This window comes from Alexandromys fortis, unplaced genomic scaffold (genome assembly GCF_014885135.2).
Source record: "Alexandromys fortis isolate MF-2015 unplaced genomic scaffold, M_Fortis_MF-2015_v1.1 scaffold_35, whole genome shotgun sequence".
Taxonomy (NCBI): Eukaryota; Metazoa; Chordata; class Mammalia; order Rodentia; family Cricetidae; genus Alexandromys; species Alexandromys fortis.
The window spans coordinates 6,901,904-7,017,473 of NW_026067913.1; the positions used below are offsets into that span (position 1 = coordinate 6,901,904).

The 115,570-nt window shown below is 43.3% G+C and overlaps 2 protein-coding genes and 1 non-coding gene across 6 annotated transcripts; all 3 read left to right on the top strand.

Annotated features, from left to right (window-relative positions):
- Nucleotides 1-13,688: 13,688 nt before the first annotated feature.
- Baz1a (bromodomain adjacent to zinc finger domain 1A) lies at nucleotides 13,689-84,603 on the top strand. 4 transcript variants are annotated; one of them, XM_050138858.1, is made up of 28 exons: nucleotides 13,690-16,461; nucleotides 16,878-17,020; nucleotides 27,258-27,536; nucleotides 36,916-37,059; nucleotides 43,490-43,591; nucleotides 47,802-47,889; nucleotides 50,242-50,376; nucleotides 52,107-52,206; nucleotides 52,800-52,966; nucleotides 53,521-53,616; nucleotides 54,772-54,910; nucleotides 56,044-56,190; nucleotides 60,119-60,214; nucleotides 60,342-60,566; nucleotides 60,950-61,115; nucleotides 61,298-61,405; nucleotides 62,905-63,029; nucleotides 64,008-64,607; nucleotides 66,735-66,898; nucleotides 68,401-68,493; nucleotides 68,527-68,552; nucleotides 69,176-69,312; nucleotides 75,208-75,455; nucleotides 75,535-75,752; nucleotides 78,483-78,949; nucleotides 80,652-80,794; nucleotides 83,145-83,232; nucleotides 83,638-84,603. In XM_050138858.1, exons 1-28 carry the CDS (start codon nucleotides 16,117-16,119, stop codon nucleotides 83,832-83,834), a joined length of 4,986 nt encoding a protein of 1,661 aa, XP_049994815.1. In that variant the 5' UTR covers nucleotides 13,690-16,116; the 3' UTR covers nucleotides 83,835-84,603. The 4 variants fall into 4 exon arrangements, with proteins under 4 accessions (XP_049994816.1, XP_049994815.1, XP_049994814.1 ...); XM_050138857.1 differs by having other exon boundaries at nucleotides 68,401-68,552; XM_050138860.1 differs by having other exon boundaries at nucleotides 16,353-16,487; nucleotides 68,401-68,552.
- A 10,461-nt stretch (nucleotides 84,604-95,064) lies between these two features.
- Cfl2 (cofilin 2) lies at nucleotides 95,065-99,168 on the top strand. The gene is made up of 4 exons (XM_050138889.1): nucleotides 95,065-95,230; nucleotides 96,145-96,452; nucleotides 96,564-96,640; nucleotides 96,732-99,168. The coding sequence occupies exons 1-4, from the start codon at nucleotides 95,228-95,230 to the stop codon at nucleotides 96,842-96,844; spliced, it is 501 nt and encodes a 166-aa protein (XP_049994846.1). The 5' UTR covers nucleotides 95,065-95,227; the 3' UTR covers nucleotides 96,845-99,168.
- A 13,673-nt stretch (nucleotides 99,169-112,841) lies between these two features.
- Nucleotides 112,842-112,948, top strand: LOC126499643 (U6 spliceosomal RNA). The gene has a single exon (XR_007591137.1). It is a non-coding gene; the product is annotated as a U6 spliceosomal RNA (small nuclear RNA).
- The last annotated feature ends 2,622 nt before the right edge of the window (nucleotides 112,949-115,570 follow it).

A 115,570-nucleotide genomic window follows, 5' to 3' on the forward strand; every position in this document is an offset into this window, starting at 1 on the left:
TATCCACCCTGAGGATACAGTTCAATTGGTAGAGCATACAGGAAGCCAAGTGTTGGATGTCCAGCACCCATAAACTGGCGAGGTGGCACAAACCTAAAGGTCTCTACCAGGAATTCAAGGTCATCCCCCTCTAGGGAGTCTGAGGTCAGCCTGGAATAGAGAGCCTGACAGACAACAAGCAAACAATAATCAAAACAAACGAAAATGCCCAGTCCAGAACCACCTTACAGTCTTATCAGCAGTGTTTGAGTTTGTAGTAGGTGGCATTCGTGCTGGGGTTGGGTGCCATCTCTATTTAGCATTTTATTTTGATAGGTGTGCCGCGATATCACGTGGTGGAGTTTGTTCTTAGGTCTTTTGTCGGTTTTATATGAAGTTTTCCAGCCCCGGAACTTTGTGTTACCCCTTGAAAAGTACTTTTAATCCTCGCACTCAGGAGGCAGAGGCAGGTGGAATTTTGTGAGTCCTAGGACAGCCAGTGTTACACAGCCCGACCCTGTCTCAATAAATAAATAACAAAATAATAATAAACAACAAAACAAAGGAAAAGAAACGCGTGACTACGCCGAAAAACAGCAAACCCTAAAATTTCTTTCCCCCGAAAGAACTTGCTTCCTGTTCCTCCAACAAGGCAGCTTGGTCGTCTGGCAGCTGTTACACCCGGACCAGGGCTCCTCAATTTTCTCTTAATCTTGTGCGGTTGTCCTCTAGGCTTGGGGGACCTTTTTAGTTCTTTGGCGGGAAAAGGAGAGGGGAGTGGAGGAGTGTTTGGGAATTGTCTCTAGCCGAGGCACCGCCCTCTCCCGCCGTCCACCGAGCTGAATTCACCCTGGAGGATCTGCCGGGAAAGCGAGGCGACGCGGTCTGTGTACCCAGGAGGAAAGCAAGCACGCAGGACAGCTGTCTGGCGGGAAATGCTGCGCAGTTCTGCGTCACCGCGGGGCCGAGACTAGGTGGCAGTCCTCACAGAACAGGATGAGATGAGACGGAAGGGTTCAGGCAGCAGGAAGCTCACGGGGGTCAGGGCAGGTGTACCCAGCACAGAAAGAGACGCACTAACGCCTCCTCGGTCTGGGCTCATTTTGAAGGGACTGTTTTTCCCTCGGCTTTCCAAAAGGTGACTGCTCCGATACAGAAAACCCATCTTGTAGTGAAACCTTTTTCAGCCTCCATTAATAACAGTAATACATTTCTTGGTTGACTGTTGGGGTTCCAGTCAGATGAACAGACCATTTATTCCTAATGAAAAACCCCTCCTCCTGGGGCTGGGGAGGTGGGTAATGAGGGTCAGTGGGTGATGAGCTTGCTATGCAAATGCGAGGCTGTGGTCTCCAGGGTCCACTGCAAGGCAGGCGGGGTAGCACCCATCTGGGATTCCACGGTTTTGCAGTGCAATGAGAGGCTAGTCTGGCTTAGGCAGCAGTGAAGAGACCCTGAGGTTGTCGTCTGACCTCCACATGTGACCTCTGTCCTAACTCCCGCTACACTTTAAGCCTGCACAGGAAAGTTCTCCTCTTCCTCCTGTGTGCAGGAGTGAACAGAGGCTTCGGCCAAGTTGCTCAGGCTAGCCTTGAACTTGGAGACTTGCTACTCTAGCATCCAAGCAGGGGAATTACAGGTGTGTGTCACTGTACCTTACCCAAACTTCTTGGTCTGTTTTAAGTGGCTATATCTCTTGTCTTTGAATTGCTTATTAGCTGTGTCTTGAGTAGTTATGGAAATAGCACTAAGAGTTGAGACCAGACGTGAGTAAAATGTAGGCAAAGTTTTACATAGTCTTGCTTGATGTAATAGGTTAATGCTTTATTGTGTCTTCATTGTCTCTGTTTTCTTACAAACCAGAAATGATCCATCCTGGAGCTTTAATCCTCCCCTCCCCTTTTTTTGTTTATTTGTTTTTGGTTTTTTGTTGTGTGGGGTTTTTTGTTTGTTTGTTTTGGGCAGGGCCTCAATGTATTCTAGGTAGCCTAGGCCAGCCTTGAATTTGTGGTCCTCTTGTCTGGTCCCAAAACACTGGAATTACAGGCAGACTACTTTCTAGGGACTGGCTTGGTTTTCATTCATTTCTTTCTTTCCTGGAGACGGGTCTCTCTGTGTAACCCTACTGTCCTGGTACTTGCTTTGTAGAGTTATTTGAGGCTTTCCTCAAACTCAGAGACCCGCCTGCCTCAGCTTCATGAGTGCTGGGATTAAAGGCCTGTGCCACCTGCTTGACTCGGATTTTCACTCTTCTGATCTGCTAGTGTGATGGATTTTATTTTTTGCTCTCCTTGCTTATCCTTGTTACACTGTACTACTCTGTATGTCCCTCGACTGTAATGCCAGAGTTTATTGAGGGGTTTTCACATCTGTTTGAATAATTTTTTTTTCCAGACAGGGTTTCTCTGTGTAACAGCTCTGGCTGACCTGGAACTCACAGAGATACGCCTGCCTCTGCCTCCCAAGTGCTGGGATTAAAGGCCTGTGCCACCACCGCCTGGCTGTTTGAATAAATGAAATTCATTTCATTTAAAACATTTTTTACAATAAAGTTCTATTAGATTTAATGTATAAAAACTTATGAAATCTTGGTTTCAGAGGGCGAGGCAGGAGAATAGTTGCAAGTTTGAAGGCAGCCTAGTTTACATAGCCAATTCTAATCCAGACATTGTGTCAAAATACAAAACATGAGTCTGAGCCAGGCGGTGGTGGCGCACACCTTTAATCCCAGCACTTGCGAAGCAGAGGCAGGTGGATTTCTGTGAGTTTGAGGCCAATCTGGTCTACAAGAGCTAGTTCCAGGACAGACTCCAAAGTTAAAGAGAATCCCTGTGTCGGAAAAAAATAAAACCAAAAACAAAAAACGATGAATCTGGAATCTGTCTCCACTCCATAGGTGGTGGACTTTGGTCTCCAACACTTTACACTGATGGAAACCTCAACCCTGTCCTGCAGACCAAGTGTGAGAACTTTCGCAGCAGCCTGTGGTTTCTCCAGCACGATATCATCCTTAACTACCACAGAGAGCGCTGGCAAATACTGGAGACTACTCTTGTTTGATAAAACAGAACTTACCCCAAGCATAGAGGGGAAATGAAACTCTTCTCTATTTTTGAATTTCCCAGATATGATCACCTAATGGTCAGCTGTTCCCGCCTCCCAGCCAAAGTAAGCCCTCCCCTTATACGCCTTACTTTTCCAGTGTTAGGGAGTGAACTCGGAGCCTCGAAGAGGCCGAGCAAGTGTTATGCGGCAGAGGTATGCCTCAGCCACACGGCACTCACTGGTAGCCTCTGGAGAAGCATCAGTTAGCCCTACAACTTTTGTAGATAATGTTCTTTTTGACTATGGCACATCCTGCTGCTACCAAAAGTTATTAGAACCTCAAAAGGCAGCTAGCTCTTTGTGGTTGTTACCCATTTTTCCTTGGAACCAAAGAACAAGGTTCTTCTGGCTGAAGCTCTCCTGGGGAAGAAAGTACCCAGAGAGAAGGACTCTTCTGATTTCTTGACATATCAGCCCTGTCTGTCTGTCCTGGAACTCACTCTGTAGACCAGGCTGGCCTCGAACTCACAGAGATCTGCCTGCCTCTGCCTCCCAAGTGCTGGGATTACAGGGATGTGTCAACAAGCATGGTGTATGCAGTGCTGAGAACCAAACCCTAGGCTTCGGGTATGCTAGACAAGCCAACGCCACAGCCCAGTGTACTTTGCTACTATTCTACAAAAATGAGGATAATAATACAAGATGTTCAAGATACCTTTCATTTGAGTCATTGTGACATCATTGTTCTTAAAGTTAGTACTGGCAAAGTGCTAAGTGATTTTTACATTTAATTTTTGTACCTTTTTTTTTGTAGTGCTGGGGGTTAAACTTGGGGCCCTCAGTATGTTATGCAGGTGCTCTGCACTGAATCTCATCCCAAGCCCTTTTTATTTTGATTAAGAAATTATCGTATGCCAGGCAGTGGTGCACACCTTTAATCCCAGCTTTCAGGAGGCAGAGGCAGACGGATCCCTGAGTTTGAGGTCAGCCGGCTCTACAGGGTGAGTTCCAGGACAGCCAGGGTTACAGAGAAACCCCGTCTCGAAAAAAAACAAACTACAAATAAAAATGAAAAAGAAACTATTGTTCTATTAATAATATTGTTGTGTGTGGATGCCACAGTATACCATAGAGGTCCAAGGTCTCTTCTTCCAATTTTATGTGGGCTTCAGGCATTGAACTCAGGTTACTAGACTTGCATAGCAAATACCTTCACCTACCGAGCCATCTCATAGGCCCAGCCCTTGGTGGAGGCAGGACCTTTGTAGGCTAGGTTAACTTCAAACTCGTGATCTGCCTGCCCAGCTTCCCCGAGTGCAGAGAACGCACTACTATGGTTGGCCATAGTTTGTGGGTTTGTTGTTGCTATTTGTGAGGGCGGTTTTTGTTTGGTTTTGTTTTGAGGCAGGGTGTCCTGGAGATGACTATATAGAGCAGGCTGACCTTGAGACATCATGCATGGCCAGACTTTTTTAAAAAAATATATAAAATTATTTTTTAGAACTTTCCCCAATTTTTGGTTTGTCTTAAATTTGATTCCTTGGTTCTTCAAACCAAATGCTTAGAGTCATTTTCTGTGCGGATTCTCTAACTTCAAGGATGAGATCACCAGGCGTGAAGGCTCACACCTTTGATTCCAGTACTGGGAGGCATCTTCAGGGAGGTCTCTGTGAGTTTAAGGTCAGCCATGTCTACATGGTGAGTTTATCCTAACCAAGGCTCTCTATATATAGTGAGACCATGTCTCAAAACAAACAAAAGACATCAGGAAGGCAGTTAGTTTATTGCGGGATGGGGGGGGGTTAAAGGTTACTCTTTTAGAATATAAGTAGAGAGGTAAGCATGTGTACTTAGCAGAAGCCAATACCACCGCTACCAGAAAGTTCTAGAACACTCAATGTATTCATGGAGGAAGACTGAATTTAAATAACGAGGAAAGGAGTGTTTTCATGGCACCTTCCACCTTTCCACCCTGTTTCGCACACTAGCATCTATGCCTGTGGCTGGAAGGATCGCTCAAGACTCGGTTACAGCCTCACGCGAGCAGAACTGATGCTGTAGACATCAGGAACATCCTAGCTCTTGTCTGGGCCTGGTGGCACCAGCCTGCTGATCCCAGCACTGGGAAATAGAAACAGAAGGAGCAGGGGTTCAAGGCCAGCATAGGCCACAGGAGACACTGTCTCAAGAGCTCATCACCACCTGACACCTCTGAGTGCGTTTACATTTGCAAAGCAACATTGTAGCATCCTTTGTTCAGTTATAAATGATTGATGTATCCTTTATCAAATGACTTACAACCTATAGAAATCAACATTCTGGAGACTCTGACATGAATCCATAGAACAAACTGGTCTGGTGGTGTACCCCCGTAACTCATCTTCTTAGGAGACGGAGGCAGGAGGATCACAGGTTGGCGCCAATAATCTTGTGCAAAATGAGATATAACAAAAGGAACATGGAATGTTGTTCAGGGATAACTTGCTTGGCATTTCTGAGGCCTTGGTTCAACCCTCAGTACCAAAATGAATAAGCAAATTAATCAATTACTTAATTAAAAACTCACAGCACACACACACACACACACATTCTCTCTTTATATAAATGTATGTGTGTGCCTGATACTAACACAAAACATAGCAAGAATTCAAACCAAGACTGCAGGAACTTATAAAGTTTAGAATACTTAGCATCAAAAAAGGAATAAAGGCAGGATGGCTCAGTGGCTAAAGGCACCAGCTGTCAATTCTCAGGACCCATCTAGTGGAAGGAGAGACATGACAGCTGTAAGCTGTCCTCCGACCACACACGTGCCGGAATAAGACACAAAAAAGGAATAAGATTCCTCTAAAGGAATTAAAGTGAAGGACAAAAAGTATGTAAGGATAAGGGGTGTGGCTATGTTAATAGGTCAGAGGAAAGCAACAATAATAAGGGGATTAGAAGAAAAGACATCCAGGCACAAAGAAAGACCTAGGGTGGACAAAACATGCCAAAGGCGTGTGTTCTTGTTTGCTGTCTGTTGCCATGATAAATGCCACGCCCAAAAGCTGTTTACCACCTTGCTTCCCTTGAATTGCTCAGTTGCTTTTCTTACGCAGTCCAGGCCCACCTGCCCACAGTGGAAGGAGCCTCTGGCATCAGTTTGTAGTCAAGAACTTGCTCTACAGACATGCCCATAGGTCAGTTCCATGGAGGGGTTCCTCGACAGAGCTTCCTTATTCCCAGATGTGTCAGGCCGACAGTTGAAGATATAATTCTGACAGCCAGCACATCTGAAATTCTTGGGTAGGAGAAAACTGGGGAATTTGCGTTGGAAACAGAGGTCGTGCAGCACGGCCCAGGCCCTGCAAATGAATCAGGAAGCAGGCGATTGTTGAAGGTGAAGGAACTCCAGTCAGAACCTTCAGAAAAGTGGGGAAGAGGTTGTCTAGGAAATCAACAGAGTCAATGCGGGGTGCCTCCAAAGACAAGAACAGGCTCAGTGAAGACCCCTGACTACACAGTAGCTTTTTGGTAATTTCTAGAAGTGATCATGAAGTTGAGGGACCCCATAGTTCTGCCATGAGATGGTGGGCACTTGGGGGCAGGGGGCCGGTGCTTCTTGGAGAGAGGAGAGAGTAGAAACAGACTCGACTAATGGGCAAATATGTAAATCTATCAACTCTGGCACATTCTGATTTCTCATCTCTGGAGCCAATTTCCTAATAGGTAGTCTCGGTTTTCTTTTTCTTTTTCTTTTTTCTTTTTTCTTTTTTCTTTTTTTTTTTTTTTTTTTTTTTTTTTTTTTTTTTTTTGGTTTTTCGAGACAGGGTTTCTCTGTGGCTTTAGAGCCTGTCCTGGCACTAGCTCTGTAGACCAGGCTGGTCTCGAACTCACAGAGATCCGCCTGCCTCTGCCTCCCGAGTGCTGGGATTAAAGGTGTGCGCCACCATCGCCCGGCATTCGTTTTTCATTTCTCTTTTGGCTTCACGTTTTCCAACAGTCTACAGAGCACCTCTGCTTTAATGCAGCATATGTTTTTAATTGTTAAAAATCAATTTATTTTATTACATTTATTTGTGTGCATGTGTTCATATATATATATACACACATACATACATACACTCATTCATGGACATACATGATACTCATGTGGAGATCCAAGCACTTGGTGGTTTCCAAATTCTTGCACCATGTGAGCCCAGGAGTTGAACACAAGTGCCTTTACCCACAGAGCCATCTCCCCGGTGAGCTTCCTGTCTTTAAAAACACATTCTTTTCTTAATATCTTCTACATTTTTCATGCAGTCTACTGTCTCGCTCTGAGGCAGGTGGATCTTATGAATTTCAAGGCCTGGTCTCAGAGCGCTGGATTGTAGGCAGGAGCACAGATAGGTGCAGTATTTCCGACCCCTCCTATCCCTATCCGATTCCTGGTTCCCCCATCTCTGCTAACGCTGTTACCTATCCTAGACTCTTGGGCTTGAAACCTTGCCATCATCTCTAACCTCTCCCTCTCCTTTCTTAGAGTACCATCACCTACACAGAGGTACTAGGATAAAGTTCAATTTACAAATGAGGCATAATAATAGATACACAATAATATTTAAGGCAATACGTATAGTATTACACCATGGTAAATGCTACGCTGTCTCTCTCCTAGAAAGAGTCAAGACAAATGCTATTGTATTACAGTTGACAGCAGGTAGCTGGAGTCTTCGGGGTGTGAGCACAGAAGAGGGGGCTGCAGGAGGGTCATTTAGTGAGTATGCTTCTGCCTCCACTTTGCCCGTCAGTTTCCCTGCCTGGAGGCTCTGCCCGGCCCAGTACCTACTGCCCCAGGCTCATCTCAATAATGTCGTAAGTCTTCAGGAAGCTATAGCAGGGTCCCCAAGAAAACAAGAAGACCCTAGAGGAGCTCAGGTTCCAGGGAGAACGGGCATAGCTATTGTACTCAGGATGAGGTGGGGTGGGGGACATGGGGGTAGTGTAGGGGAGGGGTGGGGAGATTTGGGGGCGGCTTCCCTGAGGAATGATAAGTGGCAAACACTAGGGTTTAGTGATCGGGGTCATAACAAGCAGAGCCTTTCAGGGAAAGGACTGGATCACTGAGACCAAGGCAGAGAAATCCCCTTCTGAAAATATTGGTTGAGAAGTAAAAGAGGGGGATGAGAGGTGACGTATTTAGTCCTCCCCCCCCCTTGTGAAATAGGACCCACACCAGTTAGAGCCTCGGGCATGGATCCCTGGGGTGGAGAAGCTGCTGTTTAGAGGAAGACGATTGACGGGAGCGTGGCTCCCAAGGGGGTCTGCGGGGACGGCATCTCATCAGGAAGATGTCTGTTTATAATCTCTCTCTTGCCGTATACACGCCATGTGTATGCGTATGACTGCACAGGCTGAAGATTCTTTCACTGCAAAGCTTCCAAATCTAGGGCTTGAGTCTGGACGTGACTGCACAAGTGAAGGAAAGATCCCCGCACCTGAATTGTGAGGTGGGGGACAGTCAAAGGCATATAAAAATGCCAGCTGCTTGAGAGCTGTTTGTGTGACTGCATACACAATATACATTGCAATGGAAATCAGTTGGATGTTGAGGCTTACCTCCAGACTGTGACCTGGACATTGTAATGTTATATTGCTATCCTACAGACTACCATAAACTAAGTTAAGTCAGGCCCCATCAGGTTAAACTAAATAAAGGTGTAGCCGGGCTGTGTACCCTTTGGACCCTTCCAGGGGCTACTCTTGCTCCTTCTAGCTGCTCGAGACAACCATAAGGGCTGGGGATGTAGCCCAGTTGTGGAGACCTTGACTAGAGATAACCGCATTCCTTGGCTTGTGACCCAGTTTCTTCATCCAAAACCAGCAATGTCACATGCCTCTGACTTTTGTGCAATCTTACAATACGCTTTCTAACCATAGTCAGGGACCAGGGGGTGGGGGGGTGCTGTCGCTCAGGGATGGAGCGCTTACCTACCATGTGTGGCTCTGGGTTCCCCCAAGTAGGGCACCGAAAAAAGAAAGACAGGAAGGAAGGAAGGAAGGAAGAAAGAAAAAAAGGCAAGAAAAGAAAAAAAAAAAGATTAAGCATACTTAGGAAATGCTGTCTATGTTTAAGAACGCCTGTAATTAAACAGATTGGGTGCAATTGGGGAACACAGGGTAATCTGCCCATTTTAAGATCCTTGACCTTAGCCAGGCATAGTGTGGAATGGCTTTAATCCCAGCACTCAGGAAACAGAAGCAGGTGGATCTCTGAGTTTGAGGCGAGCCTAGTCTACAAAGCAAGTTCCAGGACAGCTATGACTGTTACTCAGAGAAACTCTGTCTCAAAGAACCAAACCAAACCAAAAACCTTAATTACATTTGTGACCTTTTGAGTTTCTTGGCTAGGTAAAATAACATACGAACATGGGCACCTTGTTCCTTGGCTTGTGACCCACATGGGGGTCTTTACTCTGCCAGGACTGATTATGAGGTTCTTATTTTAAGAGGGCAGTTTGAAACAGGAGAAAGTATTTCACATTGGAAAGTTGGGAGCTGGAGCGATTTAATCAAACACATCTTTGCATCATTAAACAAATGTTCCAGAGCATACATAGAAGGAATGCACCTTAAAATAATATTCTACAACATACATATTGCAGGTAAACACTCATACATGTAAAACAACATAAATACATTTTTAAGTTAAAAATATTGGGAGGTTTGATATTCATACTCGAGTTGGGAAAGATAAGTGGTTATACAGGTAAAGTAGGTTCTATGGGCCAGGCGTGTGGGTGTGGTGTGTAAAGGCTAAAAAACTGTAGAAAAATGGCCCACTGGTAGCTTGGGGTAAAACTTTCCTTTTCAGTCTGTAAAGAGACTACATAGCTGAAAATAAAGCTGAAAAAAATGAATTTCAGCTCTGCTAAGGAAGGAATAAGTGAGCATTTTGAACCACACGTTAGGATAACAGAAAGCACGGTGGCGCGCCAGCTCCAGGTTCTAGAGAGGACACTGGTAACCAACACAAGGGAGAAAATGTTTTCATCTTACAGGAGCTTGAGCCGTTAGCATGCTTCAGAGGGAATTCCTAGGTTAGAATTTACAAGACTGTATTCCGGACTGGGTTCTGAATGCAGCTGGTCTGTGTCTCTCCGGTCAGCATGTCGTCTCTGGATTTACGCCTTACCACATGAGTGGGTCTCTGTAACTGGCATGGTGACCAGTTCATGGTGACAAATACTATCTCTTGACAATCATATTTCCAATGACAAAAGGCAATTTGTAAGAAATACTATTCTAGGGGCTGGCAAGAGGGCTTAACGATTAAGAGCACTGGCTGCTCTACTGGAGAACCTGGGTTCGATTCCCAGCACCCACATGGCAGCTCACACCTGTCTGTAACTCCAGCTCCAGGGGATCTGACACCTTCATTCAGACATACATGCAAGCAAAACACTAATGCACATAAAATAAGAATAAATAAATCTTTTTTTACAAAAAGGAATACTATTTTAACTCTAAGCACTTTCAGAAATGTGGTATTCTGCCACGGTGGGTTTGAGTCTTTGCTACGTTCCAGGCACTGTGCTGAATATTTTTTATTTAAAACTTTTTAAAATAAACAACAAATGAATAGTAAAACTTTAAATGGTCCCTGCTGGTCGGCTGTCACCTGAGCATGAAGGGGAAAATAGAAGAGGAACAGATACATCCTGGTATTTTCTACTCCAGTAGCAGATTAGTGAGCAAATGACATGTCGGAGACCAGTGAAACTTTAGAAAGGTAGTTTTGCCCTTGATAAAAGGGAACCCTGTAATTCGTGTTTTAAAACCACTGATTTATTCTGTGTGTGTCTGAGTCTTTAAAGGAACAACAATAGATGTATTTGGCTGAACATGGTCATTTGGGTCCTATAAGCTAGAATCAGCACGGACATTCTAGGTGGGTTTTGGATCTGAATTCTATTTCCACATTAAGATGAAAACAGTTGTTCCTCTGACTCTATTTGTATCACTATAATCAAATTAAATTTCTGTTTTGTACACCTGTCTGTCTAACCACCGACCCAACCGACAAATAAGTGTCCGACTCTTGTCCCAGAGAGGTTTCTTTCTCCACCTGCATTCCATCTTTCTGTGTGTATTCCTCTCTCTGCACTGAGGCTGTCCTGCACCTCTGCTAGCCGCCTCTTATCTTCCCAGAGGCACCAGCATGCTTTCTTATTCTTCCAGATGTATTTTATCTTTTTCAGGTTTATTTTGTGTGTATGAGTGTTTCGCCCGAGTGTACGTATGTGTATCATGTGAGTGCCCATGAAGGTCAGAAGAAGACATCAGGTCCCCTGGAACTATAGCTACGGATAGTTGTGGGTCACAGTGTGGGTACTGAAGACTGAACCCGAGTTCCCCTCTATAAGAGCAGCAGTTGTCGTCTCTCTAGTCCTTAGATATATTTCAATATCAAGCAAATATATAAGACTACTAAGCCACTCCACATACATTTTTACGCACCTTTTGTTCTTTGCCTTCCTCGTTTTTCTAGTGTGTGAATACCAGCCATTGTACAGACAGAGCACAATTTATGCCATTGTCGACATTTTCATTGGGTTTAATATGCTATTCCTAACATTACCAAAGTAAATACTCATACTGAGAGGCCTGTGGGGTGTCGTCCTACACACAGAATTTCTGGCATGTGTGTAATCTCTTTGTCTCTCGTCCTCTGTAGAAGCATGCTGGTTTCTCTACAGTCTTATCGACATGGTGGTGAGCTTTGCTAACACTGAAGATGAACACTGCTGGCTCAGTGGAGTCACAACCTGCGTTTTAAAAGTCAGTTGTATTTCTCTTCTGTTTCTCTCAGGCAATTGTGATTAGGAGAATTCTTCATCTATTAGAGAAATTAGTTTCTGTTCACAAGTCACAAGTATTTTTTTCCAAATTTGACTTTGTGGTAGCTGCTGTCGTGCAGAGTTTTGAATATTACTTTACGGAAACATATATTGTGAATTCTGTGCTTTTTGTTTGGCTTTTTTAAAGATTTATTTTATGTATATATGTTCTTGTCTACATGTACATCTGCTCACCAGAAAGAGGGCACTGGATCTCATGACAGTGATGAGATGGTTGTGACCCACCACGTGGGTGCTGGGAATTGAACTCAGGACCTCTGGAAGAGCAGCCTGTTCTTTTAACCACTGAGCCATCTCTCCAGCCTTTTTTTTGTTTTGTTTTGTTTTGTTTTGTTTTCAAGACAGGGTTTCTCTGTATAGCCCTGGGTGTCCTAGAACTCAGACTGTGGACCAGGCTGACCTTGAACTCACAGAGCTCTACCTGCCCCTGCCTCCCCAGGTCTGGAACCAAAGGCATGCACCACCATTGGGCTGAATAACAACTCTTAAGTACACAACAGGAGTAGGGATCGAGGTTTTGGAGTTAAGAACAGAATCGTGGCTTTTATATTTCCAGATTCAGAGTGGGTCCTGCTTACATACATAACCCCTCTGTGCTTCATGGCTTCACAGGTAAAATCTAAAAGACAAACTGTACTGAGTTTGAGATGAAAATTGCATGATTTGTTTAAAGCCCACAGGGCAAGCCTCCACTAAATGAGAACTATTACTGTGTTGATGGTGGCCATAGACAGCTCTCCAGCTTTTACTCACATCCCACGCTTCCTAGTTCCAAGCAGAAGGAACTGGGTAACAACAAGGACCAGTATGTCTCATACACCTCACGGGCAGCTCTAACCCGCCTCGGAGGTCTAGAGCCACTGTTCCCACACCAGACCAAGGACCTCAGACCGGAGAAAAGAGCAGTGTGGAGCATAGCATAATCTATGGGTCACGTGCTATGAATTTGTCAGAAAGTCATCAAAGCAAGGATGGGGGAGCATGGAGAGAGGCCAGAGATGGGGAGGAAATCAGCTATGGTGGTGAACGTGTTTCTTATGTTTATGAGGAGCTGTACACCCATGTAACCTTGCTAAGGTAAAGGGCACCATGGTCCTACGTTCGTCAGGGATGTTGATGGATTGTGGAGACAGGACCGAGGCTAGCTGTTTAAGATTATTATTCCACATTGCCTCCTTTTCATAGCTCCATCTCTGGCTCTTTTTCTGTGTGTGTACTGTGGGGTTGAAATCCTCAATAACTCTCAAAATCAATTATTATTTCTGAAAATCAGCAAGAAAGCTCTATGCATTTTTGTAGTTTAGGAAGTAGCTTTTGTAGTTTAGGGATTTATGAAGATTTGCAACAGTATTTTAAAGGAAGTATAGCTGGGCGGTGGTGCTGCATGCCTTTAATTCAAGCACTCAAGAGGCGGAGGCAAAGGCGCGTCTTTGTGAGTTCAAGGCCAGCCTGGTCTACAGCGCAAGTTCCAGGACAGACAAGGAAAAAAAAAAAGTGGACAAGAAACTTAGATATTATCATTACCAAATCTCACTGAAACTCTGTGGTTTAAAAAGACTGTCCAGCCGGGCGGTGGTGGCACACGCCTTTAATCCCAGCACTTGGGAGGCAGAGGCAGGCGGATCTCTGTGATCTCTGTGAGTTCTGAGTTCGAGGCCAGCCTGGTCTACAAGAGCTAGTTCCAGGACAGGAACCAAAAGCTACGGAGAATCTCGAAAAACCAAAAAAAAAAAAAAAAAAAAAAAAAGACTGTCCAGGCCTAGACTCTACTCCATGAAAATCTGAAGATTCCAATGGTTTTTTTATAGTTAATAAGTTTCTCACAAAACTAATTTTAATTAGATATGACAATCATCCTAGCTTTTAAAACTTATATTTTTGAAAGTCTTATTTTGTCATAACTTGTCTAAAGCAGCATAGCTTCTCAAAATTGACGATTTACCAAACTACACCTTGGGAATGTTAGATTAATACATGCCGGTGTTACTAGCAAATTTATATCTTACAATGGAGTCTTCACCCAGATGGGTAGCTAATGGAGATGGGGGTGGGGAGGGGGACTGCATCTTGGATAAACTGGAGTATCCAAGTTCTGTGGCCTTTCAAATCACGGCCCACAGATCCTTGATGAACAGAGGACCAGCTAGATCCTGGGTCTTCCTTCTGTATCTTAATTTTTCTGCTCTTCTTTTTGAATTGCCCTTCTTGTGATTATTGGGACTCACATAATTCTTATTGTTGTGCTTGGATCTCTTCCTCCCAAGATCGTACGTACTTTTTGGAGGTTGGAATACACTTGCTTTTCTCTTTTTTTAAAGACTTATTTTATGTGCATCAGTATTTTGCCTATATGTATGTCTGTGTGAGGGTGTGAGATCCCCTGGAACTGGAGTTAGCTGGAACAGTTATGAGCTGCCATGTGGATGCTGAGAAATGAACCCATGTCCTCTGGAAGAGCAGTGCTCTTAGCCTCTGAGCGATCTCTCTAGGCCTGGAAGACTCTTGCCTCTTACATGAGCTAGTATTTTGTCTTGGTACATGAAAGGAGCTTTAAAAATGTATAATTTAACTACATTTAAAATGGTAATGATTTTAATTGTTTTCTTTTTTCCTGTTATTTTAGCTTTCATGGCTTAGTTTACAACATCTATGAAAAATACAAAGTTCCATTTCATGGCAATATATTTTGATTTCTGAATGTAGTAATGAGATTCTTACTTTCAAAAGCCAGGAATTAGTAAGTTAAAAAGCAAGGTAGTAGTCGTGGTATCAAAATAAATAAATAAGTAATAATAATTAAGTAAGCTTTAGTACTAATTGTGTAGAATAACTTTAAGAGAAACACTGAGCTGGGCATAGCGGCACACACTTAAGTATGTCTTAAGTATGTATTTGCCACTGAGAGCACTTCTAAGCTTCCATGACTTTGTTCATATACGAGTGTGCATGCATACATATTATTATTTTTTTTTAAATTTCTTTTGTTTCTGTTTTATCGAGACTGGGTTTCTCTGTGCAGCCCTGGCTGTGTTGGAGCTTGCTCTGTAGACCATGCTGGCCTCGAGGCTGTGGAGCCTGTCCTGGAACTAGCTCTGTAGACCAGGCTGGCCTCGAACTCACAGAGATCCGCCTGCCTCTGCCTCCCGAGTGCTGGGATTAAAGGCATGTGCCACCACCGCCCGGCCTTATTAATGATTTTTAAGTGCCCAAAGAATACATCTTTCACCAACTTTTGTTTTGCTAGCCGTATAATCAGCTAAAAGTAGCTTAAGAGAAGTTCAAAAGTGGTAACTAGCCTGGCGGTGGTGGCACCAAATTCGAGGCTAACCTGATATACAGCGTGAGTTCCAGGACAACCAGGACTACACAGAGCAACCCTGTCTCTAAAAATAAAAAACAATACAAAAAACCTGGTAAGTGGACTTAAACAGATTATTTTTCCCTCAAAGTTATAGTTATAGAAATTATAGTTATAGAAGATCCCAGTTTCTGAAATAATTTCACAGTATTAGTTAAAAAAAATAAAATAACATTCTATTGAATAACAATTCTTCAGAACCATTTTGAGACTTCTCACATGCTAATTTGCAAATAAGCAAATAGCAGGGTGGTAGCAAAAAGACCATTAAAGTTGTGAACATTTGTATGATTTCTAATTTAAAATATTCTTTTCAATTCAAAAGCTCCAAGTCTCACAAACATTAAAATTGTTTGCATAAGTGAAAATTACTGATATGAGAAAATCGTTTTATGGGATTTTTTTCAGTAGTAAATTCAACATCGTTAAGATTCTAATTGAACTAAACATTGACCTTACTTAGAGGTTTATATATCGTTTTTTAAAGTATGTGTTTAGTTTTAAATATGTGGGGGATCCTGTGTGATAGCATTTCAAACTTTTGCCTTTTCCTGAGCTATCGAAATCTTTGAACTGTTTTTAAGTATTAAGACGAATTGGTGTCAAGAAAGGTACTTTCTTCAAGATGGATGTTTACGCATGCAAAATACTTGAAGAGTTTTAGCAATTTCGTTCCTTAATTCTTTTCCTTCGCTTCTCCAAAAAGCACTTTAAATCGGAATTGGAATCCCTTTGAAGAGCTGAGCGCTAGTAGCACACTGGCAGAGACGAGGGCTTTACTTTGTCAGCCATGTGTTTCGGGAGCGCTGGCGCTTTCCCTAGATCTTCTGGCTGATAATCTCAAACATGGAGGATGCTTCTGATTCTTCACGAGGGGTTGCTCCATTAATTAATAATGTAGCTCTCCCAGGCTCTCCGCCGTCTCTTCCTGTATCAGTGACAGGCTGTAAAAGTCATCCAGTAGCCAATAAAAAGGTAGAAGCGAGAAGCGCAAAGCTCCTCCCCGCGGCTCTTCCTCCTTCGGAGCCGAAAGTAGCTCAGAAACTTCCCAGGAGCGCGGAGAGGCGGGGAAGCGCCGGCGGGACGCGATCCCCCCCCGCGCCGAGCCGGCCAGTGGCAGTGCGAGCGGCGGCGGCCGGGAGAGACTCCGGGGCGGGGCGGCCGGGCCCTCGTGGCGTTCCTCGTGGGAAGGTGCGGCGGCGGGCGGGCGCTCGCAGGTGAGGGGCTCGCCGGCCGGGGTCCCGGGGACCCGGGAACAAAGCGCCGCGGCACCCGGGGGGAATCCGTGGCCGCCCTGCTGCGGGGGTCGGCGCGGCGTCTGGCACATTGCGAGTCCCGGGGAGGCGGCGGCGGCGGCGGCGGCGGCGGCCGGGAGCGGCGCTGGGGGAGGGGGCGGCCGCCCCATTGTAAGGCGCCCGCGGGGCGCGCCGGGGCCGCCCGGCTGACTGACTGACTGACTCGGCACCCCGGCGGCGGCCGTGTTGGTGGCGGTGGCGGCGGCGGCGGCGGCCCGGAGGACCGGGGCGCGTCAGTCACACAAAAGGCAGCTCAGCTCACCCCGGCGCTCCCCACCTTACCGGCTTTCCTTTCCCTCCAATTTGCTCTAGGGACGCGGGGCGGACGCGCGCGGCCGGGAGATGCCGCTGCTCCACCGAAAGCCGTTCGTCAGGCAGAAGCCGCCGGGGGACCTGCGGCCGGACGAGGAAGTTTTCTACTGTAAAGTCACCAACGAGATCTTCCGCCACTACGAGTAAGGCCGGCAGCGGCGGCGGTGGCGGGGGCAGCGGGAGCAGGGCGCCGGGGCAGCGGGGACAGCCACCCCCGCGCCCTTTTGTCTGTCTGTCTCTCCTCTCGTCTCTCCCCTCTCCCGGGGGCTTGCGACCGGGTGACCGGGCCTCTCCTCCCCCGCGCGCCGTGACCGCGTGGGGCGGCGGGCGGCGGGGCCCGCGGAGGCCCGGGGACCGCTCGCAATCGCCGCGTTCGCCGGGCGGCCGGGCGGCCGGGCGGAAACTCCCCGGCTCGCCCCTCCCCGCCCGCCGCGCTCGGCCGGCCGCACGCGCTCGCCGGTTCCGGGATCCCCGCCGGGTCAGCCGCGCGCCGCCGCTGTCCCGCAGCCGGGAGAGGGAATCCCTGACCCCGAGGGCAGGAAACAGCCGGCCCCGGGGACTGGCTACTCGCGGTCGCGCGTGGCTTCTGACTTTTTTTGGGGGGGGGAGGGCGAGGAGAGTTGGGGGAGGCTGCCAGGGCGAAGGTGAGGGACCGGGGCCGGCGTGGAGGCTCGCTCCGCTGAGCAGCGAGGGACTCCACAGCCGGCCGGGAGAACCGGGGCTGGGGGCGTTGGGGCCACGGGTGTCCCGAAGCGGCGGCCTCGCGTCCCGCGCCGCCTAGGCCTGGGAGTGTGCGACGCGAGCCGCGCTCTGTCACCGCCTCTTCTGGGTGACTAACTCCCGTCCCCGGGGAACTCGGCGTCTCCGCCCCCGGGAGACCGGCGAGGAAGAAGTCGCGCCGAGCGTGGGGGAAAGGAGTGGGAGGCTACTGGGGCCCCCCGGACGCCCCTCATTTTTTGCTTTCGTGTAGGCGAGCGTGCGGCCGTGGGAGTTGGGGGGGGCGTTAGACAGACAAGTTCAACTCCAGCTCCAGTCTGTCGCCTCTTAACCCCCCCCCCCCGCGCATGTGGGCCGCCTGACATGTGCCACTGCTTTTGTTTTGATAAGAACCCGAAGCTGCTGCTTGCAGATGTAGCTTCAGCTCCCGAATTTTCAGTTCGCTGCCGGGTAGAGCCAAGAGCTCCGCTCGCTCAGTGACACGAAGCCGTAAAGAAGTTGGTCTCAGCGATCCGGGTTGAAACAGGGACCCGAATTGATCAGTCACAGGAACAGCCTGATCCTCCCCCCCTTTTCTCCTCCTTTATCCTCCACGCAGCCTCTCTTTGTGGCTTAGAAACCGTGTGTTAATAGCAACCAAATACGTGGTGTGTAGGAGGATTTCAGAGTGTGGGGGGCTGGGGGGGAAGGCTTGATCCAGGGAGGTCTTCAGGCGAACCCTGCAGCTGCCTGAGAAAGTAGAGCATAAGGGAAAAGTCAGTTCCAAGTTACACCCCCTCCCTTCAGCTCCCTAGAAGGGGTTACAGGTAAAGGTGTTATCTGGAGGACTAGATGGTACATCATATAATTTCCTAATGATTTGTTCTATTATCCACTGACTTAATGTCTTGAACTCTTGGCTGCTTAGAATTGAAAGTTTACATTTAGAATATAAAGTTTACTATTCTTTTCCACCTCAAACGAGTAGACAGTTCAGCTTGTTTCAGCCTGGCTTTCCAGTGAAAAGGATATGATAGCTTATAATACGTTTTGCTTTTGTTGTTCATCAATTCTTTGTTGTTAATTCAGCCCTTTTGTAAATGAGGAAAGGTGTCAGAGTATTGATTGCAGTTGTAATCACATATTCAGCCACTGATGGCACCAGAATTTTAGTTCATATTTTATGTGAGGAATTCTTGCTGTTGTCAGGGGCTGTAGACATATGCACAAAGAAGCTAGAATTACAAGCCGGGCGGTGGTGGCGCACGCCTTTAATCCCAGCACTCGGGAGGCAGAGGCAGGCGGATCTCAGTTCGAGGCCAGCCTGGTCTACAAGAGCTGGTGCCAGGACAGGCTCCAAAGCTACAGAGAAACGCTGTCTCGAAAAACTTAAAAAGAAAAAAAAAAAAAAAGAATTACAAACTGTGTTTCTGTAGATGGCACCACTTTCTTGTCTGTTCAGCGCTGACCTTTCCTATGCCTCTCAGCGATCAAGCTCTTGGTAGTAGTGGGCAAATCAGAAGAATGCTGTCTGTTTATGAATGACAAGCTGGCCAGGAACTTGAGATCCTCATGGGCTTGCGGGCTGAGATTACAAGCATGTGCCACCACACCTGGTGCCATCAGTTTACCGTGGGGTAAAATGCTTGTCATACCAGCCAGTTCTCACACTGATGATGGGACACGTGAAATCTAGCTGTAGTCGGTCTGGTGAGCATGCACTTTTCAAGGGAATGTGGATAATCTTTCGAGCCAGTGTCTTTATTTTTTTTTTGAGCCAGTGTCTTTAAATTAGGTGTATTTAGCTCCTTTTTAGGAATATGTTGGTTACATGTTGCTGACTGTTGCGTTCACAGGTCCTTTTTTCCTAGGGTACAGCAGAGATTCCTAAATGCTTTATATTTTTTCTTACTTTTTATTTATTTTATTTTTATTTATTTTGGTTTCTCTATATAACAGGCTTGACTGTTCTGGAAAACTCTTTGTAGACCAGACTTGGCCTCCAAAAACTCACTGAGATCTGTCAGCCTCTGTCTCCTGGAGTGCTGGGATTAAAGATTTGCCCCACTCCTCCTGGCTCCTCGGCCTCCTGGAGTGCTGGGATTAAAGGGCGCCCCACTTACTGTTTTCGGCTTTCTTTTTTATGCTTAACACATCATGCTTTTTAATGTTAACACAGTTTTCTTCATTCAAAACATGTATATCAGTAGTACCCCAGAGCTTAATGGATTGAAATAATAATCCATTTTGTTGATCTCACTATTGTATGGATTCTCACTTTGGTTTTGCTAGTTTCCTTTGGGCTCATCCACTTAACTCTGTCCAGTTAGAGGCAAAACTGATCTTGAATAGAATAAGAAATGAGCGCTGACACAGTGTGGTACTCTGAAGAGATGTCTTTTCTCACCTGAAGAGGGTGTTCTGAGCTGCTCCAGGACAGACAGACAGACAGACAGACAGACCTGGGAGGTGGGGAATAGGAAGAGAGGAGAGGCGGTTTCAATATATTCTCTGGCAACTCCTTGAAGGCAAGCACGGGAACAACAGAAATTTTAAAAAGAAAGAGCTTAAATCACTATAGTTAAGACAAGGGCAAGCAATAAAGTATGCCCACAAGTTCTTTAGGATGAATTTTAAAAAGTTTGAGAGTGGCCGGGCTGTTGTGCCCTTTACAGAGGCAGGTGGATCTCTGGGAATTCAAGGTCAGCGTGGTCTACAAGACCTAGCTCCAGGACAGACTATGAAGAAAACCTGTCTGGAGTGGGGGAGTGTGTGTGTGCGCCTGTGTGTGTGCTATGTGTGTTGAGAGTATAAGTATGTGTGATGAAAACAGTGGCCACCCTGAATTCAAGGTCTGATAAAACTTAGACTCCATGTCTAAGAAAATCAGCAGTCAGTGTTGGGGCTGGAGAGATTAACAGTTAAGAGCATTGGCTCTTCTTCCAGAAGACCTGGGTGCAGTTCCCAGCACTCATAGTTGTCGGGAATCCGGTGCCCACTTTTGGCCTCTGTGAGCACCAGACACATACACAGTGCACCAACATACATGCAAGCAAAATATCCACACACATCCTAATAAATAAAGTCATATTTCAAAGGAGGCTGAGCACCTTTAGCTTTCTTCGCAAACAAATTGGGTTTAGGATATTTATTATAATCTGATGTTATTAATCAAAATACAGTCAAAATTGGGCCAGCGCGATGGCTCAGCACTTGCAATGCAAACCAGACGACCTGAGTTGAATTTGATCCCCAGAACCCACAGTAAAAAGAACTGACCTCTGCACATACTCACTGTGACACTTGTGTGCTTATACTCTCAACACGTAACACACACAACCAAAACAGGGTTTCTCCGTAGCTTTGGAGTCTGTCCTGCAACTAGTTCTTGTAGACCATGTTGACATTGAACTCCCAGAGATCCGCCTGTCTCTATAAAGGCCTGTGCCACCACTGCCCAGCCATACTCAAACTTTTTAAAATTCATCCTAAAGAACTTTATTGCTTGTCTTAACTATAGCGATTTCAGCTTTCTTTTTAAAATTTCTGTTCCTGTGCCTGCCTTCAAGGAGCTGCCAAGAACTTCCTCAGATTCTTAAGCTAGTTAAGTCCCATTCCTCAGTGCTGAACTTTCTTTAGGTGTTCCTCTGACACCGTCTTTTTTGCTGTTTTGGTGAACCTCTTAGGACAGAGGTTCTCAACCTGTGGGTCACGATGTGACCCCCCCCCTGTTGGGGTCTTACACGGGGGTAGCCTAAGACCTTCAGAAAACACAGGTATTTATATTACATTTATAGTTGATCAAAATTTAAATTATGAAGTTGCAGTGCAAATAATTTATGATTGGGGTCACTACAACATGAGGAACACATAAAAGGTCACAACATTGGTAAGGGTGAGAACCACTGATTTAGGGTCTTCTTTGCACATAAGATCTTTGAACGATAAAAAAGTTGGGGCTGAAAGATGCTTAAGGAAATGTTCAACATCCTTCGTCATCAGAGAAATGCAAATCAAAACCACTCTGAGATTCCATCTTACACCTGTAAGAATGGCCACTGATGGCAACTTATGCTGGAGAGGTTGTGGGGTAAAGGGAACACTCCTGTGTTGCTGGTGGGAGTGTAAGCTGGTACAGCCCCTTTGGATGTCAGTGTGGTGATTTCTCAGAAAATTAGGAAACAACCTTCCTCAAGACCCAGCAATACCACTTTTGGGTATATATCCAAAGGATGCTCAATCATGCCACAAGGACATGTGCTCGACTATGTTCACATCAGCATTGTTTGTCATAGCCAGAACATAGAAGCAACCTAAATGTCCCTCAACTGAAGAATGGATAAAGAAAATGTGGTACATTTACACAATGGAGTACTACACAGCAGAAAAAAATAGCGACATCTTGAAATTTGCAGGCAAATGGATGGAGCTAGAAAACATTATTTTGAGTGAGGTAACCCAGACTCAGAAAGAAGATTATCATATGTACTCACTCATATAAGCGGTTTTTAAACATAAAACCAACCTACAAATCACAATCCCAAAGAACCTAGACAATAATGAGGACCCTAAGAGACATACGTGGAGCTGATGTGCTGATGTACATGGGAAGTAGAAAAAGACAAGATCTCCTGAGTAAATTGGGAGCATGAGGACCATAGGAGAGGATAGAAAGGGAGGGGAGAGGCAGGGAGGGGAGCAGAGAAAAATGTAGAGCTCAATGAAATCAATAAAAAAAAGATTGAAAAAAGTTGGTATATCTTTTGAGTGCACATATCTTACAGGCATTTGTTTAGAATTAGCTCATTTAATTTTACATAAACTGTTTATGAAATATACTCTCATTTTATAGAAGAGGAACCAGGTTCAGAGACTGTAACTTTACCCAAAGGAAAGTGATAGTGCTAGGGTTCAGACGTCTCTTCCTCTCAAGGATGCATCTTTTTCTGCCTAAATGCACATGCAAATGAATGTGGACCATTCACTGAGAGTGTCAACTCGTGACAGTTTTCTTTGGGGAGGCTTTGAAGATGCTGAGACCATTTGTCTCCCTAGTGAGAAGGGTGTAAGTCACGTATGTCTGAGGAAGCCAGCAGAGTGGAAACATCCGAGAGAAGGCTGATAAGTGTTTGCTGGGAGTTGGGGAAGCCCCTCAAGTAGGAGAATATCTAAATTGGAGCCTGAGAGATGAAGCTCAGAGGACATGAAGTGGAGCAGAAAGAGATTCTAGATAGAAGATATTGTAAAGAACACGTTTAAAGCGAGGGAAACTATTAAAAATCAACACTGAAGTATGAGTTCTGAGTTTCACTTAAAATTGGTCTTTGGTTTTTTGAGGCAGGGTTTCTCCGTGTAGCCCTAGATGTCTTGGAATTAGCTCTCTAGACCAGGCATGTCTCGAACTCACAGAGATCCTCCTGCCCCTGCCTCCCCGAGTGCTGGGATTAAAGGCGTGTGCCACCTGGCTCACATCCATCATTTCAAGTAAGGACTTCAACCTCCAGCACCAGTCCGGGCATGTCTCATCTTTGTCAATTTCTCCTGATGATTTTGATCTCTGATTTTGAAGCTCGTGGCTATTTCTCAGCCTTTGCATATCATGGTCTATTTCAGGTTAGGAATTCCATTTTTTAGTATATGGCTAATTATTTTTGTTTGGGCAAGGCAATTCTTGAGATCTTTGCTGTTTGTCCTGGAGCTCACCACATTTTGTATCTGGCTAGAAGACTTTCAGCCCTTAAGTAAAGTGCACTTTGTGTTCATCTGAATTGTATGTGATGTTCCCTAATTTTTAAATCCACCAGGCTTTCCATTTTCCTAATCCCTAACAAATTAAAAGCCTGTTGCACTTTGTTTCTTAGCACATTCACCAGAGCTGTAGACTTTAGAAACAAATTTTACCTTGTAGCCCAGAATTTCTCCTTATGAAACGATGATGAAGAGGAAAAAAATATGTTTTTGTGTGTGAGCAACCAGACAATGAATATTTTAGACTGTGTTGGTCGTGGTGTCTCCCACACTCTATACCAATGTAGTGAGAAAGCAAGCGAATACCTCAGAGTGAGGGTGTGATTGTGTGCCAGTAAAATCAAACCCAAGAGAAGGCTGCATTTGGCTTCTAGGCAGTAATACATCCCTATCCTAAAGAGGATTATTGAAGATTACAATCATAAACAGATGTAATTTATGTTATCTTAAGTTATTCGTATTAAATAATACTTTGCATTTTCTTTTTGCTCAAACTAGTAAAATTAGATTTTGAAGAGACAGTAACCCACCTTCTTAAATTTGGCATTAACAAACTTCATATTTAAATGTGTATGATGCAGAGTCAAGTATGAGCAGAAAGACAGAGTGGGCTAAAGTGAAGTTGTGCTGTTGTGGGATTCCCCTCTGTATGCTGTGAATACGACTGATCAATTAATAAAGAAAACTGGCTTGGCCTGATAGGGCAAAAGAATAGAGGTAGGCAGGGAAAAGTAAACTGAATGCTGGGAGAAAGAAGGGTGGAGTCAGTGAGAAGCCTGCAGCCCTACCAGAGACTGACGCCAGAACTTTAGCCAGTAAGCCACAACCATGTGGCGATACACAGGTTAATAGAAATGGGTTGAATTAATATATAAGAGTTAGCCACTAAGAAGCTAGATCAATGGGCCAAGCAGTGATTTAATTAATACAGTTTCTGTGTGATTGTTTCGGTTCTGGGTAGCCAGGATGAAGAAAGAAGTGGAGAGCAGCCGGGACGACCAAGCGGCCCTCCTCCAACAGTGTGCAGTAGATGGCTCTGTGCTTTTGGGGTGATGGGCTTTTCCTCTCTTGTGATAACTTAGTCACACAAGGCTATCAGTGTAACAAGAACTATCTAGAGACCAAAAGAAATATAAGAACATGAACGTTTTGCAGGAGATGAGGGGGACCTCATGGGAGGAGCAGGGCAGCTTGCTGTTTTGTCTCATTTTGTAGTTTACATTTCTATATTATTGTGTACACACATGAGCTTGGGTACCTCTGAGGAGTTTTATCAGTCACAAGGCAGCTTGTGAATTGAGTCTCTCTGTGCCGTGTGGCTTCTGGGGATCAAACTTAGGTTCTCAGGGTGGTGACAGTTTGCTGAACTATCTCACTGGCATATACCCTATTTTTTCCACCTGGTGACTTGCTTGATGGCTACATACGGAACTTTGTACCATTGCTCACTGAACATTTTAGACAGTGTTCAAGTCTAGTGTCTATGGAAACCTGATTTAAATTTAACTGTCACCCTGCAGTGATTTTACATGCCTTGTGGGCCCCAACTACCCTGGAACTTAGCTGATATAGAAGCTGTTTCCTGGCCTTGTGGACCATTAAGTAGTTGAAACGATTTTATGTGTGTAGTAGGCTTAATACAAAATATTTAACATAAAAATATAAATTATTTTAATGTTATTTATATCCATTTTATTCTGCATGCTTGAAAAAATAACTTATCTAAATCCTTGCCTCTTAGTTAATAAATTATTATGACACAAACTTAATTGCTTATTAAAAACAGGTTCCATCCCACCACCCCTACTGGTATTCTTTAACTTTATGCCTTCTTTAAGATCTAACCCTTAATACTTCTTGAAAAAAGATGTTCTAGTATTTCTTACTCTGTTTTGCCTTCCTCTGAAGGCTCTTGTTTGTCTCTTTTAAAAATAACCCCTCATTGCACCAAAACACACTTCAAAAAAGGCTCTTCATATAGAGCCAGGGTCATCTGACTTGGCATATGTGTTTTCTTTTTTTTTTTTTTTTTTAAGATTTTTATTTTTGGTTTTTTGAAATAGGGTTTCTCTGTGTAGCTTGGGCTGTCCTGAAACTTGCTATGTGTAGATCACGCTGGCTTTGAACTTAGATATCCACCTGCCTTTGCCTGCTGAGTGCTGGATGTAAAGGCATGCACCACCACGCCTGGCTTTAAGATTTCTTTTTTAAATTATGTTTGTGGGGAGGGGGTCTATGCAGGTGAGCGTAGGAACCTGAGGCGTATGATTCCTGGGAGCTAGAGTTGTGAGCTGCTGACATGGGTCCTGCAAGAACAGTGAGGGCTCTTAACCGCTGAGTCAGATTTCCAGCTCCTAGTATTGTCATCATCATATTCTTCTTATTATTATTCTTATTTCATTGTATTGTGATTGGTTTCTCTTGGTTTTATAGGTTTCTTAAAATTTTTGTTGCTCTCTTGATACACAAAATGATCTTTGAAGATCTAGTGTCTATAGGGATAATCTATAAGATAGACAGACGAGCCACACAGGGAGTTGACACAGGGAGAGCACTTTAACAGGAAGGTGTGAGTTAAAAGAATGACTTGCTCATAATAGTCACGTAATTATTGAAGGTGGACCAGTGTATGTTTTTACTCTACAGAGCACAAAAGTTTACCATAGCCTTCATTTGGGTATCCATTATTAACTTTCTGCCTATTTCTAATATTTTGTATTCAGAAAAGCCTCCTTGTAAAATGATGCATGCATGCTTAAATAAAAATTCAAACAATGTGGAAATGTTTTAGAATCATCCACACACAAAGTTTTCCCTTTCTTCCCAGTCTTTTGCTTAGGAACATCTGCTTATAGTATGTCCATAAAGACACATTTTTATGGTTATAATATGTGTTGGGGCTTTTGTGTATTCAGTGAGGTTTTTTCTACCCAATCTCTCTTTGAAGTTTTTCTGTTTTTTTAGGTTTCTTGCACTGAACCTAGGTAGACTTTAGAAAGTAAAGATTCATACTAAGAAGTTACTGCAGTTGCAGAAGGCACTGCATTTAGGATGGCCATTTTATCCCTGTGCCTAGCTGTCACCCTAGGCTGTTTTTTTCTGTATAGGACCTCAGGTAGCTAAGGCTAGCCTGGATCCTCCTGTGTTACATTTACAGACGCATGACGGCATTTCTGGCACATTGCTTTATTTTTTTAGACAGTTTTAAATTGTAGCTTAGACTGTACTGGAACTCACTTGGAGGCCTTGAAATTGTTGGAAATCTCCTCCTTCAGCCTCCTGAGTGCTGGAATGACTCATGAGTGAGCCCCGGGCCCGGCTTACAGCCCGATTTCTGGTTAGCATTCCAAAATCTCTGCTTTTGCAAGTTCTCCCCTTCTCGCTCTCTTTCCACCTTCCCTTCCTTTTTTCTGTATTGTTGCTGCTTTCCTTTTTCTTTTTTGTTTTTCTGCAAAGGTAAAGTCATTACACACTGTAAATAGGAAATAAAGGAAGACACAGACTTGAAGTAAGGTTGTTTGCCCCTATTATTAAGAATTCTTTCACTGCGTATTGACTGACTTTTTATCACATAATTCTCTTGTTAGGTACCTAGATTTATTAGTATTTCTACTATTAAGGTCTATTAAAATATCATGGCTAATTAATGTTAGTGTTGTGAGTTCTTTTCAACAAAAAGCTTAAAAATTAAAAGGAAAAAGAAAAGATGAATTTGCTTTCAGTTTGGTTCCAAATTTCAGAACTGGTACAGCTTGTTCAACTTCCCTGATAGCACATTTAAGCTGCTGTGTGAACTTAAAGACCTTTTCTGAGACTTGTATTATTAAGTAAATTGATGAGGTGTTATAGGGGAAAAGGTCATAATGGTGTCGGTTTTAATAATGTAAAGTTTATGAAATGATAAGTAATGGAATTTTGTTTTTGTTTCTTAATCAGTGACTTTTTTGAACGAACCATTCTGTGCAACAGCCTTGTGTGGAGTTGTGCAGTGACGGGCAGACCTGGACTGACCTATCAGGAAGCACTTGAATCAGAAAAAAGAGCAAGACAGAATCTTCAGAGCTTCCCAGAGCCACTAATTATTCCAGTTTTATACTTGACCAACCTCACCCATCGCTCACGCTTACATGAGATTTGTGATGATATCTTTGCATATATCAAGGACCGATATTTTGTTGAAGAAACTGTGGAAGTCATTAGGAACAATGGTACAAGGTAAAGTATTTTTAATTTTTCCTATTGATAAGCACAGATTGCTCAAAAGTTAAATTATCACCAGGTGTGATGCTACATGCCTCTAATATCAGCATTTGGAAAGTTAAGGCAGGAATATTATGGGTCTGAGTTAGCCTGGGCAGCATAACAAGCTTGTCTTAAAACAACTCACCCCCACAGATGAAATATGGAAATCTTTCTTTTGCGTTTTTTAGCTACCCTGTTAGCCTACAGATAGATTGTCCTGTGATAGTTACTTTTTACATATCTTTCCATGTGTGTACCACCAAAAATATGTGTATGTCTATGTATCTGTACATATAATAGGTAATATTTTTTAGGTTATATTGCTATGTAAACCACCTTCTCTTTAACTTAATATAAAGTAAACCCTATTACATGGACACTACTCCATATTCAAAAAGCCTAAAATAATGATAGCCACCATAATCCTCATACTAAACAATAGTTTAAATATACTTGTATGTTTTGATGGTTTTCAATATTTTATTTAACAAAACTAGAACTGTGTTGTACATACTCCACTTTTTTGTATGTTTCTGTCCCTTAAAAAAACAAATACATTTTCACATACCTTTATTGAGAACCTAGCACCCACAAAGCCCTTGATTTGCTCCCCAGCACTCCGTCACTATTTGTGGTGGTGTGAGCCTATACTCTCAGCACTCCTGTATCCTGTAAGGTAGAAGCAGAGGATTAGAAGTCTGAAGACTGGAAAGATGACTTAGGGGTTGAGAGCACTTCCATGCGTCCTGAGTCCAGTTCCCAGCCACTGTGGTGGCCCCCGTGCTAGCAGAACACTATACTTAATAAATAATTCTTTGGAGGAAACAAAAGTTCAAGGTTGTTCTTTGCTAGTTTAAGCTGGAGGAGACCTTATCTCAGTACCTAAGTAGACTAAAGAGAAGCAGAGTCAGGCAGACCTGAGTTCAAGGACAGCCTGGATCTATAAAGAGAGTTCCAGGAGAGCCAGGGCTGTTACACAGAGAAACTCTGTCTCAAATCCTGCTTCCTCAACTACCAACAAAAAAAACGGGTGGGGGGAGGCCGAGTGAGCTTAGTTGGTAACGTGCCGGCCTTACAGGCATGAGGGAGGACCTGAGTTCCATCCCTTAGAACCCATGGTGGCATGGGCTTAAAGTCCCAGCCAGAAAGGGGTGTGTAACAAGCAGATTCCTGGCTTGTTGTCCAACCAGTGTAGCCTATTGGACAAGTACCAGGCCAATGAGAGACACTGTCTGAAAGAACAAAGTGGATACCATCTGAGCAATGGCAACTGAAGCTGTCCTTTGGCCTCCATCCTCATGCATGCCCACCTGTGCCCACAGGTGCAGGTGTACACATACATGAGCTTAATAAGGGCTCATGCCTGTAATTCCAGCGCTTGGAAAATGGAGGTTAGGAGGACTGCTGTGAGCCCTAGCCAGCCTGGACTGTGTTGTGAGTTCCGGGTCAGCCTGAACTGCAGACTAAGACTGCCTCAAAAACAAACAAACAAACAAACAGAAAACAGCAAAGGAGGCCAGTTGGAGAAGTGATGGAAGTCTTATTTTAACAAGCATTAGGTATGCCTTAAGTAGAGAAGGGAATCTTAAGCCAGTGGTAGGGATATTTAAATTTTTTAATTACTATTTGTTTCTTTGTTTTATTTATTGTGCATATGTGTGTATACATGTACACACCAGGCCCAAAGGCAATCTTTTGTGTTGGTTCTCTCCTTTGACTATAATACATGTCTTGAGGTTCAAACTCGGGTCCTCAGGCTTGGCAGCAGGTGCCTTTAGCCGCTGAGCCATCTCCCTGCCTCTCTGTTTTTTCTTTTCTAAAAATCCACCATAGTTCTCTATGGGGTGTGAAGTAACTGCTCTACTTTATATGCATGCTGTGCTCTTTCTTTGTGCCAGATGTTGATTTGGGCTATTGATGTAGCAGTGAACAGTTCCCCCATTCATCAGGCAAACATGTATGTTGCTTCTCGAGGTGCCAGACATGGTCCCTGCCTCAGGGCCTTTGTACTCTTTCAACCTGAAAATTTCCCCATATTATCAAAATGGTGAACTCTTTACTTTTCTCCATGTTTTTCCTCACAATCACTCTCTTATTGGAGCTTTTTCTCTTTCCTCCTGAAATTCAGCAATTCTTTGTTCCAACACTTTAGGATTTGGTCTTTTGGATGCTTGCCAAACCAAATGGTAGCTCAGCATTTAACCCAATTGTGTAGATACTTTGCTCCCCCTCTGCCTTTATTTTTCTTCCCTCTCCTCTCCTCTCCTATTCTCTCCTCCTCTCCTTCCTCCTTCTTTCTCTCCCCCTCTTTCTTTTGTTTGTTATGTTTGGAAGAGATATCTTAATTTCCAGCATGTTAAGTTCTTCGTTATATTGTTGTAAATGTGTTTGTTTCAGGTTTTGTTCATTCTTAAATGAGCCATATGGTTTCTGTCTTCTTTCTTTGAATAGGGCTACTGTTACTGTTCAAACCATTATAACTTGGAATCGGATTCCCTCTTGCATCCCTGAAAGACTTGAAAGCAGATGCTTAACCCCAGTGCAGTGAATCACAAGTCATACTTTCCTATTACTCTTTAAAAAAAAAAAAAGGAAGAAATATTGTGCATTAGGGCAGAATCACAGCTTCCTCAAATGAAGTAAAGAATGGCTGCCAGTGTGGCGTGATGGGACACACTTGTAATCCCAGCCCTGAAAAGGCTGAGGCAGGGTGATCAGGTCAAAGCCATCCTGGGTGACATAGTGAGTCCTCCTCTAAATAAGTGAGTGAAGAAATACTATAAAATTTAGACCAAACTGAGGGAAGGTGCCTAGAGTGAGCATGTACCCATGGAAATGCTAACTGAAGAACAGATTTATTTAAGAATAAGTTAATGATTCTAGTCTGCTGGAAAATACTTTTTGTGTTTAAGGTAGCACTCTAGAAGAACAGACAGTCCCAGTCTTTGGACCACATACCTGAACTTAAAGATAACTGAAAATCCAAGATTGGGTAGAAGGTCATTGCTGGTGTTTGTCCATCTGCCTTACCTCTGACTAGAATGTACACACTAGTCAAGAACCATTGACCTAAATCTCCTACTAAAATGAGAAGATTGGTGTTATGACCCTCTTACATTAGAGGATCATTTTTATTTTTGGTGCATGTGTGTGCACATACACATGTAGAGTTGGCATCAAGTGTTCGCCTTACTTGTGTGTGTATGTGCATACTTGGGCAAGTGTGTGCTTGGTTGTATGTGTTGGTGGGAGTGAGCAGAGGTTGGTGTTGGGTATCTTTCTGAAGCTTTCCGGATGGTTAGACTGGATAGCCAGGGAACTCTGGGGATTGGTAAGTATCTGCCATCCCCAGCGCTAGGATTACAAATACATTGTTTTGTCTTTTCACTGGGTGCTGAGGATCAAACTGGTAAGCATTTTATTGACTTGAGTTCATTTCCCCAACATACGTTTCTTTGTCTACTCAAACTTGAAATATAGCAGAAGATGACTTTGAAGTTGGAATCATCCTGCCTCTTCCTCTGAAGTGCTGAGAATAATGGGCATCCACCCCTCAGGGGTTTTTGTTTTGCCTTCTTGTTGTTTAGATTTCATATGCACGAGTGTTTTGCCTGATGCATGTCGGTACTCCACTTGCATACCTGGTGCCTTTAGAAGTCAAAGATGGTTTTGATCCCCTGGGACTGGAGTTAAGGATGGCTGTGAGCCACCATGTGGGTGCTGTGAATGAAACCTGGGTCCTCAGCAAGAGCATCAAGGGCTCTTAACCATCTCTCCAACTCCTAGCTTCCAGGCTTTTGTTTGTAGGGTCTTTTTGAAGTAGATTCTTTGGGAGTTTTGTTTATTTGGTTTATAGGTTTGGGGGTATTTGTTTAGGGGTGCAGGGCCAACTTCTAGTGGCTTTTTTCCAAGATGGCCTCACACTGCCCTGCAGCATCCTGTTAGGCTGGACTGGCTGATTATCAGCCCCCTGGTCTATCTGTCTGCAGCACTGGGATTGCCCATGACAGCATAACTGGTTTTTATTTAAAAAATGTTAGCCTGGGCTGTGGGTCCTTAGGTTTGCGTGGCAGATATCCCACTGGCTGAGCTCTCTCCCCATCTCCTGGAGTTATTTTTGGTCACAGGGCTGGGTAGCTTTTGTCAATTTGTACATATAAATATTTGAATGACTGCTACAATAAGTCTAAAGAAGATACATAAACATAATTCCTGATTATAAGACTAGGGTTTGTGGGTCACTAAAAGATACAAGCTGTTTTAAAAGGCACGTAGTTAAGGTGTTGTGGAAGCTGAAAGAGTTCAGAGTAGATTAGAAAAAAACAGATGGCAGAAGGTATGTTAAAGTATGCTGACAACGCCGAGAAGGGGCCATCAGTGAATGCCATGGGTTCACGTATTCTTCCACTGCATACACTGCCATACGAGCTGAAACTGCATTTTCTTTCAATAATGTCAGACCTTTAGCTGACTGGCAGACTTCCCAGCCTAAATAATAGAGCAGATTTGGATTTGAACCAGAGTTGGATTGATATCTAGGGGTCTCTATTTAAATATGATCCCTATACTATTTGAGTTTTAAGTTTTTAAAGTTTTTTTTTTTTTTTTTTTTTTTTTTGGTTTTTCGAGACAGGGTTTCTCTGTGGTTTTGGAGCCTGTCCTGGAACTAGCTCTTGTAGACCAGGCTGGTCTCGAACTCACAGAGATCCGCCTGCCTCTGCCTCCCGAGTGCTGGGATTAAAGGCGTGCGCTTTTATATATTTCTTATATATACAACATTCTGCCTCCATGTATGCCCACACGCCAGAAGAGGGCACCAGATCTCATTACAGATGATTGTGAGCCACCATGTGGTTGCTGGGGAATTGAACTCAAGAACCTCTGGAAGAGCAGCCAGTGCTCTTGACCACTGAGCCATCTCTCCAGCCCTCGTTCTTGTTTCTTGGATGACACTAAGATGATATGCTTTTGTTTGTTTGCCTGCTTTGTTTCCTGGGTTAGACTTGAACTCATGATCCAACTATTCCTTCAGTATCCTGAGTAGCTGGGCTTAGAGGCACGTAACAGTGCCTGATACAATATGTTTTAATTAAAAAAAAAAATACTCAGGACAGTTGTTAGTTTTTACACTTATGTACTTACTTGGGAGGGGCTATGTCTCATGGAAATCAAAGGATGGCCATGGTTCTTTCCTTCCACCATGTAGATTCTGGGCATCAGACTCACATCACCAAGCTTGTGGCAGGCGCCTCTACCTGCTGAGCCGTCCTACCATTGTTTGTTTCTGGTTTTGTTCTGTTTTGAGATAGATTCTTGTTTATTTTGCTTAGACTGGCCTCAACTTACTTTACAACGCAGGCTGGCCTTGACTTTGGAGTTATTTAGAAAGTAACATGCATAATATCCATTATTTTTATCCCTTATTAATTTCTTTTATGTGAAGTAAATACTTGTAATCAGAGTTAATATTTCTTACATTTATCATTAACATCTTAAAACTGCTGTTTTGAGAGAAATACTTCACATACAGTTGTAAGATAGTAAAGGTTTTCCCAATGATATTATCTTGCAAAATGCTGATAACAGTATCACATCCAGGATATTGACATTGTACTTTGGATACAGAACATTTCTGTCCCTGTAAGCACCTGCTCCCATGCTATTCATGAACACTACATCTGCTTCTCTCGTCCCCAGAGTGAGCAAGCGTAGATCTCTTGAGGTGCAGTTCTTAGATCACGATTGTTAAGGTAGTTTTCCATTTTCTGAAACAAATACGACTTGAAGTCTATACTGCCAATGATAATTATTTCATGATTCTCTAGCTTTTTTTTTTTTTCTAGACGGGGTTTCACTGTGTAGCTCTGGCTGCCTGGCACTCACTCTGTAAGACCAGGCTGGCCTCAAACTCACAGAGATCTGCCTGCCTCTGCCTCTTGAGTGCTGGGGTTTTGGACATGCAACACCACCGCCCACCCTCCAGCTCTTTTTATACCTCAATCTTTGGATTCTTTGGAACCAAGAAATAGTAGCAATAGATTTGAAAGACAGAAGCTAAGTTTCTGAGGAATCTATTAGACTCTGATTTGGCATTTTGAGTAACGGTCATTGAGCCAAGCGAGGCCTAGCCATGATAAGCTTGGGAAGGAGTGGTGCCTGTGGTTTGGGTGTGACACATAGCTAATGCAGTTGCTATAGTTAATATGTATCACGTTCTAGGCAGTGTCTCAATACTGCACAGGTTTCCTTCCTCCCAGTTCCTCTGTAAGGGAATTACTGTTCTTTCTTTGGTTTTAAGTAGATGAGTACCTCAAATTCTTGCCGTCCATGGTTCCTGTTGCAGTCAGACTCTTCCCTCTGACAACTGTAAGATTATTTTTAGACTCTGCACCATATGGACCTCGGGGCTCAGTAGACCTGGCTTTTCCTCTCGTGACCGTCACCATCAGTATCAGTAATGCCTGGGCTCTGCCGGTGCAGAGTGTCACTGTCAGAGTCCCCAGAAAGCTTCCTCATTGCCTTAGAAGACTGGGTAATGTGATTCCTGGGTATGAGATTTAAGTCTGCAAACGTGAGTGAAAGCCGGGCAGTGGTGATGCACACCTTTAGTCCCAGCACTCAGAGGCAGAGGCAGGGGGATCTCTATGAGTTAGAGGCCAGCCTGATCTACAGAGTGTGTTCTATAGCCATGATTGTTTCACAGAGAAACTTTGTCTCGAAGGAAAAAAAAAAAAACCAGATAAGAAAGATCTGGCACTAGCTAGATCCTGCCTAAAAGAGAAAATAAACAAACAAACAAACAAATAAATAAATATCTAACCTATTTGGTTACGTCTCCAGTTTCCAGAGCCTTATCACTAAACTCCATCTACTAGACTACCTAGAAAGTTTTTAAATGTGACTTCCTGCAGTTTTTCCTCTTTAGAAACTATGTCAGCCAGTGTGAAAATCAGAATGTAGACATAAATTTATCTAGCATTTAGGTATTTAGACAGCATTTCGACTTGCTGACAGTGTAGGTATGTTCATTGAAAACAGTAACACAGGTTTCTTTTTTGTTGTGTAAAACAAGCTTTACCATTTTAATCATTTTTGATTGTGAAATCCTGTGGCATTCACAGTGTTGTATAACTATCATCACTATTTCTAGAACATTTTCATCATTCCAAACAGAAACTCTGTACTCGTTAGGCAATAACTTCCGATTCTACCCTCCCCCAGCCCCTGGTAACCTTTATTCGACTTTGTCTGTATAAACTTAACTTATTCTGTGTACTTCATAAAAGCAGGCTCGAGTCTTTGTCCTTTTGTGACTTATCACACTGAATATTTTCAGGGTCCATTCATATTGTAGAATTTATTGGAACATCATTCTTTCTATGTTGTAATGTTCTGTTATGTTTATATAACCACAGTTTGTTTATCCATTCATCTGTGAGTGGACATGTTGGTTGATTCCATGTTTGGTCTATTAGAAACATTGGTGTTCAAGTATCTAAATACTTGTTTTTATTTATTTTTTTAGTTTTTGGTTTTTTGAAGTAGGGTTTCTCAACAGCCCTGACTGTCCTGGAACTCACTTTGTAGACCAGGCTGGCCTTGATTTTCGTATTCTGGAAACTAATATACATGGAGTCCTACATTGTGTTGTATTTTATGCCTGGCCTTTTCTTTTAGCATAATGTTTTCAAGATTTGTCTGTACCGTATACACCAGTGTGCAGTTCCTTTTGAGACAGACTGTATGTATGGAACTCAGACTGGGATTAAACTTAAAGTTTCCTGTGCTTCTGCTTCCTAGTGATGGGATCATGGGCACATGCCTCCATGTCCACTTTGTCCCCCTATAATATTCCATTATATTGGATATTTAACAACAAATTTTAGTTGTTTTGCAATTGATGGACATATGAATCATTTCTATTTTTGGATATTATGAATAGTGGACATGTGTGTACAAGTGCTTCTTTTTTATTTCTTTTTTTTTTAGATTTTATTTATTATGTATACAGTGTTCTGCCTGCAGGTAGACATGCAGGCCAGAAGAGGGCATCAGACCATCATTACAGATGGTTGTGAGCCACCATATGGTTGCTGGGAATTGAACTCAGGACCTCTGGAAGAGCAGCCAGTGCTCTTAACCACTGAGCCAACTCTCCAGCCCCTTTTTATTTCTCATGACATTGTGTATGTGTCTGTTTATGTCCATGTGTCCATGCCACAGTGCACATATTAATGGACAGCTTCCAGGAGTAGATACTCCATGCTGTGTGCATGCGAGGTTGAATTCAGAAAGGGAGAATATTTCAGTGAGTGAAGATATCTGGCCACGAGGGAAATGGTTTGTTTTTTTCTAATGTGTGTGTAGTTTGGGGCGGGGGTACATAAGTGAGCAGTGGAAAGTAGATTGATTTCAAAACTCAAAATGAATTTGCAGCAAGAAGGATTTTGGAAAAAGCAAGTGAAATTTTTTTCTATCAATCTTAGTTGATACAGTTCTCCAGATGAACAAATAGAATAACTATGGGAGAGGGGGCATGGAGCAGGAGGAAGAATATTTAAGAGAGCTGGTTCTCTAGGTTCTGAAGGTGAAGTTCGCACAAATGGATCACCAGAGATCAGCACCGTAGCATTGCTCGGTCCGCATTGCTCGGTCCGTATCTGAAGGCTTCTGAAACAGGAGCCTGGCTGATGGCACAGCGCTCAGTCTGGAGCTGAATGCCTGCCCGAAAACAGTGGGGTGGGTGCTGCAGGGACCAGAGCCCAGGAAATCTCTGGAGTTCTCCTCAAGGGAGAGTAGGGCATCCCAGGAAGAAGGTGAATTTACCTTCTCCTGCCTTTTGTTGAGTATAATATTCTCAGAAACTAGTTGGGTTTTGCTTCCAGCATGGATGACAAACCTTCCCACCAATCCCACTGGCTCACGCTTCTATCTTCTCTAGAAAGACCCTCAAAAACACACCCAGAAATCGTTCTTTTACTTGTCGTTTGTAGTTCTGGGGGTTGAGTCCACGGGTTTGTGTATGCTGACAAGCACTCTACCAGCTGGCCACATCCCCAGCCCAGGAATCTTATCAACTGGATTTCAAAATTAGATGGCAAGTTTTCTTTTTAGTTAAATTATTTAGTCAAGCCATAGTCTTCAAAAACAGTCCCTATTGTAGTATATGAATGACATTTGGGTTATATTAATAGTAACATGTATCTCTTTTAGACTTTATTACAACATAAGCACATTACCCATCTGACATGAAATTAAATAAATAAATACTGAGTTATTCAGAATAGCAGACTTCTGAGTGTTGTGTTATAAAATGTCAAGTGACTTGTATTTTGTGATTGTGTTCTTTTAGGCTGCAGTGTAGAATCTTGGAAGTCCTCCCTCCGTTACATCAAAATGGTTTTGCTAATGGGCACATTAGCAGTGTTGATGGAGAGACTATTATCATCAGTGACAGTGACGATCCAGAAACACAGAGCAGCTCTTTTCAACAGGGGTAAGTAGGTTGTGACTTAGTGGTCAGATTGGTGGTTGTCTATTGCAATGTTTCTCTTTCCTGCTTCTCCTTTTATAGTCATAACGTGTATGCCATCCATAAATAATACATTTCAACAACAGATGGTAGATGTTAAAATGTAAACCTGGTTAATTCTGCTTAGCTGCTTAAGAACAGTTTACTTCCTGGGTGTGACAGTCCATGCCCTTGGGAGTCCCGGCAGTTGGGAAGCAGAGGTAGGCAGATCTCTGAGTTTGAGACCAACTTGGACTGTGTAGTGAGTAGTCAGCCAAGGGCTACATAATGAGACCTTGTCTTGGAAAACCAAAACAAACAAAGCAGTTTGTTTCTTGTGCTGGAGATTGAACCTAGATCCTCATGGGAACAGGCAAGCACTTTACCTATGCCTGAGATGGCTCTTCAGCAGCAGTTTCAAGTAAGCTTCATTCTTCTGTGTTCCGCTCTGTTCCTGCAACTCCAGGCAATCTCTTATTCTTCTATTGGTCCCGTTCTTTTCCGCTTTCCAGAATGTCTCCTTTACTGACTGGCTTCTTTCACTTGAGCATATGCATTTGTATTCTTACTATAACTCTTTGATAAGAGCTTGTTTCCTTTTTGCATGGATAATATTGTATTATCTTAAATTATTAAATTTATTTACTTAGTTTATTCATGAATTTTATGTATACACCAAAAAAAAAAAAAAAAGAAAAGAAATCTGATCGCCACTACAGATGGTTGTGAGCCACCATGTGGGTGCTGGGAATTGAACTCAGGATCTCTGGAAGAGCAGCCAGTGCCCTTATCCACTAGCCATCTCTCTAGCCAACATTTATTTATTATGTTTATGTGTCAGTGCATGTGTGCTACAGCTTGCCTTTGGGGGTCATAGGATATACGGGAGCCAGTTTGTTCCCTTCCACCACATGGGTTCTGCGTGTGGAACTCAGATCACTAGGTCCTTGGGGGTGCCTTTACCTGAGTCATCTCATCAGCTACTTGTCAGTTACCTGCTGAAGGACGTTTTGTTGCTTCTGTGTGTTGGCAATTTCAAATAAACACTGATGTGAACATACATGGCAGGCTTCTGTGTAGATGTAAGCTTTTTGCATATTTGGGTAAATATCAAGGAATATGAATGCTAGACCACATAAGAATGTGTTTAGGGTTTTTGCTACTTTTTTTTTTTAATTTTGTTTTGTAGGTACATATGGTATGCATGCATGTGTGTGCAGGTGTGTATTCACATGATACTCAGAGGCCAGAGGTCGCATTCCTCCGCACATGCCATCTGCCTTATTTTTGCAGACAGGATTTCTCGTTAGGACTTGGAGCTCATTGGGCTGGTTGGGCAGAAAGCCCTGGAGAGTTGCCCTGTCTCGCCTTTCCAGCACTGTGACTACAGTTGAAGGCCTTTGAGCTTGTACAGCAAGCAGCTTACCCACTGAGCTAGCCCCATCTCCTGTATTTAGTTTCAACCATCTTCCAGTGCAGTTGTGCCTTTTTCTTTCCACCAGCAGCAAGTGAGAGGGTCTGCTCCTCAGGACTCTCACTGACCTGGGTCCTGACTGTTCTGAAGCTGGGTGGTGGTACCTCAATGCTGTCTCTATTTTCTCTTTCCTAAGCACAGCTGATGTAGAACATCTTTTCACATTTTCATCTATGTGATTTCTTTTGGAGAGGTATCTGGTCAGATCTTTTGCCCATATTTTAATTGAGTTGTACATTTTCTTGCTGTTGAGTTTTTAAGTTTGTGTATATTTTGGCTAGCGTTTCTCTTATAAATATTTTTTTCTTTTGATACAATGTGTTTGCAGTTTTAGAAATTTTTTCTTTTGAGACAGGGCTCACACTGTGTAGTTCTGGCCGTCTTTCTCACCTTCTATGTTTATGTTCTCACTTAGCAGTTTGCAAGTGATTTTGTTGCATCTTTATCAGTCCTTAATATTTTCTCTTCTAAAATTATGCCCATCCATGTAAGTATAAAGCAATACTTGTGGTTTGATTTGAATTTCTTATTATTCTTGTTTTGTTTGTTTTGAAACAGGGTTTCTCTGTGTAACATCTCTTACTGTCCTGGAACTAGCTCTTGTAAACCGGACTGGCCGCTAACTCAAAGAGATCCTCTTGCCTCTGCCACCACTGCCCGGCTAATTTGAATTTCTAATGCCAAGGTTATGAGTGTCCTCTTGTGTGTTTGTTGGTCACTTGGATGTCTTCTTTCTTTGGAGAAGTGTCCATTTATAGCCTCTGCCCATTTGTTTATTTATTTATTTTTGTTTTTTTCGTTTCCTGACTCAGTTTTGGACATCTTAGCTTTGGACATCTTCATGTTTGACTCTCTTTGTTTGATTTTTAAGACAGGATCTCACTATGTAGCCCTGGCTGGACAGGAACTTGCAGAGATCCTCCTGCATCTGCCTGCAAGTGCTGGAATTAAAAGTGTGTGCCTCCATGCACAGCTTATGCCATTATTCTTAAATAGCCCAACGCTCTTACAGAATGGCTAATTTTTTTTGTGCCAGAATTAGATCTTTATGAAGAACAAGAAAAAGTCATATTCTTGCTTAGCTTTTGACCTTTAGACATAGCATTTTTTTAAAGACAGGATCTCATAAAATCCAGAGTGGTCTCAAATTCTATATTGAAGTCAAGGATAGCTTTGAATTAATTATAAATCCTCTTGCCTTTACATCCAAAGTGCTGGATTTACAAATAGACATGCACCATTATGCCTAGCTCACAGCCTTTAATCGTCTTATAATTAGAACAAGATGGAGATAACACTAGCCTAGGCAAGAGGTAACACCATAGGTTAGAATTATTTAAATCTTAGGTATCTGTGAGCCATTTTTATTAAAGTTAACTTCCTGGTTATTATTTATAGTACTAAATAAACATTTGAACTGTGTTTTAGAAGTGGTGAGACCAATGTATGTAATTACTTGTTAGGCAGTGGGCCTAACCATTCTGTCTGTATCCAAATGCTGAAATTTATCTGTAACCACAAGCTCTCTGAAAATTGAACTAGGGAGACACTTTTGGCTAAGATAGTAACAGCAATCTGAGTAAGGTGTGTCAAGTATGGGTGAGTTTGTTCTGTTGATTTTAAGATAGTGCTTCCTCTGTTCTGGGTGACAACTGCAGATTGAAACTTTCCTCTTCCCAGAATTCTTGTTACCCTGTGTTTACTTCCTGCCTGGTCACCCCGTCTATACTTCCTGCCTGGCTACTGGCCAATCAGTGTTTATTTAAAATATAAGTGATGGGGCACAAGACCATTATCCCACACCATGTAATTTTCTTTCTTCTTCTTCTTCTTCTTCTTCTTCTTCTTCTTCTTCTTCTTCTTCTTCTTCTTCTTCTTCTTCTTCTTCTTCTTCTTCTCCTCCTCCTCCTCCTCCTCCTCCTCCTCCTCCTCCTCCTCCTCCTCCTCCTCCTCCTCTTCCCTCCTCCTCCTCCTCCTCCTCCTCCTCCTCGTCCTCTTCTTCCTCTTCTTCTTCCTCTTCTTCCTCCTCCTCCTCTTCCTCCTCCTCCTCCTCCTCCTCCTCCTCCTCCTCCTCCTCCTCCTCCTCCTCCTCCTCTTCCCTCCTCCTCCTCCTCTTCCCTCCTCTTCCCTCCTCCCAGTCTGGGTCCAAAGTTGGCATCCTCCTGCCTCTGTCTCTTGAGTACTGGAGTTACATGTATGATCTACCACACCTAACTTATTTCAAAATTTTACATTCACTGAATTCCTTTTATGTGATATAATCTAGCTGTCATGGTAACTGGACTGTTAGTTAGGGTGATGAGGTTTTTAGAGAGAGAGAGGGTTGTGTGTGTGTGTGTCACTTTGCCTCCTGACAAAGTGATTGTCTATAGGTTCTCACTGCAGCAGGCTTCTAGTGAACCTAGCTTCATCTTTTTTTGTTTTTGTTTTTCAAGACAGGGTTTCTCAGTATATAGCTTTGGTTGTCTTTGAATTAGCTCTGTAGACCAGGCTGTCGAACTCACAGAAACCCACTTTTCTCTGCCTCTCTAGTGCTGGGATTAATGGCATATACCACCATTGCCTGGCTAACTTGATGATTTCTTAAAAAATAAGTTTCATATTGAAAATGCAATACATTATTTCCAGTCTATTGAAATTTTAATTTTTCCTTTATCAACTATAAATAAATTGCTATTTGGTAGAATGTTTGTGTGTGAGAGAGAAACATTTATGTAACATATCTTGTTGTGAATAAATACAATAAACTTTCCCCAGTATCTGTGGGAAGATTTCTTCCAGGAACTCACTACCACTCTTCTTGGCTGCACATGCTCAGTCAAACTCCTGATAGGAAGTGGCACAGTGTTGCATATGCATGTATTTGTTTATAGATTTCTTATCGTTTCAAATGCTTTGAAAAGTAGGCATTATGTTGTAGTGTTTGGTACAGATGAGCATCCCCCAAACCCCTAATACTTGGGTCTTTTGAGACAGGGTCTCACTATGCAGCATAGAGCGCCTTAGGTTAGATCAGGCTGACCTCGAACTTATAATGCTCCATCTCAGCCTCCCAAGTACTGGGATTGCAGGAGTACTCCACCTCTGGCCCCACATACTTTGGAGTGGTTTATTGAATCCCCTGATATAGTGGGCTGGCTAACTGGAGCAGTGATTTAACACCATAGGTGTATCTGGTGTGAGTGTGTTACTGCACAAACAGATCTGCCCTCATCGGTTCTCTGGTAACGGAGTGGCAGGTCAGCAGCTGTGATGGAGATGAAGTTCAAGGAAATCTCTCCTCTGTGTCAACCTAGGCATGGAGCAGCAAGAGAGGGCAGCAATTAAAATGGACATTAGCTCTGTATTCTCCCAGTTTGGTAGGTTAGTTCACATAATAGGAATCGTTTTTGTTGGGCTTTGGAGACCATACTTCCTTAGAAAGAAGGAAGTTACGATGTTTACCTCAAAGGAAGCTTCTTGAAAGGCCTGCAGCAAAGCTCCATTAACACTATTGCCACCCTCTCTGACTGAATGAGTCTCTGTCTCCTCATGGTCCTGCTTCTTGTGTTAAATGTGTACACTTTTACCACAGGCTCTTCAGTTTCTTTCTTCCTCGGTTTCCCTGGAACTTGCTCTATATATATACCAGGCTGGCCTCAAAGTCAGATCCGCCTACCTCTGCCTTCCAAGGGCTTAGATTAACAGTGTGGGCCACCACCTCCAGGCATATCTCCTAGCATTTTTATTTTAATAAAATAAAAATGACTTTTGTTATTACAATTAATATCTGGTTACTGCAGGCTTTCAACTGCTGAGTGAATGGTGAATGAGTAGATACATACACTTGTAGCATTAGTGAGACGTTAGTTGGAGTGAGGATTGGCTGAACTGTTTGTCATTTGTATACATGTGCTTTAGCTAGACAAGTATTCTACCATTGACTTTACTTTTATTTGGAGACAGGATTTCACTAAATTGCCCAAAATGACCTTGACTCAATTTGTAACCTTAATCGTATGCCTTAGCCTCATGAATAACTGGGTTCACAGACTTAAACCACCAGGCCCAAGCTTGCTACTATGAAGAAAGTTAAAAGCGATTTTAAGAAACCTATTTTTTTCCCTTTTCTTTTGAAGTACCCAGGCTAGCTTGTAACTTTCTATGTAGCTAAGAATGATGTTGAATTTCTGATCCTTACGCCTCCTAGCTCCCGAGTGCTGGAATTACAGACAGCATGCCCCTCTGCCCACTTTCCCTTTATTTTTCCTCATTTCTTCCCCTCCAAGTTTTCTGACACAGAGACTGGGTATAGCTCAGTTGGTAGAATATTTACTTACTAGCATGCATGTTCAATTCCCAACCACACATAAACTGAAAGTGGTAACACATGCCTGTAATCTAACAGTGGGCAGGTGAAAGCAAGGCCAGGAGTTAAAAGTTACTCTCGACTATGGAATGAGCTCAAAGCCAGCCCAAATCATCTGAGACCCTATCTATCTGTGTATGTGTATATATACACCATTTTTTAAAAATTGGATAGCATTTCACATTGTATTAGCCAAAACACTACAAGGCATGATTGAATCTTAGGTAGGCATTTTAATTATGCATTCAGTAAAATTCCCTTGAGTGAATAAAGTAGCTGGAAATTAATAAGTAGTATTTATTATTAGCTAATACAATGTGAAACACTATCTAACTTACAAAAATGTTAGTCCAAATAAAACCACATAAGATTGTATTATAGCTGGTGTAGAGTTTATCTCCAGTCACAGTACTTGGAGGCAGAGGCAGCTTGTTCTCTGTGAGTTCAAGGCCATCTAGAGTTATAGTGAGACTCTACTTCGAAAGAAAAAAAGAAAAAGATTCTGTTACTACAGTGAACAAAGAAATGAAGTCTTAAGAATCTCATGTTGGGAAATGACTAACTGATTTGGGTCTGTCCCCTCTTCTTTTTAGGAAGAAAAAAGATGCAGTTGATCCCTTATTATTCAGGTACAAGGTGCAGCCCACTAAAAAGGAAGTGTATGAGCCTGCTATCGTAAAAGCAACGCAAATCAGGTAAAACTCAATGTTTCCTTTATAGGCATCTAAATGAGAAATAAGTAAACAAGTGGAGAATGTTGCAAATAATTGATGGTGTTTTTAAATTAAGTGTACGTTTATATATTTAAAGCAGTAATAAAATGATCCTGAGCCCCTGGTTTGAATTAGTAACTAAGTCCGAGTGGTTTCCAAGCTAATGAGTTAAGGACTTTGTTAGTAGGCTGTCTGTTACACGAAGTACAAGCGTACATCATATTTGCTGTGTTCATCTCACTGTTCTCTCTCTCTGCCACAGTGGTCCCTTCCTCTTCCCAAATAGTCCCCTTCTACTTAAGTTTCATTAATGCATGTTCCCATCTGTTAGGATTCAGCTGTCTGTACTGGCCCGACCTTGGGGTATACGTCCTCAGCTGGAGCCACTAAGAGCACCACCTGCACACATTCACTATGTTTCCTTTTAAAAGGGTCCTGCCCACCTGCCATCTCTCCCCCTTTCTGTCTGTCTGTCTCTCCCTCTTCGGTTCTGCCGCTCCTGTCCCCAGAGGCAGGTCTCCCCTCTCCCCTCCCTCCCTTTTCCCATTCACTTTTCCCCAATAAAAAGCCCCTCCCCCTGAGCTCTGTCGCATGGCATCTCTGTCTCACATGCTGGTTTTTCTAAATTACACCACCGTTGATAGTACATATGGGCCCTTTCCCCCATGTTCACTAGTGTTTGTTTTGTTTTGGGGGGGTGGTGGTTGTTTTTGCTTGGGGAACAGGGTCCCACTGTGTAGTTGTGGCAGGCCTGAAACTCCTTATGGAAACCAACCTGATCTTGCACGCAAACTCGGAGATCTGCCTGCCTGTGCTTAAAGAGTGTAGCACCACAACTGCCCGTGCATTCTGTTTTCAAACACTTACTTATAATTATGGGGGGGTGCACATGACTGTGGGTGCTCATGGGTACCAGAGGTGTTAGATCACCCTGAAACTGGAGTTACAGGCAGCTGTGTGCCACTTGATCTGAGTACTGGGGACCAAACCTTGGCCCCAGCAAGAACAGCACATTTCCTTAACCACTGAACCCTCTCTCTCCAGCCCGTTTTTGCTTTGTTTTGCTTTCTTGATGGTAGCAATATTTTCTTGGATGAATAGAACCTTGATGTAGTTTTAATACGCATTGTCATGATGGCCAAGGATGTTGAACATTTTTTCATGTTTATTGACCATTTGTATTTCTTCAAGAACTGTTTAATTCAGTGACTTGTGTATTGTATGTTGTATTTTTTAGTTTGTATAGGGGTGTAGGTGTGGGGGTGTGCACTTGTATGTATGTGGAGGCCAGAAGTCAACTTAGGGTGTCATTCCTCAGAAGCCTTTTCTACTCTTGCTTTTTAAGATTGTAATTACAGCATTTCTTCCTTCCCTTCCCCCTTCTCCCTCCAAACATACCTCCCGTACACCACTCTCCACTGTTCTTCAAATTAATGGCCTCTTTTTTCTACTAATTTATATTCCTAAATATAACTTTGTTGAATCCATATAATGTTACTTGTATGTATATGTTCAAGACTGACGATTTGGCATTGAACAACCAGTTGGTGTGATCTTTCCTGATTTATTCATCTGTCAGTAGTTCTTTATTGTGTGTGTGTGTGCGCGCGCGCGCGCGCACGCTAAAGTTCTTAGGCACTGAAGACCTGCTTGGGCAGGAGGATTCTTGTCCCAAAGAGTCAGTGGGGGAAGAGAGGGAGGAGACAGGATGAATTGGGATGTCTGTGAGCAGCTTTAATTGAAAAGAGACTACACTTTTTGTTTTGTTTTGTTTTGTTTTTTGTTTTTCGAGACAGGGTTTCTCTGTAGCTTTGGAGCCTGTCCTGGAACTAGCTCTGTAGACCAGGCTGGTCTCGAACTCACAGAGATCCACCTGCCTCTGCCTCCCGAGTGCTGGGATTAAAGGCATGCGCCACCATCGCCGCAGGCTGAGACTACACTTTTTATACTGTATAGTTAAATAGGTTTAAAAGGGAGACAGGCTTGTGAGCTGGTGTGGCTTGAGGTCAGTAGTTGAGGAAGCTGGCCTTGACCTTGACAAAGAAAGAGCCACAAGTTCCTCTTGCTAAAGATGAGGGGAAAGACTGCCTTACCAAGCAGGTACTTTCCTCAAGCCTCCAAGGGAATGGAGACACTATCCTCCAGTTTCTTAGTCTTACTATATGGACCTCTCCCAAAAGGGAAGGTCCTTATGTCTCGTTCTTTTCCCTTCTGATTTCTGTGTATTTATTAACCGAACTCTTGCCGTTAATGGCCTCAGGCTCGGGATCTGAATTGTAGGCTTTTCATCCCTGGGATCAGAGGCATCTAGTAAATCTCCAACATTCTTGTTCTTGGTGTAATTAGGAGGGTACGATGGAATTTCTGGTTCTGTGGGGTTGTTTTTTCCCCCAAAGAATTATTTTGTTTAGAGAGGCTACCATTGTACACATTTTTTATAATTTATTTTTAATTGCATTGGTGTTTTGACTGCATGTATGTCTGTTTGAGGGTGTCAGATCTTGGAGTTACAGTTGTTAGCTGCCATATGGTCTAGAAGAGCAGTGTGCTCTTGACCCCGAGCCATTTCTCCAGCCCCCTTTGTACACATTTTTATTCTTTACCAAAGTCCCTACAAAATTTCTCAAAAGGAAAGGCATTAATATTGAGAATGATTAAAAATGAAAGTGAAAAGGTGCTGGAGAAGTGTGGTCTGTGATGTCGAAATACTGGAGCTTTGTCAAGCAGCACTGCTCGCCTGTGCCTGCGGCCTGTGCCACGCAGTTGTGGGGGGGGAGGGTCAGGGAGTGGTTCTTTCTTACCACCGTGTTGGTTCTGGGAATCAAACTTGGGTTGTTATGCTTGGTTTTGAGCGCTTTTACGTGATCCAAAGGAAAATTAAAATTGTTTGCTTGAAACTTAATTCTCTTTAATTTTTATCTCTCTAATTATTTGACTGTTGTATGAGGTTTAAATACAAAGGGCTTTAAATTTTGTTAGGATCGCTATTCAGTTTTGCTTTATCCATGTGAATTATTGATTAGTTGATGTTATGTCTTAACTAATCATTTTTGTTTTAATTTTTCTGTCAGTTTTGATTTTGTTTTGTTTTGTTTTGTTTTTAGAGACAGGATTTCTCTGTAGTTTTGAAGCCTGTTCTGGAACTCACTCTGTAGACCAGGCTGGCCTCCAGCTCAGAGATCCACCTGTCTGCCTCCCGAATGCTAGGAGTAAAGGTGTGCACCACCATCACCCAGCTTCAATTTATTTATTTTTTCCTTTTCTTGTTGTTTTTTTAAGGCATTTTAGTTTTTGTGCGTTGATATTTTGCCTGCATGTGTGTGTGAGGGTGCCAGATCCACTGGAACTGTAGTTACAGACAGTTGTGTGCTGCTGTGTAGGTATTGGGAATTGAACCTAGAACCTCTGAAAGAGCAGTCAGTGAGTGCTCTTACAATCTTAATTTTTAAAATAATAAAATTTTCCTACTTTCTTGTGTTTTTTTTTTTATTTTGATTTTCGTTTTGTTTTGTTTTATTTTTCGAGATGGTTTCTCTGTAGCTTTGGAGCCTGTCCTGGAACTAGCTCTTGTAGACCAGGCTGGCCTCGAACTTACAGAGATCTGCCTGCCTCTGCCACTCGAGTTCTGGGATTAAAAGCGTGCTCCACCACTGTCCGGCCTTATTTGTATTTTTAAACAACAAATACATACAATGTTTTTGTAGTAGGCTTTATAATTGATACGCTCAGGTTTTCTAAGTTCTGGCATATTCCCTGTCTGTAGAGTTTCTAATAAGGTCTACTAAGTTCCTTTAGAGGATGAGTATTCTCCCCTGTGTAAGTCCTTTCCTGGGCTTAAACGTCATGTTTTAACTTGAAGTAAAGATGAATGGACTTAGGGTGAAGTGTGTGACTCCACAGTCCACACTGCAGCTTTCAGGACAAGGCTGTTCTGTTTTTTTTTTTTTTTCTTTGCTTTGTTTTGTTTGATGTTTGGTTTTTCTTTTAAGTTCTTTTTTTTTGGAGGGTGGGGGAAGAGGTTGCAAAGACGAGGGCCAGTTTGAGGGACTAGGAGATACCTGGGATCGGAGTGCACGATGTGAAATCCACAAATAATCGGTAAAGGTTAAAAATTTTAAGCCTTATTTTAAATTTGTAGTGATTACGGAGTTCTAAATCACGTGTACTAATTCTACCCTTTTTCCTCCATCAGTCGAAGAAAACACCTATTTTCTCGTGATAAACTAAAGCTTTTTCTGAAGCAACACTGTGAACCACAAGATGGAATCATTAAAATTAAGGTAATGAAAATAGTGAAATTATTTATCAGGAAGAAATAAAAATAGCAATTGTATAGTGCTATAAATTCGTAATATTGCCAAAATGATATTTCAAAGATGGCTAAAATAGCTCTCATTTTATCTGAGGAACTGATTTTTAGTCCCTTTTAAATGTATTTTTGTTGAATTAAGTTTTGTTTTCAAAATTTTTAGGTGGCTCAGTTACTACCACTTTTTAATTATATAGATGGTCAGCCAAGACAGGTGAAAACAGGTGAGAACTTGAAAAGTTGCATCGTCAGTTAACTGCTTTCTAAGGGCATGAATCTGCCTTACAGAGAAGAGATGAACTCAGAATAATGCTACGTAAAAGCTGACGTAAGAGAGCTAACCACAGGCGTCCTAGACCAATACTAAGCCAGTGTATATTAGATTAGAGGGAAAATAAAGCTTTGTGTACCAGAGACTGGCCTTAAACTTCCGACCCTCCAGCCCTCTCCTACGTGCTGTGTTACAGGTGTGTCTCCATATGTGGAGTGGGGTTTGAATTTAGGGCTTCATGCGTGCTGAGCAAGCACTTAGCAACTGAACTGCATCTGCAGCCCTGAAAATCAAGATTTTAGAGACCTTCTATTGTGCATTAAATAAAAAGTCAAAAATGGTAAAATTAATTTTTTAATGTGAACTATTTAAATCATCCTGCATTCAAGAAGAAACCGCTCTGCTGCTCGTGTGGACTCTGCGTTCTCACAGGCAGGATGGCAGGAGTCCTAGTAGAGTCCAGTGTGAAATGTAATGGGCTCCTGAGTTATTAGAATGTCAGAACCAACGGTTTTAGATGCTAAAGCTTGTGTTCTACCAATAACATATACAAATTGTCTAGTAGAACTCTTCTTGGTTTGTTAATATCAACATTTTTGTAGCTTTGCTTTCCTGAAACTCTGTGAATGGCTTTTTTCTTTGAGGTAAAAAATTATAATCTGTCCATTAAACCGAATTAAATCAGGCTGGAGAGATGACTCAGGTTAAGAGCTCTGACTACTCTTCCAGAGGTCCTGAGTTCAATTCCCAGCAACCACGTGGTGGCTCACAGCCCTCTGTGATGAGATCTGGTGCCCTCTTCTGGGGTGCATGCACACACGCAGGCAGAACACTGTATACATAATAAATGTTAAAAAAAAAAAAAAACAACTTTACACTGGGCAGTGGTGGCACACGTCTTTAATCCCAGCACTTGAGAGGCAGAGACAGAGAACTCTCTGAGTTCCAGGCCAGCCTGGTCTACAGAGCAAGTTCCAAGACGGGCTCCAAAGCTACAGAAATCCCTGTCTCGAAAAACCAATACATACATACATGAATAAATAACGTAAGTCATTGTCCAGTCCTGAAAAAATAATCCAGATGTTCAGTAGTTGGAAGATGGCTGAGACAGATTTACTGCGAGCTAGGTGGAAGTAATCCTACTGAGAAGACTGAGGCAGAGGAATTACACATGGGAGATTAATCTGGAATGTATTGAAGCATTATATTATGTTTTATATGCTAAGCAAAAACAAAATACAGGGGTTTTTTAAATGTCAAGTGCATGACTTGAATATAGCCAGGAATGGTGGGTGCATGCCTGTAATTTCAGCACTCGGGAGGGAGAGGCAGGCTAATGCCTGAATTCAAGACCAACCTAGTTTAAATAGCAAGTCAAGGCTAATTAGAGGTCCATAGTGAATAAAAACCAGAAAAGCTGAGGCAAAGCAGATTCAAACAAAACAGTGCCCTATAGAGATGGTTCATTGTTAAGAGCTAATTACTGCTCTTGCAGAGGACCTGAGTTTGGTTCCCAGAATGCACACTGGGTATTTACAACTAACTGCCTAACTCCAGCTCCAGGGGGATCCAGTGAGGTACCTGCCCTCAAAGGTACACACACACACACACACACACACACACACACACACACACACCAGTATTAAAAATTAATATAAAAGCCAGATTATATTGAAATAGTTTTTAGTATTGAAAAATCTGTAGAAACTTTATTGATCTTTTCTGGTATGGTGGTTTGGTTTTGTTAGACTGAGTCTCACGTAGGTGGACCTTATTCTACTCAGCCAAGAATGACCTTGAACTGATCCCCTTGTCCTACCTTGCAAATGCTGGATTACAGGCTCGCGTCACAGTATTCAGTTCATGGTGAACTTTAGTTTCCTTTCTGGTTGGTATCTCTCTGCTGAACTATTTAAAGTAAAAGAGACTACATAAATCAGCTACATAATGGCTTAATTTTTAACAGCATTCATAGTGGTCATATGACATTTGAGCATGCTGCATACAGTCCACTGATGTGTTGTTCCTATACCCTGTGTGTTTTTAATGAAGGCATCATCTCTTTCAACATACAACATAGCAGAGCAAGATTTTTCTTATTTCTTCCCTGATGATCCACCTACATTTATCTTCAGTCCTGCTAACAGACGAAGAGGAAGACCTCCCAAACGATTATATCTTGGTCAGGTAGGTGAGAAAAGGCCAAATGACCCTTCAGCTGTTAATAAAGCATACTTATACAATCAAGGACATGCTTGGTTCCTGTTACACCTGTACTCTGTAAGATGACTGTTTACTTCCTATGAGAAAATTTGAGTGGATGCCTTTTGTTTGTTTGTTTGTTTTTTTGTTGTTGTTTTTGTTTTTCGAGACAGGGTTTCTCTGTGGCTTTGGAGCCTGTCCTGGAACTAGCTCAGTAGACCAGGCTGGCCTCGAACTCACAGAGATCCGCCTGCCTCTGCCTCCTGAGTGCTGGGATTACAGGTGTGCACCACCACCACCCGGCTGCACGTATGCTTTCTTGACAACTGCTCAGCATTAAGATTTGTGAAGTTTCCAGTGTGGATTAAACATTCCCAGGAGACAGATTTTTATACCAAGGTAGGAAAAAGTGTACAGGCAATTACTAGGGAAAAACAAATGGGATGAAAAACTCAGGAAATAAGCTGTAAGATTGAAATATCCAGAGCAATTCTGACTAGAGGCTGTGATGAAGTAGTGCTTTACAAGCCAGCTTCTGCTGCCTCTGATGCTCGTCTGAGGGACACGGGAGGTGTAGCTACCCTTGTCACTCTTCCCATACTTTCTCTGTCCTTGGGGGTGAAAACTTTCTTCAGATAACCTTCAACATACTGGTTCAGTTGTAATTATCTTTCTCAGTGTTTGCAATTTCCACTTTGGGATCTAGCCCAATTTTGAGATTTGAAAGGTATCTCTTAGAATATTGAACTTCATTTTTTTTTTAAGAATATTGAACTTTAGCTGTTAAAACAGTTCTCATATTTTACTTCTTAAGATCTGACTTCCTAGACTTCTTAAGATCTGACTTTCCATGAGGAAAGGGACCAGGTCTGTCTTGTTTATCCACTGTGATTTAGCACTGGCCTAGTGCATAGCAGGTACTCAAATAGTAAATGAATTGTATGCTTTGTTAGGTTACAGTGTAAAGCAATACGTGCACATTAGGAAACGGGTGTGGTGCAAGGGAAGGAGAGAGGCAGGGTGATCACAGCAAGTCCAAGGCAGCTCGGCTTGTATGGGAACTTCCAGGCCAGCAAAGGAGCTACAGAGCAAGAATCCTGTTCCAAAATGAAATAAAAATTTGGTATTGCTTAATATTGACCAATCGTTCTGATATGTCTTTCGTATTTGATGTTTGTATCATCTAGTTTATAAAGTAATCTTAAGAATGTTTCTAATATATATTTTTTAGCTCTTGAAATATATATTTTCAGTTATTTTTCTAATTCATGTAAGTTTTGGAATTGACTCATGTTGTAGATATTACTACGATTAGAATTATTAAATGTGCATTTATAGCAGATTCAGAATTCATTTTAGTATTTTGAAAAGGTATAACTGGCCAAGTGGTAGCAGCACACACATTTAATCCCAGCACTTGGGAGGTAGAAGCAGGTGAATCTGTGAGTTCCAGGATAGTCGGGGTTGTTACACAGAAAAACCCTGTCTCAAAAAAAGAAAGAAAGAAAGAAAGAAAGAAAGAAAGAAAGAAAGAAAGAAAGAAAGAAAGAAAAGGTATGTTTTGTTTTGTTTTGTTTGTTGCTGTGCATCGGATCCCAGGGTTTGGGTCGCTATGTGTTAGGCAGGACTCTACCACAGTGGTGCACCCACAAGTCCTGGTGGGGGCTTTTAGGAGAACGTGTGATTTACCACTTGTTTCTTGGTTTATTTTTTAGGAAGACCACATTGTTAGTAAACAGACTATTACAGGTTGTCGGAGCAAAGCCACTAAAGAAAGAGACAAGCTTTTGAAACAAGAAGAAATGAAGGCACTAGGTGAGTTTTAACATTCTCCTAAACCCTATTTAAGGACTATTTCTCTGGGCCCAAGTGAGAAATATTTCTGAATGATATATCTATCTTTTTTTAGTTTTAGAATTATAAGCCTCCTCCCTCCAGATAACTGCCATTTTTTTTTCTAAATGAGACTTAACATCTTTTCAAATATACCATATTCCCAAGTAGACTGCTTAAAGCTAAGTTGAGCTAAAGTGATTTCAGGATTTAGAAGCTGCTGGAGGTCATTATATCTGAGTTCTCTATATATAGCCTTTACAAGACTGCCTCCCAGGAGAGTTCTAGATGACTCCATTGGGATTGGGAGGGGGTGTGGTTCCGTATCCTAACAAGTGGAGTATTTGATTGTCGTTCTTTGTATATGTTCTAGTGTCTTTGCTTTCAAACGCAGGATACGTTTGTTCTGGTGTGGGTAACTTATTGTTTAATCCATTATCTACTAGCCCTCTAGCTCTTCAAGAACTTGAGTCTCCACTAATTTCATTTAACCTAAAACCTAAATTAGATTTTTAAAAAAAGGGCCAAATGTCTGTTTTTGTCTGTGTACAGTTTTAAATTTGACCTCCCCACAGCTTTTGAAAAGGCTAAATTAAAGCGAGAAAAAGCAGACGCTTTGGAAGCAAGAAAAAAAGAAAAGGAAGATAAGGAGAAAAAGAGGGAAGAACTGAAGAAAATTGTAGAAGAAGAGCGACTAAAGAAAAAAGAAGAAAAGGAGCGACTTAAAATAGAGAGAGAAAAGGTATTCTCTGGCGTCTGCCTAAGATGTAATTCTTACCTGTAATATAAATTTGCATATTTAAGTGCATGGCTGATTTTTTTTAAATTAAATGTTTTTACCATCTTCATTCACATTTCTTCTGAGTCTGTGCATAGAACACTGATTTAAAAAGTTGTTTATCTCTGTTTTGCATCAGAAAATGTAATGACTGTTTTAAGGGTCACACATTCCTGTCTACTTGGCACTTCACAGTCATTTGCAGTCATCTGTGTGTAATTACAGTTCCAGAGGATTTTGTTTGCTTGTTTTTGAGACATGTAGCCTAGGCTAGCTCCACATTTGCTCAGTGCCAAGGACAACCTTGAATTCCTGCCAGTACCCCCAGGTACTGGAATTACAAATGTATGCCACCAAGCCTTGTTTTATGTGGTGTTGAGGATCCAGCCCAGGATGTATGACTACTGGGCAACTACTAGCCGAACTTCCCGGCTTCAGTGTTTATTAGCTGTTCTCGGGTCCTGTTGATACTGACTAATAAATGTCTTCTAATAATTTCTATTAACCTTTTTTGTTAGGAAAGAGAGAAATTGCGTGAAGAAAAGAGAAAATACATGGAATACTTAAAGCAGTGGAGCAAACCCAGGGAAGATATGGAATGTGATGACCTTAAGGTATGAGCGTGCGGTGTCTGACACAGATGTGTTTAGTTTGTTCTGTGCGGCTTTGCTGCCAAAATGCTTGGTTGAGCTGAGCATGGTGATGCATGCATTTAATCCAGCCATAGGGAGTCAGAGGCAGGTGGGTACATTTCTGTGATTTTGGGGCCAGCCTGGTCTACATACTGAAACACTATCTCAGAAAAAAAATTATATAATTTTTTTAAGATTTATTTATTATGTATACAGTATTCTACCTACATATATCCTTTAGGCCAGAAGAGAGCACCAGATCTCATTACAGATGGTTGTGAGCTACCATGTGGTTGCTGGGAATTGCACTCAGGACCCCTGGAAGAGCAGTCAGTGTTCTTAACCTCTGAGCCACCTCTCCAGCCCCAGAAAAAAAAAATTTTGGCGGATTATTTTTTTCCTCAGAGTGATGGGTGTCACTGTGTAGTCCAGGCAGCCTGGGGTTCCCCTCCACCTGTGTCACTCCAGTGTAAGTAGACCCTCAGCGGAGACATACTTTTTCCTCATGTGTAACCGAAGTGAAGCAGCCTGTTGTACAGATGCTCACTCTTAGCTTTCCAGGGTTGCTGTTTTTATAGCATGATTTCACGGTGGTGGCTGTTCTACAGAAACAACTGGTTCAGTCTTTATGATATCTGACATACAATAACTACTATAGCCAGGCATGCATTTAGGTTTATTGGGGGGTAAGAGAATAATAATTATGTTTATTTTCGGAAATAATCTAAAAGAATCTAAAAATTCTCATTCACTTCAGTTTATACAGAAGCATTCTAAGTCGTAGGTAGTCAGTTGTCCTCTGTATTACCAAGGTTCACATTGGCGATACCTGCACAGTTAGTCTATCTTCAGAATCAGAGCGTGATGGAAGATCTTTTTAATAGGAGACTTGGCAGGAGACGCTTCCACCTACGGCTGTTTCTTTCAGTAGAGGAAATGCCCTTTCCTCCTAGTTCCTTCCTATGGACTGTGGTTTAGTAAAACCCAGTTCCTAACTAAGTGCGGTAAACACCGGGGGTGAGGGCCACTAGTGCACGCGGACAGCTTTACTAGGTCAAGAGTGTGTTGTTAGGCTGTGCACCCCTTTAGCTTTCCTGCACCTGGCTCGGATATTACAAGGACTGTTTAACCTTGCAGGAACTTCCGGAACCAACTCCAGTGAAAACTAGACTACCTCCTGAGATCTTTGGTGATGCGCTGATGGTTCTGGAGTTCCTTCATGCTTTTGGGGAACTCTTTGATCTTCAAGATGAGTTTCCTGAGGGAGTGTCCTTAGGCAAGTACTCAATCACCTGTTGTGCTCTACAGTTTGCCCTGCCGTTTAGAGACTCCCATGTGATCGCAGTGAGAGTGCCTAGAAGTGGGGCCATGAAGGCTTGACTGACTAGTTGTTAAGATGCCATGTGTGCAGACTTTCTTCATGGACCTCCCACTAGAAAACATAAGCCACTAGCTAGGCTGAGAACCGCTATAAACTGCCTAGAGCTCAAGGGCTGGAGAGTAGACAGCTTCTGAGTAAGGAATGGCATGTGAGAGTTTAAAGACAGATATTGTCTGCTTCTAATTTAGGACTGATTTACCTGTGTGTTTAAAAGCACTGTATAAGCATTTATAATAGAGTTCAATATAAAAAGGGGATTGAATCAAATTTTAAATTTTTATCTAATAAATATTTCTAAGGTGCATGTAGAAAGCCTCCAAGATGGAATTGCATTATCATTCTTACTTTAATAAGAGTACATTGACCAATTGGGTTTTCAGATTCTTCAGTTTCTCCTTATGGGCTAAGTTTAAGGCATGAAGCATTATGCCTTATGAATCAAGAGCATTTTAGGTAAAATAAATTAGGGAAGAAACATTTAATACCTACACAATATTAGGATTAAAACAATAATGGTAATTACCTCTCCTGTACACTGTTGGGTAAACAACATCCCACATAGCTCTCATGAACAGGGGGACCAATTTGCTTTATTTATATTTGTTTATTTTGATTTTGAGACAGTATTACTGTATAGCTCTGGCTGGCTCGGAGCTTCCTGTGTACTCAGGTAGAACAATCTGCCTTCATCTGTGGCAGTCCTGCCCCTACCTCCAAACGTTAGCAACATATATCACCACATCCGTCGAAAATTGTATGTTTTTACATGTAGTTAAGGTTGTGCTTCGGCTTTAAATTATTGGTCCAGATGTTATATTTTGGGTTTCTTAGCACACCGACTTTGACTTATTTTTCTGTATTGAAATCATAATTTATTTTGGTTTAGATAATAGGTGGATCTACTCTCATAAGCAAACATGTAGGAGAACAACATAGGCTGATGTTGGTTGATTGTTTATTATTTTCCAGTGGAGTTGTTTTTCAGTCATGACAGAACTTTAAATTCCTTTTAAACGTTTTATTCGCAGAAGTGTTAGAGGAAGCTCTTGTAGGAAATGACAGTGAAGGCCCACTGTGTGAATTGCTTTTTTTCTTCCTGACTGCAATCTTCCAGGCCATGGCTGAAGAAGAGGAGGAAGTAGCCAAAGAGCAGATAACTGATGCTGACACCAAAGGTCAGAGTTCAGAATCATTGCTCATTGAACTGGTAGCGTTGTAGTAAAACTGGATTTGATGATTATTAAATCGTGATTATTAGGAAATACAGGAATTCAGTTTATCTGATGCTAAGTCATATTATGCTAACAATGTATTATCAGTTGTCTCTAAAACTTAACATTGGTGCAACCTGCTTCTGACAGCCTTTGAGGCACTTTCCCTGAGTTGTCTTCCTTTTTGTTTCTTCTCATTCACATTTCCCCTTGTAATTTTGAAGCATCTCATTGACTGTGTTGGGAAAACTTATACTCTCATTACTACATTCAACTATAGCACTATTGCTAATTTTATTTATTGTATATCTGATGCTTTTTACACTGACATTTGGGGGAAAAGTTTTTACCTTGATAGTTTGAATAGAAATTTTGTTCTTTAAACTCTATGCTTTTAAATACCCAAGGTCCATATATAGTATGTTAACATAGCAAAGCTTTCTTTTGTAGGAAACCCTTGGAAAACATCTAGACATGCTCAGAAGTCATAAGTACTAGACTGGTCCGGCTGTCTAGCCCACTTCCATTCTCAGATGCACACTTCCTTTTACTTTCTTAATAAACTGTCTCTATTTCTACCACTTAAACAGTATGTGTGGACACGATTACCTAGTCTCACACCACCTCACAGCGGGCATGGGAGAGCACACCCACAATGCCAGCACTTGGGAGATAGAGGCAAGAGGACCAGAAGCTGCTCAGGGTCATCCTCAGCAACACACCGAACTCAACACTGATTTGCCTCCCTGAGTAATATTCTGTGGATTCTGCCACACATGAGATTATGGACTAGGAGCTTGGTTAAATAATGCTTCAGCCTGTTTTGCAAGCATCTTCCTTAGGAAGTCATCCTGGGAGGTATATCAGCAGCAGAGCGTTGGTGCACAAAGATGAGACTTCCTCCAGTCTGGTAGATTTTTTTGTCCCTGGATAGTTTGAGTTCTGTGCCTAGTGAAAGGATCAAGAAGATATTGGTAAATACGTACTAATGTCGTCTGCCTCTGCCTTTATGGTGTGGGTTGAACTGAAATGTATTCTCTAGCTTAAGGCTAATCACCATATGTTCCATATCAAGGTTGTTTTAACGGTTCCATTTTCATCTTAGGTAATAAAGTCAATCAAATGAAAATAGTCAGATAGCCATTGTGTTGTATTAGCCAGTAACATTTTATAGTTGTTGGTAACACAATACATAAAGCTGTGTTTAGTCCAGCTTTTAAGAGAGCTGTTGTTTTGCCCTTTTGGAAGCTCTAGGGCAAAAATAAAAGTGGGTCTGGCACGATAGCTTAGGTAAGTTTAGCTAGCTAAGATGAGCTTGGTTAGATGAAAACACTTGCTGTGCAGGCCTGATGAGCAGCATTGAACCCCTAGGACCCATGGAATAAACAGAACCATCGTCCAAAGAAGTTTTCCTCTGACCTCTACATGCGTGCCTGCACTCTTACACACACACACACACACACGTAATAATAAGTAAAAATTTTTTTCAAAAGGAAGTAGAATGAAAAAGAAATGGTATGGAAAAAATCTGTTAATGCAAGGAAAAAATAGAAAGCTGGTGTTTGTGTTGCCAGTTTTTTCTATTAAGGATTTGGTCTGTAATATATATATACAGTATATGAATAGACAAGAGGGAGGAATTGGGTTAGTTTGTTGTTGTTCTATTTTTATTTTATTTATTTTATTTTATGTGCATTGGTATTTTGCCATAGGTGTCAGGTACCCTCGAACAGGAGTTACAGGCAGTTGTGAGCTGTCATGTGGGTGCTGGGAATTGAATCTTGGTCCTCTGGAAGAGCAACTAGTGCTCTTAGCTGTGAGCCGTCTCTCCAACCCCTGGTCTATACTTTCCTATAGCTCTCTTCCTCAGAACAATCTCAGATACAGAAATACAATACAGAGTTGATTTTTGGATAAATGCTCGATACAAAATAAAGGTTCCATTTGAAAATATAAATGTCGGAAATTGGAAAACAGCATGGTATTTCCCCCATCTTCCCCATTGCTGTTATTACTAGTCAAGATACACAGTTCAGTGATGGCAGCTGTCCCTCCCATCTCAATAACAGAAGTTTTCTACAGGCTTTCTGAAAACAGTGAAATAGAATTAATTTCTACTAGATACAGTTCAGCCAGGTAATACTGAAAAAATTATAAAGAGGTGCTTGGAATTCTCTAGAGTGCAGTATAGTAGATCGTACAGTTTAAGAGTACATGTTGTTGAGCTGGAAAAGATGGCTCAGCAGCTAAGAGCACTGGCCGCTCTTGCAGAGGACCCTGGTCTGAATCCCATCACCCCACATAGAAGCTAACAATTGTCTGTAACTCCAGTTCCATGGGATCTGGCCCCCCTCTTCTGACTTCCTTCAGCACTTGTACATACACTAAGGTGAACATACATTCATAAATTTTTTTAAATGTAATATGTAAATATTTAATATGTAAATACATATTTCTAACATCATTTTAATGTAATACATTAAACAATCATTCTGTTAATGGTTCATTTCTTAAGGCCTCTGTAGCCTTTGTTCTGATTTCCCCTAGATAAATGGTAGACGTTGGACATGATTAATACCTTCTGAGAAGGAGATCTAGCACACTTGTGTGACTCTGTCTAGTAGTGTGGGTTATCATAGTGCCTCTAGTGTTAAATTTGTTGTGGCTTTATATATATGTATGTGAAATTCTAGGTCTTGTATTTCCCTGGTAGGAAAAATACATTGTCTGTCATTTGGGTTATGTCTAGTAGGTGTGAGCTGGGCATTTGCAGTAATTTAATCAGGGAACCCTGTGTGGTCCTGTTTATGCTTTGTGTCTTAACTTCACCAGTAGCTGTGATCAGATTTGACCCCAGAGCTGCCTTTTTTTTGGAAACATTGGCCACTTTTCATTCTCTAATGTTCATTTCATCAATCTTGAAATTTTGCTATCACATGTTAGAATATTCTGGAAGCACCGAGCCAGATGAGCTTTTGCGTCACGGTGGCGTGCAGGAGAGGTGACAGGATGGATGGGCAGAATTCTCACCTCATCTCGTTTTAGCAAGACTTCCTAGGTGGAGCTTCTAATAAATATTTCATTAGAAAACTTAGGAATGGCTTCTCTAGACCCACCCTCAGATTAACTGGCTTGTCTGAAGGATGCACACTGCTTACTGGGAGTGCTAAGACCAGAATATGGCCTGCTGCCTGGAACAGCTTGTGAACACTGTTCTGGAATACAGCAGGCAAGCATGAGGGGTATAGTTGGCACTTGGATTCTTTATCTGTGTACTGTAATTGCAAGAATTGTTTATATGATGCTTATATATTTGTACCAGTAGATTTGCTCTTTTGTTCTACTGTAAGTTAAGCAGTTTTCAAGGCTAAAGTAATTCTTTAGAAAATACAGAGAAATCGTCCCCATGTTTCTTAGATTGACAGTAAGGAAATTTTAATGAAAAGGATGAATAATTGATAGCAGTGCTGGCTTTTAAAGTTCTTTGGGCAGTTTTTTCTAGGCCTATTTTGTGATGATTACAAGCTCTGTTTTGTTATGATTCAATCTTAAGATGTTTATAAGATTGGGTTTCTTTACTCAACTTTCAAAGTAGACTTTCTAAAGTTACATTGGAAAAGGGATTTGTTTTAATTCTAAAATACATTTGCCATTTTTGGAATATGAAAGTGCATCTTGTTGGTATTTTGGAAATTGTCTCTGTGTTAGTGTAAAGTCTGTGTTCCAGGATCTGTTGTAGGTGGAGCCCGAGAGGACGGGAATGATGCTGTGGTGGGCGTTGGCTCTGCTGAGGTCCCTCAATGTTAAGCTGTTTTGCTGTTTCTTTCATCGTTTTAAAGGGCATTCTTCCCAAATATTTTTGCACTAGAATAAAGTATTTATTTCCTTAAAGATTTATCAGAGGCTTTGGATGAAGATGTAGACCCCACAAAATCTGCACTGTCTGCAGTTGCATCTTTGGCCGCTGCATGGCCACAGTTACACCAGGGTATGTGTGGGCTTCATTTTATTTTATTTTTGTTTGGCATTTTATTTTAATTTATAAAGGTATATATTACATTGCTGAATATTCATTGTTTATTTTCTGAATGACTGTTTCGTTTTTAACAATATAGGCTGCAGTTTGAAAAGCCTGGATCTTGATAGCTGCACTCTTTCTGAGATCCTCAGACTGCACATCTTAGCTTCAGGTGCTGATGTCACATCAGCAAATGCAAAGTACCGCTATCAGAAGCGAGGGGGGTTTGACGCCACAGACGATGCCTGCATGGAGCTGCGACTGAGCAACCCGAGTCTGGTGAAGAAGCTGTCTAGCACTTCTGTGTATGATTTGACACCAGGTAAGCTGCAAGTTGGAATTTTCCTAACATGGTTCCTTCCTACCCAGCTCTTTTATCCAAAGAACTAACAAGCCAACAAGAAATTCCGGGTATAGATCAGTCATTCAAGAAAATAAGAAAAAAAACAGTCCATTGTTGGTAGGATCCGTTGGTTTTGGTTTGTTTGTTTGTTTATTTTGAGGCAGGATCTCACTAGTAGCCCTGGCTGACCTTGAATTCACAAAGATCTGCCTGCCTCTGCCTCCCAGGTGTTGGCATTAAACAAATGTGCCATCACATCTGCTGCTCCTTGTTCTTTATTAGGAGCACAAGTCAGAAATTGTCAAACACTGTTTTTTTTTTTTTCTTCTCATTGATAACACAGCATTTATCTATTTTGGCAGGAGAAAAAATGAAGATACTTCATGCTCTCTGTGGGAAGCTACTGACCCTAGTTTCTACTAGGGATTTCATTGAAGATTACGTTGATGTATTACGGCAGGCCAAGCAGGAATTCCGAGAGCTCAAGGCAGAACAACACCGCAAAGAGCGAGAAGCCACAGCTGCTCGGTAAGCAGTGCCCACTCACTGGCGTGTTGAGAGCTTGTGGGGTGTTCTCAGAGCGTGGGGGTAGGTTTCCCCAGCATAGTTTGTAAAAGCATTTGGAGCACTTTCTATAGCTTCGTAAAGACACGATGCTAAGTGAAACGTATCTTTGTCAGGTGGACTGTGATCTTTTATTTGACTTTCAGAATACGTAGAAGGAAAGAAGAAAAACTTAAGGAACAAGAACAGAAAATGAAAGAGAAGCAAGAGAAACTGAAGGAGGATGAACAGCGGAATTCAGCTGCAGATCTAGGGTATGGCTTAGTTTCATGCATGTGACTTTATTTATTCACCTCATATACAATAAAAATAAAGAATAAGAATAAAAATCAGACACTTGAAACTCTAAAATGCTTTCAGAGTTTAGAAATTTAATTTTTTGTAATTATGTTAAAAAGCTTATGAAATTTATATAGAGACTCCTATCAAGAATACATGGGTTAATTTTTTTAGCCTAATTTTTGAGAATATAAGAAATCATTTTCTCTTCTCCTTTCTTCCTCCCCTCCCCTCCCCTCTCCTCCCCTCTCCTCTTCTCTTCTCTTCAAGGCAGGTGTCTCTGTAGTCCTGGTTGTCCTGGAACTCACTCTGTAGACCAGGCTGCCTCTTGAGTACCAACACCACCCCTACCTGGCACATTTTCTCTTAAAATTAATGTCGTAAATGATAACTTTCTAGAAAACTTTCAGTGGTTATTTTTCTCCCTCCACGGCCACCCCAGCACAGTGCACACTGTTTTACCGTCCTCTGTGCCTTACAGGGATTAGATTGAAAGGTTGATTTCCATCATCCTTTGCAGATATCAAGATAGCCTCAAACATGAATCTTGTGCCTCTGCTTCCCAAGTATTAAGATTAGAGGCACATGGTTGCCATGGGCAGTCTTTTGGGAAAAGGGAATGGGAAATGGCTGTTAATGAATATGAGGTTTTTCTATCAGAATAATTCAAATATTGTAGGAATCAGATAGTGTTAGTGATTGTACAATGTCTTCTTAATCACTGTTCTATTGCTGTGAGGAGACACAATGAGCAAGGTAACTGTTGCTATTTAATTGTGGGCTTGCTTCCAGTTTCAGAAGGTTAACCCGCCATTGTCATGTTGGGAAGCAGGCAGGGCATGGTCCTTGAACAGTAGCTGAGAGTTGTGGGTCCTTATTCCCAGGCAGGAGGCTTTTTGAAACTGCACCAGGCTGGTCTTTTTGAAACCTCAAAGCTTGCCTACAATGACACAAGGCCACACCTCCTAATCTTTCCCTAAACAGTCTACAGAGCAAGGGCTAGACATTCAAATGTACGAGCCTGTGGAGGCCATTCTCATTCAAAACACCACAGGCAATCTTGGAAATATGCTAAAAACATCACTAAGTTGTTCCTTTGAAATAGTGATTTTCTTTTCTTTTTTATGAGAAGAGATTTGTTTGTTTATTTTGGAGCCTAGTCTTTCTACAAAGCCTGTGTAGATCAAATCAAGCACTAGCTGCTCTTGCAGAGAGGACACAGCTTTCATCCCCAGCAGCCATTTGGTACTGCAGGCAGTCAATACGGTCTGTAACTCCAGTTCCTAGGCATGCAGCCCCCTGCTGGCCTCTACAGGTAGCAGGAGCATACATGGTACATGTACATACATGCATGCAGAACACGTGCAACTCTTCACTTTTCTTCACTGCTCTAGGACCAAGCAGGGTTTTTCTCTCCTTTTTCTCATCCATATCCTGAGACACTTTACTTTAAACTCGTTCTTTTTCCTTTCAGGGAGGAAGGAAGGGAAGATTTTGACACTAGTACGGAGAGCAAAGAAATAGATGGGAAAGATCTGGACGCTGACGTGGTTACTGAGGATGAAGATGACCCAGGATCACTGAAAAGGAGCAGAAGAGGTACAGAAGGTCATTTACTGTTTCTTAGCTAGGTCTCAATTCAGCTCACACTCACTGTGTAGCCAGAACTGACCTTGCCTCTAAATGGTGGGATTCTAAGAATATGCTGCATGAATATCTGTGTGGTGTCTAAACATCTGCCTGACAGCTCATGGTGAGCCATAAAAATGACCAGTTTGTCATCAAATGTTATAAAAACACTGTTGTATTTCTGGGATTGTTTTGTTTTGTATTTCATCAAGACATCATACTACCCCTCACTACATAGTACATAACCCAGACTTGCCTGGAACTTACTTTTTCTTTTTCTTCTCCTTTTCCTTCTCTGTGTAGCCCTGGCCATCCCGGAACTTGCTCTGTAGACCAGGCTGGCCTCGAACTCAGAGATTCTCACCTGACTCAACCTCCCAAGTGCAGCAATTGAACCACTATGCCTATCATCTATAGATCAGTGTTTCCAAACTTCAAATGTTATTTGAGGGGGTGGGGATAGTTTGAGATAGGGTCTCACTCTGTAGCTCTGGCTGACTTGGAACTCACTGTAGACTAGGCTAGCCTCACCTGTCTCTGCCTTCTGAGTAACTTTAAATTTTAGTTAGCAAGTTTTATTACCTGGTTTTACTAGTTTTTCTCTATAATATATTAAAGCAATGGGCAGGCCTACACACAAAGATCTCTTGTTGTGTTTTCACATAACTTGTTCTGTGCATGCCAGAGAGGAGGAAATCTAGTGTGTCTTATTCTTAGGACACCAGTTCTGGTCAGTAAGGCCCCAGCTTCAAATACAGCTGCAGTAAGGGGTTGGGCTTCAGTATGTGAATCAGTCCATAGCACACTAAATGGTGGCTAGCTTTGTGTCTTTGTGTTCCATCTTTCTTCTCTCTCTCTCTCTCTCTCTCTCTCTCTCTCTCTCTCTCATAACAGCAAAACCCAAAGAAATAAAATATAATGATAATGATGTATTTTATTTCAACACAGGGAAAGTGGGTCAAAATGGCGTTAAGCAGTGTATGAAGCAGGAAGAGATGAGCTGCTATACAAAGCAGGAGCCTCCTCCTGCTGACGCAGAAGAAGCTGTGCGGCAAGAGCACCAGCAGAAAGAGAAGGAACTCCTAGACAAGATCCAGAGTGCCATCGCCTGTACTAATATCTTCCCTTTGGGGCGAGACCGCCTGTACAGGCGATACTGGATTTTCCCTTCCATTCCCGGTTTGTTCATAGAAGAGGATTTTTCAGGTCTTACTGAAGACATGCTGTTGCCTAGACCTTCATCGTTTCGTCATAACGCACAGTCTCACGATCCTCAGGTTTCTGTTAAAGCTGAAGAGTCCTTCATGTCCGAATCTACCTCCAGCCTTGACCAAGGTCCATTCGATGATTCTATGCTATTGCCAAAACCAGTGCATAAGCCAAATCGGTGGTGCTTCTACAGTTCCCGGGAGCAGCTGGACCAGCTTATTGATGCTCTTAACTCAAGAGGACACAGGGAAAGTGCCTTAAAAGACACCCTTCTGCAGGAGAAGAGCAGGATATGTGCTCAGCTGGCCCACTTTTCTGAAGAGAAATTTCACTTTTCAGGTAAATTTTCATTTTGCTTTTTGGGTCAGGGTCTGCCTACGTGTCCCAAGCTCTTCTGGAACTTGTAGAACAGCACGGCTTTAAAACCCAAGAGACCCTCCTGCCTCTGCCTCCCAAGTGCCTGGCTTTCAGGTCAAATTTCAGTGAAAAGTGTTGTGGGTTTTATTTTTCTTTTTCTCTTCCTCTAATCCTAATCATTGAGGATTAAATCTATTTCAAGCTGTTACATACATATTAAGATAATGTTAGCTTTTTATTTGACCTTCTCCTAATTTGCAAATGAGTGTGGGCTTATATTTCTTCATACAGCAAAGGCTTAGAAAGTGTGTTTATTGTCTGGTTCATGAGGAACCATCCACAGTGTGAGCGGGTCTTCTCGTTCTCTGTCCAGAGACTGACTACTTGGCATTGCTATGACAAAATTCTGCACCAAACAACCGGAGGGAAAACAGCGTGAGGCTGGGGGTTGGCAGGAGCGACCGAGCATTACCATTCCCCAAACTCCACTTCATGTTTTGCTGTGCGTTTCTGCATCTGCTCCCATCAGCTGCCCCAGGAAGCCTCTCTTCTGACTGGACAAGGCACTGATCTATGAGTATAGCAAAATAACATTAGGAATCATTTCATTGACTTTTTGCCACTCGTGGTTAGCTCTGTCCTATGTCTCTGGGCCGTCCAACTTTTGGTTCCTGACCCTCCAGACAGTGTCAGGCCTGGTGACGACCTCTCCTGGAGCCAGGCCATTTTTACATTTTTCAACAGATCAGACACTCACCAATTGAAAGGATACAGTTTCGTGGTTGCCAGTGTATTGCACGGGTATGGACAGTCATCCTCACAGGACATCTTAAAACATATTTGTTGCCTCAAACAAGAATCTGGGCCAGGGAGTTAGTTCAGCAGCTAAAAGAGCATAGCTTGTGATCCCAGTGGCCTGGGTTCAGTTCCCTGACCCACACTAAAAGCCAGGTGAGTGAGTCTGCTGTACCTCTCCTGTAGCGAGGTGAGGGGCAGGACAGGGCCGTCAGCCGCTCGTTCACACACACACACACACACACACACACACACACACACACACACCGTCTAAATTACCCATTTCTGGATAGGTGTTTTGTTTGTTTCTAGACTGTCTTGGGAAATGCTGCTGTAAATATTACTTACATGTTTTTGTGGCGATGGGAGTTTTCCTTTGTGAAGTATATACCTAGGGGTAAATGACTTTTCATGTAAGAACTTTAATACTCCAGGAACTACTGGTTTGTTTCCCAAAGCAGGTACATGTTTGTTTTCCCACCCATGGTGTATGAAGGTTCTAGTTTCTCCACTTACCAGTAAATTAACTAGTTTTCTATTTCAGCCTTCGTTCAGGGTGTGAAGTCCCACTGAGGATCCATTTGTATAATTTCCTTAAATGTCTGTGAAATATTTTGCCCATTTTGTAAATGAATTATTTGTCTTTTTACATGTATTATATGTCTACTTCTGTTTGTGTGTATTTTTACGATAAGAGTTCTTTGTTCCGGATACAAGGCTGACTAGTATCAGTTTGATACAAGCTGGAGTCATCTGGGAAGAAAGCCGTAACTGAGAAAATGCCTCCATGAGATTGGCCTGTAAGGAAGTCTGTAGGGCTTTTGATTGATGATTGATAGATGTGGGAGGGCCCATCTCACTGCAGGAGGTGCCACGGCTAGGCAGGGGATCTTGGAGGATTTAAGGAATAGGTTAAGGAAATCAGGAGGAGTAGGCCAACAAGCAGCACTCTTCCATGGCTTCTGCTTCAGTTCCCACCTCCAGGTTCCTTCCTTGGGTTCCTGACCTGACTTCCTTCAGTGATGAACTGTGATTAAGCTGAAATAAACCCTTTCCTCCCCAGGCTGCTGCTGGCCATGATGTTTTATAACAGCAACAGAAACCTCAAGACAAAGACCTTTACCAAATTTATGGCTGTAACTGTTTAGGATTTATGGTGCTTTCATACTGATTATCTCACAATCATGTCATGTAATGTGTTTATGGCTGTAACTATTGAGGACTTTTGATCCTTTCATTTCAGTTGTCTCAGAATATGTCATGTTATGTGTTTATGTAGAAAATCTTAACGTAAGAGATATTTGGTTATTCCAGACAAACCTCAAGCTGATAGCAAGCCTGTTTCTTCTCGGGGACGATCTTCCAATGTATGTGACACATCACAGATGTCTGCAGAGAGGCAGCTTGAGCTGAGGCTCAGAGACTTTCTTTTGGACATTGAAGACAGAATCTATCAAGGGACATTAGGAGCAATCAAGGTTTGTCCCTCCTGATGTTTATAGCTTAACTGGTATATGTAAATATTTCTGGATGTTTTATATTATCATCAGATGTTGAATTATATAAGGATATTATCTTCCTTAACCAACTCCTGCCTTCTCTGCTTAATCATATTGGTGGATGTCCCCTAAACCCCCACTAACAGGGTCTCGTACATATTAGGTAACAACTCCAGTAAAGTGCATCTCCAGGTGTTGGTTTCTGTATCTTTGAGACATGGCCTAACACTGTGTCCTTGATTGCCTGGAACTCTCCAACTGCCGAAACTTGCAGGTTCGCACCACCCTTCCTGTTACATAGGCTGTGTTGGTGCCTTTGCCATCGTTTGTCATTTTTACTATGGCCAATTAGTCATTTATAAAGGGGCTGGATAGATGGCTCAGCACTGGCTGTTCTTCTAGAAGCCCCAGTTTAACTAGTGGTAACTCACAGCCTTCTGTAACTCCAGTCTGAGAGGATCTCTCTCACTCCTGGCCACCATGGCCATTGGACACTTAAGTGGTGCATAGACTTATATGCAGATGGAACATTTGTACATTTTTGGTTTTGTTTTTGTTTTTCAAGACAGAGTTTCTCTGTGTAGTTTTGGAGAGAACCTGTCCTGGAACTAGCTCTTCTAGACCAGGCTGGCCTCGAACTCACGATTTGCCTGCCTCTGTCTCCTGAGTGCTTGGGTTAAAGGCGTGTGCACCACTGCCCAGCTTAAATTTAAATTTTTAGGCCGGGTGGTGGTGGCGCACGCCTTTGGAGGATCTCTGTGAGTTCGAGGCCAGCCTGGTCTAGAAGAGCTAGTTCCAGGACAGGAACCAAAAGCTACAGAGAAACCTTGTCTCAAATAAAAACAAAACAAAATAAATTTTTAGAAAATTGTGTAAAGCTGGGTGTGGTAGCAATGGCCTTTAATTCCAGCACTTGGGAGGCTGAGGCAGGTGAATCTTTGTGAGCTTGAGGCCAGCCTGGTCTACAAAGTGAGCTCCAGGACAAACCGGACCTACATGGAGAGAGCCTATTTCAAAAAAAAAAAAAACAAATTTAGCATGATGGCTCACACCTGTAATCCCAGCCCTTTAAAAGTTGAAGCAGGAGGATCACCATGAGTTCGAAGCCAGGTTGGGCTACACTGTAAGACTGACTCACTTTCTCTCTTTCTTTCTCTTTCTTTCTCACACACAATATAATTTTTAAAAATAGACTACTAAAGCTTTCATCTACAAATTATATTAATTTCATTTCATAATTTAGCAACTTTTTTCATTATTTATTTTAGGTTTTGAGTTTATTCTTGTTATATAATCCTAACTTCCTGCCAGTCTTTCTGCCACAGCCTCCTGAGTGCAGTAACTGTAATTTTTTAGGTGCCTTCTGATTCATTGTTTCTAGGATGTACATGAATTAATCTTACTTTTGTACTCTAAGTGCATACGTCTTAGGCTAATGTATTCCCATATTTCAGGGTTAATAAGTTTGGGTTTTGTTACAGGTTACAGATCGGCACGTCTGGAGATCGGCCTTAGAGAATGGACGGTATGAGCTGTTAAGTGAGGAAAGCAAGGAGAATGGAGTGATTAAAACTGTGAATGAAGACGTCGAGGAGATGGAAATTGAGCAAGCAAAGGTCATAGTGAGAGACAGGTACAGAGGCTCCTGCTCACCTCTGCAGTCTGCTATTCACTCACTTGTAATAGTTCTTTGAGATTGGGAAACTTTTCTCTTTTTTTTTGGCTTTTCTAGATAGGGTTTCTCTGTGTAACAGTCCAGGCTGGCCTCAAACTCACTGACATCCACCTGCCTCTGCCTCCCAAGTGCTAGGATTCCAGGAGTGTGCCTTACTAATCCCAGTTCTCCCCCTCTTACATAAGTGTTGATAAACTTGTGGGGTCTGGGGAGGTGGCTCAGGGGATAAGGCACTTGCATACAAGTTAGGACCAGAGTTTTGAACAACCAGACCGTATATAGAGCTAGGCACATGCTCCTCGTACTGTCACCGGCAAAATGGAAGGCGGAGACGGAATTCCTGGGAGTGCACGGCAGCCAGCCTGGCTTCTGCAATGGCAAACAAACCCTGGCTTGAAGGTGGAAGGCAACAACTGACACCTGAGGCCTTAGGTGAGGGGCATGAGTGCACGCGCGCGCGCGCACACACACACACACGCACACACACGCACATGCACACACACACACTTGAGAAGGATGAGTAGGTCCAAGTTTCACCTGATTGTGATTTTCAGTACCATAAACTGTTATTTTCATTGTAGACTCTTGGGGATTAAAACAGAAACTCCAAGTACCAGCAGTACACCGCAGTCAGTGAGCAATGTGGTTCATTATCTGGCTATGGCCCTCTTTCAGATAGAACAGGGCATTGAACGGCGTTTCCTCAAAGCTCCACTTGGTGAGTATCTTCTTATTACTAATTACATAAGCTCTATGGGCTGGCCTGAAATTGATAGACTCATATAATGAGCTTGAAACTGTTTTCGCTGTTTAAAAGATGAGCTTTTCAGGTAAGATGTATTTTAAATAATGCCTAGATACTGCTTTCTGGCTTATTCTAAATAAACATTGTTCTAGTAAATGCTTTTAAGACTATTCCTTTTTGTGTAATGTTTCAAAAAGATTACCAAAATGTATTATCCAGACTTCAAATAATGTAAATTATAAAAACAGGATTTTCTAAGTGACTTAATTTTTTTTTTGTTATTGATTTAAATCTATATCATTTGAAGATTTGGTTTAAAAATAAGTATTACCCAAGAAATGTCCAGTCAGAAATATAAAGTGTTAGGATTATAGATGAGGATTTGTTCTGCCATTTGTAGTGTGTGTGTGTGTGTGTGTGTGTGTGTGTGTGTGTGTGTATTGCTGGGAATTGTACCCAGGACCTCATGCATGCCAGGAAAACACTCATTGACTGAGCTGCAGTTTGTGGCTAGAATGAAAGAAATAATACTGTCTACCAGTTTTGGCTATTCATGCAATTTTTTTTTTTTTTTGAGACAGGGTTTCTCTGTAGCTTTGGAGCTTGTCCTGGAACTAGCTCTTGTAGACCAGGCTGGTCTTGAACTCACAGAGATCCGCCTGCCTCTGCTGGGATTAAAGGTGTGCGCCACCACCACCTGGTGCAATTATGCAATTTAATAGGCTTTTTAGGGCTAACCTAAGAACCTAATTATTATGTCTTCAGAAAATATGAATTTTAAATTCATCTTCGTCAGACTTTAATAAATCGTCATGTTAAAAAGATATGATAGCACACGCCTTTAATCTCAGTGCTAGCGAGGCAGGCAGGTGGGTCTCTGAGTTTAAGGCCAGCCTGGTCTACACATAGTCAGTTCTAGGCCAGTCAGGGCTGCATAGTGAGACTGTCTCTTTAATTTTTTTTTTTCAAGAAGTTTTTATTTCATTGGGATTATAGAGGAGATTTTTAAAAATTCCTTTCTGGTCTCATTGGAAAGAGCAACCTAAATAAACTAAATTTGTTAAATAATTAATATTAATGTGATAAATGTGAGGAATATTAAAAATGAAATGTCAGAGCTAGAGAGATGACTCATTGGTTAAGAGCACCCAGATTTGGTTCCACAGCTGCCTGTGACTCCATATCCAGGGGATCCGGCACCCTCTGCTGGTCCCTGTGGGCACCAGGAGTACATGTGGCACACAGACAGACGGACAGACATCTAAAAATAAATTTCAGTTTCTTTAAATAAGTGATTCCTTCCTAATGCTGCAACCTTTTAATACAGTTCCTCATGTTGTGATGAGGAACCATAAAATTATTTTTGTTGCTACTTCATAACTATGATTTTGTTACTGTTATGAATTGTAAATATCTGTACTTGCAAATAGTCTTAGGCAACCCCTCTGAAAGGTCAATCTACCCCAAAGAGGCTGCAGCCCACAGGTTGAGAACCTCTGCTACAGACAGTACTATCCAATTTCAGAATGTGAATTTGTTCACACAATGTCCTTAGATCGAAGAATTCATAGCTAATACCTCAATGTTATAAAGCTACTGATGGTTGTGTTATAACTTAAGAAATCCTATCACACTGACAGTGTAAAGCCTGTCAGATGTCACAGCATGCTTGGTTTTGCTGGGGTTTGGTTTGAGGACTGAGTGTTGGGCTCCACACATGCTCCCATGAGCTGTATCTTCTCCAGCCCTCTTCTTTCTGTTTTAAGAAAGAGTCTCACTAAGTTGCTCATGACTATCCTGAACTCTGTGTAGCGCGGGAAGGCCTTGAACTCGGTGTCCCTCCTGCCTTAATTACCCTCCTCTACACTGATATTACAGGCCTGTACCATCAGACCAAAAGTTCCTCGTATTCCTTTGAATGGACTGATCAAAAAAGAAAGCTCAGACGCTACCCCAGTGTATCCAGAACACTTGAAAGATGAGGAGATAGACTCTCACTGCTGAACTATACGTTACTGATGGGTTAGGGGAGAACTAAAATAATGGCCTTCAGCTGTGTGCCCACCAGGCACCGGTGGGTTGTTCGAACCCAGTGGTCATACAGATGTCCCAAATTAGATTAAGTGGATCACAAAGCTAAGCCAAAAGGTCATGAGCCTGGGAAAGAAACTGGCGGAGGGGAGAGGTGTTGATGGGGATGGAAGGGAGTTAGTTAGGAGGGGTTTGGAGGACGGTGGGGACACAGCTGGGTATAGACTATTAGCCTGTATGCTAAGGGCTTACTGGCTTTTCTAGTAGGGTCTTAGAAGATAAGAATGCTGAGAGACTGGCAGACAGTGGAGCCTTGGCTGAGGTTTCAGACGGAAGATTCTCTGGACACTGATAGGGGTCGTTTGTGTGGCATATTGGACTAAGTCTGTGTGTGCTGATCAACTGAGCCTGGAAAGTCAACTGATTAATAGGACACCAGCACCACTGAGGTGAAGATGTCTCCATGTCAGCGGGACAGCAGAATCTCAGAACCGGCGCACAGAGGATGTGTCCGGACAGGCTCAAGCTGACAGCAGAACTTGGCAATGTGTAAAGTCTCATGGTATTGGTTTTGAAGGCTTGAAGGAGCCAATGGAGAGTGGCTGAGGCCTAGCATCGTGTGGTAAGGTTGGAGTCCCTGGGGAGCGGCCAGGAGAGATCAGCCTCATTTGCAGTAGAGACCCCATATACTGGAGATGGCAGGGCCATGGCATGTCCATCAAGGACAACAGCAGGCGTGGAAAAGGAGTGGTACAGGAGATTCTCTCCGCCTACCCGGAGATGTCACCCACTGCCTCGGAAGTTGTTAGTATCCCATAAACTAAGAGATTTAAGAGAAGCCTCTAATCTTCTTGATGCTAGCCTTGAAAACCTCCAAGAAAAAAGTTGCTTATACATTCAGAGGGAAAATGAGCTCTAGTTGTTTAGTTTACCTGTAGCAATTTCTTGAGGAGTTTATCAAGACCAGCAAAGTAGAAGATAAGAGAAACAAGACGTATTTTGCCCTTGGTAGCCATGTATCCTAGAGAACCAATGAGATGTACTTGACTTGTTAAAGCTTGTTGAAGCTGGTAAAGGAAGCAATTTGTGTGCAGCTGTGATCCAGCACTTACGTGGAGGCCGCCCTAGGGTATGTGGGAGCCTGAGACTCCCATGGACCACAGGAGGTCCTGTCTCAACAAAGGGCTGGGGCGGGGGTTTGGATCTCTGGCACTCATGTAAAAGCAGGATAGTGGTGGGCCAACAATCTCAGTGCTGAACGGACATAGATGACCTCAATCTTACGATGTAGCCAAAGGTGATCCTGAGCTTCTGACCCTCCACTTTGTTCCCCTAGAACTGGGATTACACTGACAAAACCAGGGGTGGATGGCTCATGCCTCTAAATATGAGGCCAGCCTGAGCTACCTTATCTTTTTTTTAAAAAAAAAAATATTTATTTATTATGTGTACAGCATTCCTTCCATGTGTGCCCGCAAGCCAGAAGGGGGCGTCAGGTCTCATTATAGATGGCTGTGAGCCACCATGTGGTTGCTGGGAATTGAACTCAGGACCTCTGGAAGAGCAGTCAGTGCTCTTAACCACTGAGCCATCTCTCCAGCCCTGAGCTACTTTATCTTAAAACTTTCACAAACCCATGAATCCTTCACACTGCTTTCCAAGACTAAAACCTTCTCATAATTGACCTTTCTTCCACTCTAACATGTTGGCCATTCTTCAACCTTATTTCTTACCATTACCAAATAAGGATTTGTGTCCAAATTTGTCCAGAAAGATTTCTTCATGATCTTTTAGCTATCAGTGCTTGTGGGTCCTTCCTTGGAGGTCCTGTTCATTCATGCCCAGAGCTTTCCATGAAGCCTTTTAACAGAGTCAAGATATAAACACAGAGTGAGCGGGCAGAGATAAAGCCAGTGTGCTAGTTAGTAAATCACACACTCCAAAGGTAGAGATGAGCTGAAATTGGAATTCAGAATTTAACTAGTTTATATAGTGTCAATAAAGATATCTTGGGGTATGAGCTAGTTCGGGATCAGCGTAGTTTTGTAGTGTGGGTGAAATCCTTGGTCTAATCTCCAACAACACTAGATACATGGAAAGATGAAGGTGGGAAAATAGTGTCCACTTACATCCTAAATGTATTTGCCCTTAATGCCCTCTTCGTTTTCTCTAGCTCTGAAGACTCATTTGAAGTTCTCTTTAGTTCTTATTTCTTTGTTGTTTTGGTTATGCTGGGGATCAAACCTCAGATCTATGCATGGTACGCACATGCTCCGTCACTGAACTGCACATCTCCTGTTTCCAAGTGAGCAGAGCAAATGTAGAAAAATAAGAAAGAACTCAAGTGGGGAGGGTTCTGAGAAAGGAATGCCCATTTTAAACTCTTACATAAAACATATTAAACATAGTTTTTCATATTTTATTTGGTTTCATTATTAGTCTCATTCTTATAGTTTTCACAATATTTTATTTCCACAATAAAACCGTGCAAGTTTTTGGTTTGGTGGTGTATGGATGTGTGTTGTTGGGGGTGGAAAACCAGGACTGCAGTGCAAAACAAGCATTCTACTTCGGAGCTGTTCACTCAAACCTTTCGTGGGGTTTGGTTTTCTTTATGTTTAGTTTTGTTTGCTTTAATTAGTATTATTGTTGCAGGGTGCACTAACACCTGTGTGCACCCCAGCATAGTATAGAGGTCAGAGGACACTCTCCATTGGTTCTTCCTTCCATTTGGGGTGCCAGGATCCAACTTAGGTCATCAGGCATCCATGGCAAGCACATTTACCTGCTGAGCCCTCTTGCTGGCTTGGATTTTTGAAGGCATAAGTCACAAACAATGCCACGTCAGTTTGGAATTATGATTAATAGGGTGGTATTTATTTAAAGAGGAAAAAACTTACAGATCACCCTCCCAGACAACAGCCCTCTGCACAACCAGGAAGGGTGTCTAGTCACCAGCGGAGCAGGAAGTGAAGAGAGAGCTAGCAGAGGGAAGTAGCAGCTTTTTTAAAGGGAGAGAGACCACGCCCCAATGGGCTGGTATCTCAGCAGCTATTGGTTGGAGGAGCGGAAGGACCTCCCGCCACAGATTTTTATTTGTTTATTTTTTGTTTTGTTTCTTTGGTTGATTTAGTTTGGGGGCATTTTTGTTTTGTTTTTGAGATAGTACCCCAGAAAGGCCTTGAACTTAAAATGTCCTCAGGCTGTCCTGTGGTTGAACCCTTGCCTCAGTCTCTTGAGTGCAGGACTAATATCAGTGTTGGTGTGGTGAACTCTCAGCAGTCTGCACAGTGGTCTTTAGTATATTAGAACACACTGAGCCAATACCCTCAATTTCATAACATAGACCATCAGCTCAAAAGAAACCTCATGTGTTCATACTGAAATGAGAACACATGAGGTTCAATCATTCTTCTGGCAATGAGAAAGTACATACTTGATCCAAAGGAAGGGTAACTTAATCAGTTTTAAATTAGATCAAGATTCAATACAAAGACTAGATTGGGAACACATTGCCTAAATTCTTTTCTCTTTTAACTATTATAATCTTCAAGCCTTCAGTTTGGATTTAAGTAATTCCTTATGTCATTAAAAATGTGACTCCACAGATGGAACATTAGGTGTGGGGAGTTTGAGGGTGAGGCAGTCTTGTTCCATTGCAACCCAGACTGACCTGGAACTCATTGCATAGTCCAGACTGTAATCACACAGAATTTTAGTTTTCAATATTAAGCATAATCTTTTTGACAAACATAAGAAACATGAAATTAAAAAGAGGAATTCCAGGAGACACTTGTGTTTGCCCAGGAACCTCACTCACTTTTCCTCTCTTTTAAGATGGCAGTGACAGCGGACGTTCTTATAAAACTGTCCTGGACCGTTGGAGAGAGTCCCTCCTTTCCTCTGCAAGTCTATCCCAAGTCTTTCTTCATTTATCAACCTTGGATCGCAGTGTGATGTGGTCTAAATCTATACTGAACGCGCGTTGCAAGATCTGCCGGAAGAAGGGTGATGCTGAGAACATGGTCCTCTGTGATGGCTGTGACCGCGGCCATCACACCTACTGCGTCCGGCCGAAACTTAAGGTATTTACCTTCCTCTGTTGCCCACATCGGAACTCAGGTCTCGACCAGTAGATGATGGTCATCTCTGTGATTTGTTCAGGCCATTCCTGAAGGAGATTGGTTTTGTCCAGAATGCCGACCAAAGCAGCGCTCCAGGAGACTTTCCTCCAGGCAGAGACCGTCTCTGGAAAGCGATGAAGAGATGGAAGAGAGCATGGAAGGTGACGACGAAGTTGATGATGAAGAAGGCGAGAGTGAGGAGGAAGAGTATGAGGTAGAACAAGATGAAGAGGACTCCGAAGATGAGGAAGAACTCAGGTGAGTCCGGTTTGCCACGTGAGGGTGGTCTAGCCTGTGACTCTCAAACCCACACACAATACTTGGGGACATAACTGTTCGAAAAATAACATATCTGAAACTGCTTGTGCTTTTCATGTATTATACATAACTGGGAGTATTTCCAAGGTGGGTATTTCTGATCTAAGCAGACCACGTTGTATTCTTGTGCTCTTGCCCCATTATCGTTAACAACTCCTTGGAGACAGACTATCACTCGGGCCGCTGCACGGCTTTTGCAGTGGACTTTTCCTGCTGCGGTAGCACCTGGGGTGGTCTCCCTTTCTCTTTTCCCCTCAAGCAGTCTCACATTGTTGCTCAGGTAGACTCGAACTTGAAGTAATCCTGCCTTGGCCTCCTGAGTGTCCAGATTACAGACATGCACAATCATACCTGCTGCATAGATATTTCTAGTAGGCAGATGTTTCCATCCACTGGTTCTCCATCAGTAGTCCTAGATAGAGTCACAACAAGAGAAAGTCATATTGTATTCTTTGTTCTTGTTCTTAGCTCACCCTCCCCATTCTAAACATTTGTACCAATCTCATGGAATCAAGAGGCTGAGTATAGCAAGGTGCCCGAGAGCTGTCCAGTTCAGAAAGGCCATTCATTGTCAGAGGAGAATAATTAATAGAATCCCCCCTTTTATTGTTATTAAGGTTTTTTCTCTTTCATTATTTGAGAATTTCATACATATGTGTTCATCAAATCAACTACAATTTTATTTTTTGTTTTTCAAGATAGGATTTTTCTGTAGATCAGGCTGGCCTCTGCCCCCTGAGTGCTGGGATTAAAAGATGTGTGCAACCATTGCCTAGCTTGTTTTTGTTTTTTTTTTAAGAGTGTCGGCTAGTAGAGACCATCTACCATATAAAGCTTTTGAAGACAATATCATATTAAACTTAGCAATAAAGAATCTGGGGAGCCTGGAAAGATGGCTGTTGTTTGATTTTCTTTTACTCTAGCCCCACATTGGAAATGTTGTTTCCAAAATGTTTTTTTTTTTTTTTTTCCTTCGAGACAGGGTTTCTCTGTGGCTTTGGAGCCTGTCCTGGAACTAGCTCTGTAGACCAGGCTGGTCTCGAACTCACAGAGATCCTCCTGTCTCTGCCTCCCGAGTGCCGGGATTAAAGGCATGCCCAAAATGTTGTTTGTTTGTTTTTACTCTTAACTCTTTGCTCTTTTGGGGCCTCACAACCCAGCTCCCAAACAAATCACACACATGGAGACTTATTCCTTCTTATAAATTGCCTGGCCTCAGCTTGGCTTGTTTCTAGCCAGGCTTTCTTATCTTAAATTAGCCCATCTACCTTTTGCCTCTGAGCGTTTTTTCTTTTCTTCTATATATCTTGCTTTCTCTCTTCCTCCGTGGCTGGCTGGGTGGCTGGCACCTGACATCCTCTTCGCCTTATTCTCTTGCTCCTTTTTCTGTTCCCAGGTTTCTCCTCCTATTTATTCTGTCTGCCAGCCCCGCCTATCCTTGCTCCTGCCTCGCTATTGGCTGTTCATCTCTTTATTAGACCATCAGGTGTTTCAGGCAGGCAAAGAATCGCAGCTTCACAGAGTTAAACAAGTGCAGCATAAACAAAAGCAACACATCTTTATATCATTAAACAAATGGTCCACAGCGTAAACAAATGTAACACATCTTAAAATAATTTCCATAACAGATGGCTTCATGAGTAAACTGGTGACTATGCGAGCATAAGGACCCAAGTTTGGATCCCAACACCCACACAGCAGGGTGCCCTGGGATTGGAGTGTGGAGAAGGAAGGTCCCAGAGGCTTGCTGGCTAGCTAGTCTAGTCTCATTAGCTGGTCCCAGCTTTAGTGAGAGACCCTGTCTCAAAACATGAAACACCCAGTGTTGATCTCTGGCCTCCATGTCCATGCAGGTCTGTGCAGCTGAACTGCATATACACACATGAACTACATACGCTCAGAAAATCAGCTGGTCAGGGGCTGGAGAGATGGCTCAGTGGTTAAGAGCATCACCTGCTCTTCCAAAGGTCCTGAGTTCAATTCCCAGCAACCACATGGTGGCTCACAACCATCTGTAGAGAGGTCTGGCGCCCTCTTCTGGCCTTCAGGCATATACACAGACAGAATATTGTATACATAATAAATAAATAAATATTTTAAGAAAAAGAAAATCAGCTGATCAGTCATTTCGGAAATTCTTACCAATGTTGCAGGTTAAATAGAAGTATGTAAAGAGACCCGTTCAGTCTAGTTTTGTATTTGCAGTCAAAATCAGAAAGTAATAAAGAGGTTCTTGGCTTGGTCTTCATGAACCACAGGTTTGAGGCCTACTTCGGTGTCAGCCACTGGCAGAGCCATCAGCTGCTTCTGTGTTGATGGTGATGACATGGAGGGAAAAAACAATGCAAGTCTTCCATGTTCAAGAGCATCGGCCTGATCTGTTTGCCAGTATCCTAAGGATGTTATTAGTTTATCACAATTCAGGACTTGATTTTCATGATGCTGTCCTAGTTAGTCACCTGAAAAGTAAGTGTCCTCCACTGTTTGAGAGAAGTACATGGAAGCACAGTTCAGATTTCCATGAGAACTTGTTTCTAAACGGAAGAACTGACTCTAGGATAAGGTTCAGTTATATGCCAGAGTAATCTATCTATAGCCCTGAGTACAAGGGACCATACACATGCCCATCATAGTCTGTCCAATAATCGTGTTTTCCAACAATCTTTGTAGCCCACCCAAACGAGGAAGACCACAAGTCAGACTGCCAATTAAAACAAGAGGGAGACTTAGCTCTTCTTTCTCAAGTCGCAGCCAGCGACAAGACCCCGGGCGGTACCCCTCAAGGAGTCAGCAGAGCACACCCAAAACCACTGCTTCTAAGACTGCTGGCAGGAACCTAAGGAAGATCAGATCTGCTCCTCCTACAGAAACTCGTTCATTAAGAAATGCTAGTCGTTCGACTCGCCAGAGTCCTGGTGCACTGCAAGCGGATATGCTTGTGGAACTGCTGAGTCCTCGTGGAAAACGCAGAGTACGGAAGAGTGCCGATAGCACCCCAGAACACAGCCCCAGCATCGCCAACTTCAGGGTCGGCACCTCGAGATCAAGCGTACACTTGATACCTTTAAATACCGACGCAGGGCTTTCTCTCCAAGACAGCGACTCTAAGAGAAGAGGCAGGAAGAGACAGTCTACAGGTATGAAGTTCAGCTTACACTCATGATAGCTGAGTCGTGGTCAGGTTTTAAAAGCTGTTCCTATGATATACAAAGCATCCTGATCTAAAGTGGATGTCATTGAAGAGGCCGCTATTGCTGAGTAAAGGCGAAGCACACTAGAGGTCTCTGCTGGCATGGGGCATTGTATGTACTCAGTTTGAAAAGTGTGTGTGTGTGTGTGTGTGTGTGTGTGTGTGTGTAGGTCAGAGGAGGCATAAACCACTATACCTGGCTTTTTACATGAGTGCTTGGGATCAAACTGAGATCCTTATGTTTGCAAGGCAGACACTTTACTGGAGAGCTCTCTTTAGCCTTTAGTATTTCATAAAAACAGAAATATATACAGGTGCCTGCTGAGGTCAGAGAGTCTTGGATCCCCTGGAACTGAAATTACAGGCAGTTGTGAGTCATCTGATAACGGGTGTTGAGAACCAGACCTAGGTCCTCTGGAGTGTAGTTAGCGCTCTTAGCCAGCAGGCCATCTCTCTGGTCCTAGGAGTCCTTGGAAAGGGGAGTTGTTTGTTTTTCTTTTTTGAGGCAGAGTTTCTTTGTGTAGCCCTGGCTGTTCTGGAATTAGTTCCATAGTCCAAGTTGGCCTTGAACTCACAGAGATCCACCTGCATTTGCCTCCCAAGTGCTGGGTTTAAAGGTGTGCAACTACCACCACCTCACCCTAGTATTCCATTTTTAATGGAGGAAATTAGTCTTTGAACACACAGTATAACAAAACACTTTTCAGAGCTAGGGTCATACCCTAGTGATGAAATACTTGCCTCATGCATTTCATTTTCTTTTTCCTTCCTCAGAACACAGGAATCACCACTAAACAAGAACATTACATTATCATTATTTGATGAGATTACCCTCTGTAGCTGGGTATTGTACCACACACCTTTAAGCAGGTGGCTCTCTGAATTTGAGGTCAGCTTGGTCTACATAGTGAGCTCCAGGACATTCAAGGCTACCTAGAGAGACCCTGTTTCACAAAACAACAAAGATTACCCTTTGAAATACTAGACTGTAATGGTGCAGTAGTATTTTCATGAACTGGTCACTTAGATTTTTATTACAAATTTTGTTTATAGTAATCTTTACATCATCATCTTTTAGCGTAGTGTTGGCTGGTTGGTACTAGCCAGGTTCCATCTCCAGTTCCTGTTTGGTTCATTGACTTGTGGGTTGGTTGGTTAATTGAGATAATGTTACACTGTGCAGGACTGCAAACTCAGTGCTTCCTGAGCCTCCCAGGCTGAGAGTACAGCCAAGATGGAGGAGCCATAAGATACGATTACCAATAGAAACCTCAGACCTAGCCGGGCAGTGGTGGCTCACACCTTTAATCCCAGCACTTGGGAGGCAGGGGCAGGCGGATCTCTGTGAGTTCAAGGCCAGCCTGGTCTACAGAGCGAGTGCCAGGACAGGCTCCAAAGCTACAGAGAAACCCTGCCTGTGGGGGAGGAGGGGCTCAGACCTCCAGGCAGCTAGACAAATGCACCTGCACCTGTGCACATACATGCAGGCATGTGTACATACATTTACAACATATACACGTGAAAAGCAAAAATCTCAGTGTAAAGTGTCTATTTTCTATTGAAATTTGACTTTTATGTCTGTTAGCAGCTTAACTTACAATCGCTATTTTGGTTTGATGCTGTCTAAATATATTGTCTTCCTTACCCAGAGTCGTCTCCTATGCCACTGAACCGAAGAAGTTCTGGCCGACAAGGAGGCGTTCATGAATTGTCCGCCTTTGAACAGCTTGTTGTGGAATTGGTGCGGCATGATGATAGCTGGCCCTTTCTGAAACTTGTTTCTAAAATCCAGGTAACACTACAATTAGACCTTATGAAATATATTCATATATTACATGATTTACATTTATGTCATATCTTTATGGAAAATTTGAAATTATCAAGACACCTGATCCGTCCCAAAATCCCACAGCTGGAACGTTGCTTTCAATGCTGAACAGAACTGAAGCTTCAGAGCATTGCCTTTAGCCCTCCTGATCGCGTCACTGTTTGGGGTTTTTTAGACAAGGTCTCATAAGGCCAGGCTGGTCTCAGATGCTTAAGATTTATGCACTTTTAGTTTTGATTAGTGTTTGTGTGCATGCGTACCATGTGTGAGCAATGCCTGAAAAGGCCAGAAGAGGGTATCAGACCCCCTGGAACTTGATTGTGAACCATCATGTGGGTGCTGAGAACTTGAACCCAGATCCTTTGCAAGAGCAGTAAATACTCTTAACCACTGAGCCATTAGCTCATTCTTTTAATGATGACACTGTCCTAAAATAATTTTTTGCTTTATATAACTATTCATTGAATGAATCCAATTAAATATCATTAGTGGTATTTCTCTTACATGTTAAACATTAGTAATCAGACTACAACATGCTTCAGAATTTTTTTAGAGGGCATATTAAAGCATACCTGAGAGCCAGATGTGTGCGCCTTTGATCCCAACACTGGAGAGGCAGAGGCAGGCAGATCTCTTGATTACAGTAGCAGAGCCGGAGGGATGGCTCAGCAGGTGAGAGCTCTTCCAGAGGACCCAGGTTTGGTTCCCAGCACCCGTATAACAGCTAACAACCATCTGTAACTTCAGTTGCCAGGATCCAACTCCCTCCTTCTGGCCTCCACAGGCACCAGGAATGCACATGGTATACACACATACACACTCAAGGAAACACACACACATACTATAAAAATCATATCCCGGTGGTGGGGATGCATAGGCAGGTGGATCTCTGAGTTCAAAGACAGCCTAGTCTGTGAGCAAGGTCCAGGACAGCCAGAGCTCCACAGAGAAATCCTGTCATGGGTGGCAAGGGAGGGGGTGTCCAAATAAAGAAATAAACCTTCTTTTCAAAGGCAGAGCTAGAGAGATGGCTAGGCATTTAAGAGTCTTGCTGCTCTTCAGAGAGTGAAAGAACAGCTCCCAGTGCCTTGAGTACAGCTCCAGGGAATCAGTGCCTTCTGACCTCTCGTGCATAAGCATACTCAGGCACACAGGTAGACATAACGAAGAGAAATTCTAACAGTTTAATAGCATTTTAGAAGCAGTAAAAGAAGGATATTGGTTGGGCATTTTCAGGGGCAAGAGTAGCTGGAATAAAATATTATATGGGACTGTTATATATTAGGACTTGCCACTGAAAATGACATGATTTCAGTGCAGAGACATGCTCAGTACAAGATTGTACACAGTGAAATTGAATAAGACCCAGAGTGATGCATGCTTGGGATGCCAAGGTGGGACAGTGGGGAGTTGTGGGAAACTCAGAAAGAGAAATGCTCACATTTCCCTCCCGATAAAGGGTTTGTAGATAAGGGCCGAGAGACCACGGTGTGGGGAATGGACAGTGTCGTTGAAGTAGAGGTTGGGGCACCGTCATATAGTCAAGACTTCTTGTCGCTGTGGAGCAGAGGTTTCTGAATGAAGAAATGATCGAGGGCTGGAGAGGTAGTTCAGAGGTTAAGAGCACCCGCTGTGCAAACGTGAGGGCCAGAGTTCAGATCTCAGTGCCAAGTTGGGCCTTGCACACATGCCTTTATCTCCAGCTCCAAGAAGAGCAGAGACAGATGAGCCAGGTGCTGGTGGTGCATGCCATTAATCCCAGCACTCAGAGGCATTGGACCTGGACTACAGAGTTCCAGATAGCCGAGGCTGTTACATAGAGAAGCCCTGCCTCGCAGGAGAAAAAGAAAGAAAAGAAAATATTATGGGGGTGGGGCTGGAGAGATGGCTCAGTGGTTAAGAGCATTGCCTGCTCTTCCAAAGGTCCTGAGTTCAATTCCCGGCAACCACATGGTGGCTCACAACCATCTGGAATGAGGTCTGGTGCCCTCTTCTGGCCTGCAGACATACACATAGACAGAATATTGTACACATAATAAATAAATATTAAAAAAATGTTGTTTTAAAAAAATATTATGGGCATTTATTATCAGTTTATAGGGAAAACCATGAGTAAAACTTGTTTCTTTTCATAATAAAGAACATTTATGATGGTATTAAACAAGCTTTTATATCGTTATAATTACTCAAAGTCATATCTTCAATGGAATAATAGTATTCATAAATTGAATTGATTGCTTTTCAGGTATCAAATTCATTTAACCATTATGTCCAGTAATCTTTTTATACTGTGAAATACTGAATTGTTTTTCAGGTCCCAGACTACTATGACATCATTAAGAAGCCCATTGCCTTAAATATAATTCGAGAAAAAGTAAATAAATGTGAATATAAATTAGCATGTGAGTAGCTTATATTTTGCTTTTATTGTTTTTAAGAGATGATGCCGTTTCTTTTGTTTTCGGTGTCCATTAGTATGGCTGGGTGGCTGGCGGCCCACGCAGCCCCTCGCATGCTTGTTCGTACACACTGAAATGAGAGGTGGTTGGGCTACGTGGGTAGACATTCATAGAGTCTTATCTTAATGGGAGGACCGGCGTTAGCCAAGAGCTCTGTAAATACATAATGCATATATAAGCTGGAGTTCCCCCAAGACAACTTTAAAATATTTATAACTGAACAGTTTTGAGCCCAAGTTCTGCTACCTTTTCTAAGGCTCTTTTCCAGCTTCCGTTGTCTAGCATACAGGGTTTGTTTCTGATGTGTGTGGTTTCATTCTAATCTTGCTTGTTTCTCTCTCTCTCCAGCTGAGTTTATTGATGATATCGAGTTAATGTTTTCGAACTGCTTTGAGTACAACCCTCGGAACACGAGTGAAGCAAAAGCTGGAACTCGGCTTCAAGCATTTTTTCATATTCAAGCTCAAAAGCTTGGACTCCATGTCTCGCCCAGTAATGTGGACCAGGGTAGCACGCCACTCGCTGCAAAAAAGTCACGGGTCTAGTTTTGTCCTTCTAAAGGCTGTATGTGAAGAAAAACAGGAATCGGTCATAAAAATGGAACATTAAATCATGCTCTAAAGCAGATATGTGTTTAAAGCAATAACAGCTGGTCAACCACAGCCAGGCGTGGCCTGCACTGTCTTCTCAGTTTTCATACTAAGCACTCAGGAGAATGTAGGAAAGAGTTCCTTTGCTACAGTTTTTGTTCAGTATCTACTAAGTTTAATAGATGTTTTGGATACAGTACTGGTTTACAGAGGTTTTGTACATTTTGAGATCATTCATGTGTTCAGGTAATTTGGAAAATATTTTTTCATCTATGATTTATTTTGTCATTGACCTTTTAGGAGTTAGGATTTTAAAGAGGATTTATCTGCACAGATGAGTCTTCCAAGAGCACAGTGTAGAGAAAGTATATGTCTTAAGACTTGTTTAATGAGCGCATTGTTTCAACACTACACATGAATGGATCCAATTTTCTATCCCTGACTTGCTGTAGCCAGTGCTGACTGAATTTATTAACTAGATATTTATTTAGCATTCAAAGTCATTTGTGAATTTGTTTTGTATTTATAAAATTTATACTTGGAAAATGTTCTTCAATTTTTTTAAAACATTTTACTATGTTTTTGTTTTATCTCTCAAACATTTTTAATGATTTAAAAATAAAAATGTTCCCCTCTCTCCTCCCTAGCAGTTCCCCAGTTTTACAGATAAGTTTCTGTGTACAACTTTTCTAAGTGTACAAATAAAATGATACATTTTTTCACATTTTCTGAATTCTGAAGTTTTTTCAAGTTGAAATCAGACTTTTATACATTAATAAATACAGATCATAGAAACCATGCAAACAGTGTTTTTGTTGTCTGGGTGAGAGATGTCTCCAGCTGGTAGCAGTAATATTCTTGTGATACTCTCATTAAGAGGAAGGAAGCCTGTTGAATCCTGAGATTGCAGGCATATAGCACTGTGCCTGGCTGCAACTAAATTCTTGGTTTCTGTGGTCTGGGTGGCACAGGCAGTAATTGTAGTCCTTGCTATGCTGAAGCAAGAGAGGATCATAGTTCAGGGCCAACCTGGCCCACACAGTGAGAAGGACCTGTCTGTGGTCATTTGAATGCAAATATTCCCATAGTCTCTCTGTTTGAATACTAGGTCCCCAGTTGGTGGCGCTGTGTGGGAAGGCTTAAGAAAAGTGGCCTTAGCCAGGTGTGTGGTGGTGGTGGTGGAAGCCTTTAGTCCCAGATTTAGGAGGCAAAGGCAGGTGAATTTCTGAGTTCAAGGCCAGCCTGATCTATAGAGTGAGTTCAGGACAGCCTGGGCTACACAGAGAAGCCCTGTCTCAAAGGAAAGGAAAGGAGAGGGTAGGGGAGAGGAGAGGAGAGGAGAGGAAAGGAGAGGAAAAGAATGTGACCTTGATGGAGGAAGTATCACTAGGGGGTGGGGCTTTGAGATCTTAGCGCTTTGCCTCACTCTGTTCTCTGCTTCACATGCCTGCTGTGAGTGCTCACCTTCCAGTGCCTGTTGCCAAAATTCACAGCCGCTGTGGGTTCCTGTGGAGCCATAAGTCTAAACAAACTCCCACATAAGTTGCTTTGGCTGTGGTGTTTAATCACAGCAATAGAAAAGAATCACTAGTAAACTTGTCTTTTTAATTGCTTGATTGCAATTGCAAAGAGTGCTGGATGAGAAAGAAGCCCGCACATCCCGCTGTGTGCCTGGCCCCTTAATGTCAAAACGTACAGTGTTTGCATCTAACAGCTGCAATGTGCCTCAAATAAACCAATTCTGGAAGACCTTTTTTTTTTCAGATGAGGTTAAAATTAAAACTCAGGTCAACTTTTTTTTTTTTAAGTCAAGAAGATGTGACTATACAGGGTTTATTATTTTATGTACCAGAGAGGGCATCAGGTCCCTTAGAACTTGAGTTACAGACAGTCTGAGCCACTATGTGGATGCTGGAATTGAACCTGGCTCCTCTGGAAAAGCAGAGAGTGCTCTATACCTCTGAGCCACCTCTTCAGCCCCGCAGTTTTGTTTTTGTGGACAGCATAAAAGGTCAAGATTGTGTGTGTGTGTGTGTGTGTCCACTCTCATCAAATGAGCTACCACACTTTCTAGACAGTTACAAAACATATAGTCATGCTCTGATTTTTCATTTTATGCCCCCCTTCTTCAAGCTCTGAAGACTAAGCTTGGGCCTTCCACATGCTAGGCACACAGCACTGAGTTCCAGCCTAGACCGGATACCTTGTGAACAGGCCGTTTGTAGGGGTGTAGCTGTGTTCTCACATTACTACCATAATGTCTGACTGACTCTCTTCTACCCTATGGGTGGTAGGTGTCAAGCTCAGATCGCCAAGCTCAGAGGAAGGTGCCTTTACACACTGAGCCATCTTGCTGGCCCTTCTGAATAGTATCTGTGTGCACGCACACATGTCCTTAGGCATGTATAGGTCAGAGGTTGACACTAGGGGCTTCTTCACCTTATTTTCCTTCGGATAAGTTCTCGCACTGACCCTGAGGAACACCCATTTGGCTAGCCTGAGTGGCCAGAGAGCTCCAGGAGCTGCCCGGCCCTGCTTCCCTACACTGAGATTACAGGTAAACATGGGAGTCTAAACCCAGGTCCAGGTCTTTTAATAAACCCCAAATACTTCCTTTAATATTTCATGAAAGAGAATGGACTCCGTTGTTCAATTTGGGTTAGAAAGAACAATTCCTTGGGGTTAGAGAGACAGCTCAGTGCTTAAGAGCACTTGCTAGAAAAACACTTAATATACATTCAATCTAAAAAAAAAAAAAAAAAAAGTCTCATGGTGTAGGCCTGGCTGGCCTGGGACTCAACAGATGCAACTGAGCTGGGCAGTGGTGGCACACGCCTTTAATCCCAACACTCAGGAGGCAGAAGCAAGTGGATCTCTGAGTTCAAAGCCAGCCTGGTCTACAGAGTACCTTCCAGGACAGCCAGACAGCCAGAGCTACAACACAGAAACTGCCTGGGGAAAAGAGAGAGAGAGACCTGAGAGTAAGGGCATGTACCACCACACCTGCCTTTAAATCTTTAAGTGGAGGAAGAGGAGGGAAAGAAGAAAGTATGATTTCACACAGCTGGTGCAATCTCCTCACCTTGAGAAGGGCTTCCCTAGCACAAAGACGTTCAAAGGATTTGGCCAGTCATGCAATTTTTAAATCATCAAAAACTTGTTCTCGAGTGAGGCAGTGTCTCACTCTGGAGGCACAAGGCCAGCCTGGTGTGTATGTGTGTGTGTGTGTGTGTGTGTGTGTGTGTGTGTGTGTGTGTGTATAGTGAGTTCCAGGACAGCCAAGTAGGGGTTCCAGGTCAGCAGGCACTAAATAATGATACCCTAACTATGTTAGCTGAGGTTGTAGAATGAGTACCTAAGGGCCTAGGCTCAGTCCACCAACGCGATAGAAGTCCATGTCTTGTCAGCCAGGGCGTCTCATACCTCTAACTCCACGACGCAAGAGGCTGAGGCAGGAAGACTGCTGAGAGTTTGAGCCAACCTGGGCTGAGTCACAGACTGACCTGGGCTACACTGTGAGATCCTTTCTTTAACTTAATTAATTAAATTTAATGGGTGTTTGTCGTCTTAAGAACCTACTGAGTGCCGGGCACTTCATGACTTCTCAAGCCCTAGAACTTGACTGGACAGAGCCATCCTCTCTCTGTGTTGGTTTTCCCAAGTGACTTGCCTTTCCTCTCATTTGATTTCAAGTGTAAAACAGATCAAGTTCCTGTGATGACCAACAGATGTCGCTGTGTGTGCTTCCCTTAAAATTTAAAACCAGGGCGGGAGAGCCAGCTCTGGGTTAAAGGCAGGTAAAGCCTTCCTGAGGACCAGAGCTCAGTTTACGCCACCCGCCTAGAACGGCTCACAACACGCGGTCATTTCAGCTCCACAGAATCCAACTCCCTCTCCTTACCTTTGTGACTCCCCGTATGCATACACATACACATAAGTAAAAATAAAACACATCTTTAGAAAAGATTTACATACTCGAAGCACAGGGAACATATTCATAAGGGGCCCAAAGCAGCTTGACATTGATACACGGCCCAGGCTGCCTGAAACAGGGGATCCTCCTGCCTTCTGATCATTGCTGGGTTACAGGCACGCACCACCACACCCAGCACTCAGTACACTTTTTTAAAATTTGCATTAAAAGGAAGTTAACCTTCAATGCCACGCCCACTCCCATAATCCCAGCACTCAAGAGGCAGGGGCAGGAGGATCACCTTAAGCATGAGTCCAGTCTGGTCTACAAAGTGAGTTCCGGGCCAGTATGTGCCTGGGAGGTGGAGATAGGAGGATCATAAAGCCAGCCTGTGCCGTGATACTCTTCCAGAAAACAACAGCAGTCGGTGCTGGTGACGCAGGCCTTTAATCTAGCACTCAGGAAGCAAAAGCAGACGGCCTCCTCCCTGGGGACCCTGGGGCTCCCATACTATCAGAAGGGGCAGCCAAAGGAAGAAAGCAAGCAGCAGTCCTAGCCAGATGTGCTGCAGCCACAATCCAGATGTGATGCTACCAACAGCAATGACCAAAATGACAAGCTATCCCAAAGGGTATGGTAGTGACACATCCTGGGAAATTTAGGACTCAGTCTATAGAGTGTGCATGACTGGGTGAGGCTCTGGACCCAGGAGAGCCATCTACTGCCACTTTTCCTACACCAGTAGGATCCCCGACTGCACTTTAAATGCTTATCCATATACCCACGGGCAAGGTAGCTCTCACCTCTCATTAAAGAAGCTTGTTTACATCACACTACACAAAGCCACAACCCTCACAGTCCAGAGGACAACTGCCTGAGGGGTGCTAATTGATACAGTAAACATAAAACCCCGAGGCTTGGGAGTTCAAGACCAGCCTGGTCTACAGACCAAGTTCCAGGACAGGCTCCAAAGTTACAGAGAAACCCTGTCTCGAGAAAAAAAAAAAAAACAAAAAAAAAAAACAAGAAACCCTATACTTAAGACTCAGGAAGTGTCGAATGGAGAACAGGGGAGATTGCAAAAAAGCAGGCAACCAGGATGGGACGTCTGCTGTAAAACAGTGTCATCTGTATTTGACATGGAAACTGCACCCAAGAAATCCCAATAGAGTTGTTAAGCAAGACCCAAAAGATGACAATGCCAGTTGGCATAGCAACATAGATGGAGGGGGATTCCCAGTCTCCAGCCCGAGGAAAACTACAGGTTGCTGAGAGGGAGAGTAGCCAACTCCATGAAGTCAGCTGAAACACATATGAGCCTCATGAATGATAGATAGATAGATAGATAGATAGATAGATAGATAGATAGATAGATAATAGATAGATAGATAGATAGATAGATAGACAGACAGATAGATATACACGTGGATATATATGCAATAATTATACTTAAAAAGAAGTCATGGATTTTAGGAGTTGAGGAAACACAGAAAAGACTGGAAGGAAGAGAGGAAGGAGAAATGAGGTAAATACAATTCTCATATATGAAATTCTAACAAAAAAGAACAAAAGTGAACAAAAAAATAAAACAATTAGAGCCGGGCGGTGGTGGCGCACGCCTTTAATCCCAGCAGAGGCAGGCGGATCTCTGTGAGTTCGAGGCCAGTCTGGTCTACAAGAGCTAGTTCCAGGACAGGAACCAAAGCTAGAGAGAAACCCTATCTTGAAAAAACAGCAAACAAACCAAAAAAAAAACAATTAAATACTATATCACAACCACCAGAATGACTAAAAAAGACACACAGACCATCACATTGGTAAGGACTGGAGAAATTTAGACTCTAACCCTATCTTGTGGGTAGGATTATAAAATGGTACAAATTTTTACTTTGTTTTAAGACTAATTTTTTACATTTGTGTGTATATGAGTGTCTGTTTGGGAGTATATATACTCGAGGTCAGGTGCCTGCAGAATCTAGATGAGGTTCCGGTCCTCTGGAAGAGCAGTCTATGTTTTTAACTGCTGAGCCGTCTCTCCCAGCCCTGGCACATGCTTCTTAACACCTACACTGCCAGAAAAACGTGGAGGAGGTGACATGTGTTTCTACACTCAAGGCTGAAGTTACCAGAGCACACACAGCAGGCATCGTGTGCTCCAGTCTGAGGCTGTGACTCACTCTCTGAGCCACAACACTCACCGTGAGTCTTACACATCTCACTGCTGGGCCTTTCTAATTTGGGAGCATGACCTCACGGCCCAGGAACTCAGCAGTCTGAGTCACATGAAGGCAGACAGAAGTAGCACTAGTGGAATCCCGTTCCTGTCGCGTGCGCCGTCCTGATTGCACTGTGTTCACAGTTGTGTGACACCGCCACCATCAGATTTTAGAATATTTTTACCCCCGCAAGGGAGGGAACCCCCGTACTTGTTTTGGTCCCTCCACATTCTCTCTTCCCCACCCCAGACAAGCTCTAGGCTTCTCTGCAGGCTTTCTGGCTCTGGATTCACCGTGTAATACGTGGTCTTGGGGAACTGGCTTCTTTCACTTTGAATAGCACTCTTAGGTTCATACAGGTTGCAACAATGTAAGTCTATCGCTCCCCTTATAGCTAATCGTCTTCTGTGGCATGGGGACACCTCCTCCATCCATTTACCAGTCGGGACATTTCAGTTGCTTGTAGTCTGGGGCTGTTATGAATAATGTTTCCATGAATTTTCACATTCAGGTTTTTGTGTGAACATATGCTTTAATGTCTTTGGGATATGCACATAGGAATGGATTTACTTGGTTTTATGGAAGCTTAACATTTTTGCAGGATTTGGTAGTGCGTTGCTTTAATTTCAGCATTTAGGAAGCAGAGACAGGAGGAGCTCTGTGAGTTCAAGGGCAGTCTGATGAACACAGCAGCTTCCAGGCCAGTCACAGCTGCATGGCCAGGCTCTGTTTCAAAAACTTTTTTTTTTTTTAAACTCAAACTACTTTTCAAAATGGTTTTACCAAAGCTGGGCATTGCCATGCATGGTCCCAGGATGTAGGAGGCAAAGACAAGAAGATCAGGGTGTTTCAGGCCTGTCTCAGCAAACTAGTGAGGACAAGACCAGCCTGAACTACAGGAGACCTTGTCTCAAAAAACAAAACTGAGCCGGGCAGTGGTGGTGCACTGTTTAATCCCAGCACTCAGGAGCCAGAGGCAGTCAGATCTCTGTAAATTCAAGGTCAGCCTGGTCTACATAGTGGGTTCCAGGACAGCAAAGGCTACACAGAGAAACCCTGTTTTGAAAAACAAAGACAAAACAAAAATGCTGGGATCATGGGCATAAGTCATCATGCCCAGCTGTCCTCTTTAAAAACAAAACAACTTTTTAGATTTGTGTGTTTCACTTGCATGTACGTATGTGTGTATCTGTGCCGGTGCCCAGTGTCAGAGGAGGGTGTTACAGATAGTTGTGAATCACCACATGGCTGCTGGGAATTGAACCTGGGTCTGCACGAGCAGCAAACGCTCTTAACTGCTGAGCCATCTATCCTGCACATCCCCTACCCCACCACCCTTTTTTTTAAAAGCAGGGTCTCATATAGCTCAGGATAGCCTTGACCTCTCTACAGAGCTGAGGACGACCTTGATCCTCAGATGTTCCTGCCTCCCAAAGACTGGGATTGGAGTTATATGCCACCCTACTTGGTTCATGTGATACTGGGGATCACACCACGGCTTTGTATCTACTAAGCAAGCATTCTACCAAATGAGCTATATCTCCAGCCCTGCCCCAGCTTGCCTGTCCTGGATCTAGCTCTTAAAGACCAGGTTGGCCTCGAACTCACAGAGATCTGCCTGCCTCTGCCTCCTGAGTACCCAGCTTCCCTCTTTTTTTTTTTTAAAGATTTATTTATTTATTATGTTTACAACATTCTGCCTCGATGTATGCCCGCACACCAGAGGAGGGCGCCAGATCTCAGTACAGATGGTTGTGAGCCACCATGTGGTTGCTGGGAATTGAACTCAGGACCTCTGGAAGAGCAGCCAGTGCTCGCTCTTAACCTCTGAGCCATCTCTCCAGCCCCCCCCCAGCTTCCCTCTTTATAGCACTGAAATAGTTTAAATTTATTATATTTCGGTTGTGAGCCTAGCCTGTAACAGCTGAGCCATCTCTCCAGCCCATCAGCATCTCCTGAGCATTTACTATGTGCCAGGCTCCAGAAAGTCAAAGGTAAGAAGGATTAAAATCAGTAAGCAGCTTACAATCAGTGGGGCAGCAGAATCTGTAACAAGTTAGTGTCATGTAAAAGATACATGGAGTGGAGTCAAAGATGAAGTCAGGGAAATTAGAATCGTAGAGAATGAGAGACAGGAACATCTGAGAAGAAGGCAACAGGCTGGCATATGGTTAATGTCACAGTAGGAGGGTCATGGATGTCTTTGGAACCCCAGCTTCTGCAGCAGCAGCCCTGGTCTGTCTAGGGCTATTTAAGCCTTTCAGGCTAGGACAGAAGGGGAGAGGGGAGGAAGGGCTGAAAACCAGAGACCCACTCTGGTGTGTTGGCACTCATTGTAAATCTGGGAGGCAGAGGCAAGAGGCTCTCTGTAAGTTCAAGGCCAGCTGTTCTACAGAGTGAGTTCCAGGACAGCCAGGACTGCTACACAGAGAAACCCTGTCTCAAAAAAATCAAAAAGGGGGGGGGCACTATTAGAAGGAAGGATGTCATCTTAAAAAGAAGAGGGGGAAAGAGTGGTAATGGGGAGAGGAAAGAAGACTGCAAAGATAAAGAAGGCAGAGGGGAACGATAACAATGTATGAGATGTAGCAAGTGTCATAAAAAACCCATCACGTAATAGGCTAACAATTGGTAAAAATAGGACAGATTTATTAACACCCACCTTTAATCCCAGCACTCAGGAAGCAGAGGTCGGCAGATCTTTGTAGGTCAGCCTGGTTTACAGGGCGAATTCAGGTCAGTCGGTACATATATAGTGAGACCCTGTCTCAAAAAATTAATATGTCTTGGGGGGCTGGAGAGATGGCTCAGTAGTTAAGAGCACAGACAGCTCTTCCAGAGGACTGAGTTCAGCTCCCAGCACCCATATGGCAGCTCACAGTTGTCTGTAACTCCAAGATCTGACACAGATGTGTAGGCAAAGCGGCAATACACATAAAATTAAAAATAAATTATTTTTAAAAAGTAATATATTTTAAAAGAAGACGCTGCATTGGGCTGGCAATACAGACTTTGCCAGAATAGGCTATCGGCGTCTTTTCTAGGTGAGGAAAGAATTTCTGCTCTTTGCTGATTTGATGCCTGCTGTCACACACGGGACTTCGTTATACAATTCCTGAAAGCAAGCACTATTTCTTAAGAAGAACCACAAAAGGGTGTTGTCATGGGTCTTCATTTTCTAACACCTGCTCCTGTGTGTTATATAAAAAGACCTGAGCGGTGGTGGCTATAGTTGGACTTTCTTTGAACAACCAGCCCCCAAATAATGACGTGGAGACTTATTATTATGAAAGCTTGACCATAGCTTAGGCTTGTTCCCAACTAGCTCTGATAACTTAAATTAACCCGTTTATAATAATCTATGTTCTGCCACATGGCTCGTTACCTCTTCTCCGTTCTGTATGTCACGCTGTCTCTGAATCTCATCGTGTGCACCTCAGATTCTTCCCAAGTTCCTCTCTCCCCCAGGAAGTCCCGCCTATCATGCCTGCCCAGCTATTGGCCATTCGGCTCTTTATTAAACAAATCAGAAGGTGGTTTAAGCAGAGACGCCTCTTCCTCTTTGCACTGTACAATTATCTCACAATAGGTGGCCGATCTCTCAGTTCTAGGTCAGCCTGCTCTACAGAGTGAGTTCCAAGCTAGGCAGAGCTACACAGAAAAAACCCTGTCTCAAAATGAACAAATATTAAAAAAATTAAAGAAATGTATATGGTTTAAAAATAAAAATAAAAGGATGGGCTGGAAAGAGCATTCAGCATTTGAGAGCACTTTCTGCTCTAGGGAGAGGACCTAAGTCTGGTTCCAAGCATGTACACCAGGCAGCCCATAACTATCTGCAACTCTAGTTCCAGGAATCACACTTCTTCTGGCCCCAAAAGGCACCTGCACACACATGGCAGGACTTCACATAGATATACAGACATACACACGAGTAAAAATAAAAATTAAAAAAGTATTTTTAAATATTTATTTCTATGTGCGCGCGCATGTGTGTGTAGGCATGCACACATGTACAGGTTCTTGCAGAGGCCAGAAGAGGGAGTCGGAGTCCCTGGAGCTGAAGTCCCCGGTGATGGTGAGCTGCCTGATATGGGGGTAGGGAACTACCAAGCCTGGCCACTAACTTCAACTCCCAGGACCCACGTGGTGGTGCAGAAATGCCTCCGGCAGGGTCTTTTTGACTTCCCCAAGTGTGCACAGTAGATGTGCCCCCCCCACCCCAGATTTCAACACAATTCCAAATCAGACACTTAAGGCCTTTCTGCCTCCACAGTTGTAAAACAGGTATTTTTCTAGTCCTTTCCATAGACTCCATTTACAGGGGAAGAGAAATATCACCCAAGTAGCTTCTGGTTTTACTCGGATTATGATGCTGTCCAAGGCATCTCCAGGGCATCCTGAAAAATGCGGTCTTGGTGTCTCTACGCCTGTCCCTTTTTTCACGGGATTACAGGTGTGAGCCAACATTCCTGTTTATCGTTCCCCCTTTGCTTGGTAGTTCAGTAACTACTTTGCTTGGTAGAAGTAATATTTATAGTGTTTACTCTCATTTCAGTGCGAGGAGGGCTGGTGGTGTGCACCCGTAATCCCAGCTCTAGCGGGATGGAGGCGTGGCAAGCAGTTCAAGGTCATCTGCCGGGTGAACGTCGTGATTCAGGGCCGGCCAAGGCTACAAATGAGGTCCTGTCTCAAATAAAAGACCCGAAGAAGAGAAAGCTTTAAACGCGTCACACCAAACTGGGGGTCTTCCAAAAAGGACCTGAAATTACAGTCCCGTCCCTTCCCTTGGAAAACACCGGTGGAGGAAGCAAAGCGCTCTACCCGACCACCGCACCCCGCTTCCTCACGCCCCGACCCCGGAGCGGCGCCCCGAGTCCGCGAACCGCTCGAGCGGGAGCCTCCTGGCCCCGGCCACGGCCCCGGCTGGTCGCTGCGACCGTCGCAGCCCGCGCGCGCGGGTTCCCGCCGCCACCGCACCGCGCTTTCCGGCTGGCGGCCCTGGCGCTCCGGGGTCAGGCGGAGGACACGGGCGGGCGCGCGGGGGGCGGGGGCGGGGCCGGAGCACGTGACCGCCGCGCCCGCCCTGCGGCCCCCGAGCCCGCCGCTCCCGGCGTGCCCCGCACTCTCGGCTGCCCGCCGCCCGCCCCTCCTTCCTCTCGTCCCAGTGCCACCGAGCCGGAGCCCGAGCCGCCGCCGCAGCCTCAGCCGCGGGCACTATGGTAAGGTGGGCGGGGGAGGCTGGGCGCGGCGGGACCCCCGCGCGGCCGCCATCTTACCCGGCCCGGGGCCTGGGCGGTGGGCGCTCCCGCGCTCTGGTCCCCGCGGCTCGAGGGCCTGCGGCGGGCGGGCGGGCGGGCACCGGTTCCGGGCCCGCGGCCGCTCGGACTCCTAGGGCGGGCGGGAGGGCCGGGTCTGGCCGCGCGCGAGGGGGGTCCCCCGGCCGTAGCCCGCGTGCCGCCTGATGGGTCTCGGGCGCGCGCCGTCAGGGCGGCCGGGAGCCCCGGGGCGAGGGTCTCGGAGGCCGGGGCCGGGGAGCCGTTGTGCGGAGACGGAGCAGGTGGCAAAGCCGGGTTAAGCCGCCCTCTCGCCGGACCCGTTACTCCGCCAGCGGCTGCCAATGGGCGGTGGGGCGTTTTGCCGTAGCCGCGGGCGGCTGGAGTTTACGCTTGAATCTCTTTCCTTATGAGGAAGCAGCAGTGGCTAAGATGACTTTAAAGAAAAAAAAAATAGTAGAAGCATTAACTGAAATCCCGAAGTGGTTTTTTTTTTTTTTTTTTTTGAAGGCCTGCAGAGTTGACACAATACAGAAGGTATTTTTGCGGCTGCTCCTGAAACTCTGACATCACCCAGTGAAATAGGAAACATTTCAGGCATGGGTCAACTCGTATTTGTCCCTTCCCACCTTCCGTTTGCCTTTTTCTTCGTGCTCCTCAGAGAAGGATGAATGGGCAGTATGAGTTAGGAATTTTAGCTCTGTCGTCTTCTGATGCGGAAACGGGACAGATCTAAGAGGATTTGCTCACGTTGTTTGGTGCAGTTTTTTATAGTCATGCCAAGCCCTGTTAGTCAAAACAATAATTCTGGTTAAAACCCAAGAGCTCGTTCTAAATTCCCGTCGTTGGTTTATTTTCAGGCATCTGGAGTCACAGTGAATGACGAAGTCATCAAAGTCTTTAATGATATGAAAGTAAGAAAGTCTTCCACACAAGAGGAGATCAAAAAGAGAAAGAAAGCGGTTCTCTTCTGCCTGAGCGATGACAAAAGACAGATAATTGTAGAGGAAGCAAAGCAGATCTTGGTGGGTGACATTGGTGAGACTGTAGAGGACCCCTACACATCTTTTGTGAAGTTGCTACCTCTGAATGATTGCCGATATGCTTTGTACGATGCCACATACGAAACAAAAGAGTCTAAGAAAGAAGACCTAGTATTTATATTCTGGTGTGTAAAAACAAAAGAAAAACGTGCTTTTAAAAATGCAAGGATTATTATTATCATAGTCAGTTTTTGCCTTTGTTTCCCTTTTGAAATTCAACGTTTTCTCCCCTGTAGGGCTCCTGAGAGTGCACCGCTAAAAAGCAAGATGATTTATGCTAGCTCTAAAGATGCCATTAAAAAGAAATTTACAGGTATAAACATTGACTGTTTTGTGCGGAAGAAAAAGGGTTCTTTCTTAGTCGAAATAAGGTTAACGGATGTGGCTTTTCTTCTTTTTTTTAGGTATTAAACATGAGTGGCAAGTGAATGGCTTGGACGATATTAAGGACCGCTCGACACTGGGAGAGAAACTGGGAGGCAGTGTCGTGGTTTCCCTTGAGGGAAAGCCGCTATAAAGCAATAGCCAAGTGCCATTCGATGTTAAGGGGCTTCCATTTCTCCAGCTCAGTCCACTGGAATCGTATTGGGTTTTGGTTTTTGTTTATTCCCTTTGCACTGGGCCCTTTCAACACAGTGAATGAATGAATGAATTTAAGAAGCCTGTCAGTGATTGCCATTAGACTGTTTAATATGGTTACTTTTATGTAGAACCCAAGGAATGCCTTCCCCGTCTTATTTTAGCCAAAACAACTGGTTCCATGCCTTCCTCGCAGTGAGCACTACAATGGCTGTGTTGTCAATGTGAATAGCGTAGAGTACTACAAAGGGTAAGCTAATTGAATGCCTTGAAAGTATTATCCACTGGTCATATGGCGAACCTTTCTTCAGTATTATTTATAGTTGCACTTGACTACAGTTCCCGAGGCTGGAGCGTTTGTGCCCTCACCTGCCTCGGCCAGCCTGTTTCTGTGACCTGGCAGCACAGATTTAACACTATGCGTTAAGAGCACTTTTTTTTTTTTTAAATACGCTTAATCCCTTAAAAAGAATGCCAATTAAGTTTCATTACCTGTCATTGATTTGTCCTAATACCTCAGTGTTCATTCCTCTTACCTGCATATTTTCTTCAAAGAAATAGCTGTGTTGATGTCTTTGGTCTCCCATTGAGAATACACTACTGAATAAATGTAGGAGTTTTATGTTTACCATATGAGTCTTGAAACACTACAGATATTTTAAGTATCAGTCATGGTGACAATTTCTGTATAAAAGAGCCTTAAATGGAACATTGTTTTGAGATCAAATTCCCTACCCTCACAAAAGTGGCCACGTCGCAATAAAAACTGTGGCATATTACAGAACGTTGCCTTGTTTTCCTTGGAAAATTTGCACATTGTCATGTGAAATTTTAGGGTAAACAGCGATTAAGCTCTGCATTGGTATTTGAGATTTTCTTTAATATAACACTCGTGTCTCTTTTTTCCAAATTGTTGAATTTCTTTGGGTCAAAAATACCTTAAAATCACTTATATACATACAGTCATTAAAGAGTGGTACTTTTATAAATATGCTTATTTATTTCTTTATGTTATAATACGGAGATCAGATTTTTTTTGCACTTTAGCATACTCCAGTATCTTATTTCTCTAGAAAAATTAGGGTATTAATTCATAGTTATATTACAAATAATTTTTTTGAGAAGTAGAAATGGGATTTTTTTATTACTTGGTCATAATGAAAATAATTTGTAAAGTGTCATTCAAAGGTTTAGTGATCCTTATGTTAGGAGTGTTTATTTCAGCTATGAGTCCTTCATATCTTTTCCATTTTGAATTGGAAAAAATTTGGTATAGCAGTCTTAAACATTAGTAATGGGATTTGGCTGTGGTCCAGAGCGTTCTCCTTATAGAGAATTTGATCTGCTCCGTGTGCGCACTTTGCTATTAGCCAGAGCTATTTATGGCAAACACATGCTTTTGTATCTTGTCATAGTCATCCACAGATGGCAGAACTGGACTGGATTCTACCGGTATGCAGACAGGCGTGCTGGTGAGCAGTCGGTTGTGGCTCTGAACTTTAGTGCTCTTGTCAGAATATAGGAAATGAAAATAGCCTTTTTTTGAATGCAGAAGTAATTTGAGTATAACTAGATTTTTTTTCTACCTTTTTGAAAGTTTTTTTCAGATGAGAACTTTAAAACATAGATGTTAAGTGTCTAGGCTTCCATTTAAACTGTGCGAGTGACTTGGGATCTTCTTAGCACTTAGCAATTTTATTCCAGCCTTCCAGCTGTCCCTGTGAGTTGTTCCAGACCTTTCCGTGGCTTTTTGGTAAGGTTACTAATAAGCCAAGCATGAAAATGGTAATGTGTACTAATTTTATGTTTAATTGATCTTTGCACCAAAGGACTTTTTCACCAAGTTATTTTGTTCTTTCAAAAGTTAAGAGATTTCTTTAAAAGTAAAGGAATGACCTTTTTTTCTTATAGTTGGTTTCTCAGTTTCCTTATATAATTTCTAAAAATAATTTCAGAGATTAAATATTGCTTTAAACTATGATATTTTGACTTTGTTAGATTGGCAAATATATTAACATAGTTAAATTGGTCTTTAAAGTGCACATAAGTGCCTAGAGCCAAAAAAATAACGATTTAATTTAATTAATGATCTTATGTTGGGAATAATTTACATCTTATTTACAATCATTTACAGTGAAACAATGTTCCAGTTAGCTTTAAAAGGTATATGGTGCTAATTAGTAAAATATTGAAGGCAATATTTTACTGCTAGCTTGCAAAATTCTAAGTGTTTTAAAAAATAAAATACATGAAAATATTTAAGGCTGTTGAGATGTGTTTACTTCCATTTTATAACTTTGAAAGTTGGAAAATTAAGATTGTAGATTAAAGTGGCAACATCTGCAGCATTTTTCAAGATTTTAGTTAATAAGCTTTCATTTAGAAATCCTGTTTTCAGACCAGAGAAATGGCTTAACAGATAAAACCACTAGCCACTTAAAGGTATAGGAGAACTGACCCTGCAGAGTTGTCTTCTGACCCCTCCACACTTACAAGTAGCACATACGCATGCGTGCACACACGTGTAACAGAGACATAATAATATAACTTTTTAGAAATTCCATTTTCAGAATTAAGCTTAATGACACATATCTGAAATCCCAGAACTCAAGAGGTTTTAGAAACAGAATCAGCACTTCAAGGTCATTTCCAGCTGTGTAGTGAATTCAAGCCAGCCTGGGCTACATGACATTTTGACATTTAAAAATGGTGGGGGGGAAGATATCACTGAGTTTTACAGCAATTTTAACATTTTCAGAGAAAGAAAACAGTTGGCATTTGTCCTAAGCTGACTTTGAGCTGTTGTTTTCCATCACTAAAACAGTGTGGCCAGCATTATATGTATAATGTGCCTTTTAGCAGCTTACAAAGAGCCTCTTGGGCTTGAGATTCTCCGATACACAGGTCCTTTGTAGGAGCTAATTTATGGGGTTTTTTTAAGACTTTTTTTTATATTTTATGTGTATGGATGTTTTACTTGCATGTATGTCTGTGTGTAATGTGCCTGGGACCTGCAGAGGTTAGAAGACCACCCCACCGATCCTGTAGAACTGGAGCTGCCATGTAAGTGCTGGGTCCCAAGAACAAGCACTCTAAACTGCTGGACCTCCTTTCTAGCCCTATACGATCTTTGTAAAGTGGGTTTTCATTAAGAAGTGATCTCAGCTGTGGTAAACAAATGAGAGGTTTCCCTCTTGTAAGATGGTGCAGGCCTAATCCCAGCATGGGAACGAGGCTAGCCTCAGTTATGGAAAACAAGTAACAACAACAACAAGAAAAAAAAAACTTTAGGTTTGTCCTCTGACTTCTACATACACGGTAGATAGGTAGGTAGGTAAGTAGGTAAATGGGGAGGAGACTTCTTAGGTCCTATCCTTTTTTTCAAATTTAGTAATAGGATATAAAAAAAATCACCAGGCAGAGGTAGCGCACACTTTTAATCCCAGCACTTGAGAGGCAGAGGCAGGCAGATCTCTGAGTTCGAAGTCAACCTGGTCTACCAGAGCTAGTTCCAGGACAGACTCTAAACAAAGAAACCCTGTTTTGAAAAACAAAAATGACATGGACATCTACAGTAAATATAAAAGCTACTAAAAGACTGGTGTCTGGTGCAAACCTATAATCTCAACATTCGGGAGATTGAGACAGGAGAATCAGTGCAAGTTCCAGGCCAAAACTACAAAACCACCCTGTGAGGACCTCTAAATGCAACTGTTGCTTTTCAGATTACATCTGTATGTAGCTCAGGATATCCTTGAATTAGTCATTTTCCTCAGCTTCCCAAACACTGGGATTACCAGCATGTTCCACTATAGCAGGCTACCCCTACCAGTTTTGAGAAAGGATGTTGTAGTTTATAGTACTTGTGCATCTGTTGCCTGGGTTGTTGCATACAGACCTTTAATTTTTTTGTTCATTGAAACAAAGTCTCACGATGTACCTTTGGCAGGCTTTGGAATTGGATAGCATGAGGCCAGCCTGTGCTACATGAGACTGTGTCTTAAATAAATAAAAAAAGATTATCGAAAAATAGATACAATACAATTCTGAATGTGATAGTGTGTACCTGTACTCTCAGCACTTTGATAGGCAGAAGCAAAAGGGTCACCACAAATTTAAGGTCAGTTATGGCTAGTTATGTATTAAGACAATGTCTTAAAAATCTAAAAGTAGCTAGGGACTGAGCCCGATTGATAGAGTACTTGCCTAGCAGGCACAAACCCGTGGACTCCAATCCATGGATGCACATCCATGATCCCAACACTTAAGAGAGAGGAAAATCAGAAATCCCAGGCCATCCTGAGGTACATAGTGAATACCAGGCTAGCCTAGGCTACATAAAAGATCTTTCAGAACAAAAGGCTAAAAATAAGGCTATTCAGTAAAAGAGACCTTTAAAAATTACTTTAAAAACAGATTGCAGTCTCAGCAGGTAGAGGCCCACAGAACAGAACTGACTCCTACAAGTCGTCCTTTGACTCCATAAGTGTCATTGTGACTGAAGGAAAGTGGCTCCCTGCTGCTGCCTGTGGATCCAGATGTGGAACTCTCAGCCACCTCTCCAGCACCATGTCTGCCTGCATGCCATCATGCTTCCCACCATGCCAATAAAGGACTAAACCTCTGAACTGTAAGCCAGACCCAGTTAAACGTTTTCCTTTATAAGAGTTGCTAGGGACTGGGGTATTGTTGTGATAGGCCTGACCATGCTACTGTTTGGAGGAACGTGGACTTTGGGACTTCAGATTAGAAAATTCAGAGTGCTTTAAGTGAGACTTCATGTCCATACTAGCAGGAGCATGGAAGACCGTGCTGCTGAGAGGTTTCAGAGGAGGAGAATAGTACTCTGTGGCCTAGAGACTATTCTTGTGATATTTTGGTGAAGAATGTGGCTGGGTTTTGCCCTTGTCTGAAATATGCCTGATGCTAAATTGAAGAGTTCTGGATTAATTGCTTTGGCAGAGGAAGTTTCAAAACGGCCTAATAGTGACTCTGCCATGTGGTTATTGGTGTTCACTCTTATGAAGGTCTATAATGAAAAGATGGAAGCTGAGTAAGGAAAATGCAAAACCTGCAGTTGAAGGAGAAAGGCGGCATCAGGAAATGGACTGAAACCAAATCCTGCGTTCAAGGAGATGGATTAAGAAAGGCCTGTTACTAAGTGGAGTAAAAGGAGTGGTGACCTCAGGATGAGACCCCACACAGCTAAATTTCAAATCTGTGAAAAGGAATCACAGAAAAACTTAGGGTTAGGTGTGGTGGTATGCATCCTTAATCCCAGCACTCCAGTGGCAGGGCAGGCAGGTCTCTAAATTCGAGGCCAGTTTGGGTCTACAGATAATTTCAGGACAGCTAAACTTAGGCAGTCAAGGAAATCTTTAGGGGAAAAAAAGCTGGTGAAAACGTATATGAACGAGGGGCCCATGTTCCAGCCCCAGCAAGTAGCAGCATCTGTCATCTTCAGCCACATGGTTCTGGCTTTAGAGTTAAGGACAGAAGAAGGTTATGGAATCTAATTCTGACACTAAGGAAAGCCACTGAGGCCTGGCTTGTCAGGGGTGTCCCTACATGTTACCCCAAGATGTTGGAGGTCCCAGAACCATGGGATGCCTGTCTATATGAAAGCTCTGCCTCAGCTCCCAGGCCTCCCCTTCCAGACCCCGCCCCTCAGAAAGCCCAACAAGGGTCAGCTCCTCTCCAGAGCTGATGAGGACTACAGGGTGGAAGACCTGGTCATCAGACCTGCAGTGTGGTCCCTCTCCTACCTTTCTGAGAGTCACCTAGGAGTGCTCTGTTTTGCTTTGCTCTGTTTATTAAATCTGGACTTATTAATTTGGTCTGATTTGGCTTATTGCATCAGCAGAGGAAACTCAATAGATGGGGATCCAATGCCTATCAGCTTAGTGCCGAATACCTGCTAACCAGGAGTGGAACCAGCCTAGAGAGAGAAGTGTGTTGCAGTCAACAAAGCTGAAAGGAGCTGGAGATCTGAAGGGTGCTTTGACAACAGTTTGCCCAGCTGGTTTTCAGTCCTGCTTTGGTCCAGTGTCACCTCGCTATGATCCCTTCTGGAATGGGACTATATCCTGTGCCATTTGTATGTTGGAAATATGTGGTCTACCTTACATTTTAATGTTACAGGGGATTACAACTAAGTGAATGCATGAATCTCAGAAGAGACTTTTAACTTTGGACTTTTAAACATTGTTGAATGTGACAGACTATGGGGACCTTTGAAGTTGGACTGAATGCAATTTTGCATTGTGACGTGGTTACCAGCTGTGGCAGCAGGAAGGCCCAGGCCCCACCCCAGCTGACCCACTCAGCTACCATCCGGCCCAGATCCAGTTCCTTGAGTCAGTCCACCCGAACATCTACGCTATGAGCTGCCGGAGCACGTGAAGGAGCTGGTCCTGCAGAACCAGAGCCGCAGTATCACCATGACTGGGCCGCAGCACGATACCGGAGAGGAATCCTAGTGATGGTCCGGTATCAATGGGGTGTTAGCAACCAGCAGGGCACTGGTGGCACACGGGAAACAGAGGCAGGTAGATCTCTATGAGTTTGAGGCCAGCCTGGTCTACAGAGTGAGTTCCCGGACAGCTGGGTCTACATAGAGAAACACTGTCTTGAACCCCCCCACCCCCCAAAAAAACCAGCACCTTTGAACTAGACCAGTGAGTTAATGCAGCGAACATTTGCATGTAAAGCTGTTTGGGCAAAAAAGAATACTGTGACACACTGCAGCTCCCAGGGCCACTGTGATGAACAGACATGACGGAGAGGTGGGACAGATGGAGAAAGAGAGCAATGCATGTGTGGCGGAGAGAAGTGCAACTAGACGTGCAACAGCTGTGACAGATGCGAGAGAGGGCTGCAGCTGATGGAGGAACAATAGGGTCGGCGAGGTGATGCACAGCAGCCTGCGCTTGTGCAGACCAAGCCTCTGAGTAAGCTACCCGGCTCTGAACAATGACAGGATGCTCAAAATGAAGAATGGTTCATCTGGATTGGACCTCCTCAGAGGCCATGCTTGGGCAGAGGGCCATGTTGTTGTCTGCAGGCAGTACCGCCACCAGAGACCCAGTGGAGGTCCTTGGCACATGCTGATGTTGGAGACCATGTGGATGCTCATGGTCCCTGCTGTTGCCAGAAACCACATAGAAGCTCAGGATCTGTGCTCTGGCTGACAGTAAAGGGCATCGACGACTGCAGATGTGTAGTTGAGAAAGGAACAGACTTCTGTGACAATCCTCGCCTCCATCCCACCCCTCCCCACAAAAGTAACAGTCTAAAAAATGAGTCATCAAACAGAATTCTTACTAGCCCTGTAGACCAGGCTGGCCTTGAACTCAGAGATCTGCCTGCTTCTGCCTCCCGAGTGCTGGGATTAAAAGCATGTGCCACCAACACCACCTGACATCAAAGAGAATTCTTAAAAATTGTGGTAAGAATGCTTAATTGTAGCTCTCTACAACTGACTTCTAGCGGGTGTACCGGTGGAGAAGGACCCAGTTTTCTTCAGGGGCCTGGCCACTGGGAATTTGACCATGTTCCAATGAGTATCTGAACAAAACAAAATGGACTTTTTCTTATTTGGGGGGATGGGAGGCCACAAGAGTCAGGAAGTGGACATGAGAGGACTCGTAAATGATTGTAGTCAGGGTGTATGATATGAAATTCCCAAATCAAAAAATATATTGGAGCCGGGCGATGGTGGCGCACGCCTTTAACCCCAGCACTCGGGAGGCAGAGGCAGGCGGATTTCTGTGAGTTTGAGACCAGCCTGGTCTACAGAGCTAGTGCCAGGAGAGGCTCCAAAGCCACAGAGAAACCCTGTCTCGGAAAAAAAAAAAAAAAAAAATATATATATATATATATATTGGGAAAAAATGAAAATGTTGATGTTCAACTTTTATACTACATTTTCAATAACGTACCCATTGAGTATTTGCTGCTTTAGAGTTTTCTTTATTATGAAGCTGACTTAGTAGAGTCTCATTCCATGTTTTTGTTTTGGATTTTTTCCTTTTTTGTTGTTGTGTTACTACAGGGTTGGGGATGGAACCTAGAGCTTCACCCACGGTAAGCGAGCACACTAGCATCACCTAGAACTTCACCCGCGGTAAGCAAGCACTCTAGCATAGAGGCACAGGTGCACAGACCCAAAAGTCCTTTATGATGATATACCAAGGTAGTTTTATTCTTTAATAAAAGACTGGGGGGGGGGGGGGCTGGAGAGATGGTTCAGTGGTTAAGATCATTGCCTCGTCTTCCAAAGGTCCTGAGTTCAATTCCCAGCAACCACATGGTGGCTCACAACCATCTGTAATGAGATCTGGTGCCCTCTTCTGGCCTGCAGGGATACATGGCAAGACCCCGTCTTTAAACAAGTACACACCTGGGTTGGAGTTGTAGCCCCATGGTAGAGGATGAGCATGCGCAGGGACTGACTGGTTGTTTTTAAATGCTTTTTAAATTACATTTATTTGAAAGGGACATTCATGTGCCATGGTGCGCATGTGGAGGTCAGAGGACAACTACAGGATTTGGTGCTCTACTTCTACCGGCTGGGTCCCTAGAAGGAACTTGGTCATCAGGCTTGGAGGCAGTGCCTTTCCTGCTGTATCATCCTGCCAGCCCTAAAGGTGTAGCCGAGGCAGCCCTTGAACTTATGATTCTCCTACCTCTGCCTCCTCAGCTTCACAACTGCCAATGTTTTATTTTGTTGTTGGTTTCCATATAGGATGTTTCTGTGTAGATCTGGCCACCTGGAGCTCACTCTGCAGACCAGGATGGCCTCCAGCTCAGAGATCCTCCTGCCTCTGCCTCCCTAGTTCTGGGATTAAAAGCCACTCCCTCCCGGCCCTACAATTGTCAGTTTTTAATGTGTCATTTTATTTTGTGTGTGTGTATGTTCTGGAGGGAGAAATCTAACCAGAGACAACTTCCCACCTCGTTGAGGAAGGGCTCTCATCTCTGCCTTACTGCTTACTCTAGACTGCCTGGCCCACAAGCTTCCGCGCGAGTCTCCTGTCACCCTCTCCCATCTCACTGCAGGAGTGCCATGCTTACAAATTCTAGTCACAGCTGGCTTTTTTGTGGCTTCCAGGGATTTAGCTCAAATCCCCAGGTCTCTCTGAGCCATTTTGCTTTCCCAAGCACCAGTTTTGATTCAACGTAGCAGGGTTTAGAGAATCCTAGGAGGTGAAATAAGTGTGGTAGAGCCCGGTCTAAATAGCAAACCTTTGTTGTGTGATGTTTTATTCTTTTCAGTGTGTGTGTGTGTGTGTGTGTGTGTGTGAGAGAGAGAGAGAGAGAGAGAGACAGACAGACAGACAGACAGAGACAGAGACAGACAGAGATTGGTTAACTTTGGTTTCCTGAGACAGGATCTCATATAGCTCAGGCTGTCGCCAAACTGGCTATGTCGCCAAGGATGGTCTTGAACTCCTGATCCTCCTGCCTCCACTGTCCTGTTAGTGGCATGACAGGCTTGTTGCCACCACAAATATTGCCATAAATATCTGAAACTACAATTTTTTCCTGTATTTTTGTGCCTCCTACTTTTATAGCATTGGGCAGTGATAATATGCATGAATTGTTTCACAAAATAACTTCCAATGTATTGAAACTCTACGTTCCTCCTATTATTTTTATGATTAAATTCAATAGATACTAATTCTTTCTCAAATTAAACCACCTCTATTTTTGGCTAAAAAATTGAAGATGAAACAGGATGTCTGTGTTTTGCATTAAGCAGACACATTCTACGAATGATGGAAAAGTAATTTTTATTATTTTGGCTCAAATACTTCAGGCCTAATCGTAACTTCTTAGTTTTCAGTTAGCATAAGAGAGTGTTTGTTTTTTTGTGAGCTACTCCAAGAGAGTTTGTTAATCCCTGGGTTTATGGCAATGTAAGATTTCCGCCTACTGTGGAGAAACTCGATCCCGCTCGGCGGCGGATCACACTGGAAGCCTTGCGTCTCTGCTCCTTAATTACTCGGACCAGTGTGATCAGCACTTTCTCAGGAACTTTGAAGTTTTTATGAGTGTGCCTTTTCTTGATGGGCTGTGCTAGCCTGAGGACAGCCTACTACACGACTGAGGAGGAGGAACTCTGGAACTGGGATGGGCGTGGAGGAAGCATCACAGAAGTGGTCCTCCCGCTGGCTGTGGCACAGCCCCTGCCAAGCAGCACCCCCTGGAGTTAGTGTGGAGCCCTGGGATAAGGGTGGGAGAGGAGGTGTGAGCCAGGTGCTTGAGGCTGGTGTCACAAGGCCAAATGTGGACCCGGAGTAGCTGAAGAGCCTCTTCCTTTCCCAGCACAGCGGTGGCTCTCTCTGAAGCGCACTGGCTGATAATGGCGGGAATGTATGGAAGAAGAAAACAGAGGGCACAGAGAACACCAAGGAAACACGGCCTTTGAAACATAGCAAGACCGTTTGCACATATGAATTCAAAAGGAAGCGGTCACAGGGCCTACACAAGACTGGGTCTGAAGAGGTCCTTGTGCTGAGGGAGGAGGTGGACTCAAGCCCACAGCCCTTCCAAAAGCTGTCTCCAACTGATAACCACTTGCAAATGAAAACTGAGTTTTCTCCAATGAAGCCTCGCTGGATACACAAGCTGCTCTTAAGGCCAGGTCCCCATGTTGGCTAGTGCACAGTAGATGGCCAACACAAAACAAACTCAATGTATTTTTGGAGAGTTAATGTTGTCTTATAGTGCTTTCCTGAGTATTTTCTTTTTTTCTTACCCTACAAGTCTTTTGCTTATATATTATGGTTTCCAATTTTGTGTTTTTATGGGATTTCTGTGTTTACCAACCAGTGTGTGTGGCTCTGTGGCTCTATGTTTTTTTGTGTTTTTTCATTGATTCTTTGTTTGTCTATTTGTTTTGTCCTATTCAGGTTTATTTATTTTTATCTTATTTTATTATTACTTTTTTCTTTTTCTTTTTTTTTTTTTTTTTATTTTTTCAAGACAGGGTTTCTCTGTAGCTTTGGAGCCTGTCCTGGAACTAGCTCTTGTAGACTAGATTGGCCTCGAATTCACAAGCCTGCCTCTGCCTGTGAATTCCTCCAGTTATGACTTTCAAACCAATGATTTATTTGGGGATGGAGAGAGGGCTAAATGCTTAGGAGCACGTACCATTCTCGGTCCCCATCACCCACATGAGTCAGCTCACAACTACCTCTACATCCTGCTCCAAGAAAATCAAATGACTCTTCATGCACCTGAACTCACTCACACACACACATTTATAAAAATAGGAAGAGGCCGGGCAGTGGTGGCGCACGCCTTTAATCCCAGCACTCAGGAGGCAGAGGCAGACCAGCCTGGTCTACAAGAGCTAGTTCCAGGACAGGCTCCAAAAAACCACAGAGAAACCCTGTCTCGAAAAACCAAAAAAAAAAAAAAAAAAATAGGAAGAGTAAATATTTTTATAAAATTTATATGTATGAGTGCTTTGCCTGCATGTATGTCTGTGTACCACACTCATGCAAAGCCTATGAGTACCAGAGAGGATGTCAAATCCCTGGGATTAGAGTTACAGACCATCATGAGCCACTTATGAGGGTGCTGGCAGTTAAACCTGGGTCCACTAGAAGAGCAGCCGGGATCTTAACCACTGAACTATCTCTCCAGCCCCCAAAGTAAATCTTATTTTAAAATAACGATGAGAAGAAGATAAAGAAATAAAAGAAAAGAAAAAAAATGATTAGGCATGGTGGTTCACACCTTTAATCCAGCAAGGGAAACTGAGGCAGGAGGTTGTCTGGGAGTTCAAGATGAGCCTGATGATCTACACAGCCATTTCTAGATCAGGCAGGGCTGTATAATGAGATCCTGTCTCCAAAAGAAGGGAAAAAAAAGATTATTGGTCTAGTATTTTTAATTTTTTTAGAATATATCCACGTGTTTGATTAAGTTTCTAAAATTTTTATAGTGTGTAATTTATGTATGTGTATGTGTGTGTATGCATGTGGACTTGTATGCCACACATGTGGATGCCCACAGAGGCCAGACAAAGGGATTAGATTCCCTGGGCTGCAGTCACAGACTGTTGTGAGTTGCCTACCGCAGCTGCTAGGACCCAAACTCGGGTCCTCTGCAAGAGACTGACACGCTGCCCACCAATGCTGGTGCCACGCCTTTAATCCCAGCACTCAGGAGGCAGAGGCAGGCGGATCTCTGTGAGTTCGAGGACAGCCTGGTCTACAAGAGCTAGTTCCAGGACAGGTTCCAAGCTACAAAGAAACCCTGTCTCAAAAAACCAAGAGGTCACTAGAGAGAGCATGCCTCACTCCTTGCTAGTGATAAATAAACCCAGAATTTTCAGGTTATCTGAGCAACTACTCTTAATTTAAAAAGCTTTAAACCCCCATTAGCCAGGCATAGTGATGCACACATTTGATCCCAGCACTCAGGAGGCAGATGGATCTTTGTGAATTCCAGGATAGCCTGGTCTACAGAGTGAGTTCCAGGACAGCCAGGGATATAGTGAGACCCTGTCTTAAATAAACAAACAACTTTTACTAGTAAATCGAAGCTATTTAAGCATAATCTCTTAGTTCTTTTCGCCAAGAGTATCTAGAGTCAAGGGTCCCTCTTTTTTCCCTCATAATCAAATTTCTTAATCTGTCTTTTATTGGCAAGTAGATGCAGTTTTCTAAAAGGCTTTCCAGTCATCAGGAAGCATTTGTTGAGTGTCTATTTGTAGAACACTATTTAGACTATCCCCAGAAACCCTCAAGGGCACTTTTATAATCCAGTTAGAGACAAAGTAGACCTGAGAACTGCTGAGCATCCAGTGACGAGCAGCTGAATAGCTCATGGGAAGAAAGGAGAGTGAGCCAACAAAACACTGCCAGAACTGAATTATAACTGTGCTCAGAAAGAACACCTGTAAACCTGAATGATCCCTCGAAACACAGTATGTGCAGTGAAGTTCTGATAGGCTTGCTCCACACTAAGTATATCTCATCCAGGTCAAGAATAAAAGGGCCAGCCAGGCAGGGGTAGTGCACACCTTTAATCTTAGCTCTGGGGAGGCAGAGGCAGAAGGATCGCTGTGAGTTCCAGGCCAGCCTGCTCTACAGAGAAATTCCAGGCCCGTCAGAGCTATTACACAGAGAAACCCTGTCTAAAAGAAAAAGAAAAAAGAAAGATGCCAGGTGGTGGCGCACGCCTTTAATCCCAGCACTCGGGAGGCAGAGGCAGGCAGATCAATGTGAGTTCGAGGCCAGCCTTGTCTACAAGAGCTAGTTCCAGGAGAGGCTCCAAGGCTACAGAGAAACCCTTTCTCGGAAAACAAAAAACAAAACAAAACAAAACAAAAAAACCTAAAAAGAACAAAACCCAGGCTGTGAACAACTGAATGCTCAGAATGAATGATCCAGTCAGGCTTTTATTTTGTCCCTTATATCAACATTTGTAAACTTTTATTTGTATAAAAGCAAATATAAAAAAAAGTTTCTGGGGGCTTGAGAGACAATTCAGCTCTTAACAAGCACTGGCTGCTCCAAGAGATGTGACCTGCCCTGTCAAGCTTTGAAAATAATTGTATGAAAAGGATAACTCTCCACCTACCTGTCTTCTTATAACTGTAGACGGATTTATTTTGTAAATGTTCTAAGAGCATTTGGGAAATAACAGCATATAGTGAAGTCAAGGGACAACAGCTAGGTGCCTACCAAAAAACATATGAGAACAGTGAGGGACGGACGGGCCATCAGCAATAGAAGTCTCAAAAGACAGGATTGTCACCGAGCTGGAAGAGCACAGGCCGCGCTTCTTCCAGAGAGAACAGACGAGGCAGACGTGCCACACATGAGGACAAAATAGAATCTAAATTTGGCCCTAAGATCAGGAGGCTTTCCTGTGGCATTTCAGCAGAGAATAGGTGCCAGCTTCAAACGGCTTAAAGGCTGAGCAAGAAATAGAGGCTAGGGATGTGGCTTGGTGGTAGTGGCTGTCTAGTTCTTGGGACTTGGGACTAATTCGAAAGACCATACACAGAGTATAGTACCTCCCAAACATCCGTGACGCAGCCCTTAGTCTCCAGCGTGTCACAAACTGACAACAGGAAGGGCTTGGTGGCACCTGCCAGTAATCCCAGCGCTTGAGAAGTGGAAACACGGGAAGTTAGAGCTCAGATTCATCCTCTGCTGCATGGGACCCAAAGTAATTAAAAATAAGTTTAAAAATAAGGACTGGTGGCCGGGTGGCAGTGGTGGCTCACACCTTTAATCCCAGTACTCTATACAGTTAGTGAACCTGGCAAGGAGCTGGAGATTGAAACAGACAAAGGCTCACAGAGACAAAGGTCATCCTTGAAACAGGAATGCCCCCTTATTGTGTACCAGAACCGCTTATATAGGGATCCTTAGCTGATAGCCACGCCCCAGCCAAAAGCACCAGAAACCACTCTCCTGTCATCAGCAACTCCTGAGGGTCTCGTGCTCAGAGCAGCTGTAAGCATTACAAGTTGTTTACCAGAAATTCAGGATCTAGGGGTTCAGAGCTCCCAACAAAGAGGGAAATAAAAAAAAAAAAGTACTAGGGGGTATTCAGAGGATTAGGCTGGAAGAGACGGAAATTGGAGTCTTGTCTCCAGCCTCCAGGCCCCTTTCTTCCGTAGGAAACGAAGCCTAAGCATGGGGAACCTTTAGCTACTTGGCATCCAAACACAGAACCCGCGGATCTGGGTGGCTAGCGATTGTTTCCCAGCTCTCAGGGTGGGTGGCACATGGCTAAAGCTGGGAACTGGTCACGTGGAGGAGCACCCTGTTGTCAGGGTCTGAGGGAGCCCACGTTAGCCTTGAACTAGCTGGTGAGGATAACCTTGAACTTCTGACATTACTGTAGCCACCTCACTAGTGCCAAGCACCGGGATACAGGTACGCTTCACCAAACCCAGTACTAGGAACTGAGTCCCGAATGCCAGGCAAGCGCGCTACCAACTACATCCTCATTCCTTATTTTACTTATTTGTTTTTTCGAGGCAGGATTTCTCTGTTGCTTTGGAGCCTATCCTGGAACTAGCATTTGTAGACCAGGCTGGCCTCAAACTCACAGAGATCCGCCTGCCTCTGCCTCCTGAGTGCTGGAATTAAAGGTGTGCGACCACCACCCAGCTGGTTGAGAAGAATTCTAACCAAAGGGAGAAAGCACATTTGCCTAGATGAGGCCCGCCAGTCCACAGGGAGGATCAGCAGCCGATGTGTGAAGACAGAAGTGACTGTGGCCTTTCCTGCCAGGTGCAAATGTTGGTAATCTTCCCTTACAGCCCATTTTTAACTGTTAGCTAGGGTGCCAGGTGGACACCTTGAAGATAGGACTCCATTGACAAGGGGCAGAAGGGTCGCCATCAGAATGAATTCCAGAACAATCTGGCATTGATGCCAGTTGTCCGCAGAGTCCAGACAGCTGCCTACTGGAGATAAAAACAAGATGTAGTATCATATTTACTACTAAACCCAAATCAATCCAAATCAAAGCCCCTTTTTTCCTTTTTTTTTTTTTTTTTTGCAGAGAAAGTTACTTTATTTAGTGGGTTATGGAGGGGAAAGGGGGGAGAAGGAAAAGAGAGAGAGGCACACAGAGGCATAAAGGGGGGGGGGAGAGAGAGAGAGAGAGAGAGAGAGAGAGAGAGAGAGAGAGAGAGAGAGAGAGAGAGAGAGAGAGAGAGAGAGAGAGAGAGAACAACGAACCGTGATTAAAAGCCTGGCAAATACTAAAAGCAACGCATTCAGGAGGCTGTGGAGCAGGAGCAGAGGGTGTATCCTTACTTGAGTGGGTGGATGCTGAGGAGTAACCGGAGCTGTGACTTCCCTTGATCTGAGAAGCAAACACTTTGCAGTCCTACGCCGGTGGCAGACTTGCTTTTGCTCTCAAGTCTATGGTGGACCCGCTCTGGATTAGGAGTGACCACCAGAGAAGCACATGCACTAAAGCTGGAACTGTTCAGAGAAGATTCGCATGCCTCTGCTCAAGAATGGCAGGCAAACCCATTGAGTGGTCCTCAGTTGTTCTAGATGGTGCGTTCGAAAGCCTAGAATGGAGCCTAACGACCCCCAGGAGCCAAGTGTCACTTCCCATCTCTCATAACAGCCCACGGGGCAAACGGGCTGTTTCTGTGGGGAGAGATGGAGCCCACCTCCGCTATAAAGTGTCCGTCATCCAGCAGACAGTGAGAGGGGCCTGATTCGAGGCTTGCCCTTAGCAAGCGACATCACCAACCAGCCGGTCCACCATCCAACTGTTCATGGAGCTTTCAAATAGACACTGATCTCATTGGCTTCCTTGGATGGTTACACCTCCGAGGCTTCTAAATATAAAATGATATGATACATTCTACTCATGGGAGAATGAGTGTGCGCGTGCGCACACTTGGTCCCAAGTCAGCCATTCTCCCCAGTGTCATGGCCTTTCTGCCACTGTTCATTCTGAAAATTTTCAATTATGTAAAAAACATTAGCCAGGCGATGGTGGCACTCGCCTTTAATCCCAGCACTCAGGAGGCAGAGGCAGGAGGATATCTGTGAGTTTGAGGCCAGCCTGGTCTACAAGAGCGAGTTCCAGAACAGGCTCCAAAGCTACAGAGAAACCCTGTCTTGGAAATTTTTTTTTTTTAAAAAAAGACAGGGTTTCTCAGGAGCCATTCCTAGGACTCACTTTGTACATCAGACTGGCCTTGAACTCACAGAGATCTGCCTGCCTCTGCCTCCCGAGTGCTAGGATTAAAGGTGGGCATGACCATCACCTGGGGAGACTGTGCCACTCTTACAGAGAACCAGAATTCAGTCCCTGGCACCCACACAGGCTTGTCCTTTAAACCTAGCTTCAGAGGATCTAATTCCCCTCTTCTGGCTTCCATGGTCACCTGGAGTAAGTGTATACCCCCTATGCACATAATTTAAAATAATATATTTTTATGGTTTTTATTGAGCTATACATTTTTCTCTGTTCCCGTCCTTTCCTCCGCCTCCCCTTCTACCCTCTCCTATGACCCCCACACTCCCAATTTACTCAGGAGATCTTGTCTTTTTCTCCTTCCTATGTAGAACCAAGCATATCTCTCTTAGGGTCCTCTTTGTTATCCAGGCTGAAAAATAATATATTTTAAGAAAGAATTAACAAATGTTTGACAGGCATGGTGGCACTTGCTGTAATCCCAGTACTCAGGTGGGTCACTGTGGGTTTAAGGTCAGTCTTGTCAATACAGTGACTTCCAGGACATCCAGGGCCACAGAGAAACCTGGTCCAAAAAAGTTTTGAAAATTGTGTGAGTGTGTGTGTGTGTGTGTGTGTGTGTGTGTGTGTGTGTGTGTGTGCATGTTATAGGTTGGGGGCCTGTGCCTTGGCTTTCACAAAGGTCAGAGAACTTTTTGGCATTGATTCTCTCTTTTGACCTATACATGGATTCCTGGGACCTAACTCAGTTTATCAGGTTTGTATTATCAAGCAGCAAACACCTTTACTCAGTGAGCCATCTTCTTTGTTTTTCCCATTTTAGATTTATTTTATGAGTGTGAGTATGAATCTATTTTTTTGTTTGTTTTTGTTTTTCGAGACAGGGTTTAGCGGTAGCTATCAAGCCTGTCCTGGAACTAGCTTGTAGACCAGGCTGGCCTCGAACTCACAGGGATCCACCTGCCTCTGCCTCCTGAGTGCTGGGATTAAAGGTGTGCACCACCACCGCCCGGTGAGTGTAAATCTATTTTATATGTGTATTTTGCCTGAGTACATGTATGGATGGATGGATGGATATGCTTCGTTGCTCATGCAATGCCTATAGGGGCCAGCAGAGGGCATTGGAGCTCCTGGAACTGAGTTACAGGTGTGAGCTTGCTCTGTGGGTGCTAGGAACCAAACCTGGGTCTTCTAGAAGAGCCAGTGCTCTTAACCTCCAACTCATCTCTGTAGGCCCCCAATTGAGCCATTTTATCAGCTCCTAAAAGATTGGTTTTTAGCTGGGAGTTGGTAGCTCACACTTTTGATCCCAACACTCGGGAGTCAGAGGCGTGAGGAGGGGGATTCTCTGTGAGTTCAAAGCCCGTCTGGTCTATAGAGCAAGTTCCAGGACAGCTAGGGTTGTTACAGGAGAAACCCTGTCTCAAACAACAAAACAACAACAACAACAAAAAGGATTTACTAATAGATTTGCTTAGGCGACATTAAATCACACAAAGTAGAATTGAACTAAGGGAGTGCTGCTTCCAAAATATTACAAAGATAAGCAGTATGCTAACCAGGCCTGTCAGAACCAAGGGAAATTCAGGACTCTAGGATGTAAATGTCTGCTTACCAGGATTGGCCAGGCTTAAACTCTGTCCCCAAAACAAGAGACAACCCTGCTTTACAACCTATTTCTCTATCAGAGGATTTACCTCTGTGAGCAATTTAAGACAGCAGGGCACGGAGACAGCCATTAAATCTTGGCCTACAATAAAGCCCGCCCCCCTCCAGTGGGGTTTGGGTCTGGAGAGATGGCTCAGCGGTTAAGAGCATCGCCTGCTCTTCCAAAGGTCCTGAGTTCAATTCCCAGCAACCACATGGTGGCTCACAACCATCTGTAATGAGGTATAGTGTCCTCTTCTGGCCTGCAGGCATATATGCAGACAGAATATTGTATACATAATAAATAAATAAA

Excerpts from the sequence above, each read along its gene's own strand:
- Baz1a (XM_050138857.1), top strand. The coding sequence starts at position 16,117 with ATGGAGGATGCTTCTGATTCTTCACGAGGGGTTGCTCCATTAATTAAT. Across the intron at positions 37,060-43,489 it reads AGCAGCTCTTTTCAACAGGG|GAAGAAAAAAGATGCAGTTG; the intron begins GTAAGTAGGTTG and ends TCTTCTTTTTAG. Across the intron at positions 60,567-60,949 it reads TGTGTATGATTTGACACCAG|GAGAAAAAATGAAGATACTT; the intron begins GTAAGCTGCAAG and ends CTATTTTGGCAG.
- Cfl2 (XM_050138889.1), top strand. Across the intron at positions 96,453-96,563 it reads GACCTAGTATTTATATTCTG|GGCTCCTGAGAGTGCACCGC; the intron begins GTGTGTAAAAAC and ends TCTCCCCTGTAG. Across the intron at positions 96,641-96,731 it reads CATTAAAAAGAAATTTACAG|GTATTAAACATGAGTGGCAA; the intron begins GTATAAACATTG and ends TCTTTTTTTTAG.